At 48.6% G+C, this 142623-nt stretch overlaps 1 protein-coding gene across 4 annotated transcripts; it reads right to left on the bottom strand.

Moving 5' to 3' along the window:
• Positions 1–44822: 44822 nt before the first annotated feature.
• On the bottom strand, positions 44823–113934 carry LOC144128411 (sialin-like). Of its 4 annotated transcripts, none has more exons than XM_077661789.1 (11): positions 113506–113934; positions 86460–86602; positions 77910–78166; positions 71746–71979; positions 67794–67977; positions 66391–66521; positions 65664–65813; positions 62221–62353; positions 61416–61574; positions 51258–51343; positions 44823–49513 (listed from the first exon to the last, which is right to left on the bottom strand). In XM_077661789.1, the coding sequence occupies exons 2-11, from the start codon at positions 86545–86547 to the stop codon at positions 49262–49264; spliced, it is 1674 nt and encodes a 557-aa protein (XP_077517915.1). In that variant the 5' UTR covers positions 86548–86602; positions 113506–113934; the 3' UTR covers positions 44823–49261. The 4 variants fall into 4 exon arrangements, with proteins under 4 accessions (XP_077517915.1, XP_077517916.1, XP_077517914.1 ...); XM_077661790.1 differs by lacking the exon at positions 113506–113934 and adding an exon at positions 91536–91676; XM_077661788.1 differs by lacking the exon at positions 113506–113934 and having other exon boundaries at positions 86460–86949.
• Between the last annotated feature and the right edge of the window lie 28689 nt (positions 113935–142623).

The following is a 142623-nucleotide window of genomic DNA, read 5'->3' as shown; positions in this document are numbered from 1 at the left end:
GCAAGGCTTTTGTGTAGTTCTTTTTTTGTGGGGGAGTGGGGGGGGGTGGTGAAATTATTCGTATTCCTTGAGCAAGTAATGAAAAATGTCATACTTATTCAAAGACCGCTACAACATGGTACGCAAACCTGACGTCCAGATAGTATCTCGTTTGTTCCAGAATCCCTTCAAGGACACAAGTACGATGCCCGCGACTTTTGGAATTAGCAAAGTGACCGCTTTTATAAGGTGCTGACAGCGCGCCAAATGCATCCTGCTTACCACAGGAGGGAAGGTCCCCAGTCAGGCATCGTGCCTTTTGGCCTCCTTCATGAAGTATATGCAAATGCACTTAAAATAAAGTTCCAAGGCAAAAGCACTGACCTGCAACAGCGCTAAATGTTAAGAATACCTAGAAGGAAGTATAGCGGTGCCACTCAGAGTCTTTGCGAAACCACTCCTAGAAAGATGAATCAGTATAGCTACGCTACGTGGGCGAGTTGGCAATTCATATTAACGCACTATCAGCGAGAAAGCGCACTATCAGCGCAGTATCTTAATAATTGAGTTTGTTTCTATACCTATATTCTTTTCAATGGAATCATTTCTCTTTACTCCAAGTCGCCATGTTTACCTACCAGTTTTTTTATTGTAATGTATCCATGCTATTTCCCACTGACGAGTGAACTGTAATTATGACTGTCTTTTCTTGCGTTCCTAGACTATAACCGCATATGCATTTTTGTTCTTATTAGTTCATAGAATTTGATTTGTCATTGTTTCATGCCTTAAATCACGATAATTTTATGTTATATCCATCAGGTTGTATGTACTATTCTATGTTCTATCTGTTATTTTTTATGCCGTATATCACAAAATTTTATGTCGTATCCTGTCTAGAAAAATGGAATTTATAAGGGTGTACTGTGAACTGTACTGTGCATTGTTCCTTTTTTGAGCATAAGCATTGCCGCTGTACCGTTGCCAAGTGCTTGGGGGCCTGCGGCTGTCAGGCTGAGGTTTGTGCCAGCTGTTACTGCCGGCCTCCAGAGTCGATCGTGTACCCTACGGCACAAATAAAGACATCATCATCATAATCATCATCGTTATTATTATTATTATTATTATTATTATTATTATTATTATTATTATTATTATTATTATAGTTGTTGTTGTTGTTGTTGTTGTTGTTGTTGTTGTTGTTGTTGTTGTTGTTGTTGTTGTTGTTGTTGTCGTCGTCGTCGTCGTCGTCGTCGTCGTCGTTGTTGTTGTTGTTGTTGTTGTTAAAAAGCTCACAAGAGGGCTGCCACATATTATCGACAAGTGAAACATTCGTCAATAAATCCGGCAACACCTGTGTGCTCCATACACCTTGTTAACGCATAGCATCGACAGCTGTCGCCGTCCCCGCAGGGAGAGAGAGAGAAACTTTATTGTTCCAATTGAGAGGTTTGGTTGCGTGCCCGGAGACTGCCGGTGTCTTCCAGGCTGAGCGTGGTTGGCGCCCCTAGTCCAAGGCACCACTGTCCCTGGCCATCCGGCATGCGTGGCTCACTAGGTCCCTTTGGACCTTAAGCTGGCTGCTGGTTAGCCGGTGCTCCGCATTTGGGTCTTTATTATTTCTGAACGCTACATTGTGTGTACATATTCCCATGTGATATGATATAACGTGGGGGTTGCCCCGCACCACGGACATGTATCCCTATACTGCTCTGGATACATCCTATGTAGGACATCAAGGTTGTAGAAGGTCCCTGTTTGGAGTCTTCTCCAGCATGTTGCCTCGTATTGGGTTAGCTGAGGGTGTGGCTGGGGGTATTTGCGCCTTCTGCCTTTAATGAGGTTGAGGATAGCTGCATACGTGAGCTCCACCGTCATCCCCGGGCCGTCCGAGGCATTTGACGCACCAGCTCGGGTAGTGAGCTCGCGAGCTAGCTTGTCTGCCTTCAGATTGCCTTTGATTCCGGCGTGTCCTGGTACCCAGTAGATCCTATGTTGGATATTTTCATTGGTTCGCTTCGTTTTCAAGAGTATCTTTAGTGCTTTCTTATTGATTCTTCCTGCCATGTAGCGTCTGCACGCTTCCTGGGAGTCAGTTAAGATTGTGAGAGATTTGTTGGTGCGATAGCCCTCGGCTGCCGCTAGGGCTACGGCTACGGTTTCCCCGCAGGGAAACTTTTTTCCAGGGGCGAGCACTCGGTTAGTGCTGGACGACTTCATCTGAAAAGACGCCGATATTGCCCTCAAGGCACAGGCCAGTGACAACAGACCAAACCTTGTGGACGCATGCATGTGACGCACGGGGTTTAGTATTTCAGTCTATCAGTTATTAAAAGTGCTCCTGAGCCATTTTCTAAGACGGCTAGGCTGAAGCCCCTTCCTTACTACTCTTAAATAGGGGATAACTGTCTTGGCTTTGCGGCCACTGTCACTACAGGACTTCGCACCACGGGCACAGCTCACTGCAGCACCTCTCATCTCCACTTTCTCCCTATTTTTCAGTTTTCCTCATTCCCTCTCCCCTCGCGTGGACAAGCAGACCGGAGACTTACTCCGACGAACCTCTTCACCTTCCTACACGTTAAAGATGACTCCCTCTTTCTTTGTCGACACGGCCGACTAACAATAAAAAATGAAAACTCGTGCTAGGTATTTGGTGTTTTCAGTGCGATGGAATATCAGAGCATGGAATATCACGCAACATCTGACAATGAGACTGCGGAAATTGAGGACAATAAAGTGACGATGGCATATTCATTACTACAGAAGCGATTTTTTCACAGTAGGTGACAAAAGCTGTTAAGAGTAATGCAGGGCCTTTACTTTCTAATGAGGCGCATCACGAAAGGACTGCACCACAAGAACGCGGTTTGCTTCTGGTGCATAACAGTTCACGTATGCGTTTCTCATTGTCTGGAGCTTTGCTGATCTGCATTGCCGATCTTAGTGCTGAAAAGGCACACTGCTTACAATGTTTGCATCCCGCATACCTTCATATGAAGCCAAACTCAATAATTCTGTACAAAGACATTTTTCAACGTTAGAGTTCATGAACGAATTTTTTTCATAAATTTCACTATAAGAATTAACAAATCCGCAGATCTCCCCTAAGCAGGCTTATATTTTTATATTAATGTTTTTGCTATCCTAAAAACGTTCCTCATTGGTTTCCAATGAAAGTATCAACTTCTTGATGTGATGCAAGCGATGCAAATACTGCAAAAGAAAGATTTTCCTACATATCGGAAGAATACATATCGTTCCTTTGGCCTGCAGTGGGCGTAGTCATGCTGATGATGATGAATGGTCTCCTGCCGGTCATGGTGGTTCAGTGCCTGCCCAAAAATATTCATAGCTCTCTGAATCTAGAGGAACGCGATTCTTAGCGGCTGCTGGCATGATCCTATAGACAAGGCATACGAGGTAGGGATAATAGCGGCCTCAACGTCTTTAGAACAGCTTTCTCTTCAGTGTAATGTCAACATATACATTACATGTCTTGTACGAGATCGTGGTTTTGGGGGATCGAATCTATGCACGTTTTTCGTGAGGTAGGAACCGACGCCGTCGGCAAAACGAGATGGAACATTAGTGGCACCTTTACGCCGATTGCGAATTTGGTCACGCGGATATTAAAGTATGCAAGCGTATAATCAGTAACCGCCACTGTACGGCAAGAATGGTGGTGGTGGTGAAAACTTAAATGGGCACAGGGGAGTTTAGGACACGCAGGTCCTTGGGCCCCCGCACGGCGCCACTGCACTCAAACGTTCATGTCCCGGAGGCTTATGACGCTGGCAGCCCGGCCTGTTGCGATGGCTTGCTTGGCCGGGTCCTCGGAGCACAGTAGGGTCTCCCAAGCCTCCCAAGTGGTAAGGTGCTCCAGGCCCCGCAGGGGAGGATCCGCCGGGCAGAGGAAAATGATATGATCGAGAGCAGCTTTGGGGTGTGGCAGTGGGTACAGGAGTGGTTTTTGTGGACTAGGGGATAGCGCGAGCGTATACAATGGGAGGGTAACGTGCTTGCTTGGAGCCGCCTCCAAAGTGTCTGGCGATAACTGTCGAGGGAGGGATGGGGTGGGGGATAGAGCCGACGCTCGGCTTTGCAGGCCTGCGTCAGTTCACTGAATGATTGCATGCGCTCCCGTGAGAACCTTAGATCGGAGGCCGCCGGTGCACGGTTGAGAGAACCTCGGGCTAAAGCGTTGTCAGCCTCGTTTCCGGAATTCCCGGAGTGGGCAGGCATCCATATGAGCTCCATGTGGCAGGGCGGGTGTGCGGCGAGGGAGTTCAGTATGCGAAATGCAGGGACGTGAACTCTCCCGCGAGCAAAATTTAGTATGGCAGTTTTAGAGCCTGACAGTATGTACCGGGCCTCCGTGCGCGGGATGGCTAGGGCAATGGCGGGCTCTTCAGCGTCCTCCGAAGTGGCAGTGGAGGATATGTGAAGGGTGGCAATCGGCTGAAGGGGGGGTTCGTGATGGCTACAACCGCATCCTAGCCTGTGCACGCGGCATCCACCCACACGGCATTCGGTTCCGTGCCATAGTGTTTGTGGAGCGCCCGTGCGTGAGCTCTGCGGCGGGGTTCGTGGTAGGTGGGGTGCATGTTTTTGGGGAGAGGTTTAATAAGTAGTTTGCGGTGAATGTGGTGGGGGACCTGGAGCTGTGTGAGATTCGTGGCTGGTATCCTGATGCCGATGATGCCGAGGGTGTGTAGGATGTGTCTGCCGGTGGTGGTTCTCGCGAGAAGTATGTATTGTGTCTGTCGGTGGGCCTAGACAAGGTCACCTATCGTGTTGTGTAGGCCTAGCTGGATTAGTTTTTCGGTTGAGGTATTTAGGGGTAGGTGTAGTGCTGTCTTAAATGCTATTCGGATTATGGCGTCCAGGGTGGAGATTTCTCTGCCCTGGAGTTTCATGTAGGGCAGCGTGAAGAGAAAGCGGCTGAGGATGAAGGCATGAATGAGACGACATAGGTCATGCTCCTTCATGCCCCGGTGGTGTCCAGAAACTCGGAGGATTAGGTGAGATATCGACACCGCCGTCTGCTTGAGTTTATGGATGGTGAGAGTGTTTTTCCCGTTGTTCTGGGTGTGGAGGCCCAGTACCCGGAGAGTGTGTACCTCCGGGATGTACCGGTTTTCGAGTTTCACGGTTATGGGGCTGTGGGGCAGTTTCGGGTTATGGGGCGGAGTATGAGGAGCTCCGACTTCTCCGGAGAGCATGAGAGTCCGATACTCCGCGCATGTGTTTGGGTGAGGGTAGCTGCCGACTGCAGAGTAGTCTCTATGTCTCCATCACTGCCATGGCTGGTCCATAGCGTCAAGGGCGTGTCCAAGAAACGACACGGGTGCCTAGTTCACAATGAGACTGAAAGCGTCTCATTGTGAAGAAGGGCACAAGGCACCCATAGTGGCGCCGAAACTTAAATGTTTCACGTTTTTCTTTATTTGAACTTGGCGATTGTTTGTTTCTTGACATGTTGTCGCTGTAAATTGTAGCTTTGTTGCAATGCACTTACATCAGAGACTCATATTAAGCGTTCTGCAGGTTTTATACGCGGTTTAAGCGAACGAATTGGTGTAGACTGTGGAAGTGGTTTGGGCGATTTGTTGGTGAAGCATATCAAGAGTTTCACAGCGCGGAAGGAGCAGGCACTCGTGCAGTGTCACTCCTCTGCGTCCTCTCCGATCCGCATAACAGTTGTGTCAAGCTCTTGCACGCTCTGCACTTTCGCAGCTCGCGTGGCTCACAGAAGCTCATAAGCTGCGAGCTACAACTCACGTGCGTTCGAGAGTACACGAATAGTTTCACAGCAACATCTGTTACTGTCACCCTCAAACCTTCGTCAGCACGACGTCATACTTGATTCATAGCACAGCTCGAGGTATAAGCGTCCCCGCTCTGCCGAGGCCGCAGGCCGCTAATTGGCGTCTTCATAGGCGTTACTGCTGCTGATAAAGGAACTAAAGACGCGGTAGCAGTATCACAGTAGCTGGACATTTGGACAGTGAGGCCACTGCAAGCTTAATCCAGCGCCTGTACATTTACGCCACCACCACTGGCGAGTCAAATAGGCAGACATTTATATAAAAAAAGACAAGGTTCACGCAGGCCAGCGCTGGATTTCGTGATATACGCAGTGAGCCTAAAAGCTGTCAATTTTTGGTTACGATAAGATACTTGTTTGGCGCATACGAGGGCCTTTTTCGTCGTCCTTTTTCGCACGGGGCAGAAAAATGTATTCGCAGCTCCGTCTACACAGTGAGGTCTTCTCAATGTGTCTTGTGCTGTCTGACCTGAGAGTTTGATACAACGACAGAAGTAGACGCAAACGATGTGCACCTTGGCTGGCACAATCCCCGATGTCAAAGCATGTTAAGGAGCCCATGTGATCGAGATTAGCCTGCGCCCCACGGGTAAGGCGTCTCTCAAAGCCCACATGCAGAAGTAGGACATTAAACCTCGCCTACAAAACACCGTACCATACCGTACCATACCGTACCATACCGTACCATACCGTACCATACCGTACCATACCATACCGTACCATACCGTACCATACCGTACCATACCATAGCCCGCCTTCCGTGACTCTATTTAGCAGCGCATATATGCGCTCGAAAACGACATATTCCCATTAGTGAGATAGCGATGCAGTTAGGGACGCCGATCCGAACTGGCACCACGCACAACCGTCGTCCAGCGCACGATCAATCGGGCCGAGGATAGCTTCAGGCACCCGGACGCCGGGTTTTTCGGCGAACAGTTTTAACAATTTTCAAAAATAGGCTTTCTGAGTTAAGAATATGGCTTTTGCGACATAGTATTACCCGTTTACGTGGACACCAAAAAACCCGCGAATAGTCTTAGCTGGCTAAGTAATTGTTAATAAGTACCTTTTTAACTAGTAGAGTTAGACGCCTGGTTGCAATTAGAGATTTGTAGCCGGTTGTTAGTAATAGCCATATCAATTTTTAGAATTTCGAAAACGCGGTTATCTTTGCCGCTGTGGCTCGAAGAAATTGGCTTTTTCGACTAGTTACGTGCACTGGAGGGGTTGCTTTGCCTGCACGCTTTCGAAGGCACATGTATTTTCGCATGGTGCAGGCAGGTTTTGTCAAGCCACAGCGGCGAGGGTAGTCACGTTCTCGAAATTCTAAAACTGATATGGCTCTTACTAATCATCCCGTATACAATTCTCTAATTGCAACCAGTTGTCTATCTGTGACAGTAAAAAGTTATCAGAAATTAAACAGCTTACTACTTAAGACAATTCACCGCCTTCCCGGTGTCGTCTAGAATTGGTAATGCTATGCCGCAAAAGCCATATTTTTACCCCCAAAAGTCTATGTTTGAAAATTCTTGAAAGTCTTTCCTGAAACACCTGGTATAAAGACTGCCCTGCCAGTCCTACCCCCTGCTACCTAGTCTACCCCGTCATGACTAGGTGACGATTAAATATTTCGAGCCAATAAGATGAATTATTCTACTTCAATGGTTAACCAGGCTTCTCACAGCTCATTTTTATTTTGGCGCTTGTTGCACCTTGCTCCAGACAGGGTGCGGCACTTCGACAACGACCAGTAATTCTCAAAAGTGGACGTGATTGTTGCTAGGCGGTTCCGGCCAATTATTTGCAACATAAAATCGTCGCACTGACGTCTGAGTAGGACAATAATATGTAATTAACACACCTACAAAAAAAAAACAGAATAACAGTGTGCATAAACTAGTGTGGACGTTAAGAAAAATGTCAGTCGATTTGGGTAATTAGGCCAAATGTGGATATGTGCACAAACACGATGTGTTTCGGTGCTGCGCTGCTCTGATAGGTTAAGGTGGTTGTTGGTGTGTGTGTCATCTTTCATGCAAAGGTGAAGGGAGGACTTGACAGCACCTGCCATCCTGCCATAGCACCTGCCTTGTGCCACTGCGCCACTGCTCACCTGCCCACCGGCTGCACCTTCTCAAGTAAGCCACCCGGTGGGCAGGTGAGTGGTGACGCAGTGGCACAAGGCAAGTGCTATGGCAGGTGCTGCCATCGGTGGGACTTGGGTTGCTTAGGAAGGGTTGGAACACTGGTTGTTCTTCCCATGCAGGCTCTCACGATTAAATGTGCTGCCGCCTGACACGGTAGGCAGGCTGCCCACCTCCTGGTGCGTATGTGAGCAACCCGCCAGACAGACAGAGAGACAACCGCACAACGCCCAAATGAGGGGAATGACCACTCTAAGTGCTAGCCCACTAAAGTACATAAAAACAATAGTGCCCCGCTCGCACCTCCTAGGTCACAAAGTAACGGTATGCAGCCCCAATACGCAGGCTTCTTTATCGCTCCAGTGGTCTCGACAACGCCAGAATGCCTTGTGAAAGTGAAAGAGCTCGCGCCAAAAGGTAGTGCAGGTCATAGTTATCTACGGATATGTGTAGATTGGAGAAGCAATCACCGATTAAAGCCCGTTAGGCTTTGTGAACAAAGCATGCGGCCTGCACCGTGCGCTATATAATACGTGCCCCAGGGATAGGTATTGTCGCCGACGTTATTTAATATTGCTTTCATCCCGCTGGCTTGGCACTTACATAAAATCCATGACATAAAATTTCTGCAGTACGCTGATGGCATCACGGTGTGGAGTACTCACCAAGACCTGCGTATTCAGGAGGCTGCCCTTCAATCTGCCTTGGATGTTACCTCTAATTACGCATCATCCATCGGGCTTCAGCTATCCGTGCATAAAACAACATACACGTCGGTCGCCAACCGCTGGGGACGCCGTAAACTTGCTGCAAGCCCAATCCGTCTTTGTCTATCAGGCACCCCACTACAGGAAAGTTCGAGTGTAAAAATCCTTGGCTTAGCGATTCACCAATCAGGATCAGCGACTGCATGGCTTTCTCAGGCAAAAAGGCAAGCTATTCAGACTTTGGGTTTTATTAGAATAATTGCTTCTAAAATGGGTGGCGCAGGCTCGTTCGTTGCACGGCAGTTGGTGAGGGAGGTTCTGCAGCCAGGTATTTTTTATCGAGTCCAGTTTCAAATTTTTACAAGAGCCCAATGGGATCGCCTTGAAGCCGTGAACCGAGAGGCTATGAGGACCATTACGTGCCTTCCACGCATCACACCGGTCATAGCTTTACAAGAGAATGCGCAGCTCAATACCATTGATGAGCTGGTGCAGCAGCGCCGTGATGCGCGCAGCCTTAAGGCCAGTCTATCGCACTCAACGCATGCACTGAGGACTTATGCGACGTTACACTCCATTATTCAGCCGCCAACGCCAGTTCTTCCCTCATGGAAGTTTGTACAGCTCAGCGACAACAAGCCAACAGATAATCGCTGGCCAACATCTGCTCATTCGGCATCATTGCTTCGCCAGAAATTTGAGGAACAAGATGTTTGCCTGCCTGAAGGATCCATTGCTGTCTACGTAGACGCAAGCATACAAGACTGCAAAGCAACAACCGCTATCTACTGCCCTGAATCAAACCTCTTGGTTTCAGCTTACGGAACCCCCTTCGTCCTTTTGTACTGAGCTCGTTGCAGTTCAAGAGGCACTCTGCTCTGTGGCCAACATAACTATGCTCCCTGCGGCCCCGCGTTGTTATCCGCACTGACGCCCTTCAAGTAGTCCGGTTGCTACGGCGTGCTAGCCGCTTTCCAGTGATATGTCAGGATATCCACCGGCTCACGGCACGCATCCCGCAGACAGTGAGTATTGAGTGGGTCCCGCGGGATCTGCTGACCTCTCAAAGCCAGACAGACTTAGCGGCCCGCCTCGCGGCTGCAGGCTCATCATTGCCTCGGCTCCTTCATTTGGACAACTTCACCCTCCTTTCATCAAGAAAGGAACTCTGCCGACGCCGCACACGTGCTCTCATCCCTCCGTGTGCGGCAACCCTCCCCCGCTGTCTTACTCGTGCAGAGGAGGTTGCGCTTAGGAGGATCCGGGTCGGGGTTGCCCTCACACCTGCCGTAACTCGGAAGTGGCCTCAGTACCGAGATCTGTTTCCTCGGCCTGAGTGTCCGAAATGTAAACACGAGGACATTGAAGCCGACATTCATCACTTACTGTAGGACTGCCCAGCTCTCAAGCCTACAAGGATCCGGCACCTGAAGGTAGCGGGTCTTTCACCAAGCAACCCTGATTCATATATTGCCTGGACGCAGGGACCGTACCATCGATCTCTACTGGACTTCATGAAATCAGCTAACCTTTTTTCCATTAATTTAATCACTACTACACCTTTCATCACACATTCGCCCGTTATTGATGCCCTGAGGCAATAAATCTCGCTTTAAAAAATACAGTACAATACGGTTTTTCCTGTTGGCACTTGTGGAAGATGATGGACTTCGCCAAGTTTTTGTTTCGGATGTCTGAGTTAGCAACAACCTTAAGCTCTTGAGTATTTGAGGCAAGGAAATTCTATTTGCAAAATATATCATTTCAGCGTATTTATATCACAGATAAATCCCTCAATGAGTTCTTCCGATCATGCGGACACATTTTGATAACCACTGACAACGTACGAAGCCCTGCCTTTTCAAACATCGCTGTTTCAAATACCTCGGCTATAGAATATGCCGCGGTAAGATAGCGCCCGTAAACTGGTTCCAGTAAGATAGGGCAAGATTGTTAAGATGTTTATTTCGTATGTAAGCAGGATTTCGTAAGCAGGATGCATTTGGCGCGTTGTTCGCATCATAGAACAGGTCACTTTGCCAATTCTAAAAGTCGCGGACATTGTGCTTGTGTTCTTGAAAAGATGCTGGAACAAACGAGATACAATTTGGACGCCAATTTTGCATCCCATGTTGTAGCGCTCTTTGAATAAGTATGACATTTGTCATTACTAGCTCAAAAATACGAATAATAAGACCCCAAAAAAGAACCACACAAAAACTTCGTCCCTTGTGGTGGCATTGTCATCCGTTGCTCGGGAGTGCAAGCCAGATATGCTTGCGATATCATGAAATCTAATTGATTTAAATACGTATGCGAACACATCGTTTGTAAATGAAGACACTGCCTGCCGGCCCTTTCCACTAAGCCCGGAAGCACAGAAGTATCTTTCGTCACATGCAGTCACTGAATTTAGGCTTCCTGCATGACTTAGTTGAAGACAAGACGTATAATTACCGCGAATGGCGCTAGAACAGCGCAATAATAAAACACACAACGGCGTCACACCATACCTGTCCACATTTTTCTCCGCGGCCCTATGTTTTCTTCCGCTGAAGCATGGACACCTCGGCTCTTTTTACCTTTTTTTTACTCCGTCCATTAGCAGCAGTGATCTGTTAACATAAATAACATGGCCGAATAAAAGATATCGATATCAGTCAGACAGCGAAGGGAGTTCGCTGCACGTACACGTTCTCCCGGGAGAACACAATCAAAGTGTTTGATTAGACGAGATCCGGGCATGCTTGGAAGGATGTCGCTGGAGTACACTGTCCTCGATTGTCGACTTGCGCTCAGATGATAGAGGCACACGAGTGCATTGCTGTGTATCTGCAGGTGATGCTTGACGCAACAAAACATAGACCATAAGAGCGCTGGGACAACATCCGAAAACCTTGGTGAAGCATGCTATGGAAAGTTCACTGCTGTACAGTACTTGCGACGCTCCCGTAATGCCGAATGTGGCGTCTCACAAGGGCTGTGACCTGTATTACAACGAGAGCTGCATACGCGACGCGGAAGCTTTTCAGCGGATGAGGATGACGGTGGAAGCTACGAAGTGCGGGGAACTCGCAGCGCCGGCGCATTCGGCTCCCTCAGCAGGCTCGGGCCAGGGCAGGCACTATAGAAGCTGCGAGCGGAGAGGGAGATTGTGTAGCCTTGATTCTAGCAGAGGAGTTGGCATACGTCAAGCGACGCTGCAAAAAGCAGCACAGCGCGCAGATTTATCAAAGCTCTCGCATGTATTTTTGCGCATTATGACACAAAGATTAAACGTGGCGTGAATATTTACAAAAATGTTACAAATTTTTGGCATAGTAATCTTCTAGCAATACAAGGCTCATAAGTGGAGGCGAATGCCGTATACCAATCCGCAGCTCTCGGGTTAGCGTAATCCCCTTGCCGCACTTCTCCTTTCTCTGAAGCAGGCTGCGAGCCATCGTTCAGTAAGCGCTGGTTCGTTAATTTTAAGTGAGGCACGTTGGTTAAGAGATCATTCATTATGGTAAGAAATAACGCTTTTCGTATTCGTCGTGCCTGTGATTCTGTGTGTCTCCAGAAGTCTGCTTGTAGCACACAGTGCTCTCGCGCCCGCAGTTACAGCTGAGATTAACGCCATCGTGCTGGGTAGACTTGCTGCCCATTAATTATCACGCTGCCACTGCTGCTCGCAGTCGTCACATCTCCGCGCGGAATAAATCCATTGCGTGGCCACGCCTGTGAATGATGTTATGTCCCTTACGACCATATTGCGTTCCGCGGAATGATTATTTTCGTACTCGAGACATATCAAATTATGCCACACTTACCGCACAAATTATCTTCGCCGAAGAACAGATGCCTCACGGCTGCCGTTGTTGTTTGGCAACCTTTTGTGACGGAAGACAAAGTCCGCGGGCTGAGGTTGAAACTTTCTCGCCTTCTTCTAATCTTCGTTTGTGGGCGCACTGTTTGTTGTTTGCCACTGCTGACATGACACTGCTTACACCTTCCCTCTGTTCTTCTTCTTTTTCATTCTCTTAGGAACCATACTGGGGATCTGCGTCAGCATCGGCAACACGACGGGCATCTTGGTGCCTTACATCACCGGTGTCCTGACAGAAACTATGGTACGTTTCTCAACCGCGCAACACTCAATGTTTACCCTCGTTACAGCGAAGTCGAAGGGGCCCCGCTATTCCTTCGTTATAGCCGTTGCTTCGCTATAGTGGTACACGGCATTGGTTTGCAACTATCGTATGCCGAGGGGCTTGGCTGGCACTGTGTTTACCCAGGACAATTACACAGGTGCCGTTTAGCGTGCCACTGATGTGCTTCATGCGCAGCGAACGCGCACCACGCGGTCGAATATTCGTGCACCAACCTAATATGACAGCACTTCATCAGCGCCAGGAAACAGTCTTGGAGTAATAATGTTGTACAGTGCAAGCAGAGCGAAATTCAGAGGGCGCGCCGCGGCGATTTCGTCGCGAGTACCGGTCATGGTTATCTCGGCGCACAACTCACAAGCATGCTGCCCACAACACTTCACCACATGGCAGGAGTGTCTTGTGGAGGTTGCGTACGTCAGACCGAAGTCTTTGATGACGGCCGCCTCCTGATGAACGCAAACTGCTCTGCGCTTTCATTTTATACCGCCTGGCACTTTGAAAACAGCGAAACGCCGATACCGTCGGGCTCGCCAAGTGCACTGCCAAATGGTTCAACCATGAGGGCAGCTTGCGAAAACGGAAACTAAACTCTGCCCTGGAACCAGAGAAGCAGAGTGCGCTAGCTGCAAATCGAGTGCACTGAGCAGGTTGAAGAACACAGGAACTCCAATGATCTTGGCAACTCTCTCGAGGCGTAGCAAAGCGCAACAGGCTACTCCTTGGTTGCATTCATTATCTCGTTATAGCGAGATTCGGCAATACTTCAAAAGGCAAACGTCCAAGAGGCCGACTGCCGTTAAACTGACACCATGCAGTTTCTCATCTTCTTTCCATGTATTAGTGTTACCAAGGTCAATGCATAGCAGTAGCATGGTGTGACCCGTCAAGTTTCCGTAACTTTCCTTGAGCGTTTCACTGTCCTGAACTTAACGCAACTATTACCGCCCCTATAAACTTTGTGCAGAACCGAATGCCACTGCAAATAAAACTCAGACAGACGCCCGCCTCTCCACTAAGCGCTGAGAGTCTGTGCCCAGGCTGGCTTCTGTGCTTCCTCAGCCGTATAGCACGAGTGTCACGCTAACCTTTTCGAAACCCTCAAAGGCGTTTAGTGCTGGAGGTTTAGACGTTTACGGACTCCATGTTTATCAACATACAGGATCTGCTATTTGTTGCATCAAAGCGGAAAACTGTCTTTGTTAGATAGTGTGTTCGCTTACCGACTTATATGGGTAAAACTGTTAGCTAGCCACGATCTGTTAGAATCATCATCAGCATCATCATCACCCTTTCTACGCCCACTGCAGCGCAAAGGTCTCTTACATCTATCTCCAATTAACCACGTACTTTTCCAGCTGCGGCCACCGTATCCCGGCAAACTTCTTAATCTCATCCGCCCACTTAACTTTCTGCCGCCTCTGCTACGCTTGCCTTCTCTTGGAATCCGCTCCGTTACCGTTCAGGACCAGCAGTTATCTTGCCTTCGCAGTACATGGCCTGTCTAAGCCCATTTATTATTCCTCTTAATTTCGAGTAGGATGTCATTAACCCGCGTTTGTTCCTTCACCGACTCTGCCCGCTTCCGGTCTCTTAACGCTGTGACGTTCCTTGTGTGTGCTACGAGGTTCCGCGTTCGACGGCGCGGCGTAGACGGAGACCCAGATGACAGCGGCATCATCAATTACCCAGCCATGCTCTTTGAGAGTGACGACCAGAACGAAGGGGTTTAAGCCTAACCGGACCCAACCGGACCCGCCGCCGCCGCCGCCGCGGGGAAACGGGCTTTATCCTCCCCAATTGCCGTGGCGGTTCCAGGGGCGGGCCAGAGTGCGCCTTACCTTGAGGAGCGAGTGTCAGTTGATGGATGGAGAACGGAGGCCGATGACCCGCGGGAACTGTCAGCGGGCCAGAGCGCGCCTTACCACAGCCGACGCTATGCGCTACCTCGAAGACAACCTTCTTTCCCTCGGACTCAACACGTGAGGGGGGCGAGACCAGAAGTGCGGTGGTATGTTTGTGCGCCCAAGTGAAAGCCCTAGCCCCCCTCCTTCCCCTCCGGCGTGGGCGTCCTCACCCTAGGGAGTGTGGGGAGAAGAGGATATAAAAATCGACAAGCAGTACGGAAGAAGGACGCTCAGGACGACATCGTTCGCCAAGAGGGCCTTCAGCGCCGAAGCCCGATGGCGTGCAGCTTCTGCCAGCAACCGCTCGAGCTCCACTCCGGAGCCCCTCCATCGTCCCCATGAAGTCGTCGGCACGTAAGCTCGGACGCCCCAGCCTCTGAATCTTAATCATGTATAATTATTGAATATATCTGTTTGTTTAGACTGAGCCATACGGTGTCTCTTTGCCTCTCCGTCCCGTGTGGACCTGCGCATTATGGGGGTCATCACACTGGTGTCAGAAGTGGGGTCTCAAAAGCAAATGTCCTCTGAATGCTGCGACATTCATGACTTCAAAATTGTAATCAAAAGGGAATCACGGGACTGATTGTGGGACTCTTACCCCCCATTTGAGAGGCTTGAGGCACCGGAGGGCTTGAGAAAAAAAAATGTCTGTATCTGAGGGAGCTCCCACTCCACAGCCGTCGCTCGGAGCAAGCATGCTGGCATTAGGAAGCGTCATTCCGACGTTTACGGGAGACAAGACAGGGGTTCCAATCTGCGATTTCTTTTCCATGCTAGAAGAGATTGGGAAAATGGGGGGATGGTCCGATGCTCAAATGCTGGGAATGGCGAGATGTAAGATGGCAGGAGCTGCTCATGATTTTGCATGGCGAGACGAAAAAGTAAAATCCACAAAATCATTTGCGGAATTTAAGAAGCTCGCGTTTGAGCATTTCGACACTGAACCACGTCACGTGCGGGTACAGAGGTTCCGTGACGCCGGACAGATGATAGGGGAGGACGTGCGAACGTTTGCGTCGCGGCTTCAGCGCTTAGCGCGCGATACGTTAAGCAGGGAGGAGGAAGGAGACCAGCTAAAGAAGAAATACGCGGAGGATATACTTAAAGAGGAAATGACCGCTTTGTTCGTGGCTGGTCTGCAAGACCCCGTGCGCCGGTTCGTGCTCTCGCGCAAGCCGAGCAATTTCGACCAAGCCGTGGAGGCCGCATTGGATGAGGAACGAAATGAGGTGTTAACGACAGCCGCAGCGAGAGTACGCGTCATAGAGAGAGCGGTGCTCAACCCTGAGGTTGCTCTCTTGACAGAGCGGTTAGATCGCTTAGAACAGCTGCTATCTCAGCAGGTGGAACGCCAGGTTGAAGCGCGCGCTCAACAGCGCCCATTCGCTGGAAACCGGAGACCGCCACAAAGCTACAGGCGCGGTATGCGAGATTTTGAAGAAATCGTATGCTTCGCTTGCCAGGGTCGCGGACACATCGCCAGGTTCTGCCAAAACGTGCGCCGTGGGGAGCCACAAAGAGAAGCAGGCGAGACACGCCCTAAGCAAGCCTACAGCGGGGCTCCAGATACCGAGACAAAAAACTAGATAGTCCTCCCCAGCCTGAGGAGCGTGGGGAGGGAGCAGTGGATGATGAGGTGGTGGTAGTTTGTGTGGCCGACGAGGCATGCCCTGTTGTGCGTTGCAAGTTAAATGGTTGTTGCATGGAATTGTTGATAGATACGGGGTCAAAGGTGACATTGCTTAAGGAGAGCAGTTTTAACACGCTTCGAAGGAAGGGGGACCGCGAGGTGTTGGAAGCGTCTGGTGGTATGGCAACCAAATTTGTAGGCATAACGGGGGATTCTCTTGGCATAAGTGGACTCTACCGGTTACACTTCTCTCTCGGCGGAATTGCATTGGAGCACCCCTGCTACGTATGCCCGGACACGGTGTCTCTGCCAAACGGAGTGTCAGGTATATTAGGGCAGGATTTTTTGAGAAAAGGGAAGGTAGTAGTCTCATTCTCTGAGGAAGAGGTTAATGCGGGCGGCTCAAAAGTTCCGTTTTTGAGCAGGAGAGGGGCTGAGATTCGCATTACCGATATTGACACCCGTCAAACAGTGGGATCATTGGAGAAGGTATATTCGCGGGTTGCCGTCAGGCTGGTCGATGAGGCGGTCGTCCTTCCTTGGTCGGAGCACATTTTGTACGCGTTTGTGCCTTCAGATGTAGAGAGCGGCGCCGTAGGAGTGCTTGAGCCGGTCGACTCTCTCAGCAATGGCCTGAAGGCAGCCGCGTGCCTCGTGACAGTTAATAACGCCCACAGAGTGCCCCTACGGGTGGTTAACTGTAGCCAGCAGCCACTGAGCCTTCCCAGGAACAAAACATTGGCTTTCTTCACCTCTGCGATAGAGAAACGTGAGCCCACCGATACGGTACTCGCAACTGTAGAGCATGCTAGTCCTTCGGCTGCTCCAAAGGTGTCGTTCGATCTTTCTCACGTAAAATCCAGGGAGAGGGAGGCTCTGGCTGGTTTGCTGAACGACTACTCGGAGGTATTCGCCGCGTCCAACCTGGACTTGGGCTGCTGGGGCGTTATAAAGCACAGGATAGAAACCGGCCCTTCATCGCCCGTTTACCAGCGTGCGTACAGGATTCCTTACTCCCAACGTGAGATGGAGCGGCAGATGCAGGACCTGATTGATCGCGGCATTGTCGAACACTCAAAGTCACCCTGGGGAGCACCAGCACTATTGGTGGAAAAGCCAGATGGCTCGTATCGATTGGTAGTGGACTACCGCAAACTAAATGCCGTAACTCGCATCGATCCATACCCCATCCCCAATATACAGGAGACGCTTTCTCAGCTGGGCTCTGCCAGGTACTTCACGGTAGTGGACATGGCGGCAGGATTCTGGCAGATAGCAATGGATCCGGCAGATGCCGAGAAAACGGCATTCAACACGCCCTCAGGGCACTATGAATGGAAAAGAATGCCGATGGGTCTGGCCAACAGCCCTGCTGTCTGGCAGAGAACCGCTGATGTTATCCTGGCAGGTCTTCTGGGGAGGCTGTGCTTCGTGTATATGGATGACATTATCATATACAGTGACAGTTTTGAGAACCATTTGCGCGATATTGAGCAGGTTTTGGTGCGACTAAGAGGAGCGGGTCTCAAGCTGAAGCCCTCTAAGTGCCAATTCCTCAAAAACGAGGTGAAATACCTCGGGCACGTTGTTTCAGCTGACGGCGTGCGACCGGACCCTGAGAAACTAAGGTGTGTCTCGGATTTTCCATCCCCGACTAGCGTCCGCCAGGTCCGGCAGTTTCTCGGCCTGATCGGTTACTACCGAAGGCACATAGAGGAGTTCGCCAAGCTCGCTAAGCCGCTCACCGCCTTAACAGCCAAAAATGTCGCCTTTCGCTGGGACGAAAACGCGGAGAATGCTTTTGGGGCCCTAAAAAGGAAGCTAATGAGTGCACCGCTGTTGCGCCACCCGGATTTTAGTTTGCCCTTCGTTATGGCCACAGATGCGTCAAAGTTCGCAGTTGGTGCCGTGCTATCTCAGGTTATCGAGGGCAAAGAACATCCCGTTGCTTTTGCTAGCCGACAGCTGAGCCCCACAGAGCAAAAGTACGGAGCTACGGAAAGGGAGTGCCTCGCCGTTGTCTGGGCAGTAAAGCACTTCAGATGCTACCTTTACGGCCGCAAATTCAATCTAGTCACAGACTGCCATCCTCTGAAATGGGTGATGAGTGTCAGGGACCCTAGCTCGCGACTCGCTAGATGGAATCTACACCTGCAGGAATACTGCCTTGAAGTTGAGCACAAGTCAGGAAAGACACATCTGAATGCTGATGCACTCAGCCGCACAGCTGCCGTGGCAGCTATAGATGAGTTTGTCCCCGTAGTCGACCCCGCCGAATTACGCACAGAGCAGTGCAAAGACCCTGACCTGAAGCGAATAATCGAAAGCTTAGAGGGCGCACCGTCTCACCCCGAACAGCTAGGTTATTTCATTGGCAAAGACGGCACCTTGTGTCGGCGCACGAGGCCCACCAGGAAAGGGAGACCAGAGAAAACCGCTTGGGAGAGAGTCGTCATACCTCGGTCGTGGACAGAAAGGGTTCTTCGCGCGTTTCACGATGCGCCATGTGCCGGTCATTTCGGCGTAGCAAAGACACGCAGGCGTGTGGAGCGTTTGTACTTTTGAAGTGGCATGCGACAGGATGTTAGAGACTACTGTGCGAAGTGTCATTCCTGTCTCGAAAGAAAAACACCCAAGGGACGAAGACCAGCTCCAATTCAGCCGTTCCCTGAGGTTTCGGCTCCCTTCGAGCGGACAGGTATGGACATAATGGGCCCATTGCCCACGACCACTTCCAGAAACAAGTACATTTTAGTATTTGTCGATCACCTTTCAAAATACGCGGAAGCGGTAGCACTCCCAGATCAGAAGGCAGACACGGTTGCAAGAGCATTTGTCGAACAGATCGTGCTCCGACATGGACCCCCGAGGCAACTCTTGACAGATCGGGGAACGAACTTCGTGTCGCAGCTAATGAGGAGAGTTTGCGAGCTGCTTAAGATCGCTAAGAAGCAGACAACACCGTACCATCCGGCTTGCAACGGCGCGGTGGAGCGACTGAACCAAACCGTGGCCGGGTTCCTGTGGCATTTTGTTTCGCGCGACCAGCGGGACTGGGACTTGTGGCTCCCGTATGCAATGTTTGCCTACAATTCCGCAGCACACGAGAGCACGGGCGAATCGCCATTCTTTCTTCTCTACGGCCGAGACCCGGACCAGCCTAGTGAAGTGTCAGAGGGCCCCCGTCGTGTCCCATACGCTTCACTGGACGACTATAAGGTTGAGCTAGAATCGCGCTTGCAAGTGGCGAGGGACATCGCAAAGGAGGCCTTAAAGAAAGCGGCGAAGCGCAGGAAGGAGGTGCACGATCGCAGTGCTAGAGACGCGCCGTTTAATGTGGGGGACAGCGTGTACATTGAGAACTGCCAAAGGCAGATTGGGCTAGCTCGTAAGTTCCAGACGTAGTGGAGAGGACCGTGCGAGGTTGTCGAGAAGCTTTCTCCGGTAAACACAGAGTCCGAGACGTGAACCGGCGCTTGATAAGGATACACGCGAATCGCCTCAAGTCGGCACCGGCTCAGCATTCACGAAATGAGGAAAGGGAAAGCGCGGATTATGATGGGGACTGAAGTGAAGCGGAGCGCGCAGATAGTTCGCAAGAAACGCCCTCTCCTGCATCTGTTAGGCAGGCGCCAGAGGTGACGGCCGGAATGCCACCGGATTTACTTCATGCATTGCTAGAAGAAGAAGCGCGCGAGGTTGCCGCGCAGATAACGCCAGGAGAGGCTCCTGCCACGAGCCCTCGCGAGTCCCAAAGCAGACAAAGGGTCACAGACTTACTTAGTATGACTCATGAAGGCCGATATCCGCTGCGAAATCGGAAAGCTAAGTCGGACTAATGGCGTAAACAGAGCGGAGTTGTGAACTGGTTAGAATTGTGTAATGCCGCAGCTCATAACATTGCTATGTGCTTATGTGTTAAGTTATCGGAGTTGGTAGTTAAACCTTTCTGTCATTAAGTAACACCTTCACAGGAGAGCATGCGGAGCGCATGCAGAACCTGCCCTACTTCCTTTCGTTATCTATATTTTTGTCTGTGCCGTGATCGTGCTAGAAGTGGGAGCTCCTTTGTAACTGTGGTAAATTTATTTCGTCCAGTTTGGACTAGAAAGGAGAGGCTTGGGTGCTGAGTTTCATGTTTATCTGTAAAAGAAGATCAGTGCTGCCCCTGGAGACGCCAGTTATGACAGCGGAGGCATATGGTGTTGAGTGCAGCGAAAAGTGTTTTGTCGGACGCACTGTGCGAGGCGATTCAGAAAGACAAGGGGAGCTGCATGGACTCAAATGTTCGGAGAACATTATTCTGGAGGGTGAGCGAGTGTGACGTTCCTTGTGTGTGCTACGAGGTTCCGCGTTCGACGGCGCGGCGTAGACGGAGACCCAGATGACAGCGGCATCATCAATTACCCAGCCATGCTCTTTGAGAGTGACGACCAGAACGAAGGGGTTTAAGCCTAACCGGACCCAACCGGACCCGCCGCCGCCGCCGCGGGGAAACGGGCTTTATCCTCCCCAATTGCCGTGGCGGTTCCAGGGGCGGGCCAGAGCGCGCCTTACCTTGAGGAGCGAGTGTCAGTTGATGGATGGAGAACGGAGGCCGGTGACCCGCGGGAACTGTCAGCGGGCCAGAGCGCGCCTTACCACAGCCGACGCTATGCGCTACCTCGAAGACAACCTTCTTTCCCTCGGACTCAACACGTGAGGGGGGCGAGACCAGAAGTGCGGTGGTATGTTTGTGCGCCCAAGTGAAAGCCCTAGCCCCCCTCCTTCCCCTCCGGCGTGGGCGTCCTCACCCTAGGGAGTGTGGGGAGAAGAGGATATAAAAATCGACAAGCAGTACGGAAGAAGGACGCTCAGGACGACATCGTTCGCCAAGAGGGCCTTCAGCGCCGAAGCCCGACGGCGTGCAGCTTCTGCCAGCAACCGCTCGAGCTCAACTCCGGAGCCCCTCCATCGTCCCCATGAAGTCGTCGGCACGTAAGCTCGGACGCACCAGCCTCTGAATCTTAATCATGTATAATTATTGAATATATCTGTTTGTTTAAACTGAGCCATACGGTGTCTCTTTGCCTCTCCGTCTCGTGTGGACCTGCGCATTATGGGGGTCATCACAACGCTACACCTATCATTTTTCTTTCCATAGGTCACTGCGTTGTCCTTAACTTAGACTGAATCTTTTCCTTTAGCCTCAATGTTTCTTCCCCATAGATGAGTACTGGTAAAATACAGCTGTTGTTTACTTTTCTCTTGATGGATATTGGCAAACTGCCATTACGATCTGAGAGATCCTGCCATATGCTCTCCACCCCATTCTTATTCTACTACTTTTTCCATCTCATGATCCGGATCAGCGGTCACTACCTGGCCTAAGTATACATGTTCCTTAACCACTTCCAGCACTTCGCTTCCAATTGTGAACTGTGTTCCTTTGCTAGACTGTTGAACATTGTTTTGGTTTTCAGCATGTTAATTATTAGACCCACCGCTCTGCTCTTCCTTCCTAACTCATTATGCTTTGCAAGTGATCTCCTGAGACACTTAGCAACACACGTAACGCCGTGACAGTCAACACATGTGCTCACAGGTAAGCAGTCGTAAGTGTCTCTGCCTACTTTTTTCTAGTCACATCCTCACTGGTGTCAGCCCTTAACCAAGGGCCATGTCTTACAACAATTGTTGTCCGCTTTATTACTTTCCCTGCTTGCCATTGGCCCCTAGCGTGTTTGATATCGGAGAGGGTGCCTGATAGTGTTATTCTCTATCAGCTTTGACGCAACAGGTGGTAGATATAAATGAGAAGGAAATAGATTATGAATCGGGAAATAAATAACAATAAAATGCGAGCCCAGGTTTTGGTGAACGCTGTGTTTCTTTTTTTTTTGCAAGGACGTATAGGATAATTAAGTCGAAAGAAAAAGCGCAGGTCATAAATGAGACTCTTCGTGTAAGCTGCCTACCCTGACGATTTAAAAAAAAAGTTTTTTTTTTTAAACGAGACCTTAGAGCAATCCGTGCGATATTAAGCGAGAGACAGTATGAAACCGAATATGAGACAAAAGAAAACCGAAAGCTGCAACTGTGGTCACCAAGTCCGCTAAAGACTACTGCTAAGACCAAAACGTCGCCAGCAAAGCTGTGTTTTGAGCGGAACGCTAGCAGCAACATCCAGCAAAAACAACGACGGAAGACTCGAGTGCAATATCCTAGCCTTCTACTTATTTACCTTGCCGTTCCGAACCTTCCGAAGCACTCTGTGTGATGAGGTCTTATAGAATCACTGGTTCATCGATTCGTTGAAGGTGTATCTGTTCCATTTTCAATTATACTAATGAAGTTTTTTTTTGGGTGGGTTCAAGGAAAGGTTAAACCTATTTTCGATGATCAGATGTTACCCGGGTGCGCTGTTTTCAACAATTTGATCCAAAAGCTTCGTGACACGTATACCCTTTTTACACTGACAGAAAAATGCTAATAAAAGAAGAATCAAGTGTATCTCTTTAACTTCATTTGTTTTTCCTTCTCGGGTTTGCTGTGCGTTCTAAAACTGGCGGATCTGAAAGCGAGAGCAACTCACTTCAAAAACATTTCTGGACGCGTCCGTGGCGTGAATATTTCACTCTGTGGCTTTTGTTCGACGTGCACGACATACGTGGTGCTCCTAAATGTGCGTGTGTTGCAGAAGTTATTCGTAAATGACTTGGAGCGTTGGTAAGACTACAATCTGTTTTTCCTTCCTCGTTGAACGCTTTGCCCAGCCGTTTAGCTTCTTCCTACCAGGACTCCTTGAGTTATCTTCTATTTCTCTGCGTTACCGCAATGGTGGCTGCTGCTACGGTGTTATTGTTCATTGGCGCGGCTTTAGACCAAGGCGTATGTTGCCCGAAGCCAAGACTGGTCGTCAACTTGCTGATCCCCAAAAGCACGGAGGTCATGGTCGTGTCCACGAAGCCATACTGGAACGAACGAGACAACACCTGGGCACGAACCTTGCGCAGCGAGTTGTCGTGGACTATGAATGCGCCTGCATTTTCTCGTCACTTGCTAAAAAGTAAGGAGCTGCGGAAACAATTTGTCGCTGTTGTTCCAAGTTATCCGGAAAACATTAGCGACTTTATGAAATTTGTCGAATCCAACATAGTGTTTTTTCGCGACGTGCACTGGCTACTCATGCAGGAATACGAATCTTTTGATTCCGGAGACATGCTCTACGAGGACATCATGTCTTTCGCGAAAGTATCCGTCGTTCGGGTCTGCAAGCTGAACGAGAATGCGGAAGCCTCGAATCTGATGAGTTTCGTTAAGAACACATCGCTTGTGAACGAAGACACAGCCTATCAGAACTTTCGACTAAGCCCGGTACCCCAAAAGCATCTTTCGGGACAGTCACCGAAAGAAGGCACTGCCTATCAGACCCTTATACTAAGCCCGGTACCCCAGAAGTATCTTTCGGGGAAGTCATTGAAAGTTGGCTGTGTGAAACCAGTGTTGTACGAGAAGATGCCTGACTTCTGCGAAAGACGGCGCCATAAATTTCTCCTCAAACTTCTACAGCTAAAGAACGTATCTTTGTCATTTAAGCAATTTGACTCTTTCAAACAGGGCTGCCAGTGGTTGCTACGTAGTCAGTTGGACGTGCTCCTTGTGCACATGGCGCTCAGTCTAGATTGTTCGCTGGTATTCGCTCACGCAGTAGTTCGGTCCGACACATTCTACTCGAGAGCGAACGGAACACGAATGATATCCTTCTTCGAGATCCTGTCCAGTTCCGCTCCGGGCGTCGCACTCACTGCGACCACCGTAGTCCTATGCGCTGCTCTACTGGCTGCCATGAACAGCGGCCGCACTCTGGAGAGCTTCTTGAGAGGCGTCATCGTCGAAGAGACGTTCCTCGTCGCCATCTTGTTCGCCCAGTGTTCCCCAGTACCCCGCCATCGCAAACACGCTGGCAGCCGCCGGATGATGTACCTGTCCCTGCTTCTGGCCATCCTCCCGCTGTCTGTGTATTTCCGCAGCGAACTGACCTCGTGGATCACAGTGCCCCGTCCGGCCAATACCGTGGACACCCTGGACGAGCTGGAACGTGCTCTAGATTCCGGATCCGTGGCACCCTGTGTTGGTCGGGAGACGTCGCAAGCTGCCGCAGTGTCTGGATCTGTCAAGAGGTCGAGTTCCATCATGAGAAAGCTTCAGGCCGCTTACAAACGCCATGGTGGGGAGAAATCTCTGCGCTCGCCATCCACTCGCCACTGCCTTCGTTGTACCCGCCGAAGTGACCGGGTCTGCTTCACGCTCCTGCAGCCGCCCTGCGTGGTCAGGGAGGAGAGCCCCGAGGCGCTGCCTTTCCGGGAGCACCTGAACACTGCCTTGTCTGCGGTGCCCCTTCGCCACCGTCTGCCGCTGGTGCCGGCGTTGAGGGACCTCCTGCTGAGGGTGAGCGAGGGCTCACTGGAAACGGAGGCCGGGCCGGATTGCAAGTACAGGCAGCCGCCCGCGCCAGCGGCGCACCCCGTCGAGCTGCTGTCGTTCTTCAAGCAGTATACGATTCTGCTGGGATTCACTGTAATTGTGTTCCTTATTGAATGCGTGATTGGCCGATGCACCAAGCCTTACTGACGGACTTAGCAGTGTCCGTGTCCTTTCAAGTAACCGTAGTGATCTTTTTGTCATTAATCAAGCACACAGATTTAAGAAGCGATCCCTCCGAGCGATGATGGTAGATATCCGCGCTGAGGTACCGTTTCGCTGCCTTGTTCACAATAAAAGAGGTCTGCGTGCCATGAGTTGCACTAATTTGTTACAGCAATTCTCCCCTTCTGCACGAGTGCTCATCCAGAGTAGCACTGCATGGCTGCAAGGCTGCTCCTCGGGGCCATACATTGATATGATTTGGCTCAGAAAAGTATCATTACGAGAGATACACCCTGCTCCACCAACAAAAAGCCTCCCATTTATAACACTGTATACGTGCTTTTTATACTTTCGTTTCGCTTGTGTACGGAGGGACAGTAGCGCACGTCCGCCACCAACAGTGAAGACCGGCTACTCTCGTACCGAACGAGACCATTCGTGAAAGCGACCAGTGGTTCGCGTTCGTTTAATGTGAACATTGGCATTGTCGACACGCTCATTCGTCGAAAGTCGCAGCCGATCACACATCCATCTCGACTTGCAAGTGTGACTGAGACCTTATCGCTACCCTGTCTGAAACCGCCGCCCCATCCAAGAGAACAGCCGCCTTCTGACCGCACCGAAGAGCGGACTTATCCGTTTTAAATAAACATCTCCTTTTTTGTGGTCAAAGGCCTCGTTTTAAGTAACTGCGGACATAACAGTTCGCAGCTTCATAAGGAAACTCACTGCGGACAATCACACTCCGGTTTCTTTCGCATTGTTCTCCGCATTCAGCTGCCCTCTTGGTTGTTCAAAGAGGACATTTTAGATGTTATCTGTTTAGCTTTAAAGAAAGGGAGGCGCGGGAAGGGGGGAGAACTTTCACATATTAGTGCAAAAGCACCCATACGCTCACCAACACACACCAAGAATCTTGTCACCGCACGTATACGTTGACCGTACGTACTATCTTGTTCCGTTGCCTAGCAGCCCACGTTACTACCCGAGCTTACCAGAGTTACTCGGGTAAGCTCGAAGGAGCTTCACGCCAGCGGCGCGAGAGGTTTCTTTGGAAGAGCGACATGGGCCGCACAATTCCTATCCGTGGCTGTGACAGGAACAGCCACCCGCATCGCTTAACCGCTGCGCCACTGCGCTGTTGGTGGTATGAGGACTCGCCACCACCTCTGGATGCTGAGTAAAGATGGGCCAATTCTGCGTATATGGACATTAACACGCTAAACATATGACGTCATACCCTAAGCAGTGTCCGCTTAAGCGGCCCCACTAATTGCAGGATGACCACCTGTTTCCGCACGTCTACCCCAACCAGTTTTTTAGTTTCTCTCAAGAAGGACGATTTAGCCTATCTACCAGTACGATGTAGAGATAAACTTTAATGTTTTGATGCGCTTGTCTGTTCGTTCGGTGGTTGGTCGCTAAAATAATAAATAAATTAGTTATCGCAAACAATTGAAGCATTGCTGGTGCGCGGAAAGTGGAGGCAAGACTATGTGGTGTTCACGTCACACGAACATGTTTTGAATAACCCGGCCCCTTCTAGATGATGATGACAGTGCCTACTATCGACTATAGTATGTGCTGCTCACACTGAGACCATATTGAGCAAACCCACATTGTCCCCATGATACACACGACGGAATCCAGCAGTCCCCCGAAAACAAGGAGCATAGAAGCTATTTTTAAAAAATGTCTGGTGTCGATCAGTGGGAGATTAATAGGGCAATTAATTTAAAGATAATTACCTAGGAAGCAGAAGAAAACAACCACTTCCCGCCGGCGAGATCCGAACCCACAACCTCCGGTGTTAGTTCGTAAAAGTTGATTTGACGGTGACACAAAGGACCGCAGTGTGAATAGGCCATGCGTGTATTTCAAACTGTAATGAAGTTGTTGTTGCGACTCAAGGAAGAATTAAAAAAGAAAGTGCACGGGCATGTGCACTGGCTCGAGTTGAGCCACATGTGTGACATGTGAGAGGAGAAATTGAACGAAAAGACTCGCGTCGCAACAACCGTCTACGCGTATTGACGTAGTAGTGACGACGGATTTAGCAACAGATACCCCTTTGGCAAGGAAGGGACGTATCTGGCACGCTCCGTCTGCGGCGGCTGGTGTGAAACGCGTTGCCCGAAAAGAGGGACTGCATCACGCGTGTGGAGCAGAGGACTCGAGAGAAGAGCTATTAAAAGAGCCAGGATGGGTGGAAAACTAACGGTGAGGTGTTTACCCTCGCAGCAAATCTACTTTTCACCTCTCTGCCGCTGTCATCTGTAGATTTTTGTCTCCCGTGACCCTGGGCACCCATGAAAACAGCATTTTTCACCAAACCACACCGTCACAAATGCCGCACCTGCCTTCACCGCTACCAGAGTAGCGCATCTCGGATCATTAGTGGCCAGCCCCATCACCAGTACCATCAACGTCTGCGGCACCTATACAAAGACCGCAGCTGTGCGTCCGCGCAGTCTGCTAATCTGTTGCTTTTCACAATGCGTATTAAGTTTTCTCTGATTGCTAAAAAGCAGTCATTACTTCTCAATAAAGCTGCCGAGTGCCGAGTGTTGTGCTAGAATTGTTACCGAATGTTCACTTGTTATCCGTTCTAGTTTGCTATTGACAGGCGACGCGTAAACTGACCCAGGCACCGAACGTTCTGACACTGTACTTGCGAGCTCCAGAAATTAACTACCGGGCCAAGCTACATTAATCTGCGATCTACAGGACATCAAAAAAAAAAGCTGAAAACTACTGACACCACCTTGACCGATTTAAACAAGTGCATGAAGGCTCTGGAATTGCACCCTGAAAACTTTAACCACATATTTCACCTGCAAGATCAAGAAAGTGGAAGCACATGTGGGCGATGCAGAAAATTGCTGCCGCCGTAACTACCTCATATTTTACAATTTTCTTGACATTAATCACGCTGAAAGTTATGCAAACTCGGAAGAAAGTCATTCGCCATTGATCCGAGCACCCAGATTTTGCCATTGATCCTGATCTAATCGAACGTTCTGGTCGCCTCGGACGTAATTCGACTGATCGTAAGAGGCCAATCATCGTAAAATTCATCGCAATCAAAACTGAAGAAAGCATCCTTTGCTTTTGTAGTGGATTTAAAGGCACTGACTATACAGTAATGGCGAAGACTTCTCCGCTCCTATTCGTTATGCTCGCAAACATCCAGTTGCTCATGCCAATTCAATAACTGATAAGTTCTCCCTGCGCTTAAAAATTTTATATATGCCACCTTTTCCCGCACTTGTGCGTGCACCGAGCGTGTGGGGTTAGCGGTCTCGGTGTCAAAGGAGATGCCCTCGACTCAGCGTGGCAAGCTCAGCCCGAAACCAGCTACCAAGTGACAAGAGGTTGGTCGTATGGTGCCCAGATTTCGCCGGTCGCAAGCCAGAGAATGGGTCGGAACCAAAGGTTCACAAACAAGACAAAGTTTATATAGCGATGAGGGGATACAGAGGATTTCACAATCACTCGTACGAGCTCATACAAAGTGATTTACAATGAAATTCGCGCAAAGTAACACTCGAGAGAGACTACAATACAACAAAAGCTTTGCACCTATAAAGTGCGCTGGCACAGAGAGAGAAAAACAAACAACACACAATTTGTTCACCGGGCACTGCGATGTGACATTCCGTGTGTGCTACGAGGATCCACGTTCGACGGCGCGGCGTAGACGGAGACCCGTGACAGCGGCATCATCAATTACCCAGCCATGCTCTTTGAGTGACGACCAGAAAAACCGGACCCGCCGCCGCCCCGGGGAAACAGGCTTTATCCTCCCCAATTTCCGATTACATTCCAGGACAAGGGAGCTGTCAGCGGGCCAGAGCGCGCCGTACCACAGCCGACGCTATGCGATACCGCGAAGACGACATTCTTCCCCCCTCCCCCTTTGTCGTGGGCTATCGCCGGGAAGGCACCCACAGCTTCCCAGAAGGGCCGCGACGGACACCTGTCATGGCGGACAGGCAGTACTCGCCAAGAATGTGGAAAGACGGGCGCTAGTGAATTAGCTCCGAAGAGAGAGCCTGTGTATACTCTCACTTGAGAGAGAGTGGTGGCGTTTTTGTTGTTTATTTAGTTTGTATTGTTAACAGACTCTGGGTTCGAGGCTAAGCCCAACCCAAAGGGGTGGTCCCCATCTCGCATGTTATTTTGGATTGGAGAATTGATGCTTTGGGCGGGCCACTGGAAATGACCGCCCTTAGTCCTTTGTTAATCAAGTGCTTAAAAGCACATGTAAACGGATGCAGTCCAGTCTGAGCTGGGGCTCCATGCTTAGCATGTAATGTGATGCTACTTAGGCACTAACCTGCCCGGTCGATGAGTAAAGTAGTGCAAAGTTTGTTCTTTTGTAAATTCAGTTCTGCTTTTTCCAGTTTAACTCTCTGTATATGTATGTTGTAAAATTATGCTCTGCTGTCATCATCTACAAGCTCGCCTCCTGTTCATCTTCCAAGCCGAACGACACTAGAGGAAGGGTTTGTGAACCATCCTCGAAGAAACGGACGACTATTGAAATTCTACTGCATACACGCTGAGGACGACATCGTTCGCCAAGAGAGCCTTCAGTGCCGAAGCCCGACGGCGTGCAGCTTCTGCCAGCAACCGCTCGAGCCCAACTCCGGAGCCACTCCATCGCCCCCATGAAGTCGTCGGCACGTAAGCTCGGACGCCCCAGCCTCTGATGTATAACCTTAACCATGTGTAATTATTGAATATACCTGTTTGTTTAAACTGAGCCATACGGTGTCTCTTTGCCTCTCCGTCCCGTGTGGACCTGCGCATTATGGGGGTCATCACACTGGTGTCAGAAGTGGGATCATTGGAGAAGGTATATTCGCGGGTTGCCGTCCGGCTGGTCGAGGAGGCGGTCGTCCTTCCTTGGTCGGAGCACATTTTGTACGCGTTTGTGCCTTCAGATGTAGAGAGCGGCGCCGTGGGAGTGCTTGAGTCGACTCTCTCAGCAATGGCCTGAAGGCAGCCGCGTGCCTCGTGACAGTTAATGACGCCCACAGAGTGCCCCTACGGGTGGTTAACTGTAGCCAGCAGCCACTGAGCCTTCCCAAGAACAAAACATTGGCTTTCTTCACCTCTGCGATAGAGCAACGTGAGCCCACCGATACGGTACTCGCAACTGTAGAGCATGCTAGTCCTTCGGCTGCTCCAAAGGTGTCGTTCGATCTTTCTCACGTAAAATCCAGGGAGAGGGAGGCTCTGGCTGGTTTGCTGAACGACTACTCGGAGGTATTCGCCGCGTCCAACCTGGATTTGGGCTGCTGTGGCGTTATAAAGCACAGGATAGAAACCGGCACTTCATCGCCCGTTTACCAGCGTGCGTACAGGATTCCTTACTCCCAACGTGAGGAGATGGAGCGGCAGGTGCAGGACCTGATTGATCGCGGCATTGTCGAACACTCAAAGTCACCCTGGGGAGCACCAGCACTATTGGTGGAAAAGCCAGATGGCTCGTATCGATTGGTAGTGGACTACCGCAAACTAAATGCCGTAACTCGCATCGATCCATACCCCATCCCCAATATACAGGAGACGCTTTCTCAGCTGGGCTCTGCCAGGTACTTCACGGTAGTGGACATGGCGGCGGGATTCTGGCAGATAGCAATGGATCCGGCAGATGCCGAGAAAACGGCATTCAACACGCCCTCAGGGCACTATGAATGGAAAAGAATGCCGATGGGTCTGGCCAACAGCCCTGCTGTCTGGCAGAGAACCGCTGATGTTATCCTGGCAGGTCTTCTGGGGAGGCTGTGCTTCGTGTATATGGATGACATTATCATATACAGTGGCAGTTTTGATAACCATTTGCGCGATATTGAGCAGGTTTTGGTGCGACTAAGAGCAGCGGGTCACAAACTGAAGCCCTCTAAGTGCCAATTCCTCAAAAACGAGGTGAAATACCTCGGGCACGTTGTTTCAGCTGACGGCGTGCGACCGGACCCTGAGAAACTAAGGTGTGTCTCGGATTTTCCATCCCCGACTAGCGTCCGCCAGGTCCGGCAGTTTCTCGGCCTGATCGGTTACTACCGAAGGCACATAGAGGAGTTCGCCAAGCTCGCTAAGCCGCTCACCGCCTTAACAGCCAAAAATGTCGCCTTTCGTTGGGACGAAAACGCGGAGAATGCTTTTGGGGCCCTGAAAAGGAAGCTAATGAGTGCACCGCTGTTACGCCACCCGGATTTTAGTTTGCCCTTCGTTATGGCCACAGATGCGTCAAAGTTCGCAGTTGGTGCCGTGCTATCTCAGGTTATCGAGGGCAAAGAACATCCCGTTGCTTTTGCTAGCCGACAGTTGAGCCCCACAGAGCAAAAGTACGGAGCTACGGAAAGGGAGTGCCTCGCCGTTGTCTGGGCAGTAAAGCACTTCAGATGCTACCTTTACGGCCGCAAATTCAAGCTAGTCACAGACTGCCATCCTCTGAAATGGGTGATGAGTGTCAGGGACCCTAGCTCGCGACTCGCTAGATGGAATCTACACCTGCAGGAATACTGCTTTGAAGTTGAGCACAAGTCAGGAAAGACACATCTGAATGCTGATGCACTCAGCCGCACAGCTGCCGTGGCAGCTATAGAAGAGTTTGTCCCCGTAGTCGACCCCGCCGAATTACGCACAGAGCAGTGCAAAGATCCTGACCTGAAGCGAATAATCGAAAGCTTAGAGGGCGCACCGTCTCATCCCGAACAGCTAGGTTATTTCATTGACAAAGACGGCACCCTGTGTCGGCGCACGAGGCCAACCAGGAAGGGGAGACCAGAGAAAACCGCTTGGGAGAGAGTCGTCATACCTCGGTCGTGGACAGAAAGGGTTCTTCGCGCGTTTCACGATGCGCCATGCGCCGGTCATTTTGGCGTAGCGAAGACACGCAGGCGTGTGGAGCGTTTGTACTTTTGGAGTGGCATGCGACAGGATGTTAGAGACTACTGTGCGAAGTGTCATTCCTGTCTCGAAAGAAAAACACCCAAGGGACGAAGACCAGCTCCAATTCAGCTGTTCCCTGAGGTTTCGGCTCCCTTCGAGCGGACAGGTATGGACATAATGGGCCCATTGCCCACGACCACTTCCGGAAACAAGTACATTTTAGTATTTGTCGACCACCTTTCAAAATACGCGGAAGCGGTAGCACTCCCAGATCAGAAGGCAGACACGGTTGCAAGAGCATTTGTCGAACAGATCGTGCTCCGACATGGACCCCCGAGGCAACTCTTGACAGATCGGGGAACGAACTTCGTGTCGCAGCTAATGAGGAGAGTTTGCGAGCTGCTTAAGATCGCTAAGAAGCAGACAACACCGTACCATCCGGCTTGCAACGGCGCGGTGGAGCGACTGAACCAAACCGTGGCCGGGTTCCTGTCGCATTTTGTTTCGCGCGACCAGCGGGACTGGGACTTGTGGCTCCCGTATGCAATGTTTGCCTACAATTCCGCAGCACACGAGAGCACGGGCGAATCGCCATTCTTTCTTCTCTACGGCCGAGACCCGGACCAGCCTAGTGAAGTGCCAGAGGGCCCCCGTCGTGTCCCATACGCTTCACTGGACGACTATAAGGTTGAGCTAGAATCGCGCTTGCAAGTGGCGAGGGACATCGCAAAGGAGTCCTTAAAGAAAGCGGCGAAGCGCAGGAAGGAGGTGCACGATCGCAGTGCTAGAGACGCGCCGTTTGATGTGGGGGACAGCGTGTACATTGAAAACTGCCAAAGGCAGATTGGGCTAGCTCGTAAGTTCCAGACGAAGTGGAGAGGACCGTGCGAGGTTGTCGAGAAGCTTTCTCCGGTAAACTTCAGAGTCCGAGACGTGAACCGGCGTTTGATAAGGATACACGCAAATCGCCTCAAGTCGGCACCGGTTCAGTATTCACGAAATGAGGAAAGGGAAAGCGCGGATTTTGATGGGGACAGAAGTGAAGCGGAGCGCGCAGATAGTTCGCAAGAAACGCCCTCTCCTGCATTTGTTCGGCAGGCGCCCGAGGTGACGGCCGGAATGCCACCGGATTTACTTCATGCATTGCTAGAAGAAGAAGCGCGCGAGGTTGCCGCGCAGATAACGCCAGGAGAGGCTCCTGCCACGAGCCCTCGCGAGTCCCAAAGCAGACAAAGGGGCACAGACTTACTTAGTATGACTCATGAAGGCCGATATCCGCTGCGAAATCTGAAAGCTAAGTCGGACTAATGGCGTAAACAGAGCGGAGTTGTGAACTGGTTAGAATTGTGTAATGCCGCAGCTCATAACATTGCTATGTGCTTATGTGTTAAGTTATCGGAGTTGGTAGTTAAACCTTTCTGTCATTAAGTAACACCTGCACAGGAGAGCATGCGGAGCGCATGCAGAACCTGCCCTACTTCCTTTCGTTATCTATATTTTTGTCTGTGCCGTGATCGTGCTAGAAGTGGGAGCTCCTTTGTAACTGTGGTAAATTTATTTCGTCCAGTTTGGACTAGAAAGGAGAGGCTTGGGTGCTGAGTTTCATGTTTATCTGTAAAAGAAGATCAGTGCTGCCCCTGGAGACGCCAGTATTGACAGCGGAGGCATATGGTGTTGTGCAGTGGTGTTGAGTGCAGCGAAAAGTGTTTTGTCGGACGCACTGTGCGAGGCGATTCAGAAAGACAAGGGGAGCTGCGTGGACTCAAATGTTCGGAGAACATTCTTCTGGAGGGTGAGCGAGTGTGACATTCCGTGTGTGCTACGAGGATCCACGTTCGACGGCGCGGCGTAGACGGAGACCCGTGACAGCGGCATCATCAATTACCCAGCCATGCTCTTTGAGTGACGACCAGAAAAACCGGACCCGCCGCCGCCCCGGGGAAACAGGCTTTATCCTCCCCAATTTCCGATTACATTCCAGGACAAGGGAGCTGTCAGCGGGCCAGAGCGCGCCGTACCACAGCCGACGCTATGCGATACCGCGAAGACGACATTCTTCCCCCCTCCCCCTTTGTCGTGGGCTATCGCCGGGAAGGCACCCACAGCTTCCCAGAAGGGCCGCGACGGACACCTGTCATGGCGGACAGGCAGTACTCGCCAAGAATGTGGAAAGACGGGCGCTAGTGAATTAGCTCCGAAGAGAGAGCCTGTGTATACTCTCACTTGAGAGAGAGTGGTGGCGTTTTTGTTGTTTATTTAGTTTGTATTGTTAACAGACTCTGGGTTCGAGGCTAAGCCCAACCCAAAGGGGTGGTCCCCATCTCGCATGTTATTTTGGATTGGAGAATTGATGCTTTGGGCGGGCCACTGGAAATGACCGCCCTTAGTCCTTTGTTAATCAAGTGCTTAAAAGCACATGTAAACGGATGCAGTCCAGTCTGAGCTGGGGCTCCATGCTTAGCATGTAATGTGATGCTACTTAGGCACTAACCTGCCCGGTCGATGAGTAAAGTAGTGCAAAGTTTGTTCTTTTGTAAATTCAGTTCTGCTTTTTCCAGTTTAACTCTCTGTATATGTATGTTGTAAAATTATGCTCTGCTGTCATCATCTACAAGCTCGCCTCCTGTTCATCTTCCAAGCCGAACGACACTAGAGGAAGGGTTTGTGAACCATCCTCGAAGAAACGGACGACTATTGAAATTCTACTGCATACACGCTGAGGACGACATCGTTCGCCAAGAGAGCCTTCAGTGCCGAAGCCCGACGGCGTGCAGCTTCTGCCAGCAACCGCTCGAGCCCAACTCCGGAGCCACTCCATCGCCCCCATGAAGTCGTCGGCACGTAAGCTCGGACGCCCCAGCCTCTGATGTATAACCTTAACCATGTGTAATTATTGAATATACCTGTTTGTTTAAACTGAGCCATACGGTGTCTCTTTGCCTCTCCGTCCCGTGTGGACCTGCGCATTATGGGGGTCATCACAGCGACAGTCCGACGACCAGGGGATCACTACGGAGCCGTCCCGCAGGCTGGCATACGCTGTCTCGCTGGTCCGTGGCTTGCCGAGTGGTATTGACCCGGGAGTCGAGCGGGCGTGCTTCTCTGAAGCTTGAACGGCGGCTCGGGCTGACCGACAGCGGTCAACGCCCTTCATATAAGGCGCGCTCCACGTCTTTTCGTCCTTTGCGCCAAAGGAGGCGCGCACATACACACGTACAACACAAACGGTACAATTTCATTCTCACTATCGCGCCGGAAGCGCGTCCCAATTGGTCAGGCGCGTAGACCGGCTTCCAGAACTCCAGCGTGACGTCCGCGCCGTGACTCGCCAACTCCCAGAGGACTGCCCTGCAGATCCGATGGATTCCCATCTCCTGCACCTATGGGAGGCCAAGGCGGGTCTCGAACGGAGGTGGCGGCGACAGCGCTGGAATAGAACACTCAGACGCCGGCTGGCCCGGCTCAGCAAGGAGATTGAGACGCATGCTGCAACTCTGTCTCGCCAAAATTGAGAATTCCTCTGCAACAAGCTGGACGGCAATATGAGCCTCCCCAGACCTGGAACATATTCCGCCATCTCATTGATTCGACTGAGTCCAAGACACATCAGAAACACAACCTACCTCATAAACTTCATACAAACATCCGAAGCCTCCCCGCAGGAACTCCTCGAGGAGCTTCGTGATCTCTACTTCCCCACATATCCCTCCGCAGACCACCCTGACTGCACAGACTCCCCCATTGGCCTTCTCGACCAACCGATCACCGAGGCGGAAGTGAGGGCAGAACTTCAGTGCCTCAACGCTTCCTCAGCTCCTGGCCCCGATGGAGTGCACAACAAGGCACCACTCCGCAACCTCGATTCCCCCTCCGTCAAAGCCCTAACCGACTACTTCAACGAATGCTGGCTGCGCGGTGCCCTCCCACCTCAGTGGAAAGACGTCAAATTAGTCTTTATTCCCAAATCCGGCCAACCACTTCTCCCCGCTAACCTCCGTCCCATCTCTCTTACGTCGTGTGTGGGCAAGCTCATGGAGCACGTTCTCCAGACCCGGCTCAGCCGGTATTTGGAGAACAACAACCTTATGCCGTCTTGCATGCTTGGTTTCCGCCCTGGCTTATCCACCCAGGACGTCTTTCTACAACTCAAGCACGGCATCCTTGACTCCCAGCCCCGCGGGCGGCACCAAGGCTATCCTCGGCGTCGACCTAACAAAAGCTTTCGACAACGTTACCCATGCAGCCATCCAAGAAGGCCTCCAGGCCCTAGGCGTAGGCCCGCGGATGTACAATTACGTCCTCGATTTCCTCTCCGAACGAAGAGCCACACTCACCATGGGTGACCACCGGCTGCCCGGTGTCTCACTGGGAGCGCGGGGAACACCTCAGGGTGCTGTACTGTCTCCTATCCTCTTTAATATAGCCCTTCTCCAACTCCCCCACCAACTAGCCCAAATACCCGACATACATTTCAGCCTCTATGCTGACGACATCACTGTCTGGGCTAATCGAGGCAGCGATGCCGACAAGGAACACAACATACAGTCGGCCCTCAACATTATCGACTCATATGCTCGCGCGCGCGGGCTAGCCTGCTCCTCTTCTAAATCAGGACTCTTCTTCTACCCCTCCCCCCCCCCCCGGCCCCCCCCCCCCCAGGCCGCACGACCCCGCCAAACCTCCCATCTCACTCACTCTAGTAAGCCAACCCCATTCCCCTGGTCTCCAAGATTCGCATCCTGAACGTCGTCCTTCACTTCTACGGGGCGGATGGCAACGCCATCCAAACTCTCCAGACCCAAGCCCAACAAGCCACGCGTCTCATCCGGCGTGTGGGGAACCGGGGCTGCGACTCTGCGAGAGCGGAACACTCTCCGCCTCACCCAAGCCTACGTCACGAGCCGCACGGCGTACTCATTCTCCTACCTCCCCCTAAAGCAGAAGGAGCGGGAATGCATCAACGCGGTCCTCAGGAGCTGCACGAAGGTCGCCCTGCGCCTACCCCCCAGCACCTCTACTACCCGGCTACTCAATTTCGGTACCCACAACACGTTTGAGGAGCTGGCAGAAGCCACCCTAACAGCACAGCTGACTCGCCTGTCGAGTACCGCGGCAGGCGGCACTCTACTCTGTCAGTTAGGCATCACCCCGATCACCCATCCTACTGAGGGGGTTACCCTACCTCCCTACCTACGCTCCCATCTCATCATCTTTCCGATCTCTAAGAACATGCACCCCGAGCACGACGGAGAACGCAGGGCAGCCCGCGCCAATCCTTCGCACAAGCTCTACGGCAACAGTTCCGAGGTAGCCTACGTGGACGCGGCAGCGTACTCGCCGGGCAGCCGCATAGTTCTCGCCGTCACTAATAATCATGCCCGACTAATCGCATCAGGATCCGTCACCACAGACTCATCGGAAATTGCAGAGGAAGCGGCCATTGCACTCGCTCTTGCCTCCACCTCTGCCACCAAAATTATCTCTGACTCAAAATCCGCCCTATCCAATTTCGCCAAAGGCCTGATATCCCGCACCGCGGCTCGGCTTCTACGTTTCTGGCACCCCACCCACTCCGTAACTCTTATCTGGACCCCCACACACGCAGGCCTCCTGGGTAACGAAGAGGTCCACTGCCTCACCCGAGGTCTCACTTTCCGGGACGGAGGTGAACCTCCTCCACCATCCCAGGAGCGTCAGCTTACGTTCAAGGCTATTCTCACCTACTACCGAGATACCCGGCGCGTTTACGCACCGCCGGCTCCTTCCCTAACCTTAACCCATTCCTCCCACTCGCGCCGACTCCAGACCCTTACTGCTCCCTACCCTATTCTCCTTCGCGCCCGCTACCCCGATCGATTCCTTTCTTCTTGTAAGCTCTGCGGAAAACCGGGAGACTTTCCTCATGTCCTCCTCACATGTCCTACCTTCCCACACCCTCCATCTCCAACCACAGCGGAGTCATACTGGGATACTCTCCTGGCCAGCTCCGCTGCTGCTGACCAGCACAGGATAATTACCGACGCCCTGAAGCGGATAGCACTCCAAGGGCTGTCCTTTGTCCTGGAAGGGCAGCCCCCTAAGGGTTGCCTCGTGCCATGTTAGGAGGTTTGCCCCCCTCTGTATTTCGCAATACATGTTTCCACCACCACCAGCTTCTGCTCTAGGGGCAGGTAGGGGAATGAGTACGCCGTGCGGCTCGTGATGTAGGCTTGGGTGAGGCAGAGAGTGTTCCGCTCTCGCAGACCCGCGCGCCGGTTCGGCACGCGCCGAATGAAACGGGTGGCTTGCTGGGCTTCGGTCTGGAGAGTTTGGATGGCGTTGCCATGCGCGCCGTGGGAGTGAGAGACAAGGCACAGGATGCGAATTTTGGATACCAGGAGAATAGGGTGGGCGTGAGCCTCGTATTCGTTTTATAAATGTCTGCCCCTTTCGCCCGCGGGCGGTAGTGGTGTAAATGTACAGGCGGGATTAGCTTTGAAGTGGCTTCATTGTCCAATTGTCCAGCCACGTTGATGCTGCTGCTGCACCTTTAGTTCCCTTATAAGCCCCAGTAACCCCTACGAAGGCGCAAATTAGCTCCCTGTGGCTTCGTCAGAGCGAGGACGCTTATACCTGTCGAACGCTCTCGAACGCCTCTCGAACGCCTCTCGGACGCTGCACTGCATCTGGCAGTGTGGCAGTTCTGGTTGTGCGCCATGGCACCGGCTATTCGCAGCGCAGATGCACAGTGGATTTGTCATCGTGGCTGCGTACTTCGCACCAGTCTCCACAACCACCAAAGTATTGTCGTTCCTTGGACACGCCTTGGACACTACTACTACTACTACTACTACTACTACTACTACTACTACTACTACTACTACTACTACTACACGTCATTACTGTTAAGTGGCCGTTGCTGATTCTACGGCTTGCATACAAAATTCACAATCGCCATAAAGGGGCCATTAATGCTGTGTCTCGTTTTGCCCACGGGGTCGGTTTCTACCTCACGACAAATGTGTATGGACTTGGTCCCCATGAGCACGACCTCGTAAAAGACATGTAATATATAAGTTGCCATTACACTGAAAAGTAACCTGTTCTAAAGGCATTATAACCACTCGTATTACAACCTCATGCGCATTGTCAATAGGATCATGCCAGGAGCCGCTAAGAATCGCGTTGCTCTATAAGCAGTAATCGTTTATGAATATTTTTTGGGCAGTGCAGAGCACTCGCACTGAGATGTCATGGCCGGCAGGAGACCATTCATCATCATCAGCCTGACTACGCCCACTGAAGGGCAAAGGCCCCTTCCATGTCTCTCCAATTAAGCCTGCCCTTGGCCAGCTGCTGCCACCGTAACCCCTCAGTCTTCTTAATCTCATCTGCCCAACTAACCTCTTACCGCCCCCCCCCCCTACACTTGCCTACTTTCGGCATCTACCCCACTCCCCTTAAGGACCAGCGGTTATATTGCCTTCGCATTACATGCCCTGCCCAAGCCCATTTCTTCCCCCTGGTTTCGACTAATGTCATTAACCTGCGTTTGTTCCCTCACCCACTCTGCCATCTTACAGCTTACCAGGTTACAACTATAATTTTTCTTTCGATAGCTGGCTGCGTGGTCCTTAACCTAGTCTGTGCCCTTTTCGTTAGCCTCCACGCTTATGCCCTATTGAGTACCGGTCAGATACAGGATATTATTACGACGGTACAAAAAAACACCGGACAATGTCCTACATTCTTGGACACAAATTTTGCATATTGGGATATTGTTATGTGCTATTATTATTATAGTGAAGGTAATGGCCCAATCTTCCGATGCGTAGCAAAATATTTATTTCTTTTTTCTCTCGCTTGCATCGAGAAGAGTCCCATTGAAAACCAATGGGGACGTTTTTGAGGATAGCAAAAACATAAATAGCAAAAACGATGGAAGCCCGCCGAGGGGAGATCTGTGGACATATCATTTGTTATAGCAAAATCTTAAAATTTACAAAACAAAATTCCGTTCATAAACTATTCCGCGTTGAAAAACGCCTTTGTACAGAATTGCTTCGCAAGAAGGTATGCGGGATACGAACCTTGCAAGCAGTGTGCATGTTCCAGCACTACGATCGGCAATACAGATCAGTAGACCTCCAGGCAGAGCACAACGCATACGCGAACTGTTATGCTTATGCATCAGAAGCGAACCGCGTTCTTGTGGACCAGTTCTTTCCTGATGTGCCTCATTAGAGAACGAAGGTCCTGCATTGCTATTTTGCCACCTACTGTGAACAAATCGCTCCTGTAAAAATGAATATGCCGCCGTCACTTTATTGTAGCGATAGATATATTACTGGATATATTACGGTAGCATTTCGAGCCTTCACCGTGGCGGCGCCGTGGCAATGACGGCGCCGCCACTCTGTGGCTGCGCCGCCACGCTGTCACGTGGTTGGTCACGTGCTTGGTCACGTGACAAAGTTCCACTCGGCCAGTTGTAGCTACCGCGTCACTCCATGTTTAACGAGAGTTAAACCATTGCCAATTTCATCATCGATTTCTGCAGTCTCATTGTCAGGAGATGTTGCGTGATATTCCATGCTATGATATTCCATTGCGTTGAAAATACGAACCACCTAGTTTTCATTTTTTAATCTTGGTCGGCCGTGTCGATAAAGAAAGAGGGAGTCATCCTGAACGTGTAGAAAGGTGAAGAGGTTCGCCGGAATATAAGTCTCCGGTCTGCTTGTCCACGCGGGGGGAGAGGGAATGAGGAAAACAGAAAAATAGGGAGAAAGTGAAGATGAGAGGTGCTGCAGTGAGCTGTGCCCGTCGTGCGACGTCCTGTAGTGGCAGTGACCGCAAAGCCAAGACAGTTGTCCCCTATTTAAGAGTAGTAAGGAAGGGGCTTCAGCCTAGCCGTCTTAGAAAATGGATCAGCAGCACTTTTAATAACTTCTAGACTGAAATATTAAAACCCTTACGTCACACGTGCCCACAAGATTTGATCTGTTGTCGCTGGCCTGTACCTTTAGCGCAGTAACGGCGTCATTTCGGATGAAGTCGTCGAACGCTAACCGAGTGCTCACCATTGGAAAAAAGTTTCCCTGCTGGGACGGCGACAGCTGTCGATGCTATGCGCAAACAAGCTGTATGGAGCACACAGGTGTTGCCAGATTTAATAGCGAATGTTTCACTTTAGAATCGCACTCCCAGGATGTGTTCATTTAAATGTCTTTATTTTTTCTCTTCTTGGAGGCCTGTTATTGATAGTAGGCGCTCTCGCCATCCACTATTCCTAGAAGGGGCCGGGCTATTCAGAACATGTTCGTGCGACGTGAAAACCGCATAGTCTTGCCTCCACTTTCCGCGCACCAGCAATGCCTCAATTGTTTGCGATAACTAATTTATTTATTCTTTTAGCGTCCTACCAACGAACGAACTAACAAGCGCATCAAAGCATTAAAGCTTAGTTCTACATCTAGATAGGCTAAATCGTCCTTCTTCTGAGAAGCTAAAAAATTGTTTGGGGTTTAACGTAGTTAAACCGAGCAGACGTGCGGGAACAGGTGTTCATCCGGCAATTATTGGGGCCACTTAAGCTCCACCTTAAGGGTATGACGGGATAGCTTTAGTGTGTTAATGTCTATATATGCCGAATTGGTCCTTCTTTACTCAGCATCCAGAGGCGGTGGCGAGTCCTCATACCACACCCAGCACAGTGGCGAAGCGGTTAATCAATGCGCCACTGCACTGTCAGGTGGCTGTTCCTGTCACAGCCACGGGTAGGAATTGTGCGGCCCATGTCGCTCTTCCAGAGAAACCTCTCGCGCCGCTGGCGCGAAGCTCCTCCGAGCTTACCCGAGTAACTCGGGTACCTCGGGTAGTAACGTGGGCTGTTAGGCAACGGAACAAGATAGTACGTGCGGTGACAAGATTCTTGGTCGGCGTTGGTGAGCGTATGGGTGATTTTGCACTAGTATGTGAAAGTTCGCATCTAAAATGTCCTCCTTAAACAACCAAGAGGGCGGCTGAATGCGAAGAACAATGCGAAATAAACCGGAGGGTGATATTCCGCAGTGAGTTTTTTTCTTTAACCTGGCGAGTTTTCCTCATTTTGGATAACTAACTAATGAAGCAGCGAACTGTTATGTCCGCAGTGACTTAAAACGAGGCCTTTGATCACAAAAAAGGAGATGTTTATTTGAAACGGATGAGTCCGCTCTTCGGTGCGGTCTGAAGGCGACTGCTTTCTTGGATGGGGCGGCGGCTTCACACAGGGTGGCGATAAGATCTCAGTCGCACTTGCAAGTCGAGATGGGTGTGTGATCGCCTGCGACTTTCGACCAATGAGCGTGTCGACAATGCCAATGTTCACATAAAACGAACGCGAACCACTGGTTGCTTTCACGAATGGTCTCTTTCGGTACGAGAGAAGCTGGTCTTCACTGTCGGTGGCGGGTGTTCACTGTTGGTGGCGGGTGGCGGGGGCTACTGTCCCTCCGTACACAAGCGAAACGAAAGTAGAAAAAACACGCATACAGTGTTATATATGGGAGACTATTTGTTGGGGGATCGAGCAGGGTGTATCTCTTGCAATGACACTTTTCTGAGTTAAATCATATCATGCAGGGGGGGGGGGGGAGAGAATTGCTGCAACAAATTAGTGCAACTCATGTCACGCAGACCTCTTTCATTGTGAACAAGGCAGCGAAACGGTACCTCACCGCGGATATCCACCATCACCGCTCGGAGGGATCGCTTCTTAAATCTGTGTGCTTGATTATTGACAAAAAGATCACTACGGTTACTTGAAAGGACACGGACACTGCTAAATCCGTCAGTGAGGCTTGGTGTATCGGCCGATCAGGCATTCAATAAGGAACACAATTACAGTGAATCCCAGCAGAATCGTATACTGCTTGAAGAACGACAGCAGCTCGACGGGGTGCGCCGCTGGCGCGGGCGGCTGCCTGTACTTGCAATCCGGCCCGGCCTCCGTTTCCAGTGAGCCCTCGCTCACCCTCAGCAGGAGGTCTCTCAACGCCGGCACCAGCGGCAGACGGTGGCGAAGGGGCACCGCAGACAAGGCGGTGTTCAGGTGCTCCCGGAAAGGCAGCGCCTCGGGGCTCTCCTCTCTGACCACGCAGGGCGGCTGCAGGAGCGTGAAGCAGACCCGGTCACTTCGGCGGGTGCAGCGAAGGCAGTGGCGAGTGGATGGCGAGCGCAGAGATTTCTCCCCACCATGGCGTTTGTAAGCGGCCTGAAGCTTTCTCATGATGGAACTCGACCTCTTGACAGATCCGGACACTGCGGCAGCTTGCGACGTCTCCCGACCCACACAGGGTACCACGGATCCGGAATCTAGAGCGCGTTCCAGCTCGTCCAGGGTGTCCACGGGATTGGCCGGACGGGGCACTGTGATCCACGAGGTCAGTTCGCTGCGGAAATACACAGACAGCGGGAGGATGGCCAGAAGCAGGAACAGGTACATCATCCGGCGGCTGCCAGCGTGTTTGCGATGGCGGGGTACTGGGGAACACTGGGCGAACAAGATGGCGACGAGGAACGTCTCTTCGACGATGACGCCTCTCAAGAAGCTCTCCAGAGTGCAGCCGCTGTTCATGGCAGCCAGTAGAGCAGCGCATAGGACTACGGTGGTCGCAGTGAGTGCGACGCCCGGAGCGGAACTGGACAGGATCTCGAAGAAGGATATCATTTGGGTTCCGTTCGCTCTCGAGTAGAATGTGTCGGACCAAACTGCTGCGTGAGCGAATACCAGCGAACAATCTAGACTGAGCGCCATGTGCACAAGGAGCACGTCCAACTGACTACGTAGCAACCACTGGCAGCCCTGTTTGAAAGAGTCAAATTGCTTAAATGACAAAGATACGTTTTTTAGCTGTAGAAGTTTGATGAGAAATTTATGTTGCCGTCTTTCGCAGAAGTCAGGCATCTTCTCGTACAACAATGGTTTCACACAGCCAACTTTCAGTGACTTCCCCGAAAGATGCTTCTGGGGTACCGGGCTTAGTATAAGGTTCTGATAGGCAGTGCCTTCTTTCGGTGACTGTCCCGAAAGATGCTTCTGGGGTACCGGGCTTAGTGGAAAGTTCTGATAGGCAGTGTCTTCGTTCACAAGCGATGTGTTCTTAACGAAACTCGTCAGATTCAAGGCTGCCGCATTCTCGTTCAGCTTGCAGACCCGAATGACGGATACTTTCGCGAAAGACATGATGTCCTCATAGAGCATGTCCCCGGAAACAAAAGCATCGTATTCCTGCATGAGTAGCCAGTGCACGTCGCGAAAAAGCACTGTGTTGGATTCGACGACTTTCATAAAGTCGCTAATGTTTTCCGGATAACTTGGAACAACAGCGACGAATTGTTTCCGCAGCTCCTTACTTTTTAGCAAGTGACGAGAAAATGCAGGCGCATTCATAGTCCACGACAACTCGCTGCGCAAGTATCGTGCCCAGGTGTTGTCTCGTTCGTTCCAGTATGGCTTCATGGACACGACCATGACCTCCGTGCTTTTGGGGATCAGCAAGTTAACGACCGGTCTTGGCTTCGGGCAACATACGCATTGGTCTAAAGTCGCGCCAATGAACAATAACACCGTAGCAGCAGCCACCATTGCGGTAACGCAGAGAAATAGAAGATAACTCAAGGAGTCCTGGTAGGAAGAAGCTAAACGGCTGGGCAAAGCGTTCAACGAGGAAGGAAAAACATATTGCAGTCTTACCAACGCTCCAAGTCATTTACGAATAACTTCTGCAACACACGCACTTTTAGGAACACCACGTATGTCGTGCACGTCGAACAAAAGCCACAGAGTGAAATATGCACGCCACGGACGCGTCCAGAAATGTTTTTGAAGAGTTGCTCTCACTTTCAGATCCGCCAGTTTTAGAACGCACACCAAACCCGAGAAGGAAATACAAATGATGTGAAAGAGATACATTTGATTCTTCTTTTATTAGCATTTTTCTGTCAGTGTAAAAAGGGTATACGTGTCACGAAGCTTTTAGATCAAATTGTTGAAAACAGCGCACCCGGCTAACATGTGATCATCGAAAAGAGCCTTAACGTTTCCTTGAACCCCCCAAAAAACTTCATAAGTATAATTTAAAATGGAACGGATACATCTTCAACGAATCGATGAACCAGTGATTCTATAAGACCTCATCACACAGAGTGCTTTCGAAGGTACGGAACGGCAAGGGGAAAAAAATAGAAGGCTGGGATATGGCACTCGAGACTTCCGCCTTTGTTTTTGCTGGATGTTGCTGCTAGCGTTCCGCTCAATACACAGCTTTGCTGGCGACCTTTTGGTCCTACCAGTAGTTCTTAGCGGACTAGTTGACCTCAGTTGCTGCTTTCGGTTTTCTTTTGTCTCATATCCGGTTTCATTGTGTCTTTCGTTTAATACCGCACGGATTGCTCCAAATCTGGTTCAAAAAACTTTTTTTTTAAATCGTCAGGATGCGATTGAGTGGGCTGCTTACGCCAAGAGTCTGATTTAGTCTGATTTATGACCTGCGCTTTTCCTTTGCATTCACTCATCTTTTACGCCCTCGCAAAAAAAAAAAAACAGCGTTCACAAAAATCTGGGCTCGTATTTTATTGCTTTAATTTCCCCATTCATCATCTGTTTCCTGCTCATTTATATCTACCACGTGTTGCGTTAAAGCTGATAGGACTAACACAATCAGGCACCCTCTCCGATATCAAACGCGCGAGCGGCCAATGGCAAGCAGGGAAAGTAATTAAGCGGACAACAATTGTTGTAAGACATGGCCCTTGGTTAAGGGCTGACACCGGTGAGGACGTGACTAGAAAAATGTCGCCCGAGACACTTACGACTGCGTACGTGTGAGCACGTCTGTTGGCAGTCACGTTGTTACGTGTGCTGTGAAGTCACTCAGGAGATGAACTGCAAAGCATAATGAATTAGGTAAGCAGAACAGAGCTGTAGGTCTAATAATTAACATGCTGAAAACCAAAACAATGTCCAACACTCTTGCAAGGGAACAGCAGTTCACAATTGGTAGCGAGGTGCTGGAAGTGGTTAAGGATTATGTTTACTTAGGGAAGGTAGTGACCGTTGATCCAGATCATGAGAGGGGAAAAGAATAAGAATGGGGTGGAGCGCAAATGGCAGATTATCTCAGATCATGAATAGCAGTTTACCAATATCCCTCAAGAGAGAAGTATACAACAGCTGTATCTTACCAGTACTCACCTATGGGGAAGAAACGTGGAGGCAAGCTAGCATGTGGCGGCAGAAAGTCTTTTGCGGATGAGATTAAGAAGTTTGCGCGGATACGGTGGCCGCAGCTGGCACAGGACAGGGTTAATTGGAGAGAGATGGAAGAGGCCTATGCCCTGCAGTGGGCGTGGCCAGGCTGATGATGATGTTGAGTTTATATTGTTTATTGCTGACACTGTTTGTATTCCTGGGATAATTGTAAATGCCTCATAAGATTAAGTGATGTCGATACGTTTCCTGTTACCTGTACCTGACTGCAAAACAATTATGGCAATTGAGATACGTCGAATATGGTTAACACAGTGCAGGAAGTCGAGATTAGTGCGTATAGGTTTTATTGCTTTGTCTCTTTAGAAGAATGATTCAAGAAAGGTGAAACATCACCTCGCACTTTTGTTCACAGCCACTAATGTGGTTGCAAAGCAACCAGTGCGCGATGTGCCGTTATAAAAAAAAAAAACATCGAGGCTAAAGCTTGCGTTAGACGCCCATTCATGTATCTCATAGCGTGTTATGCTATAGGTTTAACATACGGAAGCTTCACGTGGGCTATGAGAGACGCCCTAGAGGAATGGCTTGGGGTGAATTTAGACCACCTGGTGCTCTTGCGCGCACTGACATCCCATAGCGCATTTGCGTTTCAGTGCACTAACACTAAAACCCACGGTATCATATTTCATCGACGTTTGTCTGTCCGAAGCCTCTTTCTGTGACCGTGAGGTTTCTCGGGAGGAGCAATCTGGGCCTCACAAGCCCGACCAGAGGCATCCCCTGCCATCGCATTGCCGTGGTGCAGCGCTTAACCGCCTCGCCACTGCATGCTCCAGGAATGGTATGAGGACTCCCGGGGATCTATGAGTGTAGAGACTGAGCAATTCCGCATTTATGGGCATTAACCTTAGGCGTAGCTTAGATCCGATTTCACCGGTCTTTGTCTCAAGTCGGCTCCACCTTGAAAACTGAACCGAAACCGAGGTGCTAGCTCACCTAATTCATATTTTACATAGCATACTAAATCATCCGCAGTTTTTTTTTTCTTTTCACCTCCTTTGAAATGCGGCCTCTGAGGCCAGGATTTGATACCACAACCTTTAGCCCATCAGCCGAACACCTTTATTCACTAAGCCACCAAGACACCAGCCAGGTACATTCGTTCATCGCTGTTTGGTGCAAACGTGAATCATGATATGCGGGCCGTACTGTTTACATATACCACCGCGCTAGAGCCGATGTTCTTTGCGTCATCGTGAATGACGATCTCTGCTTCTCTGCAGAACACAGAGCACTGCTTGCTTACGCCGAAGAAGTTTCGGCGTTGGCTATACTACAGTGCTTCTGTGTAACTCACTTTTCAAACTTACATCCCTTTGCTAATTCATTTTAACGCGACAGCGTTAAAGGACCGTTCCTCAGAAAACTCGGCGTCGACGTTGTGACCGAAAAACCGTGAGCATGACTCTGGCAGGTGGTCCCCACAGAGCAACCTAGGAGGCAAATGGGCCAACCAGGTCACGTGACCTTGCGGAGTCATCGCAATCTGCCCACTGGATAGTGAGCAAACTGCCCACCGTAGCAGGTGGCAGTATAGTTAATGATTGGCTGCTTGGCAAGAGCAACCTGAATCGCACAAGGCTCACCGCTGGGAGCACCTCCCATCGCACGGCGGTGGCACATCGCTTAACCGCTGCACCACTGCGACAGAAGGGGTATGAGAGTCTCAACGATCTATGAATGTGAAGCGGGGAATAACGTTCTGCATATACGGGAATTAACCCAGTACGCTATCGTGTCATACCCTTAAGGGAAAACTTAAGTGTCCCCTCTAATTTTTTGGTGAATGCAGTGTCACGTGAGCTGTATCTGCCTTGTCCCGCAAAGGTCAGACTGCAGCCTTTCCAAAAATAGAAAAGAAAACAAAATTGTCAAGAAGAAGAAAACCTACAAAAACAGACACATCACTGTAACATTGTCACATATAATTTGTTCCTGTATTTTAGAAGAATCGCTCACAGTATAGCGACAGTTTCAACGCACGTCGCATACATATACAACTGTCGCGGTACATACGATTTGTGCGAATGCTTCCTTTCTGTAACACAAAATATTTGTGCGTTTGCGCGCAAAAGAACACGCTTTGATTGCTGTAAAAGGCAACTTGATCTTTTTCTTCTTTTTGCTGACTCTCGGCCACACAGACATGCGCACTCGCGGGCTTAACCCCGTTGGCGCGAGAACCTGCTGGCACGTGACACCACGGTCATTCGCACAGGTTGCGAGTTCGTGAAACTATGTCCCGCCCCTAGCTTCAGCTGCACCAACTGAGATAACCAGCTTCGAGACTACCACACAGTACCTGTCGCCGCGTTCCAGGCGTTCAGCACTTCACTTTAGCCATATTAATATGGCACCTAAGTCATGCATACGGCAGCGCCTATATTCACGCACACATCTTTTCCGCAATGACACCATCTAAGCTCGTACATCGAACAACGTCCTTGTGTTGACATCGAAACTTGTGCTTGACACCGACGGTCTTCACATGGTCACAGATGATGCGCTGTTGAGGAAGTAGTGTGAGAGGCACTTTGAGACTCCCAAAGACAGGCGTTCTCGGGGTATGTTGCGTAAACGTTGTCATGCTGAAGGCGGCAGCACGAACACACGTCAAACAGTGGACGTTCTCCTGGAACCTGCATCGTCGATTACTGATGCCGTGCAGGAGGACGTTTGCCGTTCACAGGTAACCGGTGGCCATGAGAAATGCTCGAATTCATTCGATGAACGCAACTGTGCGGTCACGATGTCCATGCGTGTAAGCAAACCGGCCGCGCTTTCATACATCCTTTATGTGCGACAGAACGTCACGTTAAAAAAAAGTATTTGCTTAATGTCACAGATCAGTTATCACTTCACGGTGGATGTCGTTGACGAATGGTGGGAACTGGTTTCGGCCTACCCAAAAATCATTTCACCCCAGCCGTTTAGCACACAAGTACAAGAGTCTCGGTGTTTCGCCCAAGCGTCATTCGTTCCAGACTCGAGGGATGTTGACCAAACACGGAGGATGTCGGCACTATGCACACTGGTACACCTTTTGGGCATACGAAGTCACGGAGACCTGCTTAGCATCATAGCTCAGTCCTGGCTTCCTTCCCATCACAGACTGCCGCTACCGCGCCATTGCTGCTCGACCCCGGCGGACCTGGCGCGCACTTAAGCGCCGTCTTCTCGTTGGCGGACAGTGGCGACACCTTGGCCGACGTTTCGGCGAGACCCCAGCTCTGCACCTCGGCCGAGGCGAACAGTTGGAAGAAGAGGCCCGTCACCAGGCCCACGATGCCGGCCAGGTAGAAGGAGTAGCTCCACTGCTCCAGCGTGTTCTGCGACATGGACAATGACGGGAAAGAGTTCAGTTTTAATCACTAGGTATTGTTCTTAGAACGACCAAATAATAATATAAAATTGATACTGAAGAGTGAGATCTACACCATGAGGTACGTCAGCCGCTACAGCGGAGGAGCAGAAACCTACATTAATTTACACCCATTGGCACCTCGGCAAAGGCCTGTTTTAGTATATCGTTTCCAACAAAGCATAGCCGCCGCGGCTAGCTAGGAGTTTTACCCGTATAAGTCGGCAAGCGAACCTAACACAGTTTTCCGCTTTGATGCAGCAAATAGCAGATCCTGTATGTTCACCAACATGGAGTCCGTAAACGCGCAAACCTCCAGCGCTGAACGCCTTTGAGGGTTCCTAAAAGGTTAGCGTGACGCCCGTGCTATAAGGCTCAGGAATCACAGAATCCAGCCTGGGCAGTCTCCCGACGCTTAGTGGATGTTGATGATGAATCAACATTTATTAAGCCCGAAATAAATCGTTTGTGCACGCAGGCACCAGACGGAGTGGTTCCCTATTTACGGGACCCATATGTTTCCAGCAGCTCCTGGACCCTGTCCGTCAGTGCGAGCTGAATCGATAGGGCGGGTCTGAATAACAAGGTCTCCCATCACTCAAGGGGTTGGGGATTGGGGGTGTTAGAAGCGGGCGTCTGTCTGAGTTTTATTTGCAGCGGCATTCGTTTCTGCACGAAGTTTATAGGGGCGTTAATAGTTGCGTTAAGTTCAGGACAGTGAAACGCTCAAGGAAAGTTACGAAAACTTGAAGGGTAACACCATGCTACTGCCATGCATTGACCTTGGTAAAACTAATGCATGGAAAGAAGATAAGAAACTGCATGGTGTCAGTTTAACGGCACTCGGCCTCTTGGACGTTTGCCTTTTGAAGTATTGTCTAATCTCGCTATAACCAGATAATGGATTTAACGAAGGAATAGTCATTCCCCTTGAAAGCTCTCGTAGACACCCATGTATTTGATACATCGTCACAGCCAGCTGCGCTATGCTACGCCTCGAGAGAGTCGCAAATATCATTGGAGTTCTTCTCAGTGCACACGATTTACAGCGAGCGCACTCTGCTTCTCTGATTCCAGGGCACAGTTTAGTTTCCGTTTTCGCAAGTTGCCCTCATGGTTGAACCATTTGGCAGTGCACTTGGCGAGACCGACGGTATCGACGTTTCGCTGTTTTCAAAGTGCCAGGCGGTGTAAAATAAAAGCGCAGAGCAGTTTGCGTTCATCAGGAGGCGGCCGTCATCAAAGACTTCAGTCTGACGTACGCAATCTCCACAAGACACTCCTGCCATGCGGTGAAGTGTTGTGGGCAGCATGCTTATGAGTTGTGCGCCGAAGACAACCATGACCGGTACTCGCGACGAAATCGCCGCGGCGCGCCCTCTGAATTTCGCTCTGCTTGCACTGTACAACATTATTACTTCAAGACTGTTTCCTGGCGCTGATGAACTGCTGTCATATTAGGTTGGTGCACGAATATTCGACCGCGTGGTGCGCGTTCGGTGCGCCTGAAGCACATCAGTGGCACGCTAAACGGCACCTGTGTGGCCCTCGGTAAACACAGTGGCAGGCAAGCCCGTCGGCATGCGTTAGTTGCAAACAAATGTCGCGTACCGCTATAACGAAGCAACGGTTGTAGCGAAGAAATTGCGGGGCCCCTTCGACTTCGTTGTAACGAGGGTAAACATTGAGTGTTGTGTGCCTGAGAGACGTACCATAGTTTCTGTCAGGACACCGGTGATGTAAGGCACCAAGATGCCCGTCGTGTTGCCGATGCTGACGCAGATCCCCAGTATGGTTCCTAAGAGAATGAAAAAGAAAAAGAACAGAGGGAAGGTGTAAGCAGTGTCATATCAGCAGTGGCAAACAACAAACAGTGCGCCCACAAACGAAGATTAGAAGAAGGCGAGAAAGTTTCAACCTCAGCCCGCGGACTTTGTCTTCCGTCACAAAAGGTTGCCAAACAACAACGGCAGCCGTGAGGCATCTGTTCTTCGGCGAAGATAATTTGTGCGGTAAGTGTGGCATAATTTGATATGCCTCGAGTACGAAAATAATAATCATTCCGCGGAACGCAATATGGTCGTAAGGGACATAACATCATTCACAGGCGTGGCCACGCAATGGATTTATTCCGCGCGGAGATGTGACGACTGCGAGCAGCAGTGGCAGCGTGATAATTAATTGGTAGCAAGTCTATACACAGCACGATGGCGTTAATCTCAGCTGTAACTGCGGGCGCGAGAGCACTGTGTGCTACAAGCAGACTTCTGGAGACACACAGAATGACAGCATGACGGTGACGTAAAGCCTTATTTCTTAATCATAATGTGTCATTTCCTTACCATCATGCCTCACTTGTATTTAAAGAACCAGCGCTTACTGAACGATGGCCCGCGGCTTGCCTGGGGGGAGGGAAAAGCGCGGCAGACGGATTACGTTAACCTGCGAATTATGCACTCGCACATGGCAATTGCTTTCCCCTTTAAGCCTCGTACTGCTAGAAAATTATAAAGATGGCAAAGGTGTGTAAGGTTTAAATATTTAAGCCCCGTTTACTCTTTATCTCATAATGCGCTAAACCCCGCGAAAGCTGTGCTGCATGTGCGCGCTGCATTGATTTTTGCGGCGTCGCGTGGCATATGCAAAAGCCACCTCTGCTAGAATAGTGATCATCATCAGCCTGACTACGCCCACTGCAGAAAAAAGGCCTCTCCCGTATTTTCCCAATTAGCCCTGTTCTGTACGTGCCAGCTGCGGTCACCCTATCCTCGCAAATTTCCTAATCTCATCCGCCCACCAAACTTTGTCGAACCCTGCTACGCTTGCTTTCGCCTGGAATCCAATACGGTACCCTTAATGACCAGCAGTTATCTTGCCTTCGCATTACATGCCCTGCCCAAGTCCATTTCGAATAGGATGTCATCAGTCCGCGTTCCCTCACCCACTCTGCCCGCTTCCTTCACCTCCCACAATCTTGCAGCGCTGTCCTTAGGTTGAACCGTTTTCGTTCGCCTCCATGCTTCTGCCATATAGGCGAGTGCTGGTAAGATACAGCTGTTACATACTTTTTCTCTCGAGGGATATTGGTAAACTGCCATTCATGGGAAAGCCGAATGCGCTGGTGCTGCGAGTTGCCTTTTCCTCTCAGCTCGCCCTCACATCCGTCTATCGGAGGACGTGTAAAACAGGCCACGGCGTATGTGGGACACCACATCGTACACTTAGGGAGCGTCTGGAGCACTGTAGAGCAACGCGCTTTTCATGGTATGGTTCGCCAACGCTTTCGGATGGCGTTACCAGCGCTCTTATTGCCAGTGTTTCGTTGCAGTTCGAGGCACCTCCCTGCAGTTCTTGAGGCCCCTTTTAGGGGCTCTATTTCATACAGCCTCCGCAAAGCAGGTCGGAGAAGCTGGGCGCCTCGCCTGAATAGAAGTTATCAAATCGAAAATCATAAACTGCTGCTGCAATAAACGCGCCCCGTGGACGTCCACCATCAGGGAAAGATGAGATTCTGTGGCACAGTAACGTAGTTGCAAGACTCCCATCGTGGGGAAGCTCCACCACAGAACTGCGTTACCGCGATTGCTGCTTACCGCAGAAGGTATGATATACTGACAGTAATGAGCAGCAGTTTCATCAAACTGATTTGTAAGACGAGTTTGCGAGCCATTGAATATTTCCTGCTTGAAATCCTTGGATCGCTGCACCGTGCGCTGCGCTCCAGCGGTCCTGGATAACAGTGCCAGTCGCAGAAGCCCTCCTCTTAGCGGACGCTTTCGGACCCCCTTTTTTATTTGACCAAGCGCGAATGACAAAAAAGAAAAGAAAACAAGAAACAGCTACCGTCGCACCAGTGTCACTGAAAGCGGCTGAAAGGAAACAAAAAAAAAGGTCGTTTTAAAGCGCCGCGCTTGCGAGAATCTTGTCTCAAGCCGTCGTGCTCCTGGGAGGTGTGAGGCCGCTGCTGAGTCCGTCCTGTTACATGGAGATGGCCGGCGAGACGACTCCGCCCAGCGCCCCGTGGCGCGTCGGGCTCTGCTGCTTGAGCTGCAGGATGATGGTCCGCATGCGGGACACGTCCTTGGCGTTTCGCGCCGCCTTGGCGTTGAAGTCGCAGAGGCGGGCGATGTTCTCCCACTCGGGCGTGCGGTCGGCGGGCCCCTCCCTGGCCCCCTCCCAGTCGACGATCACGCTCGACCGGTTGGCGGCGCGGCACTTGGCCACGGACTCGTTGTAGCGCGCGTACCAGTCGGCCAGCTCGCGCTGCGCGTTCAGCTGAAGCTCCTCTTTCTTCACCTCCTCCAGGGCGTCCTTCTCCTCCAGCAGGAGCTGCTTCTCCTCACGCCACCTGCACCACAAAGAGAGAGGCGTGAGGCGAAGCATAATAAAAAATAATGTGGATTAGCCCAGCTAATCCAGGATATACAAAGCGAAAAGCGAGACCCACGGAGCCGGTTGTGCGCTTTTCCTTTCGTGAAAATGAACGGCCTTTGCAAAGCTGTCAACGCCAATGAACTCTATGAACGCCGTCGGCTCAATTGTTTTGTTTGGTTCTTGAGGAAAGGAAATGGTGCAGTAACAAAACCACATATCTTGGTGGACACCCGAACCACGCCGTAAAGGAAGGGGTAAAGGAGGGAGGGAAAGAAGGAAGGGAAAACTGAAAGTTGGATTTTCGAGGAAAGGTTTGGCGCTGCGCAGCGTCGGAACACCAATGGCTCGGTGCTACTAGTGGCGCATGCGCAGTAGTGACAAGGGAGCGAGAGAGACAGAAACGAAAGGTCAGGCGACGTGCGTCGTGCGTGACGTCACTCGTGCTCCGACATACGCCGGCGCGCGCGAAGCGCGGTGTTGACTACCGTAGTGAAGCTTTTCGCTTCAGTAATTGGCTTTGTGGGAAAGGAAATGGCGCAGTTTCTGTCTCATATATCGTTGGACACCTGAACCGCGCCGTAAAGGAAGGGATAAAGGGGGAATGAAAGAAAAAGGAAGAAAGAGTTGCCGTAGTGGAGGACTCCGGAATAATTTCGACCACCTGGGGATCTTTAACGTGCACTGACATCGCACAGCACATGGGCGCCTTAGCCTCCATGAAAACGCAGCCACCGCGATCGGGTTCGAGCCCGGGAGGTCCGGATCAACAGCCGAGTGCCCTAACCACTGAGCCACCACGGCAGGGTGAGGCGAAACGCAAAAGGCGTCCTTGTGCTATGCATCGTTAATACACGTAGGACGAAGGAACCGCCTTTCCCTCGCGGCGCAGTTAATGTGTCCAGAGAGAAGACAGCCAGCCTTTGCTGAGTCTTTCCTTTCCTGAAAACCGATCTAAGCGCCAATCTTGATTGCTCTTATCATGCGCGGCGCGGCATCGTGCATTCATTTCCATTTATTTGTACATAGTGTATATTACCCCCTACCCCTACCCTTTCTCACTATCGCTTCCCCTTTCTTTCCCTCTGGCTGTTCTCTCCCTGTCCTTTTATTCCCGCTAGTCGCAGCTCAGGTGCTTCAGGTTCCGATGGAAGATGCGGCGGCTAGCAACATCTTTTCATTCCATTGTTATATTATTAATAAATAGCCACTAACAACAAGGAATCTTGGAAGCTAGCAGCGAGGGACGATATACATGACACTGAATGACAAAACTCTATGCATATCCATCCTATACTGACTGGTGAAACTACAGCTTACATGCACTTGCATATGATAAATCTCGCTGTCCGAGCTGCGAGCCAAAAAATGTGCCGGAAGTGACGCGTTTTCGCAAGTATACTACTGGGAGTCTTTGACCGACGGCTCAGCCAATAGTAACGCTGGGCACGCGGCATCGTCTATTGCATTGTCTGCTGTGCATGTGCAAGCTCTCTGCGACGGCGATCAAGTATAGGGGGGGGGGGGGGAGCCATCACGTCCGGCTTCGAAAAATGTGACGTAACCGCCTCTCATGAGTTCATTCCTTCCTCCGTGATGCATGTTAAAGGTCCCCCAGGTGGTCGATATTATTTATTCGTGAGTACTCCACTATGGGGCACCTCCTTCTTGCACTCACTGCTTCCTACGTTCCCTGACGGCGCGGTTGAGGTGTCCACAGAGAAGAGAGACAGCCTTTGACGAGCCTTTCCTTTCGTCAAAACCAATTTTCGAGCAAATCTTGGAAGCTAGCAGCAAGGGGCGCTATACATGACACTGAGTGCCTGGTGCTCGGCTTCTTTAGGGTGAAATGCTTGGGAAATGGGTCTCTGACCCCCCCCCCCCCCCCCTCCCCTTGAGTAGAAGAAATCAACCTTGTGCCATGGCGCTCTTTGGCCTCAGATGCCTTTGCGCCATAAAAAATCATCATCATCAACAACTCGATGTATATCCATCCTGTTTTGGCTGGTGAAAGTCCAGCTTACACGCACTTGAAAACTGAAAATTGTTTTTTTTGGGAGGAAAGGAAATGGCGTAGTATCTGTCACATCTCGGCGGACACTTGAACCGCGCCGTAAGGGAAGGGATAAAGGAGGGACTGAGAGAAGAAAGGTGCCGTAGTGGAAGGCTCCGGAAAAATGGCTGTGACTTAGCTCTGGTTAAACCTGGAGTAACGCGATAGCTACAGCTGGCCGAGTGGAATTCGCTCAGTCGAATTGCAAAGCCAGTCTTTCGCCGCTGCGTTTCGCTGGGCGTTCCTTCTTCATCTTCATCCCTGGACGTGGATTCTATCTTTCCTCCCCTTCCTCTCTACACTCCTCCCCCACTCGGTTTCGACGGCGCGCCGCGCCGCCACACTGAAGGCTCGAAATGCTAGCGTAATGTAGGCGCGCACACCAGCTGCGTGCTCGACGTCACTCCGCGCATGCGCACAACTGACGAGGCGGGCGGCGTCTGCTCCACCGTCGGCGCAGCAGCGAGGCGCGCACACCATCTGCGGGCTATGACATCATTACGCGCATGCGCACAGCTGGCGGAGTGGTGCTGCCACGGCTAAGCGCGCCGCCACGCTGACCTCGCGAAGTGGCTGGCGTAGTGTAGCTATAGCTGCAATAATTTCCACCATCTGGGGATCTTTCACGTGCACTCGCACCGCTCAGCACACGGGCGTCTTTGCGTTTCGCCTCCATCGAAACGCGGCCGCTGCGGTCGGGTTTGCACTTACATACTGCCGCGAATATTTGCAGTGTTTGTTCGTTTTTCAAATCTGCCGCGACACCACTTTATCGCTTTGTTTGCGACGCAAGACGCGACTAGATTTATCTCGATTGATCGCAGCCAGGCAAAGCTGATTCTACGTTGTTCCGGAATGTTCTAGTAACTTTGCGCCCTTTATCTCGAATGTTCGCTATCAGCTTTAAATTGAGCACGGCCGACAGCGGCGGGCATTCTGTTCAACGACCGCCGAGCACGCTTGTCGCTTCGCCGCCGAAGAGTGATTCAGTCCATTTTGGGTGCAAGTCAGCCCAATAAACAGTTTTCTTTTAGAAGACCCTTTCGTCCGTCTTCATCGGTGCTTGGACTGCATCACTACTACGTGACAATACGATACATCTAACGCACTTGCATTCATCGTGGTAACATTGCGAAAGAATGTGCAGGGTTCTCAGTAATGCCCTACCTGAAACTTACAGGTATTCTGAAGGGTTCTGAGCATTTTGACTGAAAGGAGAGTGTGCAATCTCCCCGTCGGAGTAGTTGAAAATTGGTTTGAAAATTGCTTTTTTTAGTGGGGGGGGGGGGGGAAATGGCGCAGTATCTGTTTCATATATTGGCCTACACCTAAGCCGCCCTAAGGGAAGGAATAAGGGAGGGAGTGAAAGAATAAAGGGAGAAAGCGGTGCCGTAGTGGAGGGCTCCGGAATAATTTCGACCACCTGGGTATCTTTAACGTGCACTGACATCGCACAGCACACGGGCGCCTAAGCGTTTCGCCTCCATCGAAACGCGGCCGCCTCGTTCGGGTTCGAACCCAGGAAGTCCGGATCAGTAACCGAGCGCCCTAACCACTGAGCAACCGCGGCGGGCCGGAGGAGTTGGCTGAACATGTTTTACGCATTAGCACGTAAGGACTAGAGTGGCGGTGGAACGCGCTGACAGCCACCTTATCTTCAACGCATGGTTACCCATCAGTGAATGTTTATCTGAAAACCAGATTTTGCTGGCGCCCTAAACACTGAGCCGTCGCCCCGCCGCGGTGGCTCAGTGGTTAGGGCGCTCGACTACTGATCCGGAGTTCCCGGGTTCGAACCCGACCGCGGCGGCTGCGTTTTTATGGAGGAAAAACGCTAAGGCGTCTGTGTGCTGTGCGATGTCAGTGCACGTTAAAGATCCCCAGGTGGTCGAAATTATTCCGGAGCCCTCCACTACGGCACCTATTCTTCCTTTCTTCTTTCACTCCCTCCTTTATCCCTTCCCTTACGGCGCGGTTCAGGTGTCCAAAGATATATGAGACAGATACTGCGCCATTTCCTTTCCCCCAAAACCAATTATTATTATTATTACACCTGACGCCGCTTTTACTTAGCATTTACAGAAGACCCTACCTACTACTAAAGGCCACCGATAGCCGGTTCTCCTCTGGAGTCTTCAGCGTTGCGTCTGCGGCGCACTCTCGACGTAGACATCTATGCAGTTTTGTAGGGCCATGCGTTCAGCATGTTTGTGTTCGTGCGATGAGTGCGGATGGTGCATATAAATCGAGAGGAACGAGTTCTCAGGTGCTAAAGCAACGCGCCAACGCATTTAACCCTGTACGGACGCAGCCGAAACGCTCCCTAGTATAGAAAACAGCACAAAAAATCTCAACTCGTTCAGAGCTGAACGCAGCAATACCTTGTCGGCGCAACATAGATGTCACACTTTAAACCTTCGCGCGAGGGGTGACAGACTACTAACTGCGCAGTGCCCGGCAATTAGTTAATGTTCTGGCCTAGCGGCAAAGTACTGCCATGGACAGACATCCTAGTCGTTGTTAAATACGCCGCATTCACCTAAGCTGACCCCTCACTGCCACCTGGCAGGTGACACCCTGCCGACCTGGCTACGAACCAACTTATGCTACCTATACGAACTTATTACACTACCTCACATATAACGAACTTTCAACCTCTCATGCTCCATTAAAGTCCTCCTCCCTCTACCTTCTACTAGTTCTTGCCAAACGGTGCGCCAGAATGAAACAAACAGTGCTCTTACCTGCGTATCGTATCCGGCTCCTCCCGGGGCACAGCCGGAGGCCTGGTCGGTGCTTCGGGGCCCAGGATCTCGTCCAGAGAGAAGCTGCTCGGTGGCAGATCAGCGGGGAACTGGCTCGACGGTGCCTCGAACACGCTGAGCTCCCCTTCGGTCGAGGTGACCGCACCGCTCGAATCTTGCCCGTTCATCGGCTCGTCCATTGAGTGGCTCGGCTGCTGTTGCTGCTGCTGCTGCTGCTGCTGCTGCTGCTGCTGCGTGTCGTAGTGCGTCTCGAAAGGCGTGAACTCGTCCATCGTAGACGAGAGGAGGCGGCGGCGGCGGCGGACGCGGGGGCTGGCGTGAGCGTCTCAGGAGTCTTCGGGAATCGTTTTCAGCGGGTCTCGTCGGAACTCGGCTCTGTGAGACGGCGCTTCGCGGCTGGAAATCGCTAGTGCGAACCCTCGAGGCACGGCCCGTGATGTGTCGGCGTTCGAGGCGGCGTCTCGCGGCCCGAACGCGCACCCGTCCCACGCGGTGGAGAGAAGCACGGGGAGCTCACGCGCGTTCTTCTTCTTCTTCGTACTCTTAAGGCATGGAGCGTTTTCTGCCGCTCTTCGTCATCTTCGAACTCAACGACGAAAATATTTATTGTAGTAGAAAATATTTATTTTAGCAGGTAGAGGGTGAGGAAGGGAGGGTGGTGTCCTTAGTACGGGCACATTTTAATTCATTTAGTTTAAGCCTCACCTCTTCGTTTCCTCAGTTTTCATTCCAATTTCCTCAAAATTCATTATTTGGTTTCCCAGATTCCTGAATTTTTATTTATGAGCCGTCGCTTGCGATAGATCTGGATGAATTTTTCTCCTGTTTGGATCTGCACCAAACCCTGGCAAATACCCCACCGTGGGTATGTGCCATCGCTTCAGAGGCAACAACAACAACTCCACTGGCGTAAACTGCTGCGCTTGCTCGTTCAATATGCGCCCTGCTTCCGAGCTGGACAGTGCCGCCTGAAGAGACAAGTGTCAGAGTCGGATCTGCGAAATGGACTGGAGCTTCGCTCAACTCTCTTTCCGTCTGCCTTGAGAAACGTGGCAGCAAAAGATGCTGTGTGCAGTAGAGAATCATCGATCGCTGCAAAGCCATGTGCCATTGGTTTTTTGAAGGCACAGAGAAGCTAAGATTTGACCCCTGATGGCGTCCACTGTGTCCTCTGGCTGGCCGCGGAGTTAATAGGGCTTTGGAAGTAACAAACCCGAGAGGCCATCCCCAAAAGCATGCAAATAGTACTTAAAGCTCAGCGTGTTGCGTTAAAACGCAAACATCCACACAAAATGGAGAAAACATTCCAAGCTCAGAGCGCCGTTTGCTGTTGAATCGAAATGTGCCAGGGTCGGAGTGAAAAACCCAGCTTGGGTGTTTCATAGTGACCCGCCGCGGTGGCTCAGTGGTTAGCGCTCTCGGCTACTGATCCGGAGTACCCGGGTTCGAACCCAACCACGGTGGCCGTGTTTTGACGCAGGCGAAACGCAAAAGGCGCCCGTGTGCTGTGCGATGTCAGTGCACGTTAAAGATCCCCAGGTGGTCGAAATTTTTCCGGAGCCCTCCACTACAGCACCTCCTTCCTTTCTTCTTTCACTCCCTCCTTTTCTCTTTCCTTACGGCACGGTTCAGGTGTCCGCCTAAATGTGAGACAGATACTGCGCCATTTCCTTTCCCCTCAAAAAAACAATTATTCAGTTTCATAGTGCTTGAATCAAAGCTAGACCTTCCTTTAGCAACTGTACCTGCTCCATATCGTTGTGTGCTTTCCGGTTCAGGAAAGAAAAAAATATATCTGAAGGTCCTGCATATGAGGGCCACCTGTTTGATTTGTGTTTGGTTAGGACCTGCTGTTGCCTTATCAGTGACGGCCCCACTGACGCTGCTGCTGCTGCCTCTAGAAAGATCGCAGCAGAGGGCACGACGGGGTGGACGCCTAGTCGTTAACACACGCCAGCAGTACTGGTAGGTTATGCTGATGTCGCTCCGGAGCTTACAGATAAGAGTGGTGCTATGCGAGGCACAAGACTTAGCACACAATGCAGTTTTTGACTGCTCTTACACTGCTTGCACATTAACAGCAGCGGAGCTGCTGTCGCAACCGGATTGTTCTTGTGCATTTTACCGCAGGGTGGCAAAGGCTATATACAGCGGCTGGGTTGACTAGAATTTCGATTGTTAAAGCTTGTCGCACGGTATTTAATTTAATTGTCTGGTGAAACTCGAACAACCTGCTATCGCTGTCGACATAATTCTTACGAATACAGAATGATTTCATCGAACAGGACTACTTGGACTTCGCACCCTCATTACACGTGTCGCTTCACGCATAAAAAACACGAAACGTGCTGGCAGTCGGAGACGTCTCAACAGATTTTGTCTTTGATGATGACAGTGTGGTGGCCACCAGGAGAAGCCGTTACCTTTAGCAAATGACATAATTCTGATCTAATTACTAGTCGCAAGACGCTCGGCGTGAGGTGCGAGCCCTGCTTCGCTCTCTGTGTGCTGCCGTGAACACGCTCAGCTCATGTCACGTCGCTTTCGGTGCACACATTCACAAATAGAAATCGCAAGCGTAGCGTTGGATCAAAAGGCTCAAAACAACGCTCATGACAAGCAACAGTAGCCCCGTACAGAGTGTATCATTCAAGTAGGTGACACATAGTTAAATGTCTTGCCTGCATAGTCTGGCGCCATGTCGACGGGGATGGCCATGTATCCGGCCTCGCTGACTCCGCGCACGGTTCCGGCCACCACGAAGAGCACCAGGCTGAGGGGCCCGTTGCAGCCGCCCACCACTGGCACGATCATCAGCATCACCGAGGGCACCAGGTGAGCTGGTGCGAGGAGGGAAAGCTGGTGCTTATTGCAACCCGTTCAACTTGTGACAGTGTAAACAGACCGTTCATCACATACTATAGCAGGGAGCTGGTCACGTCAGGCACCAGGTAAACAACTGTAAGAACCAATGAACTTTCTCTGTCATTCAATATAACTCGCAGCTATTACAAACTTCTATTCAGCGTTAACGGAGTGGCACCCCCGGCACAGGAGTTGCTGTTAGGTGTGCGCTGTACAGGTGCGACTCTGTCCGCGAACGTGGAAGCGGAAACAAGAACTGTTTCCTTTCTTCTTTCACTCCCTCCTTTATCCCTTCCCTTACGGCGCGGTTCAGGTGTCCAACGATATATGAGACAGATACTGCGCCATTTCCTTTCCCCAAAAACCAATTATTATTATTATTATTATTATTATTATTATTAACAAGAACTGCTCCAGGCGTCAGCTCGAGAAAAATGACGGCGCTGTTCCCTCTCCTCAACTAAAAGAAAAGAAGGCGCGAAACCTGCAAGTGGATGTGCTCATTGCCATTGCTATCCGTGCCTGCTTTTGTGCCCTAGCGTGACCTTGCTCGAGAGGTCTTTCATTGGCGGAACGCAGTGTACCGGACACAGCAGCGGCTGTAGAAGGAAATGCACCCACCGAGACCGTTGAAGAGCTTCCGGATGTGGGTAGGTGTCATGAGTGCCCGGCTTCGCAAAAGGTCGGCCACTATACCGGACAGGGCGCCGGACACGATGGCGCCGATGTACGGCAGTGCGGAGTAGAGGCCGTTCTGCGTAAAGCGCACACGTGATTTCCCCGGGCACTGTGCGAAGGTGCAGTGCAAGGAAGTCTACGCGTACGATCATTCACGAATGAAACGCGGCGCTCCGAGCTTGTGGCTTTGGAGTGCCAAGAAGCAACTATAGTGCACATCAGCGTGCGAATTATTTGGGAGGTTCCAAAGTGATTTAGCTGAGTCCAAGTCCTACAATTTTGAACCAAAACTTCAAAAATTGGAAAACTGTTAAATACATTTACGGTAATAATGAAGGTAATGGTACATTCTTCTGATATGTAGCAAAATCATTCTTTTTAAAGTGTTTCCATCGGTCGCATAGAAGACTTAAGGCTCCCATAGAAAACCAATGAGGAACACTTTTGACGATAGCAAAAACGTTAATAGAAGAAAAAATTCATGACTGCCGTCGGATAATCTGCAGATATGCTGATTGTTACAGTGAAATCTTGTATTATATGAAAATTGCGTTCATAAATAGTTTCCGGTTCAAAAATGCCTTCGTCCATAATTGCAGGGTATGTATGCGCCATGAGTCGCCGGCAATGAGTTAAGGCGTATGTGAAACCATAATTAGCTGGCAGTGCTTTAGGTATGTGCATTGCTGCGGATGGATCTCTACCGACAGTGCAAAAACATTTTCTTAGACAGCATACCGCGAGAAGACTTCCTGCGCTGCGGCTGTCTGGTGAAGAACCCAAGCTTGCCCATTATGAACAGTGTAATGGGAAAAGTGGAGCGAATTAACGTTATAAACAAAAACCACTGGTTGACTAATCTGTAGTCGTAACTGGAACTGACTTCACAGAGCAGCCTGCGCGCCTAACTCGAGAAGCTTGCTGGTCCGACACGTATACGCTTCAATTCCTTGCGCCGCACTCTTTGCCTACTTGAGAGCGACTGGATTGAGTGACAAATTGTGACAGCGTTGTGTGTGTTATGCCTTTTTCCCCTTCTCTCTTCCTCCTTTTAGTCCCCTAATCCCTCCTCCCCAGTGCAGGGTAGCCAACCGGAACCCCTTTCTGGTTAACACCCCTGCCTTTCCCTCCTCCTTTTTATCTATCCTTGCGTCGCCTACAGCTGCAGCATGACAAAAGTGCCATCTATTCATTTTTTTTCTATAATTGACTACAGAGGTAACAAATATGGGCTAACAATGTAGGTTTTGTATTTTACGAACCCCCTGACCTAAGCCTAAGAAACTTGTATTCCACTATGCAAATACTGCACGTCCGCATGCAGGCGCGCGCAGGTTGTAAAAAATTCGTGACAAAGCCGTAGTGCCGTGGAAATGTGGGCGTTAGCAACAGCTGTTCCCTTCTCAGTAACGAAGTATGAAACATGGCTGCTTTGTGCTCTTTAAAACAACGCCTTTGTTAGACTTCAGAAAAGCCTCGCTTGTTAATGTTCAGTTAGGGCATTTAAGCGTAGCAGGGCCCTGCAGGTATCGTACAGTTTGACCTGAAGTTAATTATGTGACTTTTACATGCTAGAGCCGCACCCAACGCCATGCTTTGTAAGGATTCTACGGCGTTCTATTGCGAACAGCGCTACATATATGAAGCGACTGCGTGACACTCACGAATAGATATATTACGAAATTATTTAATTTATTTGCATATACTGCAGGCCGATTTCGGGACCATGCAGAGAGTGGGGATAGTAGAGAAAAATAACGAAACATACTGATTAGTTGTAAATGCAGTTCAAAAAGATTCATTTTCAGTCCGAACAGTAAGGTACCGTGCCACGTTAGCAAAAAAAAGCAAACAAAATGCCACATGGAAATGTGGCAGAACAACTACAAAACAACTACAGAACAACTGCAAAATGTCAAAACTCATAATTTTGTCAACGAACTTTTCTTTACAAGTTCTCTTAAGTATGTTATTTGGAAAGTTTTTTCTAAAGAGACATCGCGGAAAAGATAATGGTTACGTAGATATGTTAGTCTGGCTAATTGGCTGCTATATCATATTGCTGGGATTTATTCGTGATGAGCGCCTGAAAGGTTCCTTAAGAAAAAGCATCGGGTTTAGTTTGAAGTGACCGTAGTACAGAAGAAAAATAAATTTTAATCTGAATGTTAAACTGCGCTGTGAGAGAGTCTGCATGTATGCCTTGATCCTTAGATCGGACATGCTTGAACAAAGGATTAAATTGAATATATGAAGAACAGAGAGAAATTTAAGGTTTTTTCAATTTTGTTCATTAAATTCTTTTGATACAGCCTCCGAATAAGATCCGCGTAATTGTATATAGGCCTTGCAAGTGTTTCTATTTTTTTTTTGTTAGCGCGTTAGCACAGATGGCTGAATGTCAGGCTTGCAATTCACGTTAGTGATTAGTGTAACACCAAAATATTTAATTTTGTTTTTCCTACCAATGCATCTTGTCTAGTGCGTAAAGAATCCAAGCGGCCTTTTTGTATTAGGAAAATAGATGCTAGATGTTTTTGATCCGTCTAGCTATCAACCCAATTTTTGACACCATGCTAGGATTGATTGAAACGAGTAGTTTAACTTATCTTGGTCCAGCCTAGTTTTTATGGCTGAATAAATATTGCAATCACTCGCAAAAAGTGTAATTTAGACTGGGTATTCAACACAGAAGTGGATATATCGCTTACACGAACCAGAAATAAGAGAGACCCGACTACTGAGTCCTGCGGAACAAGCGAAAGATTTCAAAGTTAGCAGAAATGTGCCCATTCATGAATTCATGGCAACGCATCGTTTCCTACACTCAGATAGCAGGTTATGTACGATACATTTTTTTTTTCAGTTCCAAAAGCTATTCCAAACAGGGCTTGTTTACTAAATCCTCGTGGGAGGTTCATCAAACGCTTTTGAAAAATTCAGGGATATACAGAAAATGCTGCGGTATTTCTGTCTCTCTTCATCTCCGTAACAACGTAACGCCGAGGTTCTCAAATATCTGAAAATATTTTACGCTTTGGCGCATTGTACACTGCTGCTCACACTTCTATCTAGCATGTGAAAGACGCAGTACGTAGTGAGCATGCTTCATTTGCGAATAGCCTGGCGCTCGATGCAGTAAACTCTACCGCGCGTGTGCTTTAATTCATGTGGATTGTGTGGATTAGGGTTAACGTTTCATGCCTCAAGAGGCTCCTTCTAGTTCGTATACAGCAACAAAGTTCGCCAACGCGCACTGCAGCACGCCGTCAGTGTTCTACACAGACTAGGGTGTGCAGGACTCTAACATTCGAACCGTCTATGAAGAGACAGGTGTAGCGACACAGCGCAGTTCCTCGGAATCAAGCTTGCGTCGGGCCACTCACATCGTCGATCTCGTAGTGCAGCACTGTTCCCAGGTAGGTGGGCAGCTCGCTGACCAGCACGTACTGAAGCCAGTGGGTGCCGAAGTGCGCCATCACCACGCCCAACACGGCCGGAGAGGTGAACATCTTGCTCCACGGAGTCTTGCGAGCCTGCGGACGGAGTTCAGCTATTATGCGATTGCCACACAAAGCTCACGAGGGTATCGAGGCACGGTTCGTTTCGATGTAAAAATGTGAATTGCTACTAAAAAAAAAGAACTTGTTTGCTGGAAATCCTAGTAGCTTTGTGTTGTTGGTTGTGAAACTTTATTTCCAGCGGATATAGAGGAGCGACACGAAGTCGCCCCCCGCTTAAACGGCGGCCGCTATCCCTTGGGCAGCGGCGGCGTCTTCAGCCAGCTGGAGGAGCTTGATCTGTATCCCCGGGTCGGGGCTGAGCAATAGAGCCTCCCAATGAGCAGAGTCGGTAATGAAGTGACTCGCGGGTAGGGTTCGAAAATACCAAGGCGCAAAAGTTACATGCATGCGACTATAGACGAGGATATAGCGTATGTCACGACATCTGTAGGCGATAGCCGACTGCACAATGACGTGCAATATTCCCATCGAAGGACGAGGTAGACACACAGCATTTCTTGAACACTCGTACGTTGCAGTCCCTTAGGGCAGCCGGCATACATCCGGGTGTTTAGTGCTGCGCGCAGGTGTGTCGTGAAGGGAAACTGACCAGCGTGGGCTTTTGCTCGCCGAGGTCGGCCTCGATCATGTGCACCTCCCTGGCGCTGGCCCACCGGTGGTCGGCTGGCCGGTTGGACGTCAGCAGGATCCAGAACACGAACCACGCGCAAGTCCACAGGCCTGCGTAGTTCAGGGAACGCACTCACTACACGGCCGCGTGTGACGCCACCGAGCGAACGCTGCGGAGACGCAGGCGCGTGGCCACTGAAGATGAAGGCGCTAACGCCGCATCCTGCTAGCACCCATCTCGGGCTTTTAATTTATTTATTTTTTATTTAATCGGTTTTTGGGGAAAGGAAATGGCGCAGTATCTGTCTCATATATCGTTGGACACATGAACCGTGCCGTAAGGGAAGGGATAAAGGAGGGAGTGAAACAAGAAAGGAAGAAAGGGGTGCTATAGTGGAGGGCTCCGGAATAATTTCGACCACCTGGGGATCTTTAACGTGCACTGACATCGCACAGCACACGGGCGCCTTAGCGTTTTTCCTCCACAAAAACGCAGCCGCCGCGGTCGGGTTTGAACCCAGGAGCACCGGATCAGTAGCCGAACGCCTTAACCACTGAGCCACCACGGCGGGTTCCCATCTAATGCGCAGAATACCATTTGTGCGCTTGCGAACTACATGCTCGCGATTGCAGATTCGCACTAACTCAAAGAGCACGAGGGGCCCTATTTTTGCACGGATTCTTATCCCGTTCCATTCCTTTGCCTATTTGCTAAACATCGGCCGCACCTTTCATTACAGAGCTGGAAACTACACGCGACAGTTGCGAATGATGAACACAAGGAAGGGACGTGTGGGAAACCGATTGCTACAAAACACATTACCACTCAGCCACCGCGGCGGGTGCTAAGGCGCCCGTGTACTGTGCGATGTCAGTGCACGTTAAAGATCACCGGGTGGTCGAAATTATTCCGGATCCCTCCACTACGGCACCTAATTCTTCCTTCCCTCTTACACTCCCTCCTTTATCCCTTCCCTTAAGGCGCGGTTCAGGTGTCCAACGTTATATGAGACAGATAATGCGCCATTTACTTTCCTCAAAAACCAATTATTATTATTACTAAAACACATTACATAAATATTCATTGCGTAAATGAAAACACATCCACTGAAACTGTTTATTAAACTTTCTTTTTAGTCCTCAACTCTTTAATGGCCTCACCTTTACGCAGTCGTGAACGCTATCACGGCCTTGCTACATTTAAACCGTTCTCATGATATAGTAATGGTAGCCGTGACACCGACATTTAGTTTCTATGCAGTTTTAACCCTAAAAATTCATCCCGAAAAGACACTGCTACAAAGTTTCGCAATGGAACGACGCCTGTGCATGTGACCGCGTGAATAAAGTGAGGGAGGACAAAAGGAACAGCGAGGTGCCCACCGAAAACGTAGAAGACGGACGGCCATCCGCCCATGAAGTCGGAGCCGGCCAGCAGCCCTGAGATGTACATGCCCATGGCGACGCCGAAGAAGCCGCCCGTGTGGATCAGCGACACGGCCGTGGCCCGCTGGTTGACCGGTATCCAATGCGCCACCTGAGCCTCGATGGCCGGGTATGTCACGCCCTGCAGACAACGACGAAGGGTCATAAACATGGAGTGCTCGTGGGACACTCTCGAAGGTCTAGTCATAAAAAACGATAAGTACAGCCTCAGCAGAGCAAGTAAGCGCACCTGCCGCGTCTCTTGTCGTTGGTATAAGGTGCCTGAAGCGCCTCATATAATATAACGCGGAGGCTCAGTGGTAAGGGCGCTCGGCTACTGATCCGGAGTTCCCGTATTCGAACCCTACAACGGCGGCCGCGTTTCGGTGACGGCGAAACGCAAAGGGGCCCGTGTGCTGTGCGATGTAAGTGTCCGTTAAAGATACCCGGGTGGTCACAGCCGGTCTTCACGCACGCTTTCGCTCTCTTCTTAAGAGAGAGCGCGCGCTACCCTCAAGACCGGCCGTGGGGTGGTCGAAATTATTCCGGAGTCCTCCACTACAGCACCTCCTTCTTCCTTTCTTCGCTCAGTCCCTCCTTTATTCCTTCCCTTGCGGCGCGGTTCAGGTGTCCGCGGATATATGAGACAGAAATTGTGCCATTTCCTTTCCCCCAAAACTAATTATTAATTATTAATTAACGCCAATGAGAAAGAAAAGAGGCCCAATATGCCTTGAGTAGAAATACAAAGCGAAGGCCTGGAGACGCACTCAAAAGGAAATGTAAAGCGTGAATCATTAGCGAACCATAAAAGCCAGCCAAAATAAAGGCGAAATTAGTTTCAGGCAATGATAAGCGCATCTTTCAGGCAATGATAAGCGGCAGAAGGGAAAAGCATCAAATGAAAAAAATTGCTGCTATCCTAGCCCTGTTAGGCCAGGATATATGTAGCCAGAGCGCAGAGACTTCTGCATCGGAAGAGTGCATTCACTAGATGCGCCTTTATTCATGGATAAAACTTGAGCGGTCGTGGCGGAGTGGTAGCGTCTCCGCCTCAAATGCCAAAGGCCCTGGCTCGATTCCGCGCCTCGGCACAGGTTTTTCGTTACGGCTACAGCTTTACTGGCGGCGAACTTGTGATTTCGCCGTGGCGGTATTCCGAGGAGGCACATGATGTCACAACGCACGTCTCGCCGCAGATATTTCTCCCTCTCGCTCCCTAGTCCCTACTGCGCATGCGCCACTAGTAGCACCGAGCCACAGGTGTTCCGCCGCTGCGCAGCGCCGCGCCTTTCCTCAAAATCCAACTTTCAATTTTCTCTTTCTTCATTCCCTCCCTCCTTTATCCCTTCCTTTACGGCGCGGTTCGGGTGTCCACCGAGATATGTGAGACGGCTACTGTGCCATTTCCTTTCCTCAAAAACGAAACAAAACAAGTGAGCCGACGGCGTTCATAGAGTTCATTGGCGTTGACAACTTTGCAAAGGCCGTTCATTTTCACGAAAGGAAGCGCGCACAACCGGCTCCGTGGGCCAGTGGAGACCTCAATCTCCCTTTCATGTACGTGACGTTGGTGTCCAACTGCAAAAGCCGGCTTTGATTGCGTTCCGCACACTGGATAGGCAGCGCGCCCTCCCTGCCACCCTGGGAGGTGGCATGCAGTTAATGGTTGATCGCGAGAGATAGGACCAAATGAACGCTGCAGCCTAGCTATTGCTGCAGCGCCGCATGTCAGCCACAACGCTGTCAGCGCTAATGCATTCAGGCCACATCTCTCTCTCAACGCCGCCACATGTATCAAAACACGACTGAGGCGTCCGCATATCCAGGGAGCCAATTATGCGCAGTTCATTTCCTCAAAGCCATCGCCGTCTAGAACATTAACGCCAACGCCAATGAACACAGTGAACGCCGACATCTTTCGCTTTGTATATCCTGGATTAGCTGAGCTAATCCTCATTATTTTTTTTATTCAGTGAGTGTGCCGGGGGTTTCGGTGGCTCCCATAGATGCTGCCAGCGAATACGTTGGTTAGCGGCTGCGCAGGCTCTTAACGCGCGCTTATACTCCAGGGTAACGCGCGCGCGCGCGCTGCACGGCGACGTCACGTCGGCCAAAGCGAGACCCTCTACACTCCAACTGCGCTTGACCGCCGACCCGTTCGGTGGCTTCTGCGCACTCTGACCGCACTGGCGGTGACATGGAGCATGTCTCTATTTCGCGCCAAGTGCGCCAGCCGCCCCTGGCCCGGCCAAACCGGTTCGGCTCCACGGCGAGGCTCGCGTTGTGACGTCATGTGCCTCCTCGGAGCACCGCCACGGCGAAATCGCAAGTTCGCGGTCATTATCGATGGCAGATGCCGGGGCTAGCAAAAATCTTTCCTTCCTTTTTACTATTATTTTTAATAAAACCACTACCACCACCAGTAAAGCTTTCGCTTTAAAAGCATCATCCTAAAAGCGCAATCTGCTTGCGCAGTTCCTCGCATCACATCATCTCGGCGCCTGCCAATTTTTTTTCACCGCATACGCTTAAGAATTGACGCCCTCGGTCGTTTGTTCAAATTTTTATTTTTATTTTGTTTTGATAATATATTGATGTACAGTACTTGTGGATGTTTTTTTTTTGTTCTGCAATTTAGAATCTTTCCAGTGCGTCACTGCCATTACCACACACTTGCAAGCACCACAGCGCAGGCGCTGTAACTGCTGTTCAAATACCTGCTGTTCACTGCTGACTGCTCTTCAAATACCGGATTTATGTTCGGCGTTAATTGCAAATGAATAATTATTGGAAAATAGCAATAACTGCTCGATTCTCTGCAGGAGTTGAGATGGGCTACTCATTTTCAGCCTCACCATCTATATTTAATCAAATAAGCTCGCCAGCAGGTGACAGAAAAGGCGATGACTGTAAAACAAACACGTGCGGCATTTCGAGTCATGCATTGTGAGGGACCAGTAGCTCGAAAATACCACTGGCTCGACTTAGGTGTTGGAAGCTCTTCAGACCGAAATGTAAATCGTTTGCAGCCGAGCAGATGATCCGTTTTTACAGGTAAATGTAGCTTTTCTATGCATTTCGCCTTGTCAGTGTAGTTTAAAGAACACAAGGTAGGCGAAGTTAGCCCGCAGCATTCAATTAAAACACGTCTTTCTCTACTCTTCTTCCACTGCCATCTTCATCCTCTGAAAGCGTGGCTGAGGTGTCCACCGAGAGTGGAGGAGTTACAGCGCCTTTCTTTTCCTCGTAATGAGTGATTAATATTAATAATAATAATTGGTTTTTGGAGGGAAAAGAAATGGCGCAGTATCTGTCTCATATAACGTTGGACACCTGAACCGCGCCGTAAGGGAAGGGTAAATGAGGGAGTGAAAGAAGAAAGGAAGAGAGAGGTGCCGTAGTGGAGGGCTCCGGAATAATTTCGACCACCTGGGGATCTTTAACGTGCACTGACATCGCACAGCACACGGGCGCCTTAGCGTTTTTCCTCCATAAAAACGCAGCCGCCGCGGTCGGGTTCGAACCCGGGAACTCCGGGCTGTGACGGGCTGTGCTTGTCAGTCCCAGGTTGGTCGTCCTGAGCTCTTCCTGTATATCACATGCCACCTACCACGGTTGGCAGGTGGATGTTTAACACAGACAAGCCTAGTCTAGTGACGTCAGTCTCGATCTGGTGGCGTCAATTTCCTCCAGCCAATGGACATTCTCTTGTGTGGCGACGGCACTGTCGGGCTGGTGACGTGACATCCCTCCAGCCAATGGAACTAACTCGCTCTGGTGTCGTCAGTGGAGGCATCACTGCCCGCCAGCCAATCAGGATTTTTGTGGATGACGCCGGATGGCGCCGTGTTTTGCTCCAGTGAGAGTTCTATATGCTGTCGCATAAAAGAGGGCGGAATGAGCGTACCTCTCCGATGCCCTGGAGCACCCTGACGGCGATCAGGTAGGAGACGCCTGCGCGGGCCGCCACCGGTATAAGCAGTGACAGCAGGCCGGTGAACAGGGTGCCCAGGCCGAAGAGCCACTTGGCGCCGCAGCGCTCTGCCAGCCGCCCGCCGGGGATGGGCGTCACGATGTAGCCGTAGTAGAAGGCGCCCAGGATGACGCCCTGCGTCACCGGGTCCCACACGAACGGGCCGTCCTGGGTGAGGGAAAGAACAAGAAGGTGCTGTGATGAACGATCATAATAATAATAATTGGTTTTTGAGGAAAGGAAATGGCGCAGTATCTGTCTCACATCTCGTTGGACACCTGAACCGCGCCGTAAGGGAAGGGATAAAGGAGGGAGTGAAATAATAATAATAATAATTGTTTTTGGGGGGAAAGGAAATGGCGCAGTATCTGTCTCATATATCGTTGGACACCTGAACCGCGCCGTAAGGGAAGGGTAAAGGAGGGAGTCCAAGAAGAAAAGAAGAGAGAGGTGCCGTAGTGGAGGGCTCCGGAATAACTTCGACCACCTGGGGATCTTTAACGTGCAATGACATCGCACAGCACACGGGCGCCTTAGAGTTTTTCCTCCATAAAAACGCAGCCGCCGTGGTCGGGTTCGAACCCGGGAACTCCGGATCAGTAGTCGAGCGCCCTAACCACTGAGCCACCGCGGCGGGGCGGAGTGAAAGAAGAAAGGAAGAAATAGGTGCCGTAGTGGAGGGCTCCGGAATAATTTCGACCACCTGGGGATCTTTAACGTGCACTGACATCGCACAGCACACGGGCGCCTTAGCGTTCGTGTGCTGTGCGATGTCAGTGCACGTTACCATTCGTGTATCTCTGGAAGCCGCGTGGTGTCGCTGCTTGCTAAACAGCACTCTACCGTGTTGTTATTGTTCGCCTCATAAAATGGCACATACCCACTAGGGGGTTAGCCATAAATAGGTAGTGACTACTTAATTGTATTGCAAATCGCATGCGGCAAACATGGGATGACCTAAAGAATTGGACAACTCAGTTTCCGTGACAGAGGTGGTTGAGGGTGGTTGCGTCCAAACTTGGTTGCGCCGAATTAATGCACGGTTCCTTCTTATTGTTGTTATTACTTTTATTTTTTGCCGCTTCTCAAGCTGCAGATTGGAGCGCGAAGCCATTCTGTTACAACCTAGAGCTGCACATTATCTGCTGACAATGAGGCGTCCGTAACGTGCACATTCGGTGTCAGAATTGTGTAGAGTGATCGAGCAATGCGCGCATGGCACTAAAAAAGAGAAATTACAGAGCAGCTGGTGTTTTCCAGGTAACATGCTCGTGCCCATCTGGCTTGTAGGGGCATGCGCCTCTACTCCTTCGGAAGCGTTACCTTTAGCCCTGCTGCAGCTGCACAGTTGTGGTACGTGGTGGCATGTGGCGTGTAACTGCGCTTGCAGGACTGCGCTCAACTCTCATGTTGTACCCAAGTCAGATGACGCACGTGTCTTGAGCGTGCTAATTAAAGGCACTGTCTTCAAAAATTTGAGTTTATTCCCAGGTTTCTTAAATTGTTGGTTTTCTCGCAGAAAACATTCTGATCCACCACCATTGCATATTATACTTTAAAAAAAGGATAGTCGAATTGCGTAGTTAGGCCAAATGCGAGTTACGTGCTCTAGCACTTCGGTTCCGGTGTTCGGATCTACTGTTCACGGATGGCAGTTGTTTGGATAGTGATAATGGGCTAATGTCCATATATGCAGAATTGGTCAATTTCTACATTCATAGATCCCTGGGTGTCTTCCTGCCACTCCAGGCGCATAGGTGCAACAATCATGCGATGCACCACTGCCCTTCAATGGCAGGTGCTGCCATCGGTGGGACTTGGGTTGCTTGGGTTGGGCTGCGACCTAGGTTTCCCTTCCCGAGCAGCCTCTCCCGATTAAATGAGCTGCCGCCTGACACGGTAGTAAGGTTGTTAGGTACATATGAGCATATACCTAAGCGGTTGCCTACCACCCGGTGCGCAGGTGAGCAGTTTGCCACAAAACCGGCTTCAGTCAGACAGACAAACACAACGGCTAAATGCGGGGATTGGCCATTATAAGCGTTAGCGTACTAAAAACAACAGCTACCTGACTAATAATAACAATAATAATTGGTTTTTTGGGGAATGGAAATAGCGCAGTATCTGTCAGCTGCCATGGTGGACAATGTATATAAATAGGCACATATATAACCCTGGCAGTTTGCCCACAACCCAGTGGGCAGGCGAGCAACTTGCCACAAAACAGGCTTCAGACAAACAAACAAACAAACAAACTAACTAACTAACTAACGAACGAACAAACAAACAAAGGTTCAATGCGGGGAATGGCCACTATGCCGGTAGTGAATACGATATCAATTATTGGTTATTTGTCTTATTCTCTTGTATATAGTGTGCGGGATGTCACTACCCTGTCCCTCCTCACGTCACTGTGTTTGGAGTACTCAGAGTGGTACGTTGCTACCGGACTACCGGAAAACCGCTACCCGAGCGGTACCGGCATGATGACCAGTGTGGCGCGATGTTACGTCGACAACACCGATGTCGCAGAACCGGGATACGTGCCGTAAACAGCTGTCGCTGTAAAATGCCACTAGTGCCCACTCTCCTTGATTGCTGGTTCATGGGAGTATACTCGCAAACTCGCAAGCGCATCGTAAGAGAAATCCACCCGCAAAAAGGCACAGCTTGGCGTTGCGTGATTAGTCGAGCGTTGGAACCGTTGGACGGCCTGCACCTGGTATACGCACATTATCAGCGTCTCGGAAAGACTAGCAGCAAATAGAAAGAGTCAGAATTTTTGCTCAGGATTCGTTTAGAGCCTTTACAGCACCGTACGAAGAACGCACAAACAAACAGCGCGGCGCTGTCGAGCCCCTGTTCTGTCATTCTGTTCAGTGCCGGCTTGAGAGATGTTTACCGGCAGGCTCTGACATTCGAATGAAACGCACAGACCGGAAAAACCACTTCCGTTGACCTGTAGCATAGACGCCTGCCGGAAGACAACCTCGCTGTGGAGCGATTTATCGGAGCAGCTGTTGTGTTAACTTGTGCCTTGTCACGTGGTACTTCGGGGAATTTGCCGTGCACGCTCGGCAAGTGGCTTTCAGACCTAGTTTTAACTGAATTTTGTCACGCGCGAGTCGTTCTAAATGAGCGCTAGTGAAACGGCCCTTAGAACACAGGCTCGTGGAAACAGCAGCGCAAAAACACTGGGCACCCAGAAAAATCGCGCATACACAGCAATGGCTTCTAACACCGTTAAGGGGAGATGCGGCAAATAAAAAAGCCAATTCGTTTATCATTTTCGATTTGTCAATTTGTTTATTTTTTATAATATTCGTGTATTCATCTGTCTCGTCGTAAAATATTGCTGGAAAATTTGCAGTAGAAAGTTATAAAAGAACTGACAGGATAGTTACCATTTGTTAACGCGAGATTCAGCGAAAGCTGTTAAGGCATTCGTACTTTACGCTATGTTATGGTAGAGCAAATGAGAGCGACCTCAGATCTGTATAGCTCTATGGCGCTCTTTTTAGTTTTCCACACACACTCGTTTTCCGTCTCTGTCTGCTCCCCAGTCGGCCGTTATAGAAGCGCAGTGCCACCGATGATCCTCTCCTCGGGCAACGCGTTTCGCAGCAGCTGTCGCAGATGGAAGATGCTACATTCCTCCACTCTCGCCACACCCTTCCTCCTCCTCCTTCTACAGTATAACCACGTTCCGGATGGTCACCGTGGTACGCCTTCCTGCACTGTCCACATACCCTCCTCCTCTCGCCGTACCCTCCTTCTCCTTCTAGATTAACTATACCCTCCGGTTGGTTCCCGCGGCAACCACGTGACGGTTGCTCTTTTTTACGCTCACGCCATACCCTCCTCCTCCTTCCACGGTAATCATCCTCCGGTTGGGGATTTCTCCACCCTCGCCACACCAACCTCCTTCCAAGTTAACCACCCTCCGGATGGTACCTGTGGTAACTACCCATCGGTTACGCATTTCTCCGCTCACGTCATACGTTTCACGGTAATCATCCTCCTAGTGTCTCCCATGGCAACGCATCCACGGGTTACGCTAACGACTACGACATACAACTACTACTACTACTACTACCATGCTAGTACTACAACGCGAAACCCAGAAACGGGCGCTTACCAGCCATCGCTGTAAACAAAAAGTTTCCCTCATGTGGTCGCCAAAAATGGGGAGCTAGTCGCATTTCTGATGGTATGGGAGCATCGCAGATTTTACGGATTTCAGACCACGGAGTATCGTCATCTTAGTATGACTATGCATGACCGCGACGAAGACATACCAGAGCTTCCGCTGATAGCAATGGTGCATTTCAGAGAGCTAAAGCAATTCATACCCCTTCTATGCCCTGAGGTAATAAATGTCGCTTAAAAAAGCAAACAAAAAGGAGGCCATAAACTAGGAAAGTTGCCTTTCTCTACTTTCTCCTTTTGTGCGGATGCTATTGCTCATCCTTTGGGCACTTTTTAACGAACGGCAGTAGAATGATTCTGTTTACTGCACATGAATTCTGATATATATATATATATATATATATATATATATATATATATATATATATATATATATATATATATATATATATATATATATATATATATATATATATATATATATATATATATACGCACGTCGTGGCCGTGGCATTTTAATGCATTGCGATCTGCAGAAACGCCTGTGCAGCCATCTATCCGTGTGCAGGTTAAAGCACCCCAGGAGGTCGAAATTAATTCGGAGCTCACCATGACAGAATACCTTTCATGGCAAAGTGTTTATTTGGCAACTAAAAATCCCTTGTTCAGTTTTTCTATTCAGCTGTCCCTGCTGGACACATTGCCCATCCGGTTTTGACCTTTCGCATCGGTTGCACTGGCGGTCTTCACTGCTCCACAGACGAGATGCGGTCGGGGAATTGGCAGTTGTAAGGTGTAAGATGTAACCGTGACGCACGCTGCCTGCACATGGAAGCTGCAAGATTGCAGGCAGTCATGCTGTATGCTGACTTAGACAAACACTTGCTGCTTCAGAGTCAGTCTTATAAGTGTCCTTTTGGTGTACCGGTGACCAAGTATCATCATCTTGGTTTAAGGCAGGCATCACTCAGTGACATGTTTTTAAGTCACCCGGTCTGACGTCGAAATCGGGGGAGACCTACAACACTACGCGCACTACATTTCATTGGCAAAAGTGGCTTAACGCCGCCTCCTGTAGCTCTAATTTTCTGCTGACTTGCAGTTTTCGCACTACTTTCCTTGTCTTGTCGGCATTTTCTGCTGACTGCTTGAAGCGTACATGCGCAGTGCTCCTTTCAGTAGGCAGTTGCGAGATCAATTTTTCTTAAGCGTTTTGCGTCGTGCTTCAATGTTCGTTGATGTCGACGTGTACGACGAGCATGAAAAAAGCGGTTGTCAAACTACAACAGCTATAGGCATAATGTATCTTGATATTCCATTTCGCACAATTGATACTGCTTGAAGGTTCCCCTTCAAGAAGGGGCGTTCTTCAAGTAAGGGCGGCACTATGGACTATTTGAGCTATTCTACAGAATCGAATCCACACATTGTACGTAAGTGTAGCGGTTCTAGACAAACTATTATTTCGTTTTTTTTCTCTCTAAGTGTCTTAAGTTACTTCGAAGATTGAGCTTTTTGCTGTGACCCGGCTATCGCAGCAAATATCTCCGTTCACAGAAGCTATATACTTTCCCTATTAACGAATGACAATAATATGAAACTGATATTTGGAACAGAAAATATCTCTACAACACAACACTGTGATTAATATTAATTAATTAGTGCTCGCGCCTAATCAACTCTGTTTGTATGACACCCGTCGTTTTATAGAAACATTTCTAGAACCTGTATAAGCCAATGAATGCGCTGCATACGTTCTTCAAAGCAAGGCTGGTAGCACCACAATACACGATGGCTTTCTGAACAAAAATAAACTAACAACACTTTTCTAGGCCCCTTCAGACACGGGCTTCTAAAGATTTATCATACAGGAGCCACCATCAAACAGCGTATGCCGCATTGGCATCCGAAGAGAAGGAAGGGGCAAAATCATTAGGAGTAACCCTTACATGGTTGCTCGGGTGAGTCGCGTTGGCCGGCGTCGTGGCTAATCCGCCGTGCAGGTGGCTGCTGGGAAGGGGGCAGTCGCTGGGCTTGGTGATCTCCTGGACGGCCGTGTGGTTGACCATGGCGACCAGCGCCACGTTGAGGTTGACCCGCATGCCGTACACGTTGGCCAGCCCCAGGAAGCCCAGCACGATGAGCACGTAGCGGCACTGCACCGAGCAGCCGTCTGAACCACCGCAGCTGCTGGCCATGCTCGCCCCTGCATGCCGGCAAGAGTACGGAAAAGTCCTGCTTAAGCCTTGTATCATGCAGACGAAAGTACGGGAAAGTCCTACTTAAGCCTTGTGTGATGCAGATTAGAATACGGAAAAGTCCTGCTTAGTCTTGTATCATGCACAGGAAAGTACTGGTTGTCCTTGTGTGACGCAGACGAGGGTACGAGAAAGTTCTGATTGTCTTTTGTGATGCAGTCAAGGGTACAAGAAAGTTCTGCTTAGCCTTGCGTATTACAGACGAGAGTAGTGGAATGTCCTGCTTAGTTTGTGAGATGCATATCGGAGTGCGAAAAAGTCCTGCTTAGCCTTTGCATCGTGCAGATGAAAGAACAGGAAAGTCCTCCTTAGCCTTGTGTGATGCAGATAATTATACGGAAAAGTCTTGTATCATCAGAATAAAGTACGGGAAAACCATGCGTAGCCTTATATATCATGCAGACAAGAGTGCAGGAGACTCCTGCTAAGCCTAAGCTCGGTGTCCGCAAATTGATATGTCTTCACAGCGGTGCCTGGAAAATCGGGGCAGTGTAAGAAATGAACACCGAGGTTACTCGCCTCCGTCTTACTAGTTCGAGGGCTAACCCACCGTTTTGGCGTTTCTCGTACATTTCGCAGTTTAACTGCCGCGAACACGTCACGAGTATGTCATTGATTCAATCGTTACAGTTTTCTTTGTTGCACCTCATGGTGCTGAAAACTTCTGGGAAGCTCTGATAGGGAGGTTCCGTTATTTTTTCATTTTTTTTTCTTAAAGAGCTTGCCAGTGTCCTGCCTCGATACATTCTCCATACTTTTTTGCCCACTCTGGGGTTATTTTGATTGGCGTAGATAACGGCATATCCGAACGCTGCCCCTTCCTAGTAGCGTTCTCGAGCAGGTTCAGTAGTACACACTGCCATTTTCTATTCTCCCTTTCTTCTTTCACTGCCAATTTCTTTCCTTTCCTTACGGCATGATTTAGGTGTCTACCGAAAAGTAAGAAAGTTACTGCGTCATTTTTTCCCCTTAGAACCAGTTTCCTTAACGCGTTGGTCTCTATATTCCTAACTAGTTCCCCTCGCTCTCTGTGCTGATATGTGCTAATCGTAGACTTCACAACCCTGTTGCAGTCTTATTAAATCATAAAGTTTGTCCAGGATTTATAATATTTAGTACTTAAAAATGAAAACGAAACAAAAATTCTCTCTATAGTACACGCAGAAAAGCAATTTGAATCACTTACTTGTCTGACAACACGCCCATGATCATTTCAAGTTCTTTCACTGCGCGTGTTAAATTATGCTGTGAGTAACCTTGAGGCATATGTTCTTTATATGTGACTGCTCATGATGCGGCCATAACTCCGGGTATATGATGGGAAATGCGATTTTTGCGAAAACTTTAAACCCCTTACTGCGATAGATATACATCACACCGGGTGTTCATGTGCAACATTCTTGGACAAAAATTTTGAAAATCTGAAAATTGTAAGACACTGCTATGGAAATATTGAAGGTAATGATTCATTTTTCTGATATGTTGTAACATTTTTCTAATAAAGAATTTCCATTGAACGCATCGAACAGTTAAGGCTGCCGTAGAAAACCAATGGGCGACGATTTTGACGACAGCGCAAACGTTAATAGAACAAAAAATTGCAAGACTGTCGCCGAGTGATGTGCGGATATATTGACTGTTATAGTGAAATCTTACACTTTATGAAAAAAAAATGCGTTCATAAACCGTTCACCGTTAGAAAATTCTTTTGTCCAGATATGTTGGGTATGTAATGTGTACACGGGTCTGTTCCGGCGCTTATATTTCATTTATGTGCGACCTCCTCGGCCGCTGTTTGGTCTCGGTAAAGTTCCACATTGAGGCGTCAACATAATGCGGCTGTTGGCAAGTGGACACAGAAAACGAGGAGAGTTGGGTTTGTTGGTTACTAACGTGGAGAGGGCGTTCTACTAGCGCTAATTTGACAGGTCCAAGAGCAGAGCTTAGCGCAGACTTGTCCCTGTCCTTAGACCCGTCTAATTATCTCTACGAAAATGTTTCCTCACATATGAAACCACTGGCAAAGATTTACGAGACACGCGTGCTATGCAGAACCAGACGTACTCATGCTACAAGCGCGCAGCTTGCAATTGGGACATGACCGGCAGTGACATGTCATTTCTTTCCAGTATGCATACATTGACTGCAGGAAAATACAGTTTTTATTACTCTCAAGAGCTCCGCTTCTCCACAAGCTTTTGTGACTCGGTATAAAAGGTACAGTCGCAGGAACACCGTTTCCGCTCTCCACCGTTTCCTCACACCTCTTCAGTTTTTCTAGCTTAGCTCTCTGTTATTGCGGCGCCACGTGTCATGATAGTGTAAAATGAACCCCGTAGACCGCGATCTGCCTTCTCCAATAAACTGAAGTTAAAACTCGATATAACGAAGCCCGATTTTACGAAGTTGCCGGTCTAACGAACAAATTTTGATTCCTCGTCAAGTGTCCATAGGGTTCAATGTTCTCAATAACCCTAAATAACGAAAAAAACGAATATTATAAATCCGACTGAATGATGTTTCCCGGGAATAACTTAGTAAAAAAGAAAGGTGATTTTTTTGCCACGATGTTTCGCAGATTGTAGGCATCGTGCCAATAGTAACATCTAGGCGGCCAAGACATGGCCCTGGTTTTATTCTGACGGGGGTGCAAGCTCTGCGCGGAACAAAGGACTCGGAAGTCGACAGCGCTTCCCACCTTGACTTCGAATCCGTTCTAACAGATGGCCCGTTCAGGCACAAGCGGTTCGGGCCGCTTTCGTAGACTTTTGTGCGCGCAGGCGCCGGCTGCCTGCAAGTACGATGCCGGGGTATAGCCATTGGGTGCCGCTACCTTGCCATTTCAAATTTCGAAGGGCGGAAAAATGCCTTTCTCGATTTTACGAATTTCCCGGTTAAACGAAATAATTCGTGGCCGCACTTCACTTCGTTAAATCGGGTGTTAACGTATACACCAGTAAATGTGGAATTCCGACTGGGCAGGAGAGACAGACGGACAACTCATTATCTCTACTGGAAAACATGTCAGTGGAGATCACCGTCATCCGCACGTGTAGTTTACTGCTCTCCATCACACTTTTCTCACTTGTCATTCACGCAGCAGGCGGACGGCGAGGGGCGGAGCGCGTTTCCGCTGGCATTGCCTTGATGGCAGAGGAGATGGGGGAGAGCGTAGCATGTTTCAGTCGCTTTGTGATCGGTGAAAGACAAATGTACAAGAGAGGACAGGCGTGCCGGCACGGATCCATTCTATTGGCATTCCGGGGCTCAGACGCGATCTAACTATACCCCTGCATGGGCGCAGGTATCCCGCCATAACAGGATATCGCGATGCATATGCTGAACCATTACCCGCCGCGGTGGCTCAGTGGTTAGGGCGCTCGACTACTGATCCGGAGTTCCCGGGTTCGAACCCGACCGCGGCGGCGGCGTTTTTATGGAGGAAAAACGCTAAGGCACCCGTGTGCTGTGCGATGTCAGTGCACGTTAAAGATCTCCAGGTGGTCGAAATTAATCCGGAGCCCTCCACTACGGCACCTCTTTCTTCCTTTCTTCTTTCACCCCCTCCTTTATCCCTTCCCTTACGGCGCGGTTCAGGTGTCCAACGATATATGAGACAGATACTGCGCCATTTCCTTTCCCCGAAAAACCAATTATTATTATTATTATTATTATTATTATTATTATTATTATTATTATTATTATTATTATTATTATTATTATTGTTGTTGTTGTTGTTGTTGTTGTTTCCGTTGAAGCCGGCGTAGTTTTCTGTCACATTATTCTGCAAGTCTTGTGACATTGAGACTCAAAATGAGTGAGACCTAAGCCCAACGGCCGCGCACTTCCTGCAAATAGTGGGTGCTCCATTGCACACATTGGCAGCGCACGTGCAGATGGCATATTTGCCCGCTCCTGTGGAATATGCTGGTCACCCCTTCCACGACTCGGGTCTTTCTTCTTGTTTTGTTTCATCTTCATCCCCCGCTTCCCCCTCTCCGCACACACATCTTTGCCATTTTATTTTCTGATGGAACAGACTTTAGCTCTGTGATATTGGTATACGCTCTTTTTCTTCACAAATAGCATGCTGCAGATGACAACGCGGTAGCAGAGCAGCAGTCTTCTCCAGAACGGTCGCGCCGGGGGCTCGCGCATAGACGGTGGTACCCGCCGCAATGGCTCGGTGGTTGTGGCTTTCTGCCGCCGAGCATTAGAGTATGTTTACGCTGGGACGTCCATCGTCAAGAGCGAGCGAAATTGGCGGTCTTGATTGCGCCAATGCGCCATGATGCGCCAAGGCCACGCAGTAGCCAGAGGCGAGTACCTACTCCTTGCATTGCGATTGGCGCGCGGCGAGCAACCGGTTTTTCCGGTGGCAGAAACCGGTTTGGAACCACTCGCGCTCGGCGCTCGGTTTAATAATAATAATAATAATTGGTTTTTTGGGGAAAGGAAATGGCGCAGTATCTGTCTCATATATCGTTGGACACCTGAACCGCGCCGTAAGGGAAGGGATAAAGGGAGGGAGTGAAAGAAGAGAGGAACAAATAGGTCCGTAGTGGAACCCTCCGGAATAATTTCGACCACCTGGGGATCTTTAACGTGCACTGACATCGCACAGCACACGGGCGCCTTAGCGTTTTTCCTCCATAAAAACGCAGCCGCTGCGGTTTTCGCCAGAATATAAGCCGCGGTGACCGCATTTTTATGGATGCAAAGTACGAAATCTCCAGGTAGACAGAATTAGCTTGCGATCTCCCATTGCTGTGCCCCTGCAAGTATTCTGTTGCAACCAGCAGTAATGCAGAGTGTTTTGTATTCTCATAAGGAAAAATATGTGGACCACGTGGGCTTCTATCACGGAAAAAGTACCAGCACAGCTAAGGCGAGGAGAAAAAAGACACGGCGCTTTGTATGTGACTTTTCGTGCCTGCCTGTTTTGTTTTTTCTTCAGTATTTGCAACAACTACGTTGGAGTTCAGGGAAGGGAAAGGATGGGCTCGTTATGACATACATGACGGAAGCCAACAGTCACCGGAACTAAGGAGCCAAGAGGATTTTTAAAAATTATGTCGTTCATTAATAGGGTAAATATTCAAAGATAATTGATTAGAAATCAGAAGAAAAACAACCACATGCAGCCGGTGGAATCTGAACCCACGACCTCCGAATTTTGCGTCCGGTGCTCTACACCAACGCGGCGACGGCTGTCAAATCTTCCGGTTTGTGGGTATTTGTGCGCAGTGTGCAGCCTAACCTTGAGAGTGTTCACCAGCGCCACCCTCATCCATAGCGGCGGACGTAGTACGTCCTGTTTTACCGCCCTCACCGGTCGATCACGTTTCGCGTGGCACTCGCGGTAATGGCGCTGTAATCGAATTACTTTCCTGTAATTGTTCAGCTACTTTTCTTCGGTTGAAACCGACTGCTGCAATCTGTTACATTTCAGAAGCAGTAATTGTAATCGGTTACTTATTTTCCATTACGTGTGCAAGACTGACTCCAACCATGTCTTTGCGAATATGTATATAATACTAGGCAGACATTCATGCCGAATGAGGATCACAGTGTGTTTGCGTTTTTGCTTTCTTACGGCCTGCCGGCACCAGCAGTTGTGGCCGAGTTGCACGGATGTTTTGAGGCATAACGTATGAATGCGGGAACGTGGAAGCCCTCGTCTTGATCGCAGGATTTTTCGGGCTACTGGAGATTTTAAGGAAATTGACGCCACGTTGCGGCGGCGCCGCGAAGTAATCTATAAACAATCGGCGCACGCGGAACCATGTCGTTTGCTTCGTTGCGCAAGTGATTCGCCGGCACATTCACACGTTTCTGTCGTAGTTATGCTGTGAAATACGTCTTAGATCAGTGTTACATGTAAGTTTGCAAGATAACCGCGTAGAAGAGCCACTGAGTTTCATTGCGTGTGTTTTCTGGTGCCAGCAATATGCATTGGATTGGATTGTAAAACTTTATTTGTCCAACAGATGCAGGGAAGGCTTTAAGCCTTCCCACCTAGACGACGGCCAGGAGTCCTTGGACCCTAGCGGCGGTTTCGGCCAGTCGGACGGTCTTCAGTTGAATCTCCGTATCGGAGGTGAGTAATAAGGTCTCCCATTGTTCTAAAGGCTTTATGCTTCCCTCAGAGGGAGCCTGTGGGCATTCCCACAGAATGCGATAAAGATCAGTCCTGGCTTTACATAGCAATATGCAAAAAAAACTTGGGAGAAGGCGGGTAGCATATCGCAGTGAAACGCTTGTATGCGCGACCGTCATTGCGCAGTTGCAATCAGGCATCTTGCCATCACTTCTCAGGAAGACTTGTCTTCCGCATTTCTTTCCAACCACCCCCCCTCCTTTCTTCTCATGCTTTCTCTGTTTCCACTTTTTCCTTTATTATATTTTTTCCGGTACTTCGTTCCGCCCTTAGCTGAGTTTTTCAGTGTCAACACAACCAGTCATACCAAGCCACCTGTCGCAGCTGGACACACAGCCTTTGAAGGCCATGTCCGCTTTCTCTCCATGCTCCACACTCCCGGATTTCTTTCTGCTGAGCTGGCCTTTTTCTTTTCGCAGTTTTGTAGGTCAACGGCCTAACCCTCTTTAGCAGCCCTCATGCCTGCACAGGATTCACCCTCCCCATCCCAACATCCTTTCCACTTCACGCCCTCCCCCTCACCGGGCCTTCCTCCTCGGAGTGAAGGCCCGATTTAAACCCTCCAATGACGAACGCTTTGCCCAGACTAAAACAAGTCCTCTTGTCGAAGCGTTGGCAAGCCACCCTTAGGCCTTCCTCTCCCTTGTTCACTTTGTGATTACCACTGGAATCATCCAGTCAGACGGGCTGATGGTAATAATCGAATGGAATGTGACTAAAATATTTATGTTAACAGTCCTACATTCATTACGTGCATTCCACCCACTGTTACGAAAAAAAAAAACAGAGCTCAAGGCTTGGATAGTTGTTGTTGTCCTCGATATATAATGGATAGTTGCTCGGCCAGCTGTAGCTATCGCGTCACTCCAGGTTTAACCAGAGCTAAACCACAGCCATTTTTTTTACTCCCATATAGGCGTATACGTGTTCGGAGTGTGTTCAGTAACCAACTCGCCCAACAACGTACCTTAGTGCAGTTTCGCTTTCGGGGAAGGGGGGGGGGGGGGGTTTAAACACCCCACAGCGATTTGCTCCTTGTCTAGCTGGCGGGTAATTTCTCACTACTATCAAGAAACAAAACTGTTCGGCTTACACGAGGCTGCCACCATCCACGAACAAGCGCGACTTTATCGTGGAATTTCAAAATAAGCGCCGCTCTAACTAGGCTAACCCCAGAAGTAGTCCCCCGCAGTGCCGCAATGTGTGATCATCACTTGGTCGTGAAAATCGCTAATACTGCGCACACTATACGTGTCGAAAAGAAATTTTTTCGCCCTCAAGGATTTTCACGAGTATGGCTTATCCGCGATTTTGTGTTTGTATATCGTTTGTTACAAAGGAAAAGGCCTCGTGTAAACGCCGAAATGCAATGTTTCACTCCGGGCACAGGTCAGAAGGATAAAGCTCGACTGTATTAAGAATTTTTTTACCGCAGTCGGTCACGAGGTGAAACTAGCTCGATTATCTTTATAGCGCGGGTAAAGTTTGAATGCCGCTTCAGTACGTGCCACAGTAGTGTTTCAGTGGCCATAACGTTCTCCTACTGCACGCAATGTCTCGGGTTCGATCTCAGCCCCTGTGCCAGAATTCAGTGTACATTCAATATAGAAACGCCCTTGCACTGAGATTTTTTGTGTGTGTACAAGAATACCTGGCAGTCAAGGCAAATCCGTTTTGTCTGCTCCAGCGTGCTTCATTATCGCGTGTAAAATTCTAAATATTTTAGTATCTTTTCACTTGCGGTAATAAATTACGTAGGTTGGCACGAATTTGTTCATAAGCTCTTAGGTTCGGGTAAAACAGCCTTTATGCAACGTGTGAGTAATCTTTTTTGTTTTGTTTTCACCAGCGGTCCACTATGTGCAGCTCATTATGGCGCGGCTTTTAAAATCGAAAACGCGGTAAGTTCAAGTCGAGCTACCGCACTGCAAACGTCCGCAACAATCTGAACTTCAAACAGCGTATTTAAATGTCCGAACGTTGATTATTCAGCTTACTGCTTCGAAAACTGTCTTGAACCATCGCAGACGTTTCAACAAGCTGTACACACAAAAAAGTAAACGAAAGAATGGTCCACTCACGTCGATCGCCATTCTTCAAGCTGTTCCCGGCTCCATTTTCCGACCCTCCAATCGCCAGCCCGTCCTTCGAGATGACCGCCACCGTCATGGTGCCGCTGGGAGAGCAGACGACGTTGTCGCTTGGCGTCTGCTCCGGCTCAGCCCTGCCAGCAGACGACAAAGGCATCGTTCTTTTGAGTTCGGGTCGATGCCGATCTCGACGATTAATAAGTAAAGTCCAGTTATTAGACTTGCGTCCACTCTCTCACTGGCGTTTAGCACCGACACAGCAAATACAGCGCTCTGAGATCAACGACTACGACAGAACGGAGCCGTAATTTACTCTGGCACGTAGCCGAACGTATAAGTGGTAACGCGAGCGGAGCAGACAATGCGTAACGGTCGGTGCTCGAACCGACGAACGCGACCCATCCGTTCGACATATTCGCACTGGGAACGTTGGCGCAACTGAGCCTATAGCTGCGTCCCGCGTCGCACATATTTTTCCATGCCGGCCATGACGCACGGAGCCCATATATAGGAGCAGTGCGGAACACCTGCTCCTATACCGCGAGCCTCCACACTGTTAACAACGTTCACAAAGTAGAGGCAGAAATAAAAGAACCCTCAACCGGCAGCTCGCGTCCGGACGATTTTCTCCCCAAACAGCTGTCGGTGGCATTCAAATGCACGTGCTTAAGTTCGAAGCCAGACAAGATCGCCGGTTTTTTACGGTTCATTTCATCGCTGTTTCAGCGCTGTGAGCAATGCCCGAGATGAACTTCCGGAACACTGGTACACCGTGCACTTTGTGCGATTTTCTTTCCTTCTGCAATACGGGACGCGTCACGGGGCAGCAGCAGAGTACGCACTATGAGCGTGAATTGAAGCGCAAAAAAGACAATTGAAAAGGCGAACGCGAAACCACAAAAAGACAAAAACATTGGCAGCTCAAGTAAAAATACACGCGGTGTTCATTAACGCTTACAAAGTGTATATCAACCGCACCAGTAGTTAGTCCCCTCAACAGTAAGATCTTATTGTTTTGCTGTTCGCGCTTCAATCGTATTATTCGCGTTTCATTTTGTGGTGATAGTACGTCTCAGACTCGAACACCTCTCTATGGGCTCAGACACACAGCTCGCATTGTTTTCGACGTGGCTCTTGTATTCGTCACGCTCAATAGCTCGCACAATCACTCTACACCCACGCTTTTTTTCGGTCCCGGCGTTGTTTCACGAGAGATGGCGCATACCTTCATCGTGACCGCAAGATGCACCAAATAGCTCACAACCGCAGTCACTTCGTTGCGACAGCACATTCATGTCGGGGCCGCGTCATCAGTCAAAATTGCACTCCAACTGCCTGCGTTCACGAGGCCGCTGAAGCATTCGCCTGTCGATCTCAACCACCGCGGCGGCAAGCCGATTTCACGCTTGAATAAAGGCAGAGCGGGACGGGAAGGGTATGGGACATACGAGTATGACCATACACCTTTCCTCCAGCTTCCTTCTAAATATAGCCAGGCCTCGCGCCGTCGTCATTCAGGTAAAAATTATGCAGAAGCCACAGATGGAGCGTGCCACGCTACGAGACAATTCCCTTACAAAAATTTCTTTAGACAGTCTATAGACTGTCAATAGACTTTTGTCTGTATAATAGATTGTCTAAAAATCGTAGAGAACAGTATATAAGCAATACAAATTCTATGAGAATCTATAGACGATCTATAAATTTATAGAAATGCATTTTTGGTAGACTTTTGTCTGTAGACAGTCTATAGATTATGAATAGACAAAAATAAATATTTATAGGAAGGCAATAGAGTCTATAAGAAGTATATAGACTATCTAAGCTCCGCTCACTGAAGACAAACGACTTTTCGTACGTAGAAGAAAGTCCACAGCTGTTCAATGTTAGCCGCAGACAGCTTAAATGCAACCAACGTTTGTGTAGTACAGCTCGAGCGTTGCATTCGCCAAACAGCCTCTGTAGAATTAAGTGAGCTGACATCGGTAGTGATGTTATGTACTCGCTTAGTACTCAGCTTTGCACCTTTAGTTTTGTACTCAGTATAAATTCTGCTGGCGGCAAAACATTCGATGCCAGAAGCGAAAGCTCCGCTTTGAGCTCATCAATATGATCTTATTTCAACGAAAACAGGAGAGCAGTTCTGGCGATATTCCTATTACTTTCTTTTCCTTTCACTCTTTATAGTTTGTACTTTCGATACAATGAAAGTGATGCTTCCGATCTTTCGAGCATGTTTGCTGTGTTGTAAAACTCGAGCGTCGATTTCAGCTCCTGTTCTATGCATATCTTCATCTACTCAGTCGTCCTTCTGCGGCGTTAATTCCTGCCGCGGACGTGACATACCTCGCCCCATCGGGCGTTTCACTTGAGTTAACTGATTTGGGAGGGTCGTTTTACAATCATTTGCATGTGCCGTGTATCGTCGGGTGAGCCGATGATGGCTCTGCTTGTGGCGATGTCAGGCATCTAAGTTGTCGTGTTTCAGCGTGATGCATAGATGGTGTTTGGAAAATCCGTTTGGGGAACCATCGATGACTGCTTATCTGATGCTGACCGGTAAGAGGGGCCAATCAGCGGTGTCAGAGCCAGGGTGCCAGGCAACCCCAAACAAGTCTGAGCACCAGGTTCTCGGTTAGCGGACGTCAGCTATAACTCCCAGAGCTCTGCACAGTATTGTTGAGCTGTAGTACAGCATCCGAAAAATAACACTACAAATAATTTAAAACGGGAAAACGGTGGACTTGAAGTCAAGATTGCCAGATGACGAAGGTGCGTAATAGCCTACTACCAGGAGAAAGCGATAATGAATTATGACGGAAAAGGGAGCTTGAAAATCCAAAAAGATGTAGGCTGAAGTTACTCGCTTATCGCTCATATGCAATAGGGGCAAGCGCAGGCCTTCATCAAAGGACAGGGCGCAGTCAATATTCATATTTTAAAGATATGCGAAGACATAAGGAATCCGTTGAGGTGTTCTCCCGGCTTTGTTGTGTCGCTTTCACAGTCGGAGAGGTGCCGGTTCCTGGGGCAAATATTAGATGCAAATGGCAGCTTGCGCCGGTTACCAGGAGTCAAACCGTCAATTAACGCATGCAAGGGAGTCTATGGGAGCAGGTCACACTACGGGTGTCTATGGCAAGGATGTCTATGGGGAGCGGCTATGCTATCGCTTTGTCACGAGTAATCAGCGATTAATTCTTCCCCTTCGGTGGTAATTTTGCTCCACATCTTGTTACCATGAGAATCCCTGGAAGTTCAAGCGGCAGAATTTGCTGTAGAGTGCGCTTCTTATTGCTTCTGTGTTACTTGAGTGTTCGCGGCTGCGCCTCCACCACCATCACCATCATAATCACCATCATCACCACAACCACCACCACCGGTAGCAATACCTACAGCACGACTACTCAGAGCTCTCGGAGTATGCCAGTTGTGAAAGCCCTATTGAACCTGTGTATCCAAAATCTGGGGCATTGATTGGGCCAAAACCCGGAGTTTAGCAGACTGTCACGCCATCTGTGGCTTTCGGACGAACTGCTCAATGCTGTTCAAACCGCGAAGACCGCGTGGATACAAAAAGTTGAGAAGATCCAGCGATAGCTGTCTGCCCAGTTTATAGAGGGCGCCACTGTCTGTTATTTTTCGGCAGAAAGGCCCCGAAGAATAACCTGGTTTCGAAGTTGCTGTATCGAAGAACACTGACCACTGATGGCTATGGTGTATACACCATAAACATTGGTTCAGTTGGGTCCACACCAGGACAAAGGCCTCTTACATTGACCTCTAATTAACACAGAAACCGCGAATTTCTCAAGCCAGATGCTAAGCCGTTTTTGACTGCGTTTTTATGCTGTTTGTGCCTGTTCTAGCGCCCTTTTAGACCATTAATTGAATGTCTGTCCCACGTATGTGAGGTCCCGCTCACGTGCCATCCACTTTCATGTCTTCTTTTTGCACTGCCTGTCTCAATTAAAATTCCTCATTGCGGCCAAGAGCATCATGGCAGGCGGCTTGTCGCTTTTATTCTTGTTTCAAATAACATTTAAAAAAAAAAGTCGCCAGTGCGAACTATACGTATGAAATAATTCAGGGCTGAGTAATATGCAGGCCACACCGCTATGTTACAAAGCACGCATGGCAAGGACGCCGCACTGCTGCTGTCTGAAACGCTTGGTTAAAACAATATATACGTTTAACGCGAAGATGCATTTGAAAATATATATCATTTGAGTAGAATATTCTCATAAATTACAGCTTCTTCACATTAACGGCAGGTTAATCTAACAGTAGTGATGTGGTTTCTCACTGTTACTGCTTATAGTAAATAGGTAGTATTGTGGTTTATTTTTTGGGGACAAAAAAGAAACGCAGGACAAAAACAGGTGCTGGCAGAAACTCCCATTAACGGCGGCCAGTTAAAAGAAAAGGGATATAGAAAATCATCAACAAAGAATTTCAAGAACCGCTTTAGAATAAGTAAAAGAGCGCAGATAGTTTAGGTTCTGGGCCGTCCGCTTTGTGGAGTGGAATGGTACGTTTATTTGAGGGCGCATTTCAGGGTAGAAAATAGGTTTAATGCAAATTTTCAGAAAAATTTTCAGCGGGTGAGAACCGGGTGAAACCCTACTCGATTCTTGACAGGTTCTACGGGTACGTGGCAGGTTCTACGAGTACGTGTGTGAATGAGACCCCAAATATCTGCAGTTGCATATTATTCACCTATAAGCATTGCAAGCCCGAGACGGTGGAGACTACATTGAGTGCCAATGAATGCAATTGCCGATCAGTGTAAGTGCCCGCGAGACCTAATTTAACCGAATGTCGATAAATATTGCTGAATCGGCTTGTGCGTATTTGCCTAATCGAAAATAAACCAGAGATATGGGCAGATTTGAACAATTATTTGTAAATTTCACCGAGACGCGCCGCGAACTCAGAACTTCCTTTGGTGCACAAAGTGGCTACCACAAGTCACTGCAAAGAAAGTATTATCGCCTTTCTAATCCCTTCGCACTTAACCCAGTGCTCAGGCATTTCGTTGTTTATATTTAGTGAGTGGACGCTCACCTCCCTTATTCTCCTGTTCCTCGCCTCCCATGCCTCGATCAAGTCACGAAAACAGCAATCTCGTCTCTCATCTCTCTGTCGCGCGCATTACTTTTACGTGCTCCCGCTAAAACTCTTCACTGGCGTCCCGCGCCGATCTCTGGCCGACTCCCAAGGCTGGACTTCCTGGAGCTGACTCGGCGATCCCCGCGAGTTGCATGATGCGCAGACTGACAGTGAAAGCCCGCATGGCGCTCGCGCAGACTCTTCAGGGAACAGTAGCGATAGCAACGCGCAACTCTGTGGCCCAGACTATATATGGGTGAATGTCGGAGGGGAAAAGGGCGGCATTGTCGCGGCCCAGCGCGCAACCGGCGTAGCGAAACAAAGCCAACCCGATGACTGACCTGGATGACAAAAACACCTGTTCGGAGCCTGTTGTATGCGTCATGTGGTTCGCGAGATGCCCCCGACGTGAGCGTCAGCGCTCTCGCTGCGCCCAGAGAACAGCTGGAACCCGTGTTCACCTCTCCTCCAATCTAACCCTTCATCTACCTCTCCTCTGTTTATATACCGTAAACAGGGTGGGTGATTTCAAGGTGAGCGTGACTATATATTAAAGGGCTCCATAGCGATAGATCTTCACGACTGTTTTTATTCTTCTATACTAAGCGCACCACTTAAGCTGGAGAGCAAGTCGCTGTTGGACCAGACTCTTCAGAAACACATGTGAAACACATTTACTAAGTGTCCGTCCGTCCGTCCTCGCCCCGTCCGAGCAGCGTATAAGTTTTGTCGCCCCACGCGACGACGAGATGGGGTCCAGTATAGGGTGCCTGAAGCAGACGGCGGGCACAGTCCCCGCGTAAGATAACGTATGCGCTGTCTCTCAAATCGCGGCGGAGAAAGGACGGCTTGCTCTGGTGAGCACGTGTGTCGGAAGGGCGCAGATACGGGACAGAAGAGTGGTTAGACGTTCAACGTAGGGTATTCCAGGAGTACAAACAACGCTCTTGGTAGGCGGGCACACGAAATCAGCCGGTAGACGCAACAATGTGTCATAGATGAGATGAGGAGGGGCACATCCCAGGTCTTCCTTGATGGCCGTTCGAAGGCCTAAAACGACGACTGGCAAGAAAGTGGCCCACTGATCCGGAAGATCGTAAGCCATGAGCGACGCCTACAGCTGACGGTGTAACCTCTCGACCAAACCATTGACTTGCGGATGGCAAGCTGTAGTCTTGAGGTGGGCGATGCCGAGAACCTGGGTCAAACTAATGGTGAATTCCATTCGCAGGCCCGGAGCGGTCTGCACGCTCTGTGAAAGAGCGCCTGAATCCGGCGCAGAGCGCGCGACCTGAAATTGCGATTGGAGTACACTTGCTCTGGCCAGAGCATGCAGGCCAGAGTATGTGGGGCGCCACTATCGCCGCTGAAAAAGAACGTCATGCAAACTTTCGGTCGGATCCACCGATTTCGGCGGAGCAGTCACGACTGCTCCACGGAGCAATCTCGGCGCGGCAACCGCTGCCTGTCTACGATTGGAAGACTCGATCCGTGCCTCAGATCTGCGTTTCAAATACAGCTGCTCCGAAAAGAGCAGGAAACGTTGCTCCAGAAGTGCTCTAACTCTGCGATTGGAAGTCACCATAAGCGCGGACTCGAAGTGGCGGTCTCTGTCGGTGAAGATCTCTGCTCGCACGCTGAAACGAGCGATCCACGTGGAGATGAGCGCGGAGGCAACCGTTTTCGCATTGGCGTCCGGTGTAGGGGTGGCTTCCGGAAAGTGCGTAAAACGCTCATTTATGGTGAGTATGGCACGACCAGGTCGATGTGAATCAGTGCAAAACGGGAGTCCGGAGGCTGGAAACTTCCTAGAGGGGTCGTAGTGTGGCGATAAATCTTGCACTGCTGACAGGCAAGGCACGCCCCAGCCCAACTGCGAACGTTGGCGTTGAGGCCAGGCCGGACGAAACACTCCGCAACGAGACTCTGAGAGGCCCGGACACCGGGATGAGAAAGGTGGTGAATGTAGTCGTATTATATTCAATTCCCTGGCTACTTTCTGAATTCTCCATACTAGGGTCGACGGGAAAGGAAACCAAAAGAAGCAGGGATTGGGTGAAGACGGGAGGGAGTGATGACGTAATATAATAAGCTGCATACGCGACGCCCAAGGCAGAAGATGTATGTGCACGAATAAATCAAGCACACAAATATGTTTCACACATAGTCTTGACCTACGGTTCTAAGACAGGCGTCCAGGCGGACCTCAAAAGAACAAGTTTCCTCTGGCAAGCCCTTCTGCGCCGCTCAGCACGAGCACAAGCGGAAACAGAGGTGCGTTGATGGCTTCCATCCCTGGACACACGTCAGGGAGGATTGCGAAACAAAACAGCGGCGACGTGTGTGAGGACACAGCAGATATTGCGGCGTGAATCGGATTGCGGCGAATGTGGAGGGCGAGGTGAATACGGCCCGAGAAAAAGGGAACAAAAATAAAAGAACTGATTCCAGGGCAGTCGGCAAGAAGAGCAGCTGCGGTTCCCGTCTCACAGCTGCGAGATCACGGGACTTGGAAGCGCGAAACGGTGAAGAGTGGCCGAGCATGCGAGAGGCGGCTTTGACGACGTCCGCGCTCACAAGTGCGTTGAGTAAAGCCCAAAATGCGCGCCTCTATGCGATGAAAATGAATGGCAGGGGAAAAAACGCTTTATGTGATGGCAGCATTAGAGACATAAGTCATCTCAGAGTGAATGAACTACCCCGGCTGTCGACGCCTACACGAGCCGACGTTAGAACAGAGACTGCGCTCCGTGCTAGCTGCGTCGCGCGATTCTCGCGGTCCTGCAGGCGTATATACACGGAGGTGGCCATTCCGCAAAGTCCGCCGTCATTTACGTCGCGCAGACTATGCGGGCTTTAAGATGTCGGCGTTGTCGCTTGTCACACCGACGTGAATGGTGACCTCGGGATTGAAGCGACTGCTTCCCGCTTTTGACAGTGAACTAAATGCAGCTCTGTTTCGTATTTCAGTGTTAAAGTAGGGCTGCGCAGTTTGTGACCGGGGCATGCAGAGAAAAACTTCTGTGAGGTCACCAGCAAGAATGATAAATGATGAATGGTAATTAACAATGGTTCTTAATAATGATGGTAGCCGTGCATATGCAGTAATAAAAATAAACACGCAAATCACGCTACATTGACGGTGTAATGTCGAGCTTATCATGCACGATATGTACTGCAACCATATGCAGAGTTCCTATTTGTGCTCGCAGATGTGCATTCGTCATCATCATCAGCCTGACTACGCCCACTGCAGGGTAATAGCCTCTCCCATGTACCTCCAATTACCCCTGGTTTTTGCCAGCTGCGCCCACCTTATTCCTGCAAACTTTTTAATCTCATCCGCCCACTTAACCTTCTGCCACCCCCTGCTACGCTTTCCCTCTCTTCGAATTCACTCCATTACTCTTAAGGACCAGCGGTTATCTTGCCTTCGCATTACATGTCCTGCCCAAACCCATTTCTTCCTCTTGATTTCGACAAGGATATCATTAACACGCATTTGTTCCCTGAACCAGTCCGTCCTATTCCTGTCTCTTAACGTTACACCTATCAGTTTCCTTCCCAAAGCGCGCTGCATTGTCCTCGATTTAAGTTGAACACTTTTCGTTACCCGCCATGTTTCTGCCCTATAGTTGAGTACCAGTAAGATAGAGTCTGGCAGCAGAAACGGCCTACTCTATCACAATCATCAAAACAATGTCAAAGTGACAATCGCCAGAGACGCAGGAGGGCTGCTGGAAGATCGGGTTGCTGGGGGCTGGAAGCTCGTCGAGTGAAAACTTCCACTTTTTCTTCGAGCCCTCCTCGTCCTCCGTTAATCTTTTTCTGAGGAAGAAATAAAATATTGATTGATTGATTGATTGATTGATTGATTGATTGATTGATTGATTGATTGATTGATTGATTGTATGCAAGAACTAACATTAACGATTAAGCAGCCTAAAATGTATATGGCTGTACTGCTTCATTTGATGGCGCAATTTTGCATTTTAAATTTAGTTTAACATATGCGCCTGAGCATTTCTGTGGAGTTTTATCATTCTTATGTATACTGAAGTTAAGATAGCTATCCGATATGAAGTATGCATAAATGAAAATTTTCTTAACAAATCTCTTATGATTGCCATTTTGATATTCAGGGACCGCTATAGTGACGCAACGTAGGAAGTCATAACTCTTATTCGACGTTTTCGTTGCTTAGGCTTGACAGGGTTAATTCAGTCATAAGCTAAAAATGGTTCAGAAAAACTATGCGGACAATTAATGACATTACGCGTGGGGAATGCAATAGCATAGAACGAGAAAATTTTATCACAAACCACAACGCCTTTTTTTTCGTGATGAGGCTTCTGTTTGCGGCGATGCAGATAGAGAGAAGGGACAGAGGGAGAGAACAGGCGGGGGTGGAGGTGGCAGGTGACACGTCACGTGACTTGATGACATAATAACTGTCTCGACCAATCATCGAGTTTCATGGCAGACCACAACGGCTGGCTTTTCCCGTGATGATAATGCATCACACTTATTCTTTGTTCTTAGCAGCCTTTGCCATGTGACAGCACTGACCGCTCAGAAATATAGTGCGGCTGAATAACTCTCTTGTACAGCACGTTTTTCGCAGCTGAGCCACTCAGGAGGACGCAATAATCTAAGTTTGTTGTTTCTACTGGCCACGTTCTACTGGCCACGCTTACAGGTTATTCTTTCTAGCGGAAAGGCTGCTTGTTGCCGTTCGAAGCCGGCCCTGGCCGGCGGGCCCCGATGACAATAAAATAATGGCGCATGAGCACGACCGGACAATCCGAAACGAGCGGGCAGAAGTGCGCGTCAGTGAGAAAGCAAATAAAACAAAATAAAACCCATTACTCTTGTCGTAATGAGTGCACAAGGTATACCTCTGACGTAGCGCCTTAGCTCAGTGGACGAGAAACTTGAGTTTGGGCGCAAATGTTTGTGTGTGGTGCAAAAATAAATGAAAACCGGAGGTGAACAACGGGATGCACTGTATGATATGAACAAGAACATTCAGTCACATTAGTCCTGTGAAATGTGTTCCCGCGTTGTGTACACCCATGCATCAGCACGCACTCAGTAAACGCTTTGGAGGCGCATTAACCATGCTGTCGCTAGTACACTCATTTGCAGGTAGGGCGAGGAATCTTCGTAGTTTCTTTTAAGGAGTAAGCCTCTCTTGGCTCACGAGTGGCGTGGGTGGAAGTTTCAGACGGAAGTTTGCGGAAGGAAGTTGTCCGCACGGACTGTCAATCTTAAGTTGTATGGTAAATAAAACAAAAATGTAAAAGTTAGAAAGGAACACTTCATTAGCAACATACCAACGAAAGTTTAAATAATGATGAAACAAATAAAAATAAAACAGATGAAAAATAAAAACAATAACAATTAAAATATAATAATAATAATAATAATAATAATAATAATAATAATAATAATAATAATAATAATAATAATAATAATAATAATAATAATAATAATAAAAACTTTGAATTAAAGAAGAAACATGAAGGGGCAAAGAGAGGACAGGGAAAGGCTTTCGTATTTCAGCCCCTATAAGCAGACTGAAGTGCAATGCTGTAACTTTTTCTTGGATCATGAGTGGCGTGGACGGAACCTGTATACGGAAATTTGTGGACGGAAGTTGTACGCACAAACTGTCAATCAACAGTTGATAGGCAGCATATATTTAATGAAAAAAAAAACAAAAGAAACAATAAATGAAAATAAAAGTAAAAACAAAGACAAAACAAAGAAACAAATCAAAATTAAATAAAGACAAAACAATAAAGAAAATAAAAATTTTAAATCAAGGCAGAAAGAGAAGAAGCAAAGGCTTTCGCATTTCCGCTCATAAGTAGACTTAAGTGCGAACCTGTAATTTTTATGCCCGACGACGCTGTAACGCGGAAGGTACAGGGCACAGGCGCATTCATGCTCCCAGCCTTTGCGAAATTTTCAAGGGAAATCATCTATGGACTCTCTAAATAAATATGCCTAAGGTGGCCGTTTCTGTGCGAACAATTTTCCATTGAAAGTACAGATGAATTACAGTGATGTATCAGTGAGGATCGCACCATAATGGCCACTACGGTGAGGATCACAGTGGACAACACGCTCCCGGCACGAAGCGCACGTCCTCATCTGTGGCGAAGTTCCGAATTCAAAGTTTGTGGTCCACACCCAGGCAGTTTAAACATACGACCGCGCAGCATAGGCGGTCACCTCGACGAACCTGTGAAAGCGGTCGGCAGCCCAGTGTTCCTTTATCGATAGTAAAAACAACCGAACGGGCACGAAATTAAAAAAAAAACGAAAAACGTGCTAGCAGCTGCGCCCTGAAAGAAACGCTGCTCACAAGCACCTTCATGAAGAAGGACAAAAAGAACGTGTGTGCGAAGTGAGAGGAGAGGGGGAGAGAGGGGGAGAAAGGGGCGTGTTTAGCGCAACCTAATGAGAACTAGACGTGCACTGCAACGAATAGGGGCCTTCCGCAATTAGCCCAGCAGCAGTTATTCCCCAACTTAAAATTGATTGATTGATTGATTGATTGTTGATTGACTGATTGATTGATTGATTGATTGATTGATTGATTGATTGCCAGACCAACCGACCGGCTGATTTATTGATGGTTCTTACATGCCTAATAATCATTGTTTGGTCGATTTTTACATTTGCATGCCAACTCTCTGCGTATTTCCTATATTTAAGATATCGGCTATTTTATTTATTTATTTTTTTATTTAGAACATACTGCAGGCCTACAGTAGGCCCAAGCAGGAGGGGCGAGTACATAATATATGCAAAAAAGAACAGGTTTAGCAAAATTAAAAAAATGTTAAATACAAGTTGTAACACAAAATACAGCAATAAATACAAGGCTCAGATGCAAAATACAAAAAGAATGCCCTTCTTTCACTGTCTGAATGCATCCTGTGCCGCAGTGAACTGTTCGTCCTGCAAAATCGCCTACACCGGCTATCCAGATTTTATACAGCTCTCCAAACTCCTGCGTCCTTAGGGAGACAAGTTTGTGCGGTATAAGGCTTTTTGTGTTTTAAAGGAGGAGTTGCAGGATGCAACAAATATTTTCAGTCTTTTTTCACTGTCAAATATTGTTCGCATCGCCAACGTAGTTACGGATTGCATACATCCACAATGCACATCCACACTTAAAATGTATTAACCGTAATAATAATAATAATAATAATAATAATAATAATAATAATAATAATAATAATAATAATAATAATAATAATAATAATAATAATAATAATAATAATAATAATAATAATTTCTTTAGCCACAAGGCGAGCCGAGCATTTACAGGAAGACGACTTCTCCCAAATGACTTCCCTTTGTTCTATTCTTGCGCCCTCCGCAACCCCGTTATTCTAGCGAACCTGTAAGCGCGTCACTCAATCTGACTGCCCGGCGCCCTCGATTTCCGAGGAAAAGACAAAAACCATTTTGGATATGTGTGATTGTTAGGTGTCGACGCATAGTATATGCAGTATTATGTAAATTTTGCGCCCAATTTACATTTTATCACTGGTCTTCCTATTTCTAATTATTTAAAGTATTTATGCTTCCAAAAGAATAATTTTTTTCTGTTTTATTAACTATCAAGGGTTTGAGATAGTCGGCCCAATACGCCAAGTGTGCATACCAGCTCCATTTCATTTCAGTGAGTGTTCCCCTTCCTCTCAAATAATTAGTCTATTATAATTGGGTTTTTTTTGGGGGGGGAAGGAAATGGCGCAGTATCTGTCTCATATATCGTTGGACACCTGAACCGCGCCGTAAGAAAAGGGATGAAGGAGGGAGTGAAAGAAGAAAGGTGCCGTAGTGGAGGGCTCCGGCATAATTTCGACCACCTGGGGATCTTTAACGTGCACTGACATCGCACAGCACACGGGCGCCTTAGCGTTTTTCCTCCATAAAAACGCAGCCGCCGCGGTCGGGTTCGAACCCGGGAACTCCGGATCCGTAGTCGAGCGCCCTAACCAATGAGCCACCGCGGCGGGGCTTAGTCTATTAGCGCACCTTTACTTCATGTTTGCCTCCCGTACTTGCTTCGAAACTCTTCACCATTGAGCCGGTAACGAGTCTCCATCGCAACGCAAGCAAGAAATACGCCCGTGAGCAAAGACAAACGTCAGCCCGATCACGCGCGTCTCTTGCCGTTCGCGAGAGACTGCGCGCCTTGTGCACTTTCAAGAGAAGCAAATTAACGCTCAGTCGAACGGCTGATTTGCGCATTTGTCTCTCGCGCGCTCGCTACCGCTGCCTATATTGTCCAAGTGCGACAGGTTTAGCTATATGTAGCTTCGCGATAGGTGCATAGTGCCGAATCCTATCATCTTTTGCGCTCTATTGAAAAGTATCGTGACACAGGGGAGCCAGTATGTTGTAACTCGTAAACTAGAGGTCTCTGCTTCGAAGGGCTTGTAGGGCTCTCGGTGAAGTCAATATGTCCCAGAATACAGGCGTGAATACGCAGTCATATATTGCGTGCACTCGAAGGCCAGAGCGGGCATTACAAAGGTGGTTACCTTTTCACGATAACAAATACGAGGTCATTGATATATATGACTAAATGCTATAATCTGTAATCGCCAACGAGCAATAATTAACTTCAAAAAGGTTGTTGCCTTTTTTTCTTCGACAAGAGGATTCGAACCCGTATCTGCTGACAATAGCGTATGGTTAATTAAGAATTACACGCGCAGTCACATGACATATGTTGGCATAGGTCCATCAGTAAAATGTAGATTTTACTGATGGTCATGCTGATGGTCATGCTGCTATTCCTCAATCTCTGTCAACCGCAGCCAGTTTTCTTAGCTTAAATCTCGTTGGTTCAATGGAGGCCGGATTTTCGGCTTTGTTAAAAAACTAATACGGTTTGAAAAGTTTGACAACAAATAAATGTAACAAAATAAATTTGAATTCATTTTATTGTCCTAAAGGCTCTAAGAAGGGGTGTTTAGATAGATGAGAAGTATTAGGGAAAGAAAATGTTCCCGACTTGGCTTGGGCAGCTGTGCATGATAGCTAATGAGCTCCGAACATCAATAAAATAACACGCCATAAATGTTGCTGCCTTTACACAAGTGTTATTCAAGACGGCTGTTCATCCAGCTGCGTTGACGCGCTAAGCGGTGACATCGCAGAAATCGAAGCCACGGCGATGCAGAGGCGACAGTGACATGTATAAAGGCCTAGTGGGCGGTTCGTACAGAATTCGAAGCTCAGTGCCGTCGGGAATTCTCACCGGTTTTTTCTAATAATTAAAAACGTCCCGTTAGCGTTCTGCGTGCTGACTTTTGCCGGAAGGAAAAATGCTTGAAAGTAAAATACACACTTTCCTAAAGCGATGATATCACTTATAGCAGTGCCGCACATCCATCCTCCTCTCCCTTTAAGAACCCCATCAATGTTCCCAAATAGGGGGTCTCATAAAAAGTTTCTTCTTCCCACAATTAATGTGCATAAATATGCACAAATGCACATAACGAGCACTTCTCAGAATTTGAAACAAAATTTCTTATAACTTCAGCTAACTTCTCAGAGAAGAAGGCCTTGTGAGCTCTGCGTTTTTTTTTTTCTGTTTATTTCTGAGTGTTGCAAACAATTTAAATAAACCGCAACAGTTTTTAAATGTCCACATATTTTAGCCGAAATTATTGAAACTGCCCTATTTAACCCCATGTTTGGCCCATGAGGCCTAATTTTCGTGCCACAGACGCACAAGAAATGACAGCGTTGGCGCTATACGTCCAGATCTAATGCCATTACATTCAGGAAACAATCGTAACGCTTGCAAAGCTGTCAACATTTTTTAGCTGAATAAATGAATTGCTCATACGATCAAAATCTTGTCAGTGCTGTCCAAATATAATATTAAAATTATCTTGCTCAAGATGCCATTGTTCTTCATTCACACTTCGAAGAAGTGGCCATAAACTCAAGCGCCAGCGCACCGCCAGTAAGTGTCAGAATTTTGTTTGTTTGTTTGTTTGTTTGTTTGTTTGTTTGTTTGTTTGTTTGTTGATACTGTCAGCCCAAGAAGGGCTCTTACAGGAGTGGAGAAAAAAATATGCAACAAAGAAAAGGAAAGTCCCGCTCCAAGTCAACAACAAAAAGACAACGACAATGCAAAGCAGAGGTAGCAAATGGAAAAAGTGGCACACAGTAAACAAGTGAGGGAAAAAAGACGCTCGTATTATACGCACCGGAAACAGAATCTACACAGACGCAATCTTGTCAGGGAAGATGAGACCCTCTAACCCAGCTGTAAATGCACTGAGAGATGATGATATGGCTACTGCATCAGGTAGTTCATTCAATTCTCTAATCGCCCTTGGGAAAAAGCTGTATTTGAAAGTATCATTGCGTGTAACCGGTGGCTGTATGTATAAACTGTGCCTGTGTCTGGAAAATGGGGCCATTCGCAACAAAAATGTAGCAGAGGTGCCCCATCTCATTGAAATTTGTGAATAAAACACTATACTCAGTTGGAGCTTGTTTCTAACGAAGTCGAATGCTTCTCAGCGTGCCGAATGGAGACGAGCGTATAGGTATTAATGAGCGAATGAGTTGTGGCGAACTAAGTAGGTTGCGTAAGGTAGTAAGGCTAATGACATTAAATTTTCCAGTGAATTACGTTAGAACTCGAGTCATTCGGCACTTTGATCACACGACAGCAGACGGCGCATTCGTTGCTGTGGCAACAACGGGGCTCACTTCCTATAGACCACATGTGCCTTATGGCCTCGAGCCAACCTGTATAGCATCTTCCTTGTCCCGTGAGAGAACACGGAAACCTTCGGGCCTGAAATTCTGCGCCCCCACAGCGATGCCCAGCTCGTTTACCTCGGGGAAAGTTCCTCCAACATTGCAACTATCGCAGTAAAAATGCCACTCAATTTCTGAGACACTAATCCAGGCGTTAAGTCTCGCTCTCGCCTTTCCCCGACTTTTCTTCGGATGGAATGAATGAATGAATAAAAGTTTATTTATGAGCAAAAAAAAAATAGTAAGTGGAGTCCTTAGTCAAAGACCCCATTGGATATGGCCGCCTGTTTCGCCCGTTGCACCAGTGCTTTCTGGTCCTCCGGGCGTGAGCTGGTCAACATCCACCCCCCCCCCCCCCCTCTGCTCCATAGCTCACACCATATGAAATATATTCGAGTAATCCTCACAAAATGGACATTTATCTGAAAATAATTTGGGATGTATCCTATGCAGAATGCTGAGATGTGAAGCCCTACACCTGGCCCAGGGACAGCTGGGCCGGTATGATGCATGATTAGTTTCCTTTGAGTTCATACTATTCTTCTCAACCACTTCGTCGAGTGGCGATTCCCGCGATAACGGAGGCGTGGCGTTGCATCAGTCAGTGATGAGGGGCGAAAAAATCGACCGATTGAAATTTGAATTAAGCCCTTATGATACCAGAATCCCATACTTAATCAGGAAAACTGCTGGCTCAGCGGCGAGGCGGTAGTTCCAATCTAGTGCCTGCCATCGACGCAGCACATGCTCTGCCACTAGCGGTCAAAGTGGCTCTGAAATGAAAGACACTTCGTGTCTGAAAAAATAAAAATCAATAATAAGTTTGCCGTCGTGTTTCGTTATGTGCGCTATCTTAGGAACAAAAATGAAACACGGCGACAGCTGCAAGCTTGACGCCTCTGCCCTGCAGAGACGGCTTACCCAACTACAACAAAGGAAACGACATCACTGCCAAAACCTTCAAATTTGTCACTCCCGTTCGCTGTTTTTTGGCGTTGATTCCTTGCAGTTCAATCAGCGGAGTTTTTCACTCTAGTTTTCCGTGAACATGTTTTTTTACAGCGTCAGTTGTGTAAAGGAGACAGGCACGAGTAGTAGGAATAACCTCGTCACTGGAGAGCGCTCTCTGTTTCTGAGGCATCATGTACAGTGGACACCTGTCGGCATTTCGATGTTGTCGTTAGTGTATATCATAACATATTCTAACCACGTTCCTGTCAGTGAAAAAGAACACCGCAAGCCGGGAGTCACGCTCACGATGCGGGGCCAGAATCCTGATGCGCTACCCTGTTGTACCATGGGGTAATAATAATAATTGGTCTTGGGGGAAAGGAAATGGCGCAGTATCTGTCTCACATATCGGCGGACACCTGAACCGCGCCGTGAGGGAAGGGATAGAGGAGGGAGTGAAAAGAAAGGAAGAGAGAGGTGCCGTAGTGGAGGGCTCCGGAATAATTTCGACCACCTGGGTATCTTTAACGTGCACTGACATCGCACAGCACACGGGCGCCTTAGCGTTTTTCCTCCATAAAAACGCAGCCGCCGCGGTCGGGTTCCAACCCGGGTACTCCGGATCAGTAGCCGAGCGCCCTAACCACTGAGCCACCGCGGCGGGTGTACCATGGGGTCAAGGTATGGAGGCCGAACGTTGTCCAAAAGTATCATATTGAACGCGGCCCATAACGATCGGAGAGCTTTTACGTGCTAAACAAGACTCTCGTCTCTGACACACACGAGACTCGAAAACTCTAAACCGCAACCTCGCACTCAGCAACCAATCTCTGCCCACCCCCATTTCCTCTGTGAAAAGCCCGCTCCGTGGCGCACCAGTCGGCACAAAATGACACCTCATTACGGGAACTCAGTTACCTGCTCTACGCATGGCGAAAAACTTTTTTTTTCATGCCGTCGTGGGTCTATCTATATACACCATGCACGGGATGGGGCGTGAGTTGGCAGGCCCAGCCCTTTTGGACCTACTACGTCCAACAGCTACGTCTACTACGTGTACAGCTCATATGCGAAAAAGTTGAGAGACTATGCTTAGCTTTACAAAGCACCACCGTAACAATTAATGACGCCGCTGTAGAAGACTCACACTACATGGTCGTGGTTTGTCGCGTTCGCCTAGTGCCAGGGAACTCGAAGGTATTCGAGATCCTAATGTGGCCATGACGTGGGCTCGCCGTTCCTGAAACTCGTACGACGAGCAGGTTCGTTTCAAGGGAACCTAATTTTGCTTAAGCTTGCGGCCTGTCGGCTAAGGAAGGTTCATTGACTTTCTCGGAGTTTATACTGCTCTCCCACTTTTATCACGGAGAGTCATTTCACCTTTCGAGCGAAACTTCAGTGTGGATTAGTTGGTCGTATTTTGAAGCGTTTATTAGCGTTTCCTGCACTCGTTCCTTTGGCTAGTTTTTATTTGTCCATAACGTATTCGAGCGCAACACTGATCACGTTTCTTAGTCTAATAAGCCGGTAGTACATCGTTTCTTTCGATTACGGAGTCCTCTCAAGAAATGCCTAGTTAACCTCGATGTATTTTGCATATTATTCTCTCTCTCTGTCTCTCTCGATTAATGATCCTCTGTAGCCGATTACTACATTAAATTCCTCCTCCAGCCTAATTTATGCACTGCAAAAGAGCAGGGTCAACTCGACACGAGCTTGTTGTACATGCGGACCGATTTTAGGCGAGAAACATTACTGTTGCTACCATCTATTACTTCTGCCGGATAACACAGGTAACAAGTGGACCTAAACGAAAGTTTCCGTAGCTGCCATATCTAGATTACACCTGAACGAATTTTTCACAATGTACATCGCTTGGAAGGTTATCACCCTGTAACGCTGTTTTTCGAGAAAAGCTGGCCGGGATAAGCTGAAGTAGCCCTTATTCTCTCTAACCTCGAAATCCATCATCCACATCATTATCAGTCTAACTGCGTCCACTTGCAGTACAAAGGCATCTCTCAACATCTTGCACTAAACCTTGCCTTTACCAGCTGCGGCTACGTTATGTCCGCAAACTTGTCTCCGCAGAATGGCATCCACCTCCGACGCCCCCTGCTACGTCTGCCTATCATAGAGATACCCTACCGTTACCCCAAAGGCCATCGGCTATCTTCTCTTTGCGTTACGTCTATCCAATAAACTTCATTAAGGTTCGCATATAAGTCCCTCAGTACGCTAAATCTACGCACCCGCAGTGAAAAAGAACCGGCGCACAGCTCCTCCAAACTGCCTGACGCGGGATTAGTGATCGACTTCCTCTCTGACAGCTTAGGACAGCTGCAACGTCCTCCTCGCATCTGCTGCGTTCGTATCACATCTATCTCACGACACGGACTGAAGAAGAATAGAACGCGTCGGACCGAACAGTATGCCGTATCGCGCTCTGCGAGACGCTACTGCACGTGTCCGCCGCAGCGTGCGTCTGCCGATGTGAGTCACTGCCATCTGCACTCTCCCAGGCTCGCAAGACCGTTATGTGAACGTCTTAGACCATTTCTTCAAATCCCGCGTCAAGTCATTTTCTTTCGTCTTGTCTTTCATTACCTTCCTTTTTGTACATTTTAGGTGCGCTGTCCAGCTGTGTCCTGGCAGCCAAAAGCTGTAAAAAAAGTGCACGCTATGCGCTGCTTAGTGTCCTTTTCTGTATGCAGCGTCGGAATGCGTTGGGGTCAAAGCTGTTCTCGCCTAAAGAAATGAAGAGCCGCGCAAAGAATAGCAAAAAGAAAAATTGAAGCGCATGAAATAATTCAAACAACATCAGAAATTAAACAAGTGAGAATCGCACCTTGAATTCTGTAGAGAAAGAATTAATCGTAATGGGAACGAAATATCTACTGGCTCTTTTGTAGTGTATTCCTCCAGAAGCCTCGATTAACTTACGGGTGACAGAGCGAATCTTTTGGTCGCTAAAGCCCACCAGGGACAACAGAATGCACTGCATTACTGTAAATTCTAAGTGACGTCTGCTGAATTGAAATACTGCAGAACTTTTGCAGTGGCGATCAGCGCCAGGAAAAGTTGAGATCATGGCGCAAACGTATTTTCCTCTGAGTCGAAGGGTGAAGTGCAGTGGGCGCAAGAAGTGTTTCGCGATCTTTTCTCACTCTCAATAAAAGCTTCACTCTCCCGCAATGACATAACCGCCATGGTTACCTGACTGACATGTGAGTTGGCCTACAACCTGTCGTCCATGAACGCGAGTGTAAGGAACAGTGAAAAATAATAACGAACGTCTTTAACTATGAAGCTTCACCGCTAACGGGTTTTGCGTTTCTAGGGTGGGTAGTGCGGATAGCAGATGAACAGGCGAGTGAGCATGCGCTGCCTGAGTGTGCCTATTTCACCTGAGAAACAGATTTTACTATGAGGTTTTTTATATCTTTACTTGCGTTATGAAAAACTGCACACAACAAAGCTATGGACACACTCAGAGGAACAGGAGAAAAAAAAACACATAAGCTCTGGTGTGTTGCTCCTTCTGTTCCTGCGTGTTTGCCTTGTTTTATTGTTTGCAGTCTTTCGTCATGCACCAACTCGCCCATATAGCCACTGTGCTACAGCACACATCTACTTGAACTTATTTTTGTTTTATTTTTGAAATGAGCCAAATCCAGAAACCGAAACTAAGTCCGATTTTTCTGCAACGCAAAGCTCATCCATTGATCCTACTGTGGCAAAAAAAACTGTTAGAACGAAAGGCGCTCAGTAGCGCCTAGAAAACCTACGCGCAGATCCTATGTCAAATTAAAAATCAGCCAGATGCCGCTGATGTGGGGACAAAAATGAGCTAAATCCACTCGTGAGAGCCTTCTTTGTAAATTTGAGCCTCATAGGTGAGACTGTTTGGAACGCGGTTTTATTCATTCTTTAAAAGAGTTAAATGTTGGGCTAGTTGGATTTGTGACAAATTATACATATTTTTAGCGCAACCAGGACAGGAACACAAAGAAAAATTTATCCATTCCTTCCCCAGCGCCACTTTCTCGTCGACTGCGAAGAATATCAAGACATCGACAGAAGATCCGAACCCAGAAGAAGACAATAACGATGAGATTATTAGCCCCCGCCGGCGATGAAGCAAGAATGCGCGTTTGCTGCAGTGGGTGCTAAAGCGTTTAGTTTGGCTAGTTGGCAGTGGCTTTCTAAAATTATTTTTATTAGGGAACTAGCAGAGGCAGACTGGAAGCGGTAATACTAGACGTTGTCCTGTCGTTTTGAGGAATGTGTGCGTCTACCATTTCGTTGCTACTCATGAATTCGGAAAGCTACAGTGCAGTGAAATATATTCTAGGTCCAACACATTCCAGCTAGTTTACTTTTCCGCTGCCGAAGTGTAAACGCTAGGAACGAAGGCTGTCACGTCAGTGCTTGCGACAGAAGGCTGATACTCGTTTTTACTTGCTTGCACTTAGAAACAGCGCGAATAAACACGGACACCACGAAGAAACGACACACACGAGGGCTGACTCAGTCAGCGCTCGTGTTTGTCGTTTCTTCGTGGTGTTCGTGTTTCTTCGCGCTGTTTCTAAGTACAATGTATTACCAACTAGCCCGGAACCTTGCGCTTCTGTACTTGCTTGTGTTGAAGCACAGCAGTGCCCCTCATTGCACACAATGAATGTTTAATTGTTTTTATTCTGTATTCACAGTGTAATGATTTTTAAGCATTATTTTCGTAAACAGAGCTTAAATACAACTGCAGGAAAAGTTTTGAGAACAAAACTGGGGAAAACCTATAGTTTCACATCGAAAGGATTGACGTACAAAGGTTACGCGCTGATATTGACTAAATTATTCGCCATGATTTTTCATTACATCATGGTGTAGAGTGGCTGCAACTAACATTTAAAGCATATCGCATAACAGCCTGTATAGCGCTAACGTTTGTGCGAATAACAAGTTTTCCCATTTTTGCTCGGTTCACAATTAGGTTGTAAGGCTCATTTCGAAAAAAAAAGTCATTGAAAAGGTCACTTTATTTCGTAAATGTGAAAACATTTTCATATTAGGTCACAGGCCAAAAGCTAAGGCAAATTACTTGAAGATGCCTGTGGCCTATGTAAAAGCCATGTGAAAAAAAATAAAAATAAACACAAACATACAGCGGTGGCAGGTCGCATACGAGCACACTAGTTGCAAATTATAATATTGGGACAATATTTACAGTAAAAAATTCATATACACAGAAGTTTCGAAACTTACTAAAACAATTACTATCAAACAAAATGCATTTGAAAGTGACACACTGGTGGGTCGATGACATACGGGAAAAGGTCACCGATACGCATACGCACTACAATATTTAGTAAGAAGTTATGGAACATTATTTACAAAGTGCCCTTTGAAATGATGTGGTCGGAGGTTATGCATGCTAAGCTGGTTTGATTCGTACCTATTTAGAACATGAGGTGTAAGGAAATTGTTTGATTGCCATAATTTGTTCTTGTGCTCGGGAGTGTCCATTTCTCAATGGACCGGGTATGTCGTGACTCTATATGTCTATATTCGCGCGTATACGATTTTATGTTTATACAGTACGTAAATAGCTTTTACTTCTCTTAATTGCAATTTCACTTTCTCATACCTTTTTTCTCCTCCTGTCTGTGCCATAGTCAATCCTTTTCACATTCCACCGGCGGCCACCATTCTGACGCCCGAAGTGAACGCGACAGTTTCGGCGGCCGGCACGTCCTCTCATTTCTTTCTTCCTTTTTTGAAATGAAATAAGCCGCTGCCACTACCGCCATCAAATGTGGCACCGTCGACGCAGCATGAATCGGCAGGTGGTGGCTGTCATGGAAATGTATCTGTGTTGTTTCTGGCTATGCCCAGTGTTCCAGCGATTACTAAGAAAAGAGGTTTGTTGTCCCCAGTGCGCTGGCAAATTTATTTCCCTAGTTTCACACAGCGATCGGTTGTCAGTGTTGTGATATTTGGAGAACTTCAGTATCCCGTATTACCGTTCAACTGCCTTCTAGTCCCCGTTGATTTGCGTTAATATAAAAAATTCGCAGCTATAGCTGTACAAAGAACCATTCCCGGTGCTTTCTAATCATAGCAGTCGCTAAGCTCTCCACAGGACTATGGGTTAGCTGATAGTCGCTACGCCTGTGCGAGGTATAAAATACTGCAAGTTACTTGGCGCAACTTTGCGACTTATTGAGCTCTGAGGTTGTGGATGATCACTGACTTTTTGGCAACATAGTAAGTGAATTAGACGCAGTCCCAGGGATGCACTGATATGGCAGTGAATCAAAAAGGTGAATTAAAAAGTTAAATGACAAAGGAGAGAAGCCGCTTTCATTAGCCTCTCCTAGCTAGCCTCCATCAGTTAACCTCAGTGAATGGACCACAGGAAACAGCCAGATTTTGAAGCGGAGATCCGCAAGCGGTCTCACCAAGGCTCTCTTACTTTTCCCAGGTTAAAAGGCGTCGGCGTCGCAGTGTCTCGAAACAAGGAACTCCAGCGTTTTTCTGCTGGCCATAGACAGCGTCGGCTGGCTTCACGCGGTTTCAGGTGGGCCTGGAATTGGCTGAATTGATGGGAATGGCGCGTGAAGGCGCGCTTACAGCTGTCGCTGTCTCTGTTTCGTCCAGGGAGAGGCGATAGAGAGTGAGAATTCTTTTCTCCCGCCCCTTCACAGTCGGGGTAAAGATTACCCGTCATGACAGAGGGCTTTCCGGGCCGGTTTCTCCTCTAGTGCAGTCCGCCATCGATAGAGGGCGCTACTCTACGTTTTCGTGCCTGAGCCCCGCCCCTGCGGCAAATCGTCCTATCAAAGACTGGTCGGGTACCGATGGAAGATTGTTCTTCTGGCCTTTCTTTGCGATTTCGGGTCAGTGATAAACAGATCAAGTGTCGACGATAGAAAGGAATCATTTGGTGCGACATGCACATGTACTGATCGAAGTTTGTCCGAAGGTTCGTAAAAGTGCTAACTGCGCGCACAACATCGGTATTGCCTAGGTTAATAGTAATCACACAGTTACGTTTTACTTTATTGTCGGTTAGCACATATATGGGAGCAACGATATTTGCCACAAGTAGAGCTCATGGTAAATTGTTTTAGGCCAGCACAACGTCTTGAAGTTATCACACAGTGCCTGACCACCAGAGAAAAATTATTTACTGGTTAGTTTGCGGTTTAAATCCCGAAAGTTACTCAAGTTATCAAATCGTGTGAAGCTTGAGCAGCGGGATGTCGCTTAGATTTGTTAAAAAAATCATTTTCACAAACTAAGGTGTGTTCATTCATAAACAGACTTATGCTTGCAACTTCCTGCTGCATATGCGCATATGCACGAAATCGCTTAAACCTTGCAGGGTATGTGTCTATAAACTAGGCAAGTAATGTTACAGATGTTGCTCATGAACAAAAGCTCGGACCGCAGCGGTGGCCGAGTGGCTGAGCATCCGCCTCGCATGCGGGAGGTGCGGGGTTCGATCCCCAGTGCAGCCGGGTACCCACCGGTGATACAATGGGTACAAGCTTTCTTTTGGCCTGGTGCACGGCTTATTTAGGATGAAATGCTTGGGAAATTGGTATCTGACCCCACCTTGTGCAATGAAAAACTACCTTGTGCTATGGCACTCCTTGGCCATAAATGCCCTAGCGCCATAAAAATCCGTAATCAACAATCAACAAAAAACCTCAACTCTTCATTAAAATTACAGTGAATGCAAGACAAAAAGAAACATGAAAGCAATTGAGAGCAGTGAGCTGGCATACTCGAAACAGGAGCCGAAGGTCACAGTCACGGCGTATGACACACACAAAAAAAGGAAGAGAGACAGAAAAATGCTTTCTTTGGCCTGCCGGCCAAACGGCCAAAGAAAGCAAAACTTGCAAGAGCAGAGCCGCATCGAATGCCACTTCAAAGATAAAACAGCTGTCAGTCGGACCGATAACAGCGCACAATGCGGCGCGGAAGGAAGTGGGGAAAAAAAAAGGAAGTGCCGTAGCGGGCTCTTATCTCCACTTGCGTCAATTCCCTCGTCTTTAACGTTGCAAATGTGGATTTTGGACCCGCCGCGGTGGATCAGTGGTGAGGGCGCTCGGCTACTGATCCGGAGTTCCCGGGTTCGAACCCGACCGCGGCGGCTGCGTTTTTATAGAGGAAAAACGCTAAGGTGCCCGTGTGCTGTGCGATGTCAGTGCACGTTAAAGATCCCCAGGTGGTCGAAATTATTCCGGAGCCCTCCACTACGGCACCTCCTTCTTCCTTTCTTCTTTCACTCCCTCCCTTATCCCTTCCCTTACGGCGCGGTTCAGGTGTCCAACGATATATGAGACAGATACTGCGCCATTTCCTTTCCCCAAAAACCAATTCTTATTATTATGCCTGTACTGTCGGAAGGGAAAGAGGTGTGTACCAGGGGAGCCTTTGTTACATTTATGTTACATCGTACTGCGGCGCCACATTACTACAGCGTCTGTTGTCTAGACAGCTGAGCAGATGACCGCTTTTATCTAGAAGCATTCCATGGTCCATGGTCCATGCGGGCTTAACGTCCCAGAGCGACTCAGGCTATGAGGGACGCCGTAGTGAAGGGCTCCGGAAATTTCGACCACCTGGGGTTCTTCAACGTGCACTGACATCGCACAGTACACGGGCCTCTAGAATTTCGCCTCCACCGAAATTCGATTGCCGCGGCCAGGATCGAACCTGCGTCTTTCGGTCAGCAGCCGAGCGCCATAACGACTGAGCCACTGCGGCTACTATAAGCATTCCAGTTTGCTTGTTTCGATCCGTGCTCCTGCCTCGCGAGAAAGCCGAAGGGCGCTGCAAAGCAGCAAGTCATGCAACCGCTCGTGATGTATGTCTCCAAGCAGCACAGGTAATTGGCCCAACATTGGGACTGTATTGGCAAAGCTGGCCCTACAAAGGTCCAGGATGGGACCATGCTGTTGCAATATTGGGCCGATGACCTGTGCTTCTTTGGTCAGTTTCGCTCCCGACAGTACGAGTGCGTCCGATGTCATAAATATTTTAGGAGCCATGCACACGAGAGGCGATAGATGCCAAATTGAAAAGCATGGAGCCTTAAACACAGATGCGGATCTTGCGCTTGGCCTTCGAAGCAGTCTCAGTGCGCCCGTCATGTTCGGGCTGCTAGCCCGAGCCGGAAGTAGAACCTTTATTTCCCGTTGTCTCGGTGTATGCGAACCACCTCCACGAAAAGAGCTTCGCAGCCGTCTACTGTGGATGTTGCCCTGCTCTTAAATCTGCGGCAGCTTGCTGTCGCTACGAGGCAGAAACTACATCAGGTGACGGCGAGTGCGAGACCTCGGGTTCTGGAGCTTGACAGTACTAACAAAGCGCACCTGTGGAAGGCGCTTATAGGATATACTACTACAAGCAAAGAAAGTTTTTTGCCGACAGTCATCAGTAAGCAGAGCTTGACATCTGAGATATGGAGTTCGGCATGTCTAAGGGAGGTCCATGTATCCTGCAGTACCTTATCGCTGCAAAATTAGTACAGAGGTAAGCATGCTTATCTAGAGCGCTCTAGCGCTGTGCTGCCGGCCAAATAATGTGAAATCTTATCGCAACTGCTTTGTGGCGAGTACGGCGCTTGTGCTTTTATCAATCGTGTAGCAATGCGGCAGCGCTTGAGCGCAAGGATTAGCTGTGAAAACCGATACTTGCATTGAAATTATGAATCTTCAGTCTAGCCAAGCCTGCTGACGTTTGTGCATATCCACATGCCTTAGCATTCAGAACTTGAGAGGCTAGCTAGTGGATCCATAGGCAAATGATTTTGGACCAGATTGTAAACCACACAGCTCCGGACGCAGAAAGCAGTGCAAATGCAGTGCAGAATTTTGTTTGTCGTGCGTGCGTGTATAGCTCAGCTGCTATCTACGTACACCTTGTCACATGTTTCCGCGTTACAGTCGCAGGCATGCTATTGATATGCGCGCGGTTTTTCAACAAGTAAAACAGTCTGTACAGTTGACTGCCGTGTGAACTTACCCAAAGATTTCCCTTTATGCCTCTGTACTTTTCGCGTGGCATACTCCGTCCTCCCTCTCTGTACAACTGCCAAGATCTCGCTTTCGAAAATATAAAGGAAAATAATGAGATCACTCACCTTTCGGCAACGTCCGCGCAGTTTAGACCTCTCCGTTCGAAGTGCAGTCTCCTCCTTCAGTCCAAGTGTGTTAACGTATAAAAACTCGTCGCGTCTCACGCGTCGGTCGAGCTCGGCATCGCAATTTATACAAAAATACCGTAGAGGCACTAGCTTCTCGTCGGTCGTGTAAAACGTTAACTTCGATCCGCAAGCAACTCGATGGAGCGAACCTCCAAGATGTGCACCTTAACGCGCGCGCACAGCGCTCCACTACAGCCGAGGCGCACCGTAGTCGTCCCGATGCGAACGCCGCGCGCCAACTCCGTGACGGCACACGTGCTGGGGAAAGCGAGCGAATCAGCGAAGCGACGAACACGAACCGTCCGTGTGACGGCGGGTCGGACGCAGCGCTGCGACTGCGACCACGACGGGATTCTGCCGCAGCAGCAGCTCAGCGCGACAAGTCAGCGCGACAAGTGAGAAGGAGTGTGAGTGAGTGGGGACGTTTATGCCTTCCCCGCGCGCTATCGCTGGCGGTAAAAGGGACAGGCGTGCACATTTTCTCAGCTCTCGGCAGGAGCTGCTAAATAGTTCCGACCGGCTGCTGCTCCTTTTGCTGCCGCTCTGGCCGGTCTCCCCGCCGACACCTCCGCATGCAGGGATCCGTTAGCAGTTGCCCACTTTTAGACTGTAGCTGCTCCCAGCCTGGGCGGCGCCCGATTTCACGACCGCCGAACTTGTACAATACAGGGGAAGTTTTTGTAAAAAAAAAAAAAAATGGCACTGTTCACGAATTTAGTTTAAGGTTTAGGAACTTCCCATACAAAAGTGTTCTATGGCCGGCTATAGAATTTTGGCCCAAATAGCTATAGACCTTTGCTATTCTGTCTATAGCTGTCTATACAGGCTGATATATTTTTCTATAGAGAGCTTAAGACAGTTGTGTGGTTCCAAGCTATAGCTTTAGTGGCATAGATTTTTCAATAGCTGGCAATAAGCACCTCTATGGGTGCTTATAGACGTTCATAAAAGGCCATAGACGGACACAGCTTTTTCCACAGACGCCCATAGGACTTTTTTGTATGGGTTAGACCAAGTACTCCGTACTTTTGGTCTCTGACCTTCTAGTTGTCTGTACACGGAAAACAACAAATAATTAAAATAAAATAGAAAATGTGCGTGGACAAGTAGCAAGTAGGAAATCTTGGAATGGAATAGCGCGAACAGATAGAAACAAAAGTAAACAAAATCGGCGCTTTGTTCACCTGCTTCTTTCTTCCCTGTCCTTTGCTCTCTGCTGGTCCAAGATACCCACTCGAGAGAGTAGGCGTGGAAAAGGAAAGCAGTGGTCATATGTTTAGCTGTATTAAGCTTGAAGACATCATCATCATCACCACCACCACCATCATAATCATAATCATCATCATCAACAACATGTTTGTGAAGAAGAGCGCATGGGAATGTGCCATTGTATGAGGGTAACAACAACAACAACAAGAGCGCATATGACGATAGCGGCAGGTGTATGACAGCTTTGCAAACTGCGCAAGGAAACTTTCTAACATATAGCCACTCTTTTAGAGGATCGTCACGCGGAATTACTGCGCGTCGCAGTGAACAAAAGCACCAAGGTAGGCATAGAAACGGATTAAGATATCACTAGAAGCTGTGCGCCGGTTTACAACAAGTTGGTCCTGAACTAAACCGACGTGCCTGACTCCTGGACGAATCTAACGCCAGCACTATTAAACAAGAAGGTAATATGGCTATCCGGTTTATTTGGAGCGTAAAAGCCTTCGCCGTATAGAGCAGAAAACAGAACTACGACATGTGTATTCTCCGGGCTATCCTACGGACATCTACTCTGCACATTGCATGCTTCACGATGTGTTTGCTTCAGGCACTTAAAGGGAAGCTGAAACGGTTTTCAAATTGCATGAAACGCTGTGGCTGGGAAGAAGGGACTTTGAAAATCATGTGTGTAAATTTTTTCTCGATTCTGTTCGCAAATGAGCCGCAATCACTTGCTAAAAACCCGCCGCCGACACGCCCTCTTCGTTTCCGGAAGCGCCGAAGGGGGGGACGGAACTGGCGGAAGTGACGCCATTCACGGGTAGTCTGCCGGCCGTCCTGCTTTGCTTGCTGCTTTTCGGCCCGCGCTTTGGTGAACGATGGATCCATAATTTGCAAAACGCAGTTCTCAAGCCAGCTGAAGCAACGCGCTACGCAGCAACACAGTCGGTGTTGGCCGGAGATCCCGTAGATGACGTCACGACGATCCCGGCCATTCGCGGCGTTCGCTCTCGGCGCCCTGAGACGCTGGTGCCCGTCCTATTCCAAAAAACAGCTTTTTGCGTTTATTTCCGCCCTTTTCGAATGCGATATTCTTTTTCAGCGGACTAAAAACTATAAAATGCCGCATGGAACTCAATTTTTTTCGAAAAGTGCTTCAGCTTCCCTTTAAAGAACTGTGGCTCAGCAGAGAAAAGAAGGGAAGGGATGAAAGTTGTTTGGGCTTGGTGTATACGGTTGCGAAAAGTTGCCACAGCGCGTTTGTCACTGCTACTGCGGACATCGGAACAGCATCAGCAAGATGGTTGCAGTACGGCTGATCCAACGTCCGGCAAGGATTGCATTCAGTTGTAAGGCGAACAGTAACTCGTAAATTGAGTCTCTTGTGTCGTCCTCTACCTGTAGTCTTCCTAATAACGCGACCGTCAATTTCAAAGTGTTTTGCGCTTGTTTATCGTTTCTGCTTTCGTGTAAAATATTTGAGCGGGAAAAGCGCGAAAAGGAACGAAAGAAGAATTATTAGGTTGCGATAAGGGATGCGCTAGTCAAGACCACATCAAATAAAAGGTGTCATGGGAACGTTGGAAGGTGCGATAACCTAATCGTCCCCTCAGGCAGTCACGGAAGAGTAAAACTGAGAACGGCATTCACTTCGCAATGATTCCATCCAAATTCCATAAGTAGCTGATTATTTCACTTTCCAACACATTCTTAAGAACTTACATGCTGCTGCTATCGCTGCGATAGCCCTATCGACGCACTAGGCGCATGAATGAAGCTGAACCTGACGAAAAGAATTGTCTCAAATGTGAAACACCTGTGAAACATGATCTAGCTGGCATGTATTTAAAAGAAAATCTTAGAAAAACTGGAGAGTCGAAGCCGCCTTTCTACTCCTCTTCGGCAGGGGCAGCTTATCAGAAAAGCCGCACTTGTGGAAGCACTTACCACATTTACCGACGTACTCTAAACAGCCACTCCGTTGCTAACGGAGGAACGCGGCTGGCGATTCTCTCTTTGTAACAAAGATACCAGAACCGGCCCCACTGCGTATCAATGGTGCGGAAAACGATGACACGGATCTGTCCCTGAACCAGCAATCGACAGACCTGACCAGTGACCGGCCATACTATTTCATGCATGTGACGCGCGTTCACAAGTGCACTCACTGCAACTTCTTTCCACTTTCAATCCCTCTTACTCTCATCTGCCGTATCCTGCGCACATTTCCGTGAATTGCATGTCGCTTCTTCTTTCACTCCCTCCTTTATCCATTCCCTTACGGCGCGGTTCAGGTGTCCAACGATATATGAGACAGATACTGCGCCATTTCCTTTCCCCAAAAAACCAATTATTATCATGTCGCTTCAGTTAATCTCTTTGCACTTCCTTTATTTGTTCTCTCTGTCTCACGTTCCCTCCTTCTCACGCATTATCTTTCCCTCTGGTTTGTTTATCTCTGAGGTTCGATGCAGTGAGTTCTCAACATATACATCGAACTTCGATCTTTTCTTGCTTCACTTTATTCCTATTTTAGCTTGCATTTGTATAGCGTACCTGCCTTCCTATTCTGTATTTCACCTTACACTATATTTTCCAGTGCTACAAAAAAAAGAAAATCATGGCGCTGAAGTCTTTAATCGATGACAGCGCCATCTTTGGAGATTACTAGATGATACTAGAATAGCTAGTCGTTAGATTCACTGCTTGATTCACTCCGCTCGGGCTTTGCTGTTCTTGTATCACTTGTCCATGACTGCAAGTGTTGTCTTGAAGCCAGTTGTACCTATTACCTTCATTCGTCTGTAATTATGACTTTGTAGCTACATTCTTATGTCCATGCTTATTGTTATCATCGGGTTGACTCATTTTGCATTCACTGCTATTCCAGGTGCTCATGCTTACTTTTTTTTTCACTGTAAGTATTTCTGGCATGTACGTTTTGTTCTCTATTCTGAGTATTGTGTGTTGTAGCTGTTTCTTTGTGCATTGTGTCGCCAGTTCTAGTGAGACTTCTTAGGCTATGCAAAAAAGAAATCCGGCGCAGCTGTCATGAATCAGGCTCTCCTTTCATCTCCATGTCATGTTAAAAAATTGGAACGGGCAGGGCATGTAATGCGAGAAGATAACCAATGACCCCCCTAGAGTAACTTAGTGAATTCCATGAGAAGGCAAGCGTAGCCAGGAGGCGACACAGAGTGAGGTGGGTGGATGAGATTAGAAAGCCTGCGGGGATAGGGCGGCTGCAGCTGGCACAGGGCAGGTTAATTAGAGATCAGTGGGAGTAGCCTTTGTCTTGCAGTGTACATAGTTCGGTTTACTATATGATGATGGTGATGAACCTATACTTTGTCTAGCTTACCTTTCCTTACTATGCCTTGGCTTACCCTATCTGGCCTAGCTTACTTTAGACTTTAGGCCCATACGTCACCCTTTATATCTAGATGATATTGGTAAATGGGAAGGACGTGTAGCTACAGCCGTGAGTAACCACAGACGGCTCGTAATTTACCATTGGTAGCCAAGTCACCACATAATCATGCACATTAGCGCCTTTAGTCCGCCCACATAGACCGGTCAAAGCCTGCAGGAAGGTATCCAATATTCTTCTGTGCATCACATTTAGCGATAAAACAGGTGAGTCGGCGGAGATTCTCCAATGTCCCCCGCATAAAAAAATAAAGGTATGACTGCATCACGACTGTGTCGCGCAGTACGGAGAGGAATATCGCCAACAGGGTTTGTGGACTCTATAAAAGAACCCGTTCTATCCCATCTTCTTGTTTATTTTGGGCTGTACACATTGACTGAGTTGCCCTCCCGAATGTCGGAGACACTGTAAGAATAAGCCATGCCTAAGTTTGTTCCGCGGGGAAAAGTAGCCCAATGTGAGGGCAGCTGTATGTGCACGTTACCTTAGATGCTCGGGATTAAAATGAGATGTCCTCGCTGAGAACGTTTGAGGCAACGGCGGTCCAGATGGCGCGGTAAAAGGTCATTTTCATACTGACGCTTTTTATTCAAACAGGCGCTTTCAGCTTTTCACAAGGAGCGTCTTGCCATTGCGTCAAGGATACACGCCCCATCTCTCAAAAAATCTGGAGGGTGTATGCCAAAGACTGGAATAATCGTCCTGAGAAATTTGATGGCGTGCAACTGTACTCAGTCCATCGATTTATGCAGCCATAATTTTCTAATATTAATCAGCGAGATGCATCAAATGATGATGATGAGAAAGCATCACCAAAATGATAAGATACGATAAAAGGCATGAACGAAGGTTTTGTAAAGTATATAGAAGCGCGTTTGGAAATACTTGGAAGACACATTTTTCCTACATCGAATCCAATGCGGTTGCTTACTGCAACGACGTTCCTCAAAGCACTGTGTGGATCTCTGGCCATAGACTGCGCGTCAGGCTTCTTCGGCTTTGGGTGCCATCATTCCAGCGCCACAGCTGAGGTGGGTGAGAAGTAATGTTCAGTCTGGACGTCTTTTTTTTTTAACAAGGATTGCGTGTAGACCTCTGGACATGAATCGGCTGAATGTCTACCTAAAATGAATCTAATACGCCTGGTAGCTTGACTGAGCGAAATTCTGACTGAGGTAGCCGAAATTAGGGCTTTTTGGAACAGCGTTGCGGCGCCGCAAAATTCAGGCCCTGAAACGAAATTAATGTAGTTGCCATCACCCTATACAACGGTGGGAGTGTGAGCATCAGAACGCCTTATACTCCGGCTTCGTCAGGACTGGCTACGAGTAACTGAAGCAATCAGACGCAGAACTTGCGCACAGGTCACCTATAGGCGAAAAAAACTTTCGCCACCAGCATTAACTCATTTAATGCGCCGCTTGTCACTTGGGATAGAGAGCGCAGAAATGTGAATGATTTTCAGTTCTGTTCGCAGAACAACATGAATTGTTACCATACTTGAGAAACTTGGTACTATTAAAGCAAGGTCAAAGTGTCAGGTGCCGAAAATCCAGGAGGCCTGTTAAAAGATAAATTCATACAAAGGCTAACCCTAACGACAAACATTGAGGCATTTTTTTCGGTCGTTAAGATGTACTGCCAGATGATGGAGGAGTTTTGAATGTTTGACCTCTAAACTTATTGAACGCGCCTGCGTACTTGCGTGCCACGCCCCCCCCCCCCCCCCCCCCCCCCCCCCCGTTTTATCGCCGTCAGACACGAGGATCTAAATTAGATAAATTTACTTATGCCGTAAAGAACTTTTCTGAATATATCTCACAGTTTAGTTTTTGCATTTATGCAGTTAATGAAACATCAGTGATGAAATCCTGGAAATTGACACACTTTCATTCCACGTTTTCGCTTCCTAGGCATCACCGAGTTAAATACAGTCCCCATCACGTACCACAAGAGCATCCTTTTGATAGCCCAGCCCTCTGTCGCCTTTTCTCACTGTTTTACAGGGCAGACATCCGGACTCCACGTGCTGTGCAGCATAGAACACAGATGTCGTGTGCATAAAGTGAAAGCCGCCATCCGTTACACTCGGGGAAGCAAATTGGAGCGTGCAGGCACGTGTTCCGTGCACGAGCCACCACACGGAAGACCGGAGCGTTTTTCCTCACGAGGTAGCCGTCGTCGCGGAAGCCAGGAAACACAGGGCGCCGCACCGCTATAGTCACGGCACAGTAAGCTTCGCACCGGAGACGCGCGCTGTTGCTCGAAATACTGCCGCACGGATGAAGCTGAGAGGCGGCAAAAAGAGATAGAGTGTGTGAGAGATCACCTCTTAAACACCCTTTTAGCGAACTATATATAATAACTGACACCAGTGTAAAAACGACACAACGTTAAACATTATGAGGATGATTTGATTTATTTGTCCATTCGTTTACTTATTCTTACCTACCTATATACTTCGCTCGCGGGTATTATTGTAGAGGGGAGGGTACACCAATAATGCTACAGGCCAGAGTGGTAACGAAGCAATATCAAACAAAACAAAAAATATACAATAGGACTTTGGCGCCAGGGCAGCCCAGTCAAAGAGCGGCACGGCTGAGGTGTTTGCCGTGCACGAGCTGAGGTCATGGACCGTTTGTACACAGCACTTCACCCAAGAGAAGTCGAACACTGCAGGCCAGGGCAAAATTCATGAGCACTGAAAAACTATTAGGGTGCCCGGCGGCATCGGTGATAAAACCCCGCACCTACGGTACACGAGGTGGACGCTCAAACCACCGGGCCACCTCTGCGGTGACATCCTTAAAGAGGACGCATTGCAGAGTGTTCTCCTTAGCCAAAGAATACAGCGCAGAAGCGGCGGTCAGATCAGTGTGGCCTTCAAGAGTGAGCTCCACGTGCGCGAAAAAGTGGATGGCCCGACAAGGCGTCGCGGCGACTACAGCCGTCATTCTCTCCGGCGCTTAGTGAGCAACCTAATTATGGAAAGCAAACTACATCGTTCTTTGCCATCTCCACTTGGAATAATTTGCTCTCTTCACTGAAAACCCCAATGTCATTGTACAAATTCAAAAAAATGTTAAAACACCACTTGTTTGAATCCTTAGATGTTTAATAACGTTTTTGTGTTTGCAATCACTATGTAACATTCATTTGCTGTACACTTCTTTCCTTTTTGTCGCTTTATTTGCCTTCCTTTTTTTTTTACCTCGAATTGTTGTGCATGCGCCGGTTTATGTATTCTGTTCATGTAGCCATAGGAGGCCCTATTGCAGTCTCGACTTTTGGGCCTCCTGATGTATATACCCCATAAACCATGTATGATAAACTTGATTTGATTTGAACCGCAAACGAAGGCGGCATGCGACGTGCACTGGCACTCCGGCTTAGTAAACACACCCGCGAACCCCTGTTTTCTGTTGTCTCTTTTAAAATACTGTGGGTCTGCCTCCTAAAGACCGGGCAACAGAAACATTCCCTACTGAAAAATGTATATAGGTTTGAACGGGTCAGCAAATAGGATTATGGCACATTTGGTTTGGCTTTATAGGATGGACGTCCCAAGGCGGCTCAGTCTATGAGGGACGCCGTAGTGGAGGGCTCCGGATAATTTCGACCGCCTGGGGTTCTTAACGGGCACTAACAATGCACAGTACACGGAATATTCACATTTTTCCTCCATCGAAGTGCTACCGTAGTGGGCGGGTTCGAACCCATGACTTGCATACACTGTGTGATGTAAGTGCACGGTAATTAACCACGGGTAATGGTAGTTATACGGAGCCCTCCACTAAGGAGTCACTCAAAAGCTGAATCGCTTTGGAAGCTTCATCCTATAATGTTAAACGATATGTGCCATAATCCTATTTGATTCCTGTTCAAACCTGTCCACATTTTTCAATAGGGTTTTAACGAGATTTTTAATGCGAGTGTCATGAAATTCACTGTATATAACTATAGATAACTGTAGTTATAAAATAGAGTTATAAACTGATCTGACTGCTGCTGCTGCGAGGATGGCATACCCGACTACCGCGCGGTCATTACTTACCACCGTGAGAGTAGGCACCGTTACCCGCCACATCATCACTCCCTCAATTCACGCGAGAGGTGAGTCTTGAGGCAGCTCCAGACCAACTCGTATGTGTCGCCCGTAATAGCGACCCGCATCGACCCCACCTTACAACCCAACTCAATCCACCACTTTCCAGGGCCCAGCGACTGACCTGTGCCATTGCCTTTGGGCCCGCCCGCACCCGCGAGCCGTCGGTCCCATCCTTAACCCATCACGCTCTTCCTGGGAGAATTCTCTGCAAGCCGCCGACGCGATGAACCAGCGAAGACTGGTCGCCCAGGCGAGGCATGAAGCCGAGGCCAGAGGGCTCCTGGACTGTTAAGAGCCCTGTCGGAGTGCCAGAGCTAGGTGTTTTTTTTTTCAGTAAATAAAGGTTATTCGTCGTCTTCCTCCTACTAGGTAAAATTTTACAAAACGTGTCATCCCATAAATTCATAGGCTGCTATGGACAGTTCATAAAACGGTCCGAGACTTCCCTGTGGGCATTTCTATTCAGCTAATAGACAGAACTTATTAGTATACAAGTTTTACAGACAGTTTACGCATCGCGAAAACCAAAGTGAACTAACTGTCAATCGGAGCATAAACAAATGTGCGTAAAAGAACACGCTGCATCTTTTTCAGGGAGACCGTGTAAACAGCAAATCGCCTCAGGCTGCTTAAGAACTTCGGAAATTCGAACCATGTGCACTGTGGACTAAGGGTTGATGCGTGCGTGCTGATCTGGGGCCCAGTAAAACGCTTTCAACAACGCAGGAAGTATACATAGAGCCCTACGTTCTAAGTTTACTTTTCCTACTCACAAAACGCGAGGCCACAGCTGAAGTGTAACTTCATTTTGCGTTCAGTACTCTGTAGATCTTCGAATATCCCCGAAAATAATGTCATCATGCAGCCACAGTGTGCATTTCAACGGGAGTCAAAATGCAATCCTCTTATAGGACGGAAACTGCGTACATACGGCTCCGTTTTAACCGCATAGTAGTACGTCCCATACAGATGCCGATGGTCGGAATCAAAGAACGCCCGCTTTAGCAACATCTCAGTCCTACAGACGATGGGCGTTATCAGGTTCCGCTAACCCCTTTACAGGTACGTCTTCGTAAATTACGAAGGCCCTCATCACAGACACAGGACAGCATAGCAGATGTGACCTTTCGTGCCAGGCCACACGTCACTCCTCAGTCGGAGCTCGACGGACAGGCGCTCGCATACGTGTGTGCGTGGGCACACGGACAGCCCATCCAATTGCGCAAGAAGAGAGGAGCCAACTCTTTGTCGCCGCGTAGGCCACAATTGGCGGCCGAGACGAGGATGGAGCCCAATTGCGACAGACAGGGCAGCCCTCTTGTCCCACGTGTACAGCGAAAGGAATAAACGCAGTCGTCTCTGGCCGTTCCAGGGAGCAGCTATAATTGTTCCGAGAAACGAGTCGCAGTGCCACTCACGTATGTGCAGCTGCTGGAGTGGCAGGAAGGCAGCGGTGTATTACATGACGAATACAAAGTGATTCCACCTAAACGTCATGTATAAGCTTAGCTCTCAAAGCATACTGTTATTGTGACTCACATTTCTGGCTTTTATTTTCTACTCGTTCTGTACACCGAACAACTATATGGGCTTCATCGTGAAGGCTTGCGTGGAATGTGGCAGTAATTATGTTGCTCTTTTTTCGTTCTCTTTAAAATTTCTTCCTCACGGCTTGATGTAGGTACGAAGAGGGTTATGTATCAGGTGCGTTGCTGCAGACCCTGAGTAGGGGTGTGCGAATAATACTTTTTTTTTTCAAATCGGATCGAATACGAATAGTGCAACTATAAACTGAATCGAATACGAATCGAATACTGATAGGACCGAATCTAATACGAATCTAATATTAGTAACAATATTCGCCACTGGTGCGAATGCTCCTACAAAACGAGAAATCGCGCAAGAAATTTAAGTGCCAGCGCTGGCACTGCTGTACGGTGCTATAAATTTAAAACTCACTAAGTTAGAACTATATCTGCTAAAAGACGCAATACCCACAAACGGGTCGCAACAGGAAGCTACTATATTAACCCTAAGACCTTCAAGTTGTAGGTATAGGAAAATAACAGCTTGCTTGGTATGGTCAAATGTCTTTTTTCCAAGCATTTCACCCCGGAAAGGCTGAGCACCAAGCAAGAGGAAACCCATAAGAAATCCGGTGGGTTTTTTTTTTATTATTCGAGAAGTGTGCCATGAGGCATAAGTTGAAAAAAAGGAAGGGGGGGGGGGGAAGGAATGCAGGGGTTGAAGGTTAAAAGAAGGAGTGAAGAACCGTTGCGCTGAGGTAGTCGCAGAGGTTGCTAATGAAACGGTTGAAAACCGGTGGGTACTCAGCGGCGCTAGAACCACACCGCAGGAAATGAGACTGGTGGCACCTACGTATATGAGCCATGGGCTCCGATATCGAGAAGCGAGACAAAATTTTCCTGAACTTGCCTGAGTCCTGCCGCGTCCCCCTATCTTTGAGGCCATGTACAAGCATTGTGAACGCCGTTACACAAATGGACCGCGTCGTGGCACTAAATTCTTCATCTCGTTCGTACTTTTCGCGGAAGGATCGTAATGTGGGCCGTTTTTGGAACATTCGTCGAAGAAAAAAAGGGCGGGCCTTATTCTAACCTCCTGCCATTATTAAAAAAATATTCGAAAGGTTCAGAACATATTCGATTTGCTTCGAACAATTTTTAAAATGCACTTTTTGATTCGTTCGATTAGTCTAATAGAAGGATATTGGATTCGCTATTCGAAATTTTCTATTATTCGCACACTCCCTGTCTACGAGGCACATCTCACTGTGGCTTTATAATTTCTATATCGAATATACCAGCCGCACAAGGCATCACAAAAGCAAAAGTCAGTCATACATGAAACACGCTCGTAATAAGTGCCACTGCTGCTATGACGTGTTTCGCATTGCCTAACACATGCGCTGTGGCATAAACCTGAGTGAGTCTCGCATGTTAGAGAAACAGGGAGATAAAGAGCATCTCTTCGTGCTTTGCCCCATGTGAATTTTCCTTGTACCGCGCTGGGTATGAGTCATAATTAAGTATTGCTGTCAGAGCACTTCTCTAGCGTCTTCATTCTGCCGGAGTCATATATAACAAGCTTGAGAGCCCTTGAAAAGATAGACGGATTCCTCCTTTCTAATGTTTGAGGCTTTGGTTGGTGATATTTTTCAAGTCTTTTATGAGATAGCAGTTCGACAGTTAGCTCGCAAAAAGCTTTCTGCTTTTCTGTCTTGAAATTTTCTGTGTTTTCTAGAAAAGTCTCGTGGCCTTGTGACGTCATCGCAACCTGCGCACAGCGGCAGCTATCAATCTGTCACGGTGCGTTGTGAGCAAACTGCCCACCTTGTTGCTGTGCATGACCATTACGGGAACTCGGGAGGAGCAACCTGGGTCTCACAAGTCCCACCGGTTGCTGCATTTTACATAGACACATGCAGGGGCATCGGTGCATAACTCAACCGCTGCACCACTGCGCCAATAGTGGTATGAGGACTGCTAGCGGTCTACGAATGCGATTGAGAAGGTCGGGACGTCATCAACACCACGTGACCACCCGTGGACTAATCATAGGGCACTGCCAAATTTCAAAATCTGGTTTGGTTTGGTTTGGTTTGGTTTATGGGGGTTTAACGTCCCAAAGCGACTCAGGCTATGAGAGACGCCGTAGTGAAGGGCTCCGGGAATTTCGACCACCTGGGATTCTTTAACGTGCACTGACATCGCACAGTACACGGGCCTCTAGGTAATGATTACCCCCAAAATTTTGTAAGTTGGACCACCTCACATAATGAATTAATGTGGATTATTGGCTGGATTAATGGCTGGACTAAAGTGGATTCCTGGGTCGGATTAGTGAAATCTCATATGATAATTCAAAGGAAGGTAGAAGTTGATGACTGATGCATACCATATAATAGCAGTGAAACCGGTTCCAGTCGGGAGTTTGGGAAGAAAATCGCAAGAAGAGCACTAGACACTCACTGCAAAAGCCATAGCAGGCCAATTAAGTGCTATCGCATTTTCTTCTTGAAGAATGCTGTTATGAAGGCCCCCAAGCTTTGTTATTACGAAGCTGTTTTCTGCCTGGCTTCGTCGGAAATATTTCCGATGAATGACTGTCAAGGACGACTTTCAACGGCTCCGAAGATGGCAAGCCTTCTTACACGATGCTGTAGTAAAGACACTTTGTTGAAACCAAGATATTAGAGCGCTTCCAGTGCAGCCTTGAACCACGCAGAAGTGACATGGCATAACGTGGAGTACTTTTTTTATTCTTTGCTCTTTTAATGCCTAACAAGAAGCTCGCTAGTACATCAGGAGCAGAATCATTGGCAACTCGTGGAGGGTGCGGTTTGGTAGGGACGTCCTAGTTGCACGACGCATCTTTCGAACTTGATTCACTGAAAGAAACAATACAAAAAAAAATGGGAGCCCATGTTTTTTCTATGAAAAAGTTCTTGCGCCGGGAGGCGGTCATCACCCTCTCTCCCCTCCCTTCTCCTTTTAGGGGTAATGACACGAAATTGGAAGGACCAACAAGTGATACCATTTCATCGACGCATGGCGATGCTACGGAACAAGTTTCAGTCGCCAGCATCGAATCGAACGTCATTTAATATTATTTTCAATTCTAGGCCCGGGTGCCGCTTAAGCACTTTATTCCGCACTGAAATCGACATCCAGTGACGTCTTCTGCGAGTGGAACTTAAAAACTGACCCCACAGTAATTGAAATCTCACCCAAAGGTCAGCGACGTTTCGCGCACAAAAGGAATGTAATAAGGTTGGCAGCCGGACACTCCTCTTGCTGCGTAATACCCTGAGGGCGTCGCGTAACCCAGACGGCCACACGTGGAACAACTGCAACCACTGCGCCGCCGTTGCTTGTGAAATTTCATGTTTCCGACGCTTTCTTGCTTGGGCTTGTGTGGCCCGCGTTGTTGGGTTACTGGTGCTAAAGTCGCTTTGCCGCCATTCGGCTTCACGCACTGCATGGTCTCCGGCTTCTACAACCAGATAACAAATATATATAGGAAAAACAGACGACGACTTTACCCACGCCCACACCCAGAGCTTACGAGGGCACAAGCCACGGCTCTTAGCAGAGCTCAGACAAAACGTGTTATGAACCCATATCGGTTGGCCTTAATTACAAAAGGTCAAGTTAATCCTATCTGCCATATTTGTGACAGAAACCTTAACGCAGATGATGACCATATTCTCTGGGGATGCGAGAGAAATCCTGCCCCCAGAAAGCTCCCGCCATATCCCTCAGCTGGCAGCTGGGAAAAGATTGTAGGCAACGAAAACAAAGAAGTACAGGCGAACATCGCAAATTGGATCATCAAGGTCGCCCCTTCATGGCGCGAAAGTGGCCTAACGACGACAAAAAGGCCTAATAAAGTTTGTGCCTCCTCCTCCTCCATCGTAACTGAGAGAGGCAACGCGACGCAGGCGGCCGATCAATCGGACAGCACGTGATCAATCGGACAGCAGTTTTTTTTTCTTTTTGCATTTACAGCACGATGGCGGCCCCTTCACGGCCCTGATAGTGCCGTTCTTGTTGCGGCACGGCTGAACAGGTGCTCTCGTTGTTTTCAACAATGTACACGGAGGTCCAGTTTGAAACAGAACGCATTACCCGCCTTCAAGCGATCATTACTCGATAAGCATGCGTGAAAAGCACCTTCTTTTCTTCGTTCTAAATAGTTTTTCTGTGGACGGATAATAGCCATGAGACATTTCCAGCTCCAATGTAGACGTAAAAAGACATTCAGTTCTAACTCTGCGCAAATTGACTGTGAATTATGGCCTGCTAAGGTAGCTTTCAGTTAGAAATGTAGCAGCGCTTTGATACCACTTAGTCGGAGCTATCGGGTAGCGGAAGCCTGCTAAACACTGTACCGTGTAGCTACTGCCCCAGCGCTACATTAAAAGATGGCGCTGCGGTAGCTTAAGCATAGGCGCATTCTTGAATGTAAGCCAATCTGCGAACTTTGAATCTACGGTTTTCGTAAAACCTATCGGATTAAATTCAAGTAAATACTTACAATACATGTTTATATGCCAAGCCTATGGGCAAAGAAATCATTTTTTGTCAGCATAGCCATTTTTGCGGCTTTTGATGATTTTAAGCGCGAAAGCGGGTCATGGGGTCACCGAATACAAACGGAAATATTGCTGAACGAACATTTATTTCATGATCCAAGGGCATAATTCAGTGCAGGTGCATATTCGTGGCACCTAATCAGGTGTTGTTGGTGTAGGTGCTCATTTCCCATCAAGATTAGCCTTACAGTGGTCTGTCAGCTACTCCTGCGCCCGAGTCACTTCATCAGTCTTCGTCTGGTATAAGTGCGACTGTACGATCCCAAACTGCCGTACGTCATTGCCATTTCAGTGTACACTTCTGTCTCGTAAGTTTACAGAGAGTTTTAATGTGTTATACTGTGCTCGGAATATTTTGCTGGTAGTTCTGACAAATCAGAGTTGCACGTTTGCGGCGGCCGATGTCTTACAGGCATTGACAAGTTCAAAAATGCGTACGTTGTAGCAGCACTCCCGCGCCAACTTGGCAATGAACAGTCAGCAATTTCCGTTAGCAAAGCTCCCTGGTTGCGCACGTCAAACGGGAACAGAGAAATGAAAAGGAAGGACGAAATGTACAATTTCTGAGTCAGCAGGTAAATCAAACGTTTGCTGCGTACGCGTAGGAAGATGATACGGATGGCGCAAAGAATCCGTTTGTAAACAGGCCAACTGTGTGGCGCTGATTCACGCGCAACTGCACCTAGGTCCGGGGTAATCTACTGCGGCGGCACTGGCAAATCATGACCAATCGTTGGCTGAACGCGCAATACATTGGCGTCTGTTCTGGAGACAGTTGAAATTTGCGGCTGTCTGCGAGCGCCTTGCATGAAGGGACGTTCCGCACATGCAGGCTCTGAAAACGAGCAGAAACTAAAATACCACTTCACTTCACTCCTCCTACTTTCCTTCTCGATCGATGTTATTTCCCCCGGCTGCAGATCAGGTGTTTGCTGAATACACAGCAGTTTCCGCGGCAGGCGTCCATGTTTTTTTTTTCCGCCAGTTGTTTAACATTTATTTTTGTCAACTCACCACACTCGCTTTAGGTGGCCAGTTCCTGGCTTATGTTCGAGATAAACTAATACGATGGCGCATTCGATAGTGGTAAACACAGTATTCCAGCAGTGAAATACTGTGATCGCCACTTGTCTCAACTTCCTTGAGCAGCGTCACGGTAACGGTACCAGTAGCAGTGCATATAGAAATGCGCAGGAAAACCTGAATAATTGTGGATAAACCCCGCGGTCAATATATGTTTTCTTTCTCAGAGAATGCCACACGACACGGACGCAGCACTCCACCCTAGAGTCACTGGAAAAAACTGATCCAGTTACCCTAGTCCATCCGGCTGATATACAAAGCGTACAAGCACCGCTAGACGATAGCAAACAGTAAGTGTGGTGTGCGCGCGCTGAGTTGCCAGACTGAATGTTTGGAGGCCCTTTCCAACGTTTCGGTTCTCACTCTCTATTAAGGCGGAAGCCTTTAATTGCTCATTGTCAAGGCCATCTGCCCTTAGCAGAAACTGTCACAGCTTTCCGGCTTCCTGATTGGTCTCCTCTATGCCGTGACGTCACTGTCGCTAGGCGTTTTATGATGACTCGATTAAAAAAAAATCCTTGTGCACGGCCGGATTCGAACCACCGTTCTCCCGTTCTGCAGCCGAGCGTGCTAACGACTGCGCTACTTCCTAAGAACTTTCTTTTCTTTATTGCATGGAAATAGTGCCGAAAGGAAAGGCTAAGCACGCTTACGCCACAAAACAACAGGCCACGTTACCCATGCATGACCCCTCCTTACAAAACATCAAAAGTCTGGGAGGCACACACATGCATCCGGATAGGGGAGCCAACTTGTCGGCTCTTGCAGGGCAGCATAATATACTCCCCGCACCAAAGCGCAATGCTCACGAAACAAAGATTTAGACGACCGTGGTGATTCGGCGTGCCGGTCCATCATGCGGCTTTTCCAGAGACTAAATAGTCCCAGCACCATAAATAGATCATATGGCACAACACTGTTTTTCTCCACAGGCAAAAAATGGATACTGTGAGGTGTGATGCCAACGTCCTTCTTAATTGTTCGTTGTAAAATGTCCCAGAAGAATATAGCATCAATCCACAGAATAAAACCATGGTCAATTGTCTCTGGCGTATTGCACAGGCGGCAATTCACCGTCCATAGCGCAAGCATCTCCTTAGCATGAAGCCATGCCTTCACAGGCCGCGTTGACGTGTGCAGCTTAAAAAGAATGTTTTCGCGACAGAATAAATGCACATTCGCCTAACGCGCTTTAAAACACTGGTGTCAAGGAACTCCAGAAAACGTTGCCGATACAAAGGTACAGGGAGCAAATATTCTGTAAGTGCCTGAGTCATCTGCCTTCTGGAGAGGCTGTACAGATGGTCTAAAGAAAAGCGCACAGTGAGGAGATTGAAGGTGTCAGCAACTTCCTTAAGGAATCTCCATAGAGGCCCCTCACGAGTGTGTCCAGTTGGTGTGAATAGGAAAGGCAAATGAGCACTGAGACGCCTAATAAGCACAGCCGCTAAAAAAGGGTGGTCTGACGATTTGAAAAAGAAAAAAACGCTACTTCCTAAGAATGCGTATATAGTTTTCTGCCCACACTAATATATGTCTATCGTGATGACGCTGGAATTTCACATAACAGTGTACGAGGTGTGTGCCTCCGTGGTGTTTCCGACGCAACAAATCGCCATTGGCAATGGTGTCAGGCTTCCGCCGTTTCACACTTTATAGTCGCGGCAAAGTGTCTTCCGTAATTTTTCTTCGCCCCAGTAAAGGTGTAGAGGGCTTTCTTTACCGCAGGAGCTGTGTGCTATCGGGGTCTGTATGGAATACAGTAATTCCTAATCGTAGTATCTCCTCATTCGCCAGCTATACACACACAGTCTGGTCTATGAGGACGCTCTCGAGAATAGGCCGCCTGTGGTCTTTCATGTGATGCATATGCCGAGTGAAATTTCCTTCCTACGAAGTACAAGCAAAATAGCGTAAGGGTATGCGTACTCATGGGCACCGGGTTTGTGAAGAATAGCTATCAGTAGCACTTATTAATGCGAGAGCATCATATGGCTCATAATACGCAACAAAACCCGATCTCTTGAAAAGGTTGGGAAATAACCCCAGGAATTTCAGATTTCGAGCCGAGCACGCTTCTAACCCATAGGCCACAAAACCGCATTTTTTTTTGGCAAAGAAAGGTGAACCTGTGTACACATCGCATTACGGCTGTATGCTAATGAGAGGGTGGGTCATTAGAAAAGAAGAGAGAAAAATAGAAAATATAAATAAAAATTGAACTAAAAGTTGAAAAACAATGCATTCGCATTCTAGGCACGTAAGTAGCCTGAAGCGCCCTCCATAATTTTTGTTTACCTCGAAGAATGGAGGACTTTGCCTTGTTAACAGCTGCTGTCGTACTGTTTAATTATGAAATGCTTGTTATTCCATCCAGCTGTGGAAGGTTCCACCGAAGAGGATATCAGCGGATGTTAGCCGCACGCAGCAGTGTTCTGCAAGAAGTCGATCATCGAACACCGTGCGTTACGGGGCGGCGCATTTGCTACCTGTCGCCCAAGTCTCCGCCTTTCAGAGACAATGCTTATGGTTTAGTTTGGTTTAGGGGGAATTTAACTTCCCAAAGCGACTCAGGCTATGAGGAACGCCGTAGTGAAGATCCCCCTGAAATTTCGACCACCTGGGGTTCTTTAACGTGCGCTGACATGGTACAGTGCACGGGCCTCCAGAATTTTGCCTCCATCGAAATTCGACCGCCGCGGCCGGGTCGAACCCGCGTCTTTCGGGCCAGCAGCCGAGCACCATAACCACTCAGCCACCGCGGCGGCAGAGACAATTATTATATTGTAAAGCGTAATAAAAGCTAAAATCGCAGATAGCCCAGTGGTTAGGAGGCTCCGCTACTGATCCGGAGTTCCCGGGTTCGAACCCGACCGCGGCGGCTGCGTTCTTATGGAGGAAAAACGCCAAGGCGCCCGTGTGCTATGCGATGTCAGTGCACGTTAAAGATCCCCACCCAGGTGGTCGAAATTATTCCGGAGCCCTCCACTACGGCACCTCTTTCTTCCTATCTTCTTTCGCTCCCTCCTTTTCCCTTCCCTTACGGCGCGGTTCAGGTGTCCAACGATATACGGGACAGATACTGCGCCATTTCCTTCCCCAAAAAACCAATTATTATTATTGCATGTGACCTGAAACGTTCAAGCAATTATTTTAGTTAAAATAGAAAATATTGTGTGAAAATTTCGTGGAGTAAGACGCGCATTCAACTGCAAGTAGCGTCTGGAGTATTGTTCGACGGCAGCATTGCGTTGTAATACCTTCCGAAAGTCCGCGAAGCGCGCTTTCCAGTGCTGCCAGGCGCTTCTATACCAGCAGTACTATAGTATTACACGTCCGCTTCTGTCATGGAGCGTGCCATGTCACCGGCATATTTTTGGCGATTTTCCCGAAATCGACGTCATACTGCGGCGCCGCGAACAGTTCGTGGCTTTTTCGTTCGTGGCACCTATGGTTTGGGTTTGTGTTCAACATCCCAAAGCGACTCAGGCTGTGAGTCATCCCCATTGCTCGATTAGACTACAGGTTAGCAGTTTGTTCCTGACGGTGTCTGCATTGAAATCACTCAGCAGAATGGTCCTACTCTGACCTCGATTTACCCACAGGGTCACAGAAATCCGAGCGATTGTGTGACGGCACGTTCAAGGAAGCTGTGCGATCTACTGATTAACCACGGCGGAACTGGTACTTTTATAGCGAGTCCTTTCGTGGCAATATATCAAAGGGTTGGACCGTGCAAAGGGGCGAGCGCCTGCTAGTGGTACGAAAGCACAACTTCACTAGCAATCCTAAAAAAGCCGATGAGTCTCTGAAGCCTCGAATTTGACCCTTTACCTTTGAAATGAAATGACTTGTATACGGTGTGACTAGGGGAAGGTCTCATGCTACGAAAGTATAAAAGAAATTGCCTTGGAGATGTGGTGGCTACCGCATGGCAACATGGTATGAAAACTTTAAAATAAAATTGAAGACTGTGTGGCCACTGCGAGGTCAAGTGGTATGAAAGTTTAAAGAAATCACCTCGTGCTCAGTGATGCTAATGTAATGATAAGTGGTGTGAAAGTTGCCTTATACACTGTATGCTCACGTGGCATGGAAGTTACCTTGGATACTGTAAGTTCACATGGTATATGGAAGTTTCTTGGTCGTGTGGTACGCTTTCGCACAATATTTCGTGTCTTGCAGAGCTAAACCGCCAGCCACTTTATCGCACAGCACTGATCACACCAGCGGAGCACCCGTGCAGAGTTCGCACGTTGCGAGATCAGGCATTGTCCCTTATGATGTTATACGGCAAACCCCATTAGAGCTTTCATTCATCTTTTGTAGCATGTGCTTAAAGTAGCGTCCATTTTCATGTCATGCACCACCTTTGCCAGAATTGACCAGGGTGCCGTTACCGCATCGGTAGCGGGCTTGCGGCGGGGCGGCGGCGCTGCAGGCGGAAGCCTTCGTCGGCGGCATGAATAACCTGTGCGACGTGCTTAATAAGCAATCACAATCCTCCTTTGTGCAATATAAGGTCCCCTGGCGGCATGAGAAGCCGTAAGGGCAGCGTAACTGCTTTTATCAAAGATGATACTTGCCAGAGCTTTATAAAGTAGCAAGAAGTATAGTGAGAGAGAAGTTTGCAAGCGAAATGAAATTACCTTCTCAGCTCTTACTAATGTTCTGAAAGATACATATTTGCGTCGTAAAAGACTACGACACTGCGTACGCAACATCGATGTGTAGCACAAAACATTTTCTAACCTCACAGTAGCGCCCCTCATTCCAGTGACTTCTCTGCTCAGTATCGCGGTCCTTAAAACCGAAGATGGGACTCATCGGCTCTGCAGTTTGACTGAAAGATACCCTTAATGACAACGGTACGCGCAAAGCTAGCACAAGATGCAAGTTTAAAATCCACTATTAGTAAAGTAGGCCCGATGTATGGCTTGTGAAAGCTGAACTCAGCTAACTGACTGTACTGCCGTGTTGTTAATTATGTTACAACTTTTTTGTGGCAGTACTGTTTGAGGTGTTGTATACTAAAGTTTAAGCATATTTTATGGCAGCTGATTAATGAGTTATGGGAGCAGGTGAAGGAGAAAAGGGAGTTGTGAGCTATGGGAACACACCGGCAAAAACTGCGGTGTGGTGTGCAACGTCATTGCACGTCAAAGATTCCGAGGTGGTCCACATTATCTCGCAGCCTTAGTGACGGCTTCACTTGTAGCGAAGGCGCACAGCTTTAGGGCGTCAAAACTTTCATGACATGCCTGCAACCACTGCACTGTTATTCTCGCAGATAAATACTTCTGCTCCTAGATAAATAATACATTCTCGTAGATAAACAAGTGCCCAACGCTGGCTTCCACCAACATTCACTGTACACAGTGAGAAGGAAGTGCGATTTTTCCTGTGCAATTTTCCCCTGTCTCCGCCTTTCTACTTGCCTTTCGTAAGCTGGACATCTGCAGCTGCTAAATCAAAAGACACGGTACAAGATGCGTGCGATGCTTGGCTAATCCATGCTACCCTCATCGACACGAATTATCACTTCCTCAATTTCTGGGTGTCTAAAAAAATTCAAGGCGCACTTTGTTGGCCTAAAGTGCGGTGAGAAGAGAAAGCCTTTAGCGCGGTGTTGCTGCTGCAACTGATGTGTGGTTAAGATGTTGATTAAGTACACAACTGTTGGTGAATCTTAAATGGTGGAGACACTGGATGGCGTTTGGGAGGCATCCGTCTGGTTCGACGCCTTTCCGCAAACACTCTCCAGCGTCCTTACGCTAGATAAGGAGAACTACATATGCGTTGGCAGGAAGTAGCGTAGTCCTTAGCACGCTCGGCTGCAGAACGGAAGGATGGTGGTTCAAATCCCGACGTGAACAAAGATTTTTTTCTTATCGAGTTGACGTCGTTTGATTGACAGCTACAGTGTGACATATTTCGTGGACGTACGAACGGATGGACAGACAACGATGAGCCATTAAAGGATTTCGCCTTAAATAATGACTAATGACTAAATGGTCGAGTCACGACTATTTGTGGTTACGACATACTACACCGCTGATGACGTCATCTGTGCGACATGACTTGAGACCGGACATGACCTGAAACCGGACAAGGTCATGGCCGGAAGTACGGGCCATTAAAGGCTTCCGCCTTAAAATTCAACCACGCCATCGTCGAACCAGGGAATCGCGAGAGCATTCTGCGAGCCGACTGCGCAAACATAGCAGGGTAAAGATTACGAAGGAGACATCCCGAATATGTGCGTGCCCCCGCGTATCGCATATCGCCCTGATACAGCCTCTTCAACATTGCGCAGTGTGTCGTTGGCTCGCCTCCCGGGGCAGGCGAGATAGGAGAGTCTCCTAAACGGCTGCCGCCCCGGTATGCGCGCGTCGGCATTTCCCTGTTTGTCCGCGACATGCCGTGCGTTTTTACGCGCGCGCGCTTCCTGACGTTCTTTTGCCCCCGGTTTTTACGCGTATGCATTCGATAGCGCTGCGCTTCGTGATTCTGCGGTTTCCACGAGCCCCGTTTTGTTTGTCACGCGGCTAGGTAAAAGAATATTGCGTTCCGCGTCGAATGCGGTGCTTCAAAATTCCGCGAGGCTTTCCTGAATTGCGCGAGGCAGGACAAACAGCTTCACTGTAACGAAGTAGAAAGATAGATATCAACAAAAAACTAAGAATCTATAAACATCTACATAAATGACAGCTTCAAAAGAGTTTGTCAGGCAGTCTTTTTGCTAGTTTAATTTTAACCTGCCGGTCCCAACGCAAATCTACTAGTGATGGGATAGAGAGAGAGAATGAACGAAGAGACAGGCAGCGAGGTTAAAGAGGTTAAGAATTGGTTTTCCACCCACACCTAAAGAAAGAAAGAAGGAAAGAAAGAAAGAAAGGAAGAAGGAAGGAAAGAAAGAACGAAAGGAAGAAAGAAAGGAAGAAAGAAAGAAGGAAAGAAAGAAAGAAAGGAAGAAAGAAGGAAAGAAAGAAAGAAAGAAGGGAAGAAAGAAAGAAGGAAAGAAAGGAAGGAAGAAAGAAAGAAAGAAAGAAAGAAAGGAAGAAAGAAAGAAGGAAGGAAAGAAAGAGAGAAGGAAAGAAAGAAAGAAGGAAGGAAAGAAAGAAGGAAAGAAAGAAAGAGAGAAAGAAATGAAGAAAGAAAGAAAGAAGGGAAGAAAGAAAGAAGGAAAGAAAGGAAGAAAGAATAAAGGAAGAAAGAAAGAAAGAAGGAAAGAAAGAAAGAGAGAGAGAGAGAAATGAAGAAAGAAAGAAAGGAAGGAAGAAAGAGAGAAAGAAATGAAGAAAGAAAGAAAGAAGGAAAGAAAGAAAGAAAGAAAGAAGGAAAGAAAGAAAGAAAGAAGGAAGGAAAGAAAGAGAGAAGGAAAGAAAGAAAGAAAGAAAGAAAGAAAGAAAAAAGAAGGAAAGAAAGAAAGAGAGAAAGAAATGAAGAAAGAAAGAAAGAAGGGAAGAAAGAAAGAAGGAAAGAAAGGAAGAAAGAATAAAGGAAGAAAGAAAGAAAGAAAGAAAGAGACAGAGAAAGAAATGAAGAAAGAAAGAAAGGAAGGAAGAAAGAGAGAAAGAAATGAAGAAAGAAAGAAAGAAAGAAAGAAAGAAAGAAAGAAAGAAAGAAAGAAAGAAAGAAAGAAAGCGCAAAATAAGCACATCGCATAGTCGAAAGGGTTTGAAGAGGGTTTTTGTAAAGCAGCGCGACGGCTCGAATCCAAATAAGGAAGGGACAGAACACAGCGCTGATTTGTCCCTTCCTTGTTTGGCTTCGAGCCGTTGCGCTGCTTTACAAGGACCATGTCTGACCAACTCGCCCACGAGTTCATGTTGTTTGCGGAGGGACCACAGCCTTTGGAGTGCCTCCACAACGTTGTGAGCAGACGTGTGGTATCCTCGACGTTGGACAGTCGTTTACTCAGTCCTTCATTGGCCGATCGTCCAGACATGCCAGTGTTGTGGACAGCCACCGCCTCTCGGGGAAGAACCGAGGGCAGTGGCAAACAATTTGGTCTACGGTCTCACGGCAAACAGCAGTCGTCGCAGAGAGGATTACCAGAAAGCATAAACTTCCGCGAAGACTGCTCCGAGCCTGTCTGCAGTGCAGTGTTGCCTCGTACTGCATGCGTCCGCTGAAGTCAACGCTGAAGCGAGCTATTTAAGAGGTTCAAGCAAGTGCGCGTTGATGATGCTGTCCCCCGCATCGATGAGGACTGATTGCGAGAGAGGTGCTTTTGCAGCTGTCGGCGGCCTCCGTCTTGGAGAGAGGAACAGACGCACAGCCCAGTCGAAAAACGGACAGAAAATTTTCTGTCGTCAGAACAGAATTTCTGTAATGTTTGTGCCCATGAACTTCTACTACCAACAAATTTTTTATAATGACAACGAATTTTGTGTAGTTATTAAAAAATTACCGCATAACTAAGGACTACAGGAAAGTGCCGCAGAAAAAACTACGGCCCTACAGTGAAACTCTATCGCACAACAGAAAAATCTGTCCGCCGCGGTGGATCAGTGGTTAGAGGGACGGAGAGCTCCAACCGCCGCTACAACCTCCTAAACAATTTCATTAAAATATCTTCACCACCACCTAGGGGGATATTGAGCCGTAGTACCCGGGTTCAATGCTGGCATTGGCGGCCGCGTTTCAATGGAGGCGAAATGCAAGGACGCCAGTGTGTTGTGCGAGTGCGATGTCAGCGCAGATGAAACGTAGACAAAAATTGTCCCTAACGACCCTTTATTATGTGGTAGCATGGCATATACCGAGTATTAAAATTGCCCATGAGTTACATGTAGTGAACTGTGAAATACAAACATAAACACAGATGAATGTTCACAGAAACCAAGCGACAAACTGCACTTCGATAGAGACCCGAAATATTCACATTCGTCTGCAGAGAAAAAAATTGCACTGAATAACACAGCTGTTTATGAAATTATAGTAGGTGACAAACAGATGGAATATGGACACGTAAGGCAGTTTAATGGTGTACAATGTTCAAAACTACAATTTCAAAGCAAACATCTCCAAATGAATAACAATTTACGATATATGTTTGTTTGAACATGAAGGAAAAAATCCTTATAAATCCGCAATTTGTCCTTGATAGTGGACTTTCCCAGATTTTGACATGTCTGCAGGCAGCACGAATATTGCTTTTATGGTTCACACTACCAATATTGCCTAATGTATTGCACCCCCCCCCCCCCGGTCGCACCGGCTCCGCAGTGTCTTAACAAACAAGACGGCTTTGTAGATTTCTGGAAGAGAAAGTAGTATTTCCTCAGTAAGAAGGGTTGTGTATGACTGTCAGATAGCACATCCATGGTCGCGCGAATCGCTTGCTGCGAGCACCAGAGAAACCGACTGATCATTTCTATTTTATTGTCAAGAATGATAAATATACACTTTTTTACTCGTCAAGGTCAATTATTTACTCTCTCCCAGGCAGCGCCAAGGGTCTTGGTTTTGTTTTTGCCTTGAATGAAAAGAAAACTGCTCACAGAAATCTGAAGTTCTCCCTGAACGATCTTTTGCTCTTCCGCGGTTTGTGCATGCCTTATCTAAAAGTTTTACGGTCCAACATTATCATCGCTTCCACACAGTGGCATAAACGGTAGAAACGGACGTCGCGCCTAGTTCTACATTTAGAAAAATAGTTTCCAAGCTACCATTCGGGGTTTGTAAGAACGAAGTCTTTACCGAGCCACTGCCGAAATCACGACTCTGGCAGTTCCAATGCCAAGTAACCTGCACGATAGCTGCTATCTCATCCCTCTCGATTTTTATCCGTTATCTATGCCTACGCATTCAAAGAACAGCACTAAAGGAGCCCGCCAGAGACGGCGATCTGTACACGCGGTGAGCACTCTGGCACTGGTCCCAGCTTGCGGACTTGTAAGGGTGGCAAGTGGGACTGTATTACAACGTTGCCGCGAAAGTCACACTATTTTATGACCCCTGCACTGCCATTCCATTCTCTCTCGCTTGTTTTAGATAAATTTTGAACAATGCACAGCTTACATCATGTCCATAGTATCAGCCGATGTTTCGTTCTCTTTGGGCCTTTACATCAGATGACGTTCAAGCAAACCTTAATATGGAAAGTGATTCCGCCAACACAAGAATGAGTTCAACTCTGCGACTCTGGACTTCAGTGCCGCTCACATGTTCCAGCACCAGAGAAAACAACCGATATGAACTGCAGCGCAGCGTTCACCAGTTATGTTGTTTGCCGCACAAGCCAACACAACTTGGCGTGCTTACACAAAGAGTGCCGAGCCTGTTCTCGAAGGTAAAGCGAGCGTCAACTCCCTTATCTCGAACGTGTGTGGCTGCTTTCAGAATACGCACTACACAGCGGTTTTTTTCCACTCGTTCGTTCGTCCGTCTATGCTTTTCAAAGCCATTACGAGCCTGTGTGCATGTTTGTCGCTAAAGGGCAAAGGGGCCGCATAGAGTGCTTGCCCGGCTTTCCAAGGGCACCGTTAACGAGAGGCAGTCCCAGAAACCCGAGAACGCGGCCGTAAAAGGGAAAATAAACGCCAGCGCCGCGCACACACCTCGCGAGCTTAACGTTACTCACGACGAGCTTGTTGGCCGCACGAATGGGGTGGGCCTCATTCCCGCCGACAGATACGGCCGGAGCTGCAAGCGCCTCCGGCGTAAAGATACACCCCTGATGCACTGCCTACACACAGGGTCGGTGGAAAGTGCCAACTGCGCCAGTTCTGTTGGTAGCGATAGTTAAATAGGGAAGGTTATTTGAGGTTAACGATATTGTTTCTGGCGAGCATAGCATAGATAGGTAAGACAAAGCGAAGTGGGGAAGGGGCCGAGAGTGCTTCGCAGCGTTTGCCCTGAGGAACGCATCTGCTGTAGACGAATGGCAAGTTGCAACACCGCAGTCCCGAGCACAAGTGGCTTGGTCCCGCCCACGCACACCCTATGGTATCCGCAGCATGTACGGCCATGTTTTAATTATGTACTGCGTTTCTCCTTCTGCCCTCTCTCGGTCGAGAAGGTAACTAGAATGGGGAAGCGGAGGAAAATGATAGAGGAAGAGTAAATGGGGAGGGTGGCACGCGGAGAGAGTGGTTGCGCGCGCACACATGTTCCGAACAGGTGGCTCACCTCCGGTGGCGTCGTTCTTCTAGAGCCAGGAACGCGTGGAGGGTTGAACAAAAGACGAACGCTCTCTGGACGATGCCCGCAAAAGCACAGCGAGACTAAACAGGGCCTGGACACATTTCTTATTGTGTAAATAGTTTATACATATCACTTCTCCCCCTATCCTCTCTTCCTACCCCTTCACCTCTTTCATTTCATTTCTCCAGTCTGCCTGCTATCCTTTATTTCCGCTGCCCCAGCTCTGGTGCTTCAGTATCGATGGCAGATGCCGGGGCTAGCAAAAATCTTTTCCTTCCTTTTTACTATTATTTTAATAAACAACCACTACCACCACCACTAAACAGGGATCCGCCGCGATGGCTCAGTGGCAGTGGCATAGCCAGAAATTTTGTTCGGGGGGAGGGGGGGTCATGTTGCAACGCGGCCTCCCCATAGAATTTGTGGAAGGATCAAACGCAACAATAATAACTGCATTGTCATTGCCATTGGCAATGCCATTTTGTATTAGATAACGCTACGCACTGTCTAGACAAGTTAAATATGTATTTTTTAAAATAAAAAAATGTATTCGTATGTCTTAAAAATCGTGGCGGAGATGATTACAAAACATAAAACTGAGCAGAGGACAAGACAGAGGAGAGAGGCAAACAGGACGAGCTCGTCCTGTTTGCTTCTCTTCTGTGTCTTGTCCCCTGCTCAGTTTTGTCTTGAATGTCATACCAACTATGCCCTTATCGTTCACTCGTGGGAGGCATAATTGATACCAATGCTTCCATGTTTTTGCGTATTTAATAAGTAAAGAAAATATCACACGGAGTCTAGAACTATATCGGTCCGGAACCAGCAAAGAAGTGCATGCCGCTGACATGAGAAACGTAAAGGCCTTGAAATTAGCAAGTAGAGGACAAATATTTTAATGAATGTTTGTCGTTCAAGAACCTTTACATTTTTGCACATATGCAACGGGCAGGTAAAAATGTTATGTGGATTAGCTCAGCTAATCCAGGATATACAAAGCGAAAGATGTCGGCGTTCACTGTGTTCATTGGCGTTGGCGTTGACAATGTTCTAGGTGGCGACGGATTTGACCAAAGGAAGGGCGGATAACTGGCTCCCTGGATATGCGGACGCCTCATTCGTGCTTTGATACATGTGGCGGTGGTGAGAAAGATGTGGCCTGAATTCATTAGGGCTGACAGCGTTGTGGCTGACATGCGGCACTGCAGTTGTAGGTAGGCCGCAGCGTTCATTTACGCCGTCGGCTCACTTGTTTGGTTTTTGAGGAAAGTAAATGGCACAGTAGCCGTCTCACATATCTCGATGGACGCCCGAACCACGCCGTAAAGGAAGGGATAAAGGAGGGAGGGAAAGAAGAAAGAGAAAACATAATTGAAAGTAGGATTTTGAGGAAAGGCGTGGCGCTGCGCAGCGGCGAAAAACCTGTGGCTCGGTGCTACTAGTGGCGCATGCGCAGTAGTAACTAGGGAGTGAGAGAGAGAGAGAAACGCGGCAGCGGCGAAAGGTCAGGCGATGAAGTCGGCGGCGGCCACCTGCGCCGTGCGTGACGTCACTCGTGCTCCGACATACGCCGGCTCGCGCGTAGCGCGGTGTTGACTATAATAATAATTGGTTTTTTGGGGGGAAAGGAAATGGCGCAGTATCTGTCTCATATATCGTTGGACACCTGAACCGCGCCGTAAGGGAAGGGATGAAGGAGGGAGTGAAAGAAGAAAGAGAAATAGGTGCCGTAGTGAAGGGCTCCGGCATAATTTCGACCACCTGGGGATCTTTAACGTGCACTGACATCGCACAGCACACGGGCGCCTTAGCGTTTTTCCTCCATAAAAACGCAGCCGCCGCGGTCGGGTTCGAACCCGGGAACTCCGGATCAGTAGTCGAGCGCCCTAACCACTGAGCCACCGCGGCGGGGCAATGTGTTGACTAGCGTAGTGAAGCTTTTCGCTT

Source organism: Amblyomma americanum, chromosome 4 (genome assembly GCF_052857255.1).
Source record: "Amblyomma americanum isolate KBUSLIRL-KWMA chromosome 4, ASM5285725v1, whole genome shotgun sequence".
Lineage (NCBI taxonomy): Eukaryota > Metazoa > Arthropoda > Arachnida > Ixodida > Ixodidae > Amblyomma > Amblyomma americanum.
The sequence above is the reverse complement of the archived record's forward strand: the minus strand, read 5'-3'. Positions and strand labels throughout refer to the sequence as shown.

Bases quoted from the DNA above. Each gene is read 5' to 3' on its own strand.
- LOC144128411 (XM_077661788.1), bottom strand. From the start codon at position 86,625: ATGCCTTTGTCGTCTGCTGGCAGGGCTGAGCCGGAGCAGACGCCAAGC. The intron at 78,167-86,459 runs GTGAGTGGACCA...GCCGGCATGCAG, and splicing joins CTTGAAGAATGGCGATCGAC to GGGCGAGCATGGCCAGCAGC. The intron at 71,980-77,909 runs GTAAGGGTTACT...TCCCTCACCCAG, and splicing joins CGACTCACCCGAGCAACCAT to GACGGCCCGTTCGTGTGGGA.